The 141,949-nt window shown below is 37.9% G+C and overlaps 4 protein-coding genes, 1 long non-coding RNA gene and 1 other non-coding gene across 8 annotated transcripts; 5 read left to right on the top strand and 1 right to left on the bottom strand.

The window, feature by feature from the left end:
- Positions 1-3,855: 3,855 nt before the first annotated feature.
- LOC133291038 (cysteine-rich receptor-like protein kinase 10) lies at positions 3,856-10,099 on the top strand (the record flags this gene model as incomplete). Its single annotated transcript, XM_061489252.1, has 6 exons — positions 3,856-4,270; positions 6,497-6,584; positions 6,656-6,866; positions 8,985-9,222; positions 9,381-9,531; positions 9,665-10,099. Coding segments are annotated over 6 exons (1,433 nt in total), but the record flags the coding sequence as incomplete, so codon positions are not given.
- Positions 10,100-29,091: 18,992 nt separating this feature from the next.
- On the top strand, positions 29,092-30,305 carry LOC133290950 (uncharacterized mitochondrial protein AtMg00810-like). Its single transcript, XM_061489143.1, has 2 exons — positions 29,092-29,803; positions 30,190-30,305. Exons 1-2 carry the CDS (start codon positions 29,092-29,094, stop codon positions 30,303-30,305), a joined length of 828 nt encoding a protein of 275 aa, XP_061345127.1.
- Positions 30,306-36,142: 5,837 nt separating this feature from the next.
- On the top strand, positions 36,143-36,247 carry LOC133291132 (small nucleolar RNA R71). Its single transcript, XR_009748768.1, has one exon. It is a non-coding gene; the product is annotated as a small nucleolar RNA R71 (small nucleolar RNA).
- Positions 36,248-65,873: 29,626 nt separating this feature from the next.
- Positions 65,874-88,114, top strand: LOC133290897 (uncharacterized). Its single transcript, XR_009748750.1, has 5 exons — positions 65,874-65,979; positions 67,053-67,120; positions 67,212-67,270; positions 67,700-67,791; positions 88,011-88,114. It is a non-coding gene; the product is annotated as an uncharacterized LOC133290897 (long non-coding RNA).
- LOC133290757 (uncharacterized) lies at positions 70,499-88,199 on the bottom strand. Of its 2 annotated transcripts, none has more exons than XM_061488964.1 (8): positions 88,046-88,199; positions 86,941-86,978; positions 80,183-80,251; positions 80,018-80,104; positions 79,905-79,939; positions 78,956-79,041; positions 71,517-71,582; positions 70,499-70,833 (listed from the first exon to the last, which is right to left on the bottom strand). In XM_061488964.1, the coding sequence occupies exons 1-8, from the start codon at positions 88,110-88,112 to the stop codon at positions 70,799-70,801; spliced, it is 483 nt and encodes a 160-aa protein (XP_061344948.1). In that variant the 5' UTR covers positions 88,113-88,199; the 3' UTR covers positions 70,499-70,798. The 2 variants fall into 2 exon arrangements, with proteins under 2 accessions (XP_061344948.1, XP_061344886.1); XM_061488902.1 differs by having other exon boundaries at positions 70,501-70,833; positions 80,018-80,101; positions 80,189-80,251; positions 88,046-88,198.
- Positions 88,200-100,392: 12,193 nt separating this feature from the next.
- LOC133290621 (protein SAWADEE HOMEODOMAIN HOMOLOG 2-like) lies at positions 100,393-111,676 on the top strand. Of its 2 annotated transcripts, none has more exons than XM_061488820.1 (9): positions 100,393-100,564; positions 103,334-103,419; positions 103,533-103,570; positions 103,652-103,811; positions 105,951-106,026; positions 106,127-106,178; positions 110,237-110,380; positions 110,482-110,601; positions 111,113-111,676. In XM_061488820.1, exons 1-9 carry the CDS (start codon positions 100,530-100,532, stop codon positions 111,497-111,499), a joined length of 1,098 nt encoding a protein of 365 aa, XP_061344804.1. In that variant the 5' UTR covers positions 100,393-100,529; the 3' UTR covers positions 111,500-111,676. The 2 variants fall into 2 exon arrangements, with proteins under 2 accessions (XP_061344804.1, XP_061344744.1); XM_061488760.1 differs by having other exon boundaries at positions 103,533-103,578.
- Positions 111,677-141,949: the final 30,273 nt, after the last annotated feature.

The raw sequence follows: 141,949 nt of genomic DNA, 5'->3' as shown, positions 1-141,949 counted from the left end.
TTTCTATACAGGAAATTCAAAGTCTCTTATATAAGAGGAAAGACTTAAAAACCCTTTAGGGGGCATCTGGTAGAGAAGAAATTTTTCTGTATTTGAGAATCATGATTGCCAGGAATATGCTGGGAAAGTGAATTTTCTAGGAATGTGACAAAAAAGTTGTTTGGTAGGCCAAAATATTATCGAAAATATTAGCTTAAGTTTATTGATTCTATCTTTGGTTGATTATCAATTATTGATGGGAATGTGAATATATTTTACAAAAGTAACCCTATGTAAAAGGACAACCCACGTTTATTGATTCTTTTGGACCTTGGGATTTATCTCGTGCATGTTCCACCATGCTCTAAAGGAGAAATGATGTATGTGGTATATGTAATTGCATAGATTTGATATAATGCATTGGATATATGTATGTGTATCGTATGATTTATTGTTTTTATGCTGAAGTGAACTTAGGGGTGGAAGAATATTCAAAAGCCCCTAAGTTAATTAGATATATATGTATATCTCACCCCACGTTACGAGAATTTCATGTACAGGTACTGACGGTGCAGGAGTATCACAGGGTACGAGACATGGCTAGCTTGCCATGATATTGCATGAATGTGGGATTTATTTTGATGTATATATTTATATCTCACATATCATATATGTATTTTGGGAGTATAGGAGATGTCCATACCTCTTTTGATTATGATTATGGATATTCGTTGAGCCATATGTATAGATTATTTCACTTATGTGTCTTTTGTTACTATTGATGCATGCAGGAGGGACTTAGCCTATGATCAAGTTATTGGACATCTTTCATGTTATTAATGCATGTAAAAGACTTTGATAATATGTTTTGCATTAGGTAAGTTCTCATTTATGTAGTCTGTGGATATTTATGTATTTTGATACAATTATGATGAAAGGGCTTTATGCCTATTGGATAGACTGAGATGATGTCAGTATTTATTGAACTGTTTATCAGGTTGAGATATCATGTGGGAATTATCCCTAAATGTCCGGAAAACAAACAGAGCTCTGTCCGTTTTGTTTGGACGATGTTGGTAGGAGATTATCACCTTGTATGATTAACTATCTGCGTTGTCATGTGAAGCCATGTTGTTTATGGAAACTTTTTGGTGGTATAATAAGTTTAACCGAGATTAGATGTTTTGGCAATTTATATGAGTTATAATTACAATTTGAATTGTTTATAAATACGAAAAGTTGTTTTAAGCAGTAAAAGTTAATTATTTGAAAATAAGAAAAATTATTCGTGTTTTAATCAACTATTGTGAATGTAACTAGTCTTAATATCATACGTAATGGTAATAAACCGGTTATAGGATGGCAAGTTACACCTTTGGCCTTCTTGCCAGACTTGCCTTCGATCGGTTCCCTACGTGGAAAATTCTTCTCATTACTATGGGGTTCAATGGCTTATCGTTAGCCTGAGAATCAACCCCTTCCATACTGGCAGATAGGTATAATTAACATTTTTTTATTTGGTTAAGAAAAATTAGTCGAATGTTGAATCAATGAATGCAATTACAGGTGTGCGTGTGTCTCTCTGTGTGTGTATGGGAGGCAATAGCACAACATGGCTGACAATAGGGTAATTTTGTCCCTAAACAATTACAAATTATTCTTATGGGATGAGATTTGTAAAATACCACGATATTTTAAGTTGGTATTTTTTTCATAAAAATAAATTCCAAGAATCTGATTTTTGGAAAAAAAATTATTTAATCCTCATACCAAATATGAGTAAATAGAATTTTTAATATCAATTTTTTTTAAAATAAAAAAAATCTTCTACCAAACACTATATATATATATATATATATATATATATATATATATATATATGATTAGTTCTTGAAATTTCTAATTAATTGAGTGACAGTGATGTAATAATCAATATTTTTATTTTTATTTTATGTTTTTACGTCATTTTTGAGGTTAGGTCTGTTATGATCTAACAGTTAAAATTAGTATAAAGTTCACGTTAACCGCTGGATCATCACTTATTCAATGAATAGATAGAATGAAAAAATCTAATGTGAGAAAGAAAACCGGGAAATGTCAGAAGCGTATTCAAATTTCCATTTTCACTGAGCAGACGATAGTCCAGCAGCGATTCTTCTAGATCTCTGCATCACATCAAAAAAATGAGGCAGAGAGAGGTTCTGTGCAATAATTAAGTATAAAAATAATGTATTTTTCTCTGCATCAGCCATCACATCCCAATTTAATGTATTTTTTCCTTTTAATTAAAAAACAAAGGAATAATGGTCCTTTGCAAAAATAATAAAAATAGGAAAAAAATTTCTATATGCCACACTCACTTGTAAATAAGTGGGTTTCAATTAGTGATGTTAACGGGTCGAGTCGGGCCGAGCTTTGGTCTTAAAAGGTTAAGTCTGTGTTTAAATGTGTCAGCCTGATCAAATCTGTTATCTGTTATGAATATGATTATCGGCATATGGCCTAACTTATTTACAAAAAATGGAAGACTTATTTAGCCTGTTTAAAAAAAATAAGACAACAAAAGTTCATCCAAGCAAAATGTACAATCAACAACACTAGTAATTTCATAAATATTCATAAATTCAATATATATCAAAATAACATAATATAGAACAAAATCATTCAAAAAGTCTGTTTAACCAGTAAAATTGGATGTAATGTATTGAGGAGAGACAGAGAGGATTATTACAAGTAGTATAAAAATATAAAATAAAAATAAAAATTAACGAGCTTTTGCATTGAAGTCTGAGGCCTTTTTATTAAACGAACTTTTATACAAGTTCAAGCCTAGTTCCAACAACCAATTTTAGGCATACAAGCTTAGGCCTTAACGAGCCGAGCCAAAGGTCACTGGTTCGTTTATCACCCCTAGTTTCAATGTGCCAAATAAATATTTTGTGGCAAATATAAAAATATTAAAACTCATAATAAATAATAAAAATATGTAAAAACTCACCAAAACGACATAGTTTCATTAAAATGACACAAAGTTGTGTCATTTAAAATGATAAACATTTCCCCCTAAAAATATATATGTATTTTTTTATTTGTTTTACGGATTACAGTCTCTTGTCGCGTAATTTAGCTTGACATTAAAATAATTGTGAAAAAGAGAGAGACAGGTAATAGCTTCTACGTCACCTGCGCAATGCGCATATGGAATAAATTGAACAAAAGTTCAACAAAATCATATAACAGAATTACTATTTACTTTATTTAGAATATTAATTAAAAGTGGAATAGCACTCTAATACATTTAAGTTCACCGTTTTATAGCCTAATTTCAAAAATAAAAAATGAGTTTAATAAAAACAAAAAGAGTAAATAAATTTCCTTGATTTCTTTTTCCTTCTTTGTTCTTACCATTATGTCATCCAAATCCAAACACACTATACGAGTAGGTAAAGCCATCCTAATTCAAAATCAACACATATCCATGTTTAGTATGTGTGTCAATATTTTTCTTTTGTGTTACACGTCTTTAATATTATGATTTGATCTTAAAATTTCTATTCAGTTGATTAAAATGATAATGATACGAGTAGGAAAAAGAGACTAAAAATGGAGACAATGATATTTTCTTTAGTTTTATATCATTTTAGGTATGGTCAAAAGGTGCTTGGTTGTCTTTTCAAACTTCATTTCTAAACTGAGGAGACTAGTCCTTGGGCGGTTGTTCTCGCTAAGTTTCCATTCATAGAGATTGAGGAATGCATAGAGTTCGATCATTTTATATGCTGCGAAATCCAAGCTAATGTGGAGCAACAAAATATTGATAAAATATTCATCTTTTCAACAATCATGTTATCCCTTCTCTGCTCTTTTCTCTATTAGGAATTGTATTATTTACCTCGGCAGTTCCCGTTTACAATGATAATTACTGCCCAAACTCCGCAATTTATCAATACAACATTACATTCCAAAGCAATCTCAAGATTCTCCTCTCAGATCTCACTTCCAACGCCTCCCAAGGCCCCGACGGCTACTACCTGACAAACATAGGCTTGGCGACCATAAACGTCGCCAGTGGCATCTTCCTCTGCCGTGGCGACGTCGCCTCTGCCATCTGTCAGGAGTGTGTCGCCGCCGTAGCCACAGAGATAGAATGCTGCTGCCACAACCAGACACAATCCATAATATGGTACGATGAGTGCACGTTGGGTTACACAAACAGGTACTTCAACTCTGTCAGCATCGTCCCAAGAGTGAACTTGTGGGATGACAAGAACATCTCCACCTCGGATTTGAAAAGCTTCAACCAAACGTTGTTCAGCTTGTTGAACAGTTTGGCTGAAGAAGCTGCGAGTTCCCAGCTTGCGAAGAAATTCTCCACCGGAGAAACAGAGTTCAAGGGGTCATCGAGGCAGAACAGAGTGTATGGGCTGGCACAGTGCGTGTTAGAATCGAGACCAAAGAAAATAGAAGACTGAATTGACATTATGTAAGAATGAATCATCCAATCGTTTAAGTTACACTGTTCTCATATATATAATGACAACATGACAGTAAGAGTGAGTAACTGAGTAAACGGTTAACTAACTTTACAGACAATTAACTAACTGAGTAAACGGTTAACTAACGGAGTGATACTCAACAGTGCACTCCCAGCGTGACGAATGATCAGTGTGAGGAGTGTTTGCAAAATGCAATCAGAACTCTTACTATGTGTTGAGGGGGGAATAGGGTGCGAGAGCTATGCTAGCATGGTGTAATATTAGATACGATTTGTACAAGTTTTATTATACAACTGAAACATCAGCAGCACCGCCCCTGGTTCTTTAACATCCTCCTCCTTCAGGTACTTTTTATAACCAATATTTGGGTCATCATCGATATATGCTACAATAATGTTAGCACTATCTTTTCCTTTTTTGGTAATTAAAAGTTTAGGTGGGGAAAAATATTGGTTCCCTAAGGGGCGGATCCCAAATTTTTTGAGAATTTCTAAAATGAATTACAGATCATTCATCAACAAAGTACTCAAATCGGTGAACGAAATTTGAACTAATACCCTTGTAGGGAATGAGCGTAGTCCTTAACCAATTATGCCTAACCTAGTTGGCTTCTTTGTCTTTTTATCACCTCCTCCACAAGGAAAATTCGAAGACAGTGCGCATTCGTTTACAATTTTTTTTTACAAATTACACTGAGTATGATACACTCTTGATTAGTGTATGCATAACACCCTGTATGCACCCGGTGTATTAACATACATGTGATAGTAAGCGCGACATGCTCAACTTAATTAATGCGGAAGCTAATTGAATAAATTTTCTCTTTTTTCCTTATGTATTGCAAAATTTTTCACTTCTATGGCCAAAATAAAACGGACAACATTTCCTCTGTATTTTAAACCACTGGGGATAATTCCACCAAGATAATTTCTACCTGATTGACAGTTTAATATAATCCAGGCATCCACTATATTGCCCAGCCATCCATGGCATAGGCTATCGCATAATCATAATAGGTCTCAAAATAATATCCATAAAGTTACTTATTTGATTACAGTATGACCGGTCAGACATAGTGTAGTTTGTAAAAAGCTTGTAAATCTTCCCCTGTATATATGGAGATAGGATCCTTTGACACCAGTGTCAAATTTGAAATTTGACGCCTCATCTGAAAGTCATTTGATCAAAAAAATCAATGACTCTGATTTGTAAGCATGTGACCAATTGATCTTTTTTTATCTAATGACTCTCAGATGAGGAGTCAAATTTCAAATTTGATACTAGTGTCAAAGGATCCTTCCTCATATATATATATATATATATATATATATATATATATATATATATATATATGGGAGAAAATTATATTTACAAATTTTTTGTTTATAAACTATATTATGTCCGGTCATACACTAATTAAGAATGTATGACCGATTATATTTAGTGTAATTTATAAAAAAAAAAACTGTAAATGAATTCTTCGCAATATACATGTGCCATCTTTCATGACCATAAAATTCTTCTAACATGACCTTAATAAATACCTATTCATATGAAATAAAGTAAGGTCAATACTAATCAATGTCAGTAGCGTAAGTAAAAATATTGAACTGCATTTTAGTTAAATCAAATTTTTTGTCATGGAGCTTAATTAACTTTACAAGATTATAGATTGAAACTTGAGTGTCCAAAAAAGAGCTTTTCTGATTGAGAATTAACAATAATATAGTTTATAAATAGATATAGAATATTAGCCTTTTTATTTTTTTAATTACTAAAGCTTGAATTTTTTTTCTCTACAATTATTTATGCAGGAAAGAAGAAATTTGGACCTCGAAAAATTGTCTTGATTGCTGTCCTTGTTGTTGCCATTTCGATAATTCTGTTGTGTTTCGTGTGCTATTTTCTACTGAGAAGATCAAGGAAAAATGATAAGACTCTTCTAAGGGAAAATTGTTAGTAATTTGAAACGAAAACTCAAATCCTTTCTCAACTCTTCGTGGCACAATACAATCGCTACTGTTCAATTTGGCCACAATTGAGGCTGCCACAAATAAGTTTTCCTATGAAAACAAAATAGGAAAAGGTGGATTTGGAGAGGTTTACAAGGTGATGAAATGTAATGAAAAATGAATATGTATGCTTGTTTCTCATACTTAACTGATTGGTTATAATTTCAGGGTGTTCTTTTAGATGGACGAGAAATAGCTGTAAAAAAACTCTCGCAAAGTTCACGACAAGGTGTAGTAGAATTCAAGAATGAGGTTTTGTTAATAGCAAAACTTCAACACAGAAATCTTGTGACATTATTAGGATTTTGCTTGGAAGAACAGGAGAAAATGCTTATTTATGAATTTGTGCCCAATAAAAGTCTTGATTACTTTTTATTCGGTAAATAATTTCTATTCTCACTTTTATTTATTGTTAAATTTTAAAATTTATGTGTTGATATATAAATTTACCCGGGTACACCCCTCCCTATCCGGGTGTAGGGAGGGGTGTACCCGAGTAGACTTGGTGGTCAACGGTCAAACAGGGGCAGATTGATGTTATATTTTTTGAGAAAGTTAAATTTTTGAAATAGTTTATAATGAAGGTCAATTTGATAATTAATTATTAATAAAAGGTTATAAGGGTCGAAAAGCCATGTTATTCTTCATTAAACACATAGTAAACTAGCAGAACATAATTACGAATTTTTTTTAGGGGTAACAGGACTCTCTTAGTTGTGCTTATGTATATTGGTAATTTGGTACCATAATGTGTAGTAGCACATTTCAATTGGTTACCGACCTCCTGGTTGGTAGCTTGACAACGTCCCTGTTAATTGAATATCAGTACATATAACTTGTTTAAGGATGTGTTTGGTATAGGTTTTATTTTGAGTTTGATGGGAAAGTGAAAGTGGATATAGAGAAATACCATGTTTGGTACAAGTTTGCAAAAAAAATATAGAGTAAATACCCTTTTGGGTCCCTAACAAAAAAAAAACGGTACCCACTTTAGTCCCTTACAAAAAAAATTAGTCTCGAGGTCCCTGACAAATTCAAAGTGGATCCATTTTAGTCCTTTTGAGGGACTAATATGTGTCTTTTTTGAATTTGTGAGGGACCACGATTTCAACTAAATGGGTCCACTTTGAATTTGTCAGGGACCTCGAGACTAATTTTTTTTTGTAAGGGACTAAAATGGGTACCGTGTTTTTTGTTAGGGACCAAAAAGGGTATTTACTCAAAAATATATTAGGAGATTAGGAAGCATAGGAAACTCTTTTTGTGTTGATTTTTACTATTCCAAAAAACCATTTGAGATATGGTATTTTGGGGTAGATGGAAAAGTGGAAAAATGGGAGAAAAGTTATGGACCAAATTGACCCTCATAGTGAGTGACTTGCATTGATTAAGAAGAAATGGAAAAATAGCAAACTATGGTTGTTTTAATTTTGTAAGAAGTAATAATAAAAAAAAACTAGGAGAGGGACAAGGAGGGATGGTAAGTGTCAACTTGCATTGATTAGTACCGATAAGTAAAAGAGACTCACTTTTAATGGTTCTTTAAAAAATTTATAATGGGGTATTTTTTTCAATTTAACCTATTTTCCTATCATTATTTTACATTCAACCAAACATAGACTTTGCAATAAATGTTCCCAGTAATATTTCAGTCAACAAAACAACTTTTTTTAAATTTTTCTATCAAACTTATTTTCCTACCATTTCTCTAGTAATTGTATTTTCCTAGTAAAAAAATTTTATTCCTCTATCAAACGCCCTCTAAATCTCTCTTCATGGGTATTGCTTTGCAAAACCAAGATAAAATGACATCAAAAAATTATCTTTGGAAAACTTACAAATGTAATTAAAAAAAATTAAATTTTAAATAAATTATTTTATTATTAATTTTAAATCCTACATTTAAAGAAATTTAAATACTTTAGAATAAATTAAAAAAACACATTATATTTTTTGTCCCCTTTTAACAAGAGCCCTGACAAAAAAAAAAAAAAAAACTCTTCATGAGCCTCAGCCTTCGTTCCGTTTCATGGTCAATGCAATCCAACTTGTCCCGCACTGTCCAATTAGAAAAGTTGCTTCATTTACTTATTGAAGAGGTTGTCGGTAACCTCCTTGCAGGGTACAGTAGAGTTTATGAATGAAGCTATCCTTGTGGCTAAGCTTCAACATAGAAATTTAGTGAGGCTGTTGGGATTTTGCTTGGAGGGGCAGGAGAAGATGCTTATCTATGAATACATACCAAACAAAAGCCTTGATCGTTTTCTATTTGGTTGGACACTTTCAATTCTTCTTTTACTTCTTTATTAGTATAGATGATTGGTTGCCCTGAAAAGACACCTCAAAAGTAGAATCACTTTATAGTATTCACATGGTGTTATCTTTTCCCTTATTAAAGAACAGCCACATAAGATGGGGTTATAAGCTCTTTATAAACGGAAATTATAGTAATCCTGCAATTGCTAATCTGGATATTTCATTTTGACAAATTCTGTAGATCCTGTAAAGCAAAGAGAGTTAGATTGGTCAAGACGCTACAAGATCATTGTTAGTATTGCTCGAGGAATTCTTTATCTCCATGAAGATTCCCAGCTTCTAATTATACATCGTGATCTCAAAGCTAGCAATGTTCTACTAGATGAAAACATGAACCCAAAGATTTCAGATTTTGGCATGGCAAAAATTTTCCAGGCAGATCAGACTCAAGTAAATACAGGAAGGATAGTTGGAACTTAGTAAGTTTGAGGCCTTTTTGTCATCTCCTATTACATATATTATTAGCTCCCCTTTAATAATCATGGTCAGTTAAAATATGTGAAAAGAAGTATATTCTTCTTTCCAAAAATGTTATCATTATTTTCTGAACATGTGGATTGATAATTTTTTTTTTCAGTGGTTACATGTCTCCAGAATATGCAATGCGTGGACAATTCTCTGTGAAATCAGATGTGTTCAGCTTTGGTGTCTTAGTTTTGGAGATTGTGAGTAGCAAGAAGAACACTGATTTTTGTCAAACTAAACATGCCGATGACCTCCTAAGCTATGTGAGTATAAACAAGTGTAACTGCTTTCTTCTTCTCTAATGATACCAAGCTCAACTGCAATGCCTAGTTAAATATTTCAATGGGTGAGGAATGAGAGATTCCAAATTTGAATACTAACAGTATATTGCCACAGGCTTGGAAAAATTGGACGGAGCAAACACCTTTGGAGTTGCTGGATCCAACCCTGAGAGGTTCTTATTCAAGAAATGAAGTCATCAGATGCATCCATATTGGTTTATTGTGCATTCAGGAAAATCCATCCGACAGGCCTTCGATGGCAACTATTTCACTTATGTTGAACAGTTATTCAGTTACCTTGTCATTACCTCGAAAACCAGCATCTTTCCTGCATGGAAGAACACCTAACAGGCTAAAAAATGGGCTTCATTCTGATGAGTCCGCCACCAGTTCAATTTTGTGGTCTAATAATGAAGTATCCATTACTGAAGTATACCCTCGATAAAGGATAGGTTTTATTATGTTTTCTTCAATCCATCCACTTTATGTTCAAATCTTGTCAAACCATGCCGTTATGTAACACGTACCTAGTCAATATGTATTGTAAATATTAGTGGCTAAAAATAATTTTGTTTGATGAATAGTAAAAATTACGACCACTGAGTGCAGATTCTTTTGGTTTTAAATCCTTAAAATCCTCATGATGGATGCAAATGCAGCATAGATAAAGGCATGATTCCCTTGGAGACCATAGCAAGCGCTGATCGGAACCAGTTTGATCCAAATCAGTAAAACATAGCAAGCGCTGATCGGAACCAGTTTGATCCATCATTGTTGGGTTTAAACTTTATTTATTTGAAGAAAATAGAAAATGAAGAGTTTTGTGGTAAAAAGGTGTGTCCCTTAGGAATTTGTTAGTGGACATTAATGAGTTTAAAGTTTCTAAGAAGTTGTCATTATTATGTTTAGATTTCCTAAGTTGGTCATTAGTATTCTTAGTTATTTGCTATTGCTTATAAATAGCACTATGTAAACCATTTCAAAAAGCACTTGGCATATACAGTAATACAAAGAGGTATATTCAGAGAATTGCTTGTGTGGTTGAGTGTTTGAGAGAAACACCATTAGAGGACCTGTGAATTACAAATTGGTATCAGAGCTTGATATCAATGGAAGGTGTGAGTAATGGTCTGCCAGTGCCCCGCCTGAAAAAGGGCAACTATGAGAATTAGAGCATCCAAATGAAGGCTCTCCTAAGAGCGTGTGATAGTTGGAATTTAGTGCAAAATGGGTTCGTAGAACCTAAAACAACAGAAGGATACTCAGCAAACCAACTCAAGCAGTTGAGTTTGTCAAAATCGAAGGATGCAGCGGCACTGTTTATGATGCTTCAAGCTGTTGAAGAATGCGGTGGTATTGAGAAGATTGGAGGTGCAACAACGGCTAAGGAGGCCTGGGACATATTGGAGACGGTCTACCGAGGTGTTGACCGTGTGAAGCAGGTCAGGCTTCAAACTCTTCGAGGAGAGTTGGAGGGGATGAAAATGAAGGAGACTGAAGGAGTGTCGGATTTCATCACCCGGGTTCAGACCGTTGTGAACCAGTTGAAGAGGAATGGAGAGGCGTTGGCCGACTCCAGAGTAGTAGAAAAGATTCTGAGGTCGTTGACTGATAACACATATTTTGTTACACTTATTTGTTACTCTTGATTAGTATTTTTAGGATTTATTTGAATAAAATAATGATTGTTAGAGTTAATTTAGGTTTTCAGTTTTTAATTGGGTTTAATTTATTTTCGTCAGAATTTTTCAGCTTTACGTTACTTCTAAATTTTGGCCATATCTCAGTCCATAGTTGTCGGATTGACTCCGTTCTTGTTGGGTTTTTCAGATAACACAGAGAGCTACAATTCTTATGCAGATCTCTAAGCCCAATTCGGACTAGAAGCTGGTCGATTTCGGACACCAAGTTGGACGCGTTTTGCTGAAGTTTTGTTTGACTATTGGGCTTGTAATTTAAATTAAAACCCAATTACTTAAGTGGCCCAAAGCCAAGTTTTATTGTTTCATTTTATTTTATTCGGTTTTTTATTTTATGTTTGGGCTGAAGCGATGAAACCCTAGCCGTCCTGCGTGACGGCTATTTAAAGGGGACTCTAGGAAACCCTTGGTAGTCAGTTTTTACAACAGAGAAGTTCTCTCTGAGTTTTTATTCAATTGCGTTCTTCATCTTTTTTCTTCTTCTTCTTCTTTTTATTTCAATTATGTTTACCTTAGCCATGCGAGGCTAAGAACCTTTTAATCAACCTAGGGTAATGGATTCCATGGATTAGTCTTGAGGGTCTGCGTTTATTTCAAATCAGTTTTCGTTTCCCTTCCAAACTCAGATTGATATCGTGCGATCGTGGATATTCAATCTGAGGTTCGCGATTGCGATTATGGAAAAGGATTAATCATCAGATTTGATGAATAGGTTGATTGACCCTATGACCTTAAATCAAGCGGGTTGATACTCTGCGATTGTATGAGTAGAAGCATTGTCTTTGATCAAATGCTAAGCGATCGCTTAGAGAGGGTTGTCAATTGGAAATAAGGATTCTGATCCGATTGACAAATCAATCACGATTCTAATATTTTCTTATCCGAGGAAAGACGTCCATGGATCCCAAACCTTAGGTTGGTTATTTTTAATTACGAATTTTTATTCCAAATTTATATTCTGCCTCTTTAATTATTGAATCAAAATCTAAAACCCCCCTTTTAATTTTCTGTTCTCATAAGCGATTTTAACCAAAACAATTTCCTTGAGAGACGACTTAGGGTTTCCACTTTACTGCAAATTTTCTGAACCCTAATTAAAAAAATAATTTTTAATTTGCGCGAGTTCGACAGCTCGTGTCAAATTTGGCGCCGTTGCCGGGGAAATTGCATCGGTCTAAATCGTTTTCTGATTCTTGATCATCTTCTTTTTCATCTTCATCTTCTTTTTCTTTAATTTTCGTTTTTTAAAAAAAAAATCAAAAAAAAAGTCAATCAAAAAAAAAAAATTCAATCAAAAAAATAAAATAAAATTGGGGAAATCGGTAAAACTTCAGTTTGAGCGATTGGTTCCAGGACGTATCGGGTATTTCTGAACTTGTTCAACTTGCTCTGATCGCTCTGAAAATTGGTGAGCTGAAGGAGACGATCTTCCCTGTCAAAAGTCATGAGGCTTTGCCTCATGAATCAGGCCCTGGTTTTGCCAAATTCCTTTGTTTACTATTTTATTTTATTGTTTGAAAAAATTTTATTTGATTTTTGAGTCTGTAGGGTCATTTAGAGTTTAGGAGAGTTTGTCTCATATCATTCTGAGTTCATTTAGTATTTTTAGTAGGTTTATTTTTGCTTCTGTTTGCTATGTATCCAATTTTTCACCCTACAGATGCTTGTCATTCCTTTCCAGACAGCGGTTTCCAAGTTGATCAGTCTGTTGCTGCAGTTTTTCCTGGAAAGCCACAGTACCAGCAGCAAAATAATCCCTTCTACAATATATATAATCCTGGCTGGAAAAATCATCCCAATCTCAAATGGAGCCAGAATCAGCAAAGTGCACCATTCCAGCAGAGGCAGCAGTTTGTACCTTCACAACAGAGGCAAAATTTTCACCAATTTGCACCTCCACAGCCAATGCAACAGCCACTAGTGCAGCAGCAAGCTAGTAGCAATGGCCCTTCTTTGGAGGATTTAGTGAAGCAGATGGCAACTAACAATCTGCAGTTCCAGCAGATTACTGATTTTTCCCTCCAGAATCTGCAAACACAGATTGACCAACTTGCAACGTCAATGAGTCAAAATCAACAAGCAAGTGGCAGCTCCCTTCCATCCCAAACAGTTCCAAATCCAAAAGGAAGCGGAAATGTGAGTGCTATTACTATGCGGTCTGGCAAGCATATGGAGGAGCCAAACCACACTGCTGCTGAGTCATCTAAGGGAAGTGACACTAGCTCCAAGAAGCAGAGCACTGATACATCTGATCATCTTGTTTTCTGCATTGATGTGATAGATGAAGTTGTTGAGGATTTTTCTCCTGAATTCCTTACTGATTTTTCATCTATTCATGGTTCTGATTTCTGTGATTGTAGTGATAGTCAAGAGTGCATTGTGTGTGCTGAAATAGCATCACATCTTTCTGGTTTTAACGATGCACTTATTGATGAATCTGATTCTGAGTGTGAATCTGCACTTTCTGAATTGCCTGCTGATATTATTGATGATCCTAATTCTGTTTCTGAGAATTTGTTTACAGGCATTGCTGCTGACTTGTTTTCTGCAGAATTTGCACCACCAACTACACCTCTTCCATCCATTGAGCAACCTCCGAAATTGGAGTTGAAGGTTCTTCCCGACCACTTGAAATATGCATTTCTTGAGGAAAATGAGCAGTTACCTGTGATAGTGGCCAATGACCTCCTACCTGAGCAGGAGGTAAAGCTTCTGACATTGCTGAAAGAAAATAAAAAGGCAATTGGATGGACTTTAGCAAATAATGTGGGAATCAGCCCTTCCATGTGCATGCACCGCATTTTACTTGAAGGTGTTAAACCAGTGAGGCAGAAATCAGGCTGTTTGATGCTGTTTATTCTCCTTAGGGAGTTCAGGGAGTTCTCTTCCCTCTTTTTCTTTTCTTTCTGTTATTTGCATTTTTATTTTTCTTTTCCTTTCTTTCTTTTAGTTTTTGACTTTTTCTTTTCTTTCTGTTATTTGCATTTTTCTTTTTCTTTTCCTTTCTTTCTTTTAGTTTATGATTTTTCATAGGTAGATTTTCCTTTTCTTTCTGGTAATTATTGAGTGGTACATAGAGTAGACATAGATCACAGTGTTTGATAGCATAAATCTGTTGGGCTTTGATCTCGATTCTTGGATTACAACTACCTGTTGATTGATTTTGTGCTGTTGATTGCATGACTTGGTTTACCCTTGTGAGGTTTTGAGCCCGCATACATGGCATATCTTCTGGCCATGCTTTCTTTCTTGTGTGTTTCTGCTCTTGATTGTTGTCCTCTAGAACTTGCTCTTGTTCTTTTTGAAACTGCATTTTTCACTTGCATGCATGAATATGATTGAGGCATTCTTTCTTTTCTGTACCCACTTTAGCCAGATAGCCGTCCCTTATATTATTATCCTTTGGTGAGCCCCTTTGAGCCTTTATATCTTTTATTTCTTAAGCCGCATTACAAGCCTAAGTGAAAAACCAATTAATTCCACACCCTGGAGTTTTACTGAGCATTGGTTTCATTGTGATGTTGTGTTTAAGTGTGGGGGTTTGCCCGAGACGGACTAAAGTTTAAGTGTGAGGGGTGACTATCTGATTCATTTCTGCTATGTGGTTTTACTTCTTCAAAACAAAAAAAAAAACAAAAAAAACAAAAAAAAAAAAACAAAAACAAAAAAAAAAAAAAAAAAAAAAAAAAAAAAAAAAAACAAAAAAAAAAAAAAAAAAAAAAAAAAAAAATGCCTATGGTAGGATGATTTTCTTGAGTTGATTTGAGTGATATACTGAATTAACTGATACACTTGAGAGAAAAATTGAGAGCATCTTGTGAGGAACCATTTTTATGCAGTTAGCAGTTGCAGTTGAAGTTAGCAGGTCTTGTGATTTGAGATTAGGGAATTTCTGTCCTGATTGATTTATCTGTAGAAGACTTGTGATCTTTGTATAATTTCTGTATGCTTGGTAATTGTTAGAAAGGATTAGTTGATCTTAGTATTTACTTTCAATTTTAGTTTTTGCCCAGGAGTGCAAAAAGATAAGTGTGGGGGAATTTGATAACACATATTTTGTTACACTTATTTGTTACTCTTGATTAGTATTTTTAGGATTTATTTGAATAAAATAATAATTGTTAGAGTTAATTTAGGTTTTTAGTTTTTAATTGGGTTTAATTTATTTTCGTCAGAATTTTTCAGCTTTACGTTACTTCTGTATTTTGGCCATATCTCGGTCCATAGTTGTCGGATTGACTCCGTTCTTGTTGGGTTTTTCAGATAACACAGAGAGCTACAATTCTTATGCAGATCTCTAAGCCCAATTCGGACTAGAAGCTGGTCGATTTCGGACACCAAGTTGGACGCGTTTTGCTGAAGTTTTGTTTGACTATTGGGCTTGTAATTTAAATTAAAACCCAATTACTTAAGTGGCCCAAAGCCAAGTTTTATTGTTTCATTTTATTTTATTCGGTTTTTTATTTTATGTTTGGGCTGAAGCGATGAAACCCTAGTCGTCCTGCGTGACGGCTATTTAAAGGGGACTCTAGGAAACCCTTGGTAGTCAGTTTTTACAACAGAGAAGTTCTCTCTGAGTTTTTATTCAATTGCGTTCTTCATCTTTTTTCTTCTTCTTCTTCTTTTTATTTCAATTATGTTTACCTTAGCCATGCGAGGCTAAGAACCTTTTAATCAACCTAGGGTAATGGATTCCATGGATTAGTCTTGAGGGTCTGCGTTTATTTCAAATCAGTTTTCGTTTCCCTTCCAAACTCAGATTGATATCGTGCGATCGTGGATATTCAATCTGAGGTTCGCGATTGCGATTAATGAAAGGGATTAATCATCAGATTTGATGAATAGGTTGATTGACCCTATGACCTTAAATCAAGCGGGCTGATACTCTGCGATTGTATGAGTAGAAGCATTGTCTTTGATCAAATGCTAAGCGATCGCTTAGAGAGGGTTGTCAATTGGAAATAAGGATTCTGATCCGATTGACAAATCAATCACGATTCTGATATTTTCTTATCCGAGGAAAAACGTCCATGGATCCCAAACCTTAGGTTGGTTATTTTTAATTACGAATTTTTATTCCAAATTTATATTCTGCCTCTTTAATTATTGAATCAAAATCTAAAACCCCCCTTTTAATTTTCTGTTCTCATAAGCGATTTTAACCAAAACAATTTCCTTGAGAGACGACTTAGGGTTTCCACTTTACTGCAAATTTTCTGAACCCTAATTAAAAAAATAATTTTTAATTTGCGCGAGTTCGACAGCTCGTGTCATTGACAGACGACTTCGAGAACGTGGTGTGTGCAATCGAGGAGTCCAAGGACTTGTCTACGCTCTCTGTTGACGAGCTAGCAGGTTCCCTTGAGGCGCATGAGCAGCGCAAGAAGAAGAATAAGGAGGAGTCGCTGGAGCAAGCATGTAACACCCCGTATATATCCGGTAGTGTTATCATTACATCGTATTAAGCGGTTCTTAATTAAAAATGCGGAATATTCTTTTTCTTTTCAATTATGACGTCATTATCAATTACCATCTTGATTACTTAATCAACTTCATAAAATATCGCCTGTATGTAAATTGCAATAAGACATCTACTGAAATACCTCAATATAAAAATAAAGTGTGTATCTAAAATCACGGATTTACAACTCGTAGTCTGGACCATATCCTGATACATTATTACAACTCCAAGTAAAACAAGACATAAACAAGTCTATGTGTCATGGACAATCCCCATGCTCACCAAATCAACAGCGTCTCAACAAGATAATCATAATCATAACCCGAACTAAAAACATAAAGCAGCATGCATATCCAGCATCCAACATGTCAGAATAATATAACAGCAAATCTAACTCAGCTCCGGCCTCCTGCCGCCTGAGATCTCAACATTACCTGAAACTGAAATAAGCATTCCCCAAACGTGGGGTGAGATCTCTAAACAAGAAATCTCAGTAAGACAAGGGGTCCTCAAGGATCTTCCACCCCAAGCTCACTTACATGTGCAATATAAGTTCTAAAAGCATTTATATCATTATCAGTTCCAAAACTATGTAGTGCAACAGATATCTAGGGCATGAGTGTATATCACTATCCTACTGGCCAGAGAAATGTAGGTATACGTCTATCTCCTACATGTAGTACAAGGAACACCGGTTGCACCTCACCTACAGCCTCACCCTATTGTATGTTCTACATACTCAGGCTTACCATATAGGTGGAACACCTCCATGCATATCAACAAGGCACTAACATACAATAGCTCAACAGCATTTCCAAAACATCAAAAGCATGTAACACAGCAAGCATATACCATACCCCCATGGGACATGGTGGAGCCACAACATGGCTAAATCGAGGACACGAAAGCTTACCTTGCAAGCTCACTATCCAATGCCAAGAGTCCTCACAGCTCAAGTCCAACACACATCATATCACAAATCTGATTTAGGACCAGCAAGTGTATCAACATACATAACTCAAAAGCATTAACATAAAGGCTACGTTCTCCTTTAACGATTTATGTCTTAAGGCTTCCAACAAAGCCACAAGCCCTCAATCACATGATTCTGACTTAGTTCATTAATTACAGAAGTTCAACTTCATCAATCTAGGGTCCACAAACCCCCAATAGCCTACTGTACACACAGCACAGCTACTGTTCTACGAAATCCCAAAATATTCGGATATTCCTCGGCTACATATCCGGATATCCCACTGTGCATATCCGGATATCAATATCCGGATATCCAGAATCCCATCTCCGGATATCACATATCCGGATACCATATCCGGATATCCAATATCCGGATATTCCATGGGCAGATATCCGGATATTTCACGACAGAATGCAGAAACTGCATTTCGTAAAGATATCCTTCCAAGGTTGGGTTTTTACCGATTATAAACACTTAAACATGCATTTCTAGGTGTGTTTGACTTTACCCAATGTTTAGTTATCATCTTTTAGCCTTAACATGCATCAAGCTTCCATTTTTAAGCATAAAACTCATGATCAAAGGGTGGTACAACATACCAAGACTCAAAACTCATAACCAAGAGGCTCTTGGAGCTCACCAACAGTCCCTCAACCTCTGACTAGGACAGAACACGAAAATGCTAGCACAAGATGGTTCCTTTCTTCACAAAGGTAGCTTCTTGAAGCTTCACAAACCAAGAAGAAGGTGGCTCTCAACCCACACCCCAACTCAGCACACTCCCTGACCAGAAACAGTGACTAAAACCCCAAGCAAGGCACCCTCACACCCTCACAAAGATGATTCCCAAGTGTTTACAAGAAGAAAAGAGAAGAATCAATGCCAAAGGTCCCAACTTGGCTCAAGAGAAGGTGAAGGAGACCAATGGAACAGTGCTCAAGTAGCTGGTCAGCCTCTCTCACGAAGGAAAATCTGGTATCTAGGGCAATGTGCCCTTTGTAAGTGTATAAATAGCCAACTCACACTTAAACACGCACTATTAGCTTTAATTGCTACGCTTAGCATTTTGATCCCAAACTTTGGAACCTAAAACTACACATTTTTCCAAGAATTATCATATTTTTGTTACATTTTTCCGAGCACCTTTCCAGTACGCGCTTTTCATAGCTAGTATCAGTTTCTGGCACCAGTTCTCAATATTTGGACTTGAAACTCGATTTACAAGTCCTACATAACATTCTAGTAATTATCATGCACTTAAATTAATTTTCCGGGATACGTTTTCGGTACGCATTTATACCGACTAGCAGAACCGGCATCTGCACTTTTCTTCCGAAAAGCGACTTTCAGCATTCTTAATCACTTACCATAATTATTAAAGTCTCTTAATAATTATTAGGGTCAATTATGGAATCATTTCCTATTTTCACATAATTAATTAATTAAATACCTTAATTAACGGTGCGGGTTCTTACATTCACCCCACCTTTTTAGGATTTTGACCACAAAATCAGAAACATACCTGGTCGAAACTTGGGGTACTGCCGGAGAAGCTCGTCCTCACGCTCCCAAGTACACTCCTCAGGAGTTCTTCCGGTCCACTGCACCTTGACCATTGGAATGATCTTGCTCCTCAGCTGCTTCTCGCCACGATCGAGAATTTTGAGTGGTCCGACGGGAGTTTTCAGGTTCTCCCGAACCTCCACATCATCCGGTTGTACCACTTGCGAAGGATCTGCTATGTACTTCCGAAGCTGAGACACGTGAAACACGTCGTGGATGTTAGCCAGGTTTGGAGGCAAGGCAAGCCGGTAGGCAACAGGTCCTACTCTACCAAGGATCTGGTATGGCCCAATATATCGCGGGCTCAGCTTCCTCACTCCGAGTGCCCGACCAACACCGGTGACAGGTGAAAGTCTCACAAACACGTGCTCACCCTCACTGAACTCCAGCGGACGATGCTTGACATCATAGAAGCTCTTCTGGCGATTCTGCGCCTGCTTCAACTTTTCACGGATCATCTGGATCTGCAAGGTGGTATCTTGGACAAAGTCCAAGCCAAGAAGCTCATTGTCCCCAACCTCACACCTCCTACCATACAGTGCTTCGTAGGGCGCCATGCCCAGGCTAGCATAAAAGCTGTTGTTGTAAGAAAACTCAACCAACGGAAGGTACCTATCCCAAGCTGAGCCCTGCTCCAAAGTGCACGCTCGCAACATGTCCTCCAAGGTATGGATGATCCTCTCAGTCTGTCCATCAGTCTGAGGGTGATAGGCGGTACTCAATCTCAACTGCGTACCGAAAGCCTCCTGCAGCGCCTCCCAGAACCGAGATGTGAACTTCAGGTCCCTATCACTAATGATAATCTCGGGCACCCCGTGAAGCCTCACAACCTCGCAAACATAAATCTTGGCCAACTGCTCTGTAGTGAAGCTCACCTTCACTGGAAGAAAATGGGTAGACTTCGTCAGTCTGTCCACAATGACCCAAATAGAGTCACAACCCGCCTGAGTCTTCGGCAATCCCACCACGAAGTCCATGGAAATACCTTCCCACTTCCACTGTGGTACTTCAAGAGGTTGAAGTTCACCAGACGGTCTCTGATGTTCAATCTTCACCTTCTGGCAAACCAAACACTTGGACATAAATATAGCAACATCTTTCTTCATGCCCGGCCACCAGAAGTTCTTCTTCAGGTCTTGATACATCTTAGTAGCACCCGGGTGGATAAAAAATTGACCCTTATAGCCCTCTGCCATAACCTCTTCTGTCAACGGACCTCGAGGAACTACAATCCTCTGCTGAAACAAAAGCAATCCATCATCATTCCAAGACACATTGTCTTGGTTCTTCACATAATCCAGACACTCTCTCTGAACTTGTGCCTCTTTGATCTTTTCTAGCAGCTCGTTCACAACGTCTGCTGCTTCCAACTCGAGAAGTACACTCTCACACGGAGCGGTCACTGCCAAGTTTCGGAACTTCCCAACCACATCAAAGTTACCAAGTAACAAACAGGATGAGCTACTAGATTTCTGACTCAAAGCATCAGCTACCACATTGGCCTTGCCAGGATGATACCTTAGCTCGAAGTCGTAGTCCTTTATGAACTCCATCCATCTCCTCTGCCTCATGTTCAACTCCTTCTGGTCGAACAGGTACTTCAAACTCTTGTGGTCATTGAACACCACAAACCTCAAACCAAAAAGATAATGCCTCCAAATCTTGAAAGCAAACACAATAGCAGCCAACTCCAAGTCATGAGTAGGGTAGTTCTCCTCATGAGGTTTCAATTGCCTCGAAGCATAGGTAATCACTTTGCCCAACTGCATCAACACACAACCTAGCCCTTTCCCGGAGGCGTCGGTGTAAAGCTCAATCTCAAGCACAGGATCAGGAAGGACCAACATAGGTGCAATAGTCAGTCTCTCCTTCAACTCCTGAAAACAGACCTCACACTCGTGAATCCACACAAATGGAGTTTCCTTCCGAGTAAGGCGAGTCAATGGCAAAACCATGGTGGAGAATCCCTTGATGAACCTCTGTTAGTAACCTGCCAAACCCAGAAAGCTGCTCACTTCCGTAATTGTCTTGGGTCTCTCCCAATCCAGTACGGCCTCGATCTTGTTCGGATCCACTGCAACTCCTTTAGCAGAAATAACATGCCCAAGAAACTTCATAGACTTGAGCCAAAACTCACATTTGGAAGGCTTTGCATACAGTTTCTTCTCCTTTAGTACTTGCAAAATAGTTCTCAAATGCTCCACATGCTCCTCCTCCGTCTTGGAGTAGATCAAAATGTCATCAATGAAGACGATCACAAACTGATCCAGGTACGGCTGGAAAATCCGGTTCATGTAATCCATGAACACAGCAGGTGCATTGGTGAGACCGAACGGAATCACCTAGTACTCAAAATGACCGTATCTCGAGCGAAAGATGGTCTTCGGGACATCATCCGGCATCACCCGAATCTGATGGTATCTGGACCGGAGATCAATCTTGGAATACATACAAGCACCCCTGAGCTGATCCAACAGATCATCAATTCGAGGGAGGGGATACTTGTTCTTGATTGTCACCTTGTTCAGATGTCTGTAGTCGTTGTACAATCGCATTGTCCCGTCCTTCTTCTTCACAAAGATAACCGGTGCTCCCCAAGGAGACCCACTCGGTCTAATGAAATCTTTCGCTGAAAGATCCTCAATATGCTTCTTCAGCTCTACCAACTCCGGTGGCGACATCCGGTATGGAGCTAAAGAAATCGGCCCTACACCAGGCAACAGATCTATGGAGAACTCTATCTCTCTCTGTGGCGGAAACTCAGGAATCTCCTCAGGAAACACCTCGAGGAATTCCCTCACCACAGGAATGCCAGTGATATACTCCTGTATCCCACTCACCAAACCTCCCAACATGACATAACCAAATGCCCCTGCTCTCAAGGCTCTCCTAGCCTGTAGCAACAAAATGTACGGCGAGGAACTGGCTGTGGAATCACACGGAGACAGCACTACACGCTTGGCACAACAGTCAATCATCACACAATTTCTGGACAGCCAATCCATGCCCAGAATAACCTCCAAGTTGGCCATCGGCAATCCTATCAGATCTACCGAGAACTCACGGCCATCCCACTGAAACGCTACATCGCGATGAACAGTGGTAGCATCACATCTTTCTCCGGTGGCGGTGGTCACCCACAGCGGTGGAGAAAGCACAGACATGGGCAACTCAAGCCCCACGGCAATCGGGGTAGCAACAAAAGAATGCGTAGCCCCAGAGTAAAAAAAAACATCAACAGATGATGTACCAATCGTAACAGTACCTCTGACAAGGTTCGGAGCTCGGTCCGACTGCTGACGATCCAGTGTATAAACTCTCCCAGAAGATGGTGGCACTGCCGGTGCCGAAGTAGGTGGAAGAGGGACCATCTGAAGTGGAACTGCCTGCACTGCAGTAGCCCTCGCCTTCGTCAACGGACAGTCTCTGGAGAAGTGGCCCTCCTTGCCACACTGAAAGTTAATCAACTGGCCGGTAGAGCACGGCCCAAAATGAGTCTTCCCGCATCCCGAACACTTGGGAGCAGGAGGTCTCGCTGCACTCCCCTGAGCAGAAGTCCTCTTGAACAGACTTGGTGCCTGTCGAGCTGCCATCTGTTTACCCTTGCCCTTGTTCCCAAACTTCCTGTCTCGCCAAGAAGTGGAACTACCAGCTACAACCTTCGTCGCCTCAGCAACCTTGGCCTTACTCGAGCTGTAGAAATCTTCAATATCACGACACTGCTGAACCAGTGTCCCAAAGTCTCTAGAAGCAGAACCAGCTAGGTAACCACCAATATTCTCACTAAGTCCCCTGCGGAACTTAGCAGCCAGAAATGTAGGGGTAGGCCTCGCCATCCTGAAGTGTGCAAACTTCACCAACTGGTTGAACTTAGCCAGGTACTCGTCCATAGACAACGAGCCCTGAACCAATCTGTCAAACTCTCCATGCTGCCTCTCCTGAGCATCATACGAAAAGTACTGACCCAGCAAGAAATCCTCGAACAAAGGCCACGTCATCACATGACCCTGCATCTCGTAGACATAAGAAAGGTTTGTCCATCACTCATGGGCATCGCCCTCCAGCATGTAAGTAGCGAACATCAACTTCTGCGGATCTGTGCACTGCATAACCCAAAATATCTTGTCCAACGCCTGTAGCCAACGCGCCGCAGCCACAGGATCAAAGGATCCATCAAAGGCAGGTGGCTTATGCTTACGGAAAGCATTCAGCCGGCGATCGATCTCATCTCGATCCTCAACAAAAACAGGGACGGTCTGCATGGCCCCCGTAAGGTGACTGCCATCACCCATCTGACTCTGAGAGTCATCCTGCAGACTGGGTGGAGGTGGTGGTGGTGGCGGTGGAGGTGGTGGAGGAGGAACATGACCAACAGCAGGACCATTCCTCATCTCCTCCAACATGACTCTAAACATCGTCATGTTCGCCAGACGGTTGGCCTCCAACACGACCTCAGTGGCCTTCCAGTTCGCCTCTCTAACGGCGTCCAGCATGGCCTGGTTTGCCATTCTCATGGCCTCCTGGTCGGCTTGTCGGGCCGCCTGCATCTCAGCCAATGCAGCCAGGATAGGATCGGGGTGATCCTTCGAAGTCTCGTGGTTTCTCCCGGGTCTTACGATGACTCTGCACAAGTTACACAAATTATGAGTTGATCAGGCCCACGCAATGTGATCACATATGCATTATCGTAATAATACTCGACGCAGGAAACACACAAAATAGACACAACCAAACATCCTAATCATTGCAATACATACAGGCTTTTCCCTTGAACCGTTGCTCTGATACCATAAAATGTAATACCCCGTATATATCCGGTAGTGTTATCATTACATCGTATTAAGCGGTGCATAATTAAAAATGTGGAATATTTTTTTTCTTTTCAATTATGACGTCATTATCAATTACCATCTTGATTACTTAATCAATTTCATAAAATATCGCTTGTATGTAAATTGCAATAAGACATCTACTGAAATACCTCAATATATAAATAAAGTGTGTATTTAAAATCACGGATCTACAACTCGTAGTCTGGACCATATCCTGATACATTATTACAACTCCAAGTAAAATAAGACATAAACAAGTCTATGTGTCATGGACAATCCCCATGCTCACCAAATCAATAGCGTCTCAACAAGATAATCATAATCATAACCTGAACTAAAAACATAAAGCAGCATGCATATCCAACATCCAACATGTCAGCGTAATATAACAGCAAATCTAACTCAGCTCCGGCTTCCTGCCGCCTGAGATCTCAACATTACCTGAACCTGAAATAAGCATTACCCAAATGTGGGGTGAGATCTCTAAACAAGAAATCTCAGTAAGACAAGGGGTCCTCAAGGATCTTCCACCCCAAGCTCACTTACATGTGCAATATAAGTTCTAAAAGCATTTATATCATTGTCAGTTCCAAAACTATGTAGTGCAACAGATATCTAGGGCATGTGTGTATATCACTATTCTACTGGCCAGAGAAATGTAAGAATACGTCTATCTCCTACATGTAGTACAAGGAACACCGGTTGCACCTCACCCACAACCTCACCCTATTGTATGTTCTACATACTCAGGCTTACCGTATAGGTGGAACACCTCCATGCATATCAACAAGGCACTAACATACAATAGCTCAACAGCATTTCCAAAACATCAAAAGCATGTAACACAGCATGCATATACCATACCCCCATGGGACATGGTGGAACCACAACATGGCTAAATCGAGGACACGAAAGCTTACCTTGCAAGCTCACTATCTAATGCCAAGAGTCCTCACAGCTCAAGCCCAACACACAGCAGATCACAAATCTGATTTAGGACCAGCAAGTGTATCAACATACATAACTCAAAAGCATTAACATAAAGACTACGTTCTCCTTTAACGATTTATGTCTTAAGGCTTCCAACAAAGCCACAAGCCCTCAATCACATGATTCTGAGTTAGTTCATTAATTACAGAAGTTCAACTTCATCAATCTAGGGTCCACAAACCCCCAATAGCCTACTGTACACACATCACAGCTACTGTGCTACGAAATCCCAGAATATCCGGATATTCCTCCGGTACATATTCGGATATGCAATATCCGGATATCCCACTGTGTATATCTGGATATCAATATCCGGATATCCAGAATCCCATCTCCGAATATCACACATCCGGATACCATATCTGGATATCCAATATCGGGATATTCCACGGGCAGATTTCCGGATATTTCACGACAAAATGCAGAAACTGCATTTCGTGAAGATATCCTTCCAAGGTTGGGCTTTTACCGATTATAAACACTTAAACATGCATTTCTAGGTGTGTTTGACATTACCCAACGTTAAGATATCATCTTTTAGCCTTAACATGCATCAAGCTTCCATTTTTAAGCATAAAACTCATGATCAAAGGGTGGTACAACATACCAAGGCTCAAAAATCAGAACCAAGAGGCTGTTGGAGCTCACCAACAGTCCCTCAACCTTTGACTAGGACAGAACACGAAAATGCTAGCACAAGATGGTTCTTTTCTTCACAAAGGTAGCTTCTTGAAGCTTCACAAACCAAGAAGAAGGTGGCTCTCAACCGACACCCCAACTCAGCATACTCCCTGACCAGAAACAGTGACTAAAACCCCAAGCAAGGCACCCTCACACCTCACAAAGATGATTCCCAAGTGTTTACAAGAAGAAAAGAGAAGAATCAATGCCAAAGGTCCCAACTTGGCTCAAGAGAAGGTGAAGAAGACCAATGGAACAGTGCTCAAGCAGCTGGTCAGCCTCTCTCACGAAGGAAAATCTGATATCTAAGGGTAATGTGCCCTTAGTAAGTGTATAAATAGCCAACTCACACTTAAACACGCAGTATTAGCTTTAATTGCTACGCTTAGCATTTGGATCCCAAACTTTGGAACCTAAAACTACACATTTTTCCAAGAATTATCATATTTTTATTACATTTTTTCGAGCACCTTCCTGGTACGCGCTTTTCATAGCCAGTATCAGTTTCTAGCACCAGTTCTCAATATTTGGACTTGAAACTCGATTTACAAGTCCTACATAACATTCTAGTAATTATCATGCACTTAAATTAATTTTTCGGGATACTTTTTCGGTACGCATTTATACCGACTAGCAGAACCGGTATCTGCACTTTTCTTCCGAAAAGCGACTTTCAGCATTCTTAATCACTTACCATAATTATTAAAGCCTCTTAATAATTATTAGGGTCAATTATGGAATCATTTCCTATTTTCACATAATTAATTAATTAAATACCTTAATTAACGGTGTGGGTTCTTACAAAGCACTCCAGACAAAAACAACCATTAAGGATGAGAAGGCGCTCTATTCTCAGAACATCCGAGGTAGAGGTCGTGGACGAGCTGGTCGTGGAAATGGTCGAGGTGGTCGTGGCCGAGGTCATGAGGTGAGAAATGAAGAAAGAGCTGAGCCGAGTCAGCAAAACTGGAGAGATAGAGGACGTGGCCGAGGTGGAAGAGGTCGGTGGTCGAATCAAAGTAATGTAGAATGTTATAAGTGTGGCAAGTATGGTCACTACTCAAAGGACTACAACTCGGACAGATGCTACAACTGTGGCCGAGTTGGGCACTTCGCTAAGGATTGCCGAGATGAAAGCAGAGTTGACGAGACGTCAAACTTTGCTGCGAAAGGAGAGATAAGAGATGGAGGAGTTCTTATGCTAGCCCATGTGAAACAAGTTCAAAGGATGAGTCGGAGTGGTATTTGGATACTGGTGCCAGTAATCACATGTGTGGTTACAAACATTTGTTCAAGGAGTTGAAAACGGTGGAAGCCGGACATGTCACTTTTGGAGACGCGTCCAAAATTGATGTAAAGGGTCGAGGTACGATCTGTTTCTTGCAAAAGGATGGACGAGTTGGTACAATTCGGGACGTGTATTACGTGCCTGAGCTCAAAAGCAATATTCTGAGCATTGGACAGTTGATGGAAAAGGGCTACTCGGTTCTAATGACAGACCGAGTTCTACTATTGAAAGACAAACAAGGGCGTCTGATAGCCCGAGTTCAGATGGAGAAGAACAAAATGTACAAGTTGAGTTTAAGGAGCATGGAGGTCGGCTGTCTGCAAGCCGAGGTGGAGGATAAGATGTCTCTTTGGCATCGACGGTTTGGACACCTTCATTACAGTGGTCTGACCGAGATGATGAAGAAAAACATGGTAGTGGGACTACCAAAGATTAACTCTGAAGGAAAATTTTGTGAAGACTGCATATTGGGAAAACATGCGAGGAGCCCGTTCCAAAGGATGGCAAGATACCGAGCTAAGAAGCCTCTAGAGTTGATACATACCGACCTGTGTGGACCCATAACTCCGGGGTCCTTCAGTGGAAAAAGGTATTTTGTCTCTTTTATTGATGACTTTAGTCATAACACTTGGGTTTATTTTCTGAAAGAAAAATCCGAGGTGCTGGATACCTTTAAAAGGTTTAAAGTGATGATTGGAAAGAAGATACATCAAATTGGTCTGTTCAGACCGAGGTGGGGAGTATGTGTCAATAGCGTTTAAAAGATATTGTGAAGAACACGGGATAAGGCGGTTTCTGACCGCGCCATACTCACCCCAACAAAATGGAGTAGCTGAGAGAAAGAACCGGAATATACTGGATATGGTCCGATCCATGTTAAAGACAAAGAACATGCCAAAGGAGTTATGGGAAGAAGCCGTACAATGTGCAGTGTACGTGCAGAACAGATGTGCACATTCAAGTTTGAATGACAAGACTCCGCAGGAAGCATGGAGTGGTCTAAAGCCATCAGTGGCTCATTTCAAGATTTTTGGTAGTGTTGCATATGCACACATACCGGATCAGTTGAGGACAAAGCTAGAAGATAAGAGCAAGAAGTTTGTGTTCATTGGTTATGATGAGAAGACTAAGGGATATAAGTTGTTGGATCCCGTCAGTAAAAGGGTGATGGTTAGCCGAGATGTGAAGGTGAATGAAGAAGATGCTTGGGACTGGAGTAGTCCATCCGAGGTGAATGTGGAACCCGAAATTAGATCAATTGAGGTCGGACAACCCTCGACCTGCATTTTAGAAAATCCAAATGATTCTGATAGTGAAGAAGAGTTGAGACAACCAAGGATGAGGAGTCTACAAGATCTGTATGATTCCACCAGTGAAGCACACTTGGTATGTTTGTTGGCAGATTCTGAAGAAGTAAGCTTTGAAGAGGCAATCCGAGATGAGAAATGTTAATCAGCCATGGAGGAAGAGATTAAAGCTATAGAAAAGAACAAGACATGGGAGTTAGCCGAGCTTCCCAAAGGAAGTCGGCCCATTGGTGTGAAATGGGTGTACAAGAAGAAAATGAACGCTAAAGGGGAGATCAAAAGATACAAAGCCCGGCTGGTGGCGAAAGGGTATAGGCAGAAGGTCGGCATTGACTATGATGAGGTGTTCGCTCCCGTAGCAAGAATGGAGACAATCAGGCTGTTATTTTCTCAAGCAGCCCAGTTCGGATGGCCGATCTATCAGATGGACGTGAAGTCGGCATTCTTAAATGGAGTACTCGAGGAGGAGGTGTATCTGGAACAACCTCTGGGATTCATGAAAGCCGGACAAGAAAGAAAAGTGTTGAGACTGAAGAAAGCTTTGTATGGGTTGAAGCAGGCCCCAAGAGCCTGGAACACGAGAATTGACAATTACTTCAAGAAGGATGGACTTGAACAATGTCCGTATGAACACGCACTCTACGTAAAGAAGAAAGGAGGTAAAATTCTACTTGTTGCTCTATATGTTGATGATCTGATTTTCCTGGGTAATGATGAAGGAATGATCAAGATTTTAAGAAGAAAATGACGAAGGAGTTTGAGATGACGGATCTCGGTCTGATGAGATACTTTCTTGGTTTGGAGGTTAGACAAGATGAATCCGGGATCTTCGTCTCTCAGGAAGCCTATGCAAAAGGAATTTTAGAAAAGTTCAAAATGAGTGATTGCAACCCGGTTTCAACCCCCATGGAACCCGACGTTAAACTTTCAAGATATGATGGAGGAGAAAAGGTAGATCCGAGTGTTTATCGTAGTCTAGTTGGAAGTTTGAGGTACTTGACATGTACGAGACCGGATCTATGTCTGAGTGTTGGAATAATAAGCCGATTTATGGAAGAGCCGAGCTATACTCATTGGAAGGCGGCAAAGAGGATTTTAAGATATGTTCAAGGAACAATTTCGCAAGGACTTCATTATTCAAAGTCAAACAAGTACAAGCTAACAGGCTACTCGGATAGTGACTGGTGTGGAGATGTGGATGACAGGAAGAGCACGGCTGGCTATGTGTTTTTCATGGGAAACACGGCGTTTACTTGGGTGTCAAAGAAGGAACCCATTGTGACTTTATCTACATGCGAAGCCGAGTACGTTGCTGCTTCCTGGTGTGTTTGTCATGCAATTTGGCTGAGAAACCTGTTGAGCAAGCTGGAGCAAGAGCAAGTCGGTCCAACCGAGATCCGAGTTGACAACAAATCAGCGATCGAGTTAGCAAAGAACCCGGTCAATCATGAAAGAAGTAAGCATATTGATGTCAGGTTTCATTTCATCCGAGATCAAGTCAGAGAAGGAAAGGTGGAGCTCACTCATGTTGCAAGCCGAGATCAAGTTGGAGATATTTTCACAAAGCCCCTGCCGACGTTGTTGTTTGAGAATTGCAAGAAGAAGATGGGAATGAAGGACGGTAGAGATATTAAAGTTTAAGGGGGAGTTTTGTTGGGTTTAAACTTTATTTAATTGAAGAAAATAGAAAATGAAGAGTTTTGTGGTAAAGGGGTGTGTCCCTTAGGAATTTGTTAGTAGACATTAATGAGTTTAAAGTTTCTAAGAAGTAGTCATTATTATGTTTAGATTTCCTAAGTTGGTCATTAGTATTCTTAGTTATTTGCTATTGCTTATAAATAGCACTATGTAAACCATTTCAAAAAGCACTTGGCATATACAGTAATACAAAGAGGTATATTCAGAGAATTGCTTGTGTGGTTGAGTGTTTGAGAGAAACACCATTAGAGGACCTGTGAATTACAATCATTGGCCAGCATGTTGAATGATTTAGTAGCAGAAGCTGCGAGTTCCCAGACACATAAGAAGTTCGTCACAGCAAGTCCAAGACCCTGTATGGCCTGGCGCAGTGCATTTCTGGTTTTTGTAAAATTAGGTATGAACTGTACCCATTTTACAATATAAAAGCAACATCATCTGCCGCCAATGGTTCCTGCTCGCTGATTAGATATGTTGTTCACAAATGTTGTGGCTTCTCATTATGCTGGGAAATTTGAGAGGAAGTTAGGTGCTTGATAATAATGTCTTCATTTTTCTGTATCTGACTACTTTGTTCAGGAAATAGCAATGTCTTATGTCCTTGTTATTGTTTTCGTGGTGCTTTTCATTCTGGGCTATTATTACAAGATCCATAATGCAGCCCTGGCAGATAGCAGTGACATATATATCGAATTCTTACACATGTATATGTTTTTTGTAGACAGAATACTAGTATCCAAGGATCAGCTATTGCTTCACAAGGTGAATGATCATTCCCTAGTGATGGAATTCCTAATTAGTTGAATATGACATGATTTTGTTCAATATGAACCAATTGGAAGTTTTGGTCGTGTCATATCAAAATAGGATTTCTTCATCAATACTAAGTGACTGTTTTTAAAATGATTGTTATTTGAATATTGATGGTATTCAAATTTTGATGGATCAGTGGTTTATAATGTTTTAAATTCTATGCAACAATTGCTATCAGACTTGTTTTTTAATATCCAAATGATGATGGTGTAGAATGTATTAACAGGACTCTCTTAGTTGTGACTATGTAAATTGGTACAATAATATGTATTAGCACATTTTAATTGGTTACTGACCTACAAGTTGGTACCTTGACAGCTTCGTTGTTAATTAAATATCAGTACATGACTTTCTTAAATCCTCTCTTCATGGGTAATGCTTTGCAAAACCAAGATAAAATGACATCAAAGACTCGCCAAATCTGGAAACAAATTATTGTCAAAAGTAAACAGTATTCTTAGAGCAGCACAAAGATGCCAACAAAATGGAGATTAAGCTCCTGACTATCTTAAAAGGTTATCTGCAAATGAAAATTGTCAGAAGAACATGTTGACTAAAGTCCAAAGGAAGTTATTCAGATAAACTTTTCACTCGAATAAATCCATCCCTAGCACGATATACCATGTGAAAATGTAAAATAATGTTATTCTAGTCTATCTTGATTTACAGAGGATGATCTATTTCCTCAATCAAGATAACTTGTACACAATCACTTAGATAGATACAGGCCATGTCAAATGCCTCATGATTTTTTTTTTATATAAAATGCGCAATTATCCCCTATGTTATCTTGCCGAAGACTAACCTATGTAAAATTTCTTCCATGTCAGGGCCTTTCAAATATGACCTTTTTCTTTTTCTGCGTATGTAGTTTATGGTATCTACCTGACACGTGTCTATCATTGGCAACATCTACAAAGTTGACTAATTTTTATACTATTGAAAAAAGAAAAAAAGAAAAAAGAACCAGCCTCATATGCCATAATTAATGGCTTATTATAATACTAGCCTTCTTGGCTGCAAGATAGACTACCAAAGTATATAGCAAAATCCATGTTGAACTTTCATTGGGTTAAAAAACCACATTTCAGGTATCCTATAATTGTGAACTTTAATTGTCGATTGTTCAAACCATATGAATACACATTCGGATAAAAAACCACATTTCAGTTTTCAATTCCTCATTGATGTCATATATCAAATATAACATGGGCTTCAAATTCTTCTTCGGTTGATTTTCAACCAGTAGTCTAGTTCCCCAAGATGAAAACAAAAATTCACCCTTGGTATGCTATTAAATCGTTTTGAGTAAAACTTACACTCACCTCCAATGGCAATTCTTGTAGCAAAACAAGATATAACTGGCAGTAGCACTGATAAGTACTGAAAGACAAAACCAGCACATAAACTTAGTAGTACCTTCATAAAAACCATTCTTTCATGAAACACTCCATGAAAAAGAAAAAAAAAACCCATCAATCTCAATTCAGAGTTAAACATTGCGCAACTGTAATCCAAATTAGTTTATACACAAGCAATCAAATTTACAAGAAGCCATTCTCCAAAAAAAAAAAAAATTACAAGAAGCCCATGAACTGTGAGAAATATAATTTTACTCATTTTAGAAGAGGGTGGGCAACTTTTTACCTAAATGGTGATTTCAAAAATTAGGAAAAAGTGTTTGTGATTTCTTGGCTTCATGATGGAATCTCTTCTCCCTTGGTAGCTTAAGTGGTATGGCTCTATTCCAGCAGCTAGGTAGTTTGCAATATTTGCAAACCAAGGAGCATGTTTTTCAGAGATCATTAGCAATTGCTCATCAGGGAACGTCTCTTTGATTTGATCTCCTTCTTGTGAGGCTATCCTCTCTAATCGAGATAAGTGGTCAGCCACTTTATTATCACCTCCTCTCCGGTCCTTGATTTCAAGGTCAAATTCTTGGAGCAACAGTATCCATCTAATCAATCTTGGCTTGGCATCCTTTTTGGCAAAGAGTTGCTTGATTGCTGAATGATCAGTGAATACTGTAACTTTGGAGCATATCAGATATAACCGAAACTTGTCGCATGCAAACACAACTGACAACATCTCCTTCTCCGTCACTGTGTAGTTGACCTGCGCTGGAGTAAGAGTTCTACTGGCGTAGTACACAGTTCTAAAGATTTTGTCTTTCCGTTGCCCAAGTACTGCTCCCAAGCCGATATCGCTGGCGTCACACATCAATTCGAAAGGAAGACTCCAATCTGGGCTTTGAATGATAGGTGCAGACACCAGCCTTGACTTGAGTTCCAAGAAGGTTGTCATGCATTTTTCATCAAAATTGAACTTCCTATCTTGCTCCAGGAGTTCACAGAGTGGCTTTGCAATCTTGGAGAAGTCCTTAATGAAACGCCTGTAAAAACCGGCATGTCCAAGAAGCTTCTTATTCCTTTCACTGTGGTCGGGGGAGGTAGCTTCTCAATTGCCTCCACCTTGGCTTTATCCACCTCGAGACCTTTGCTTGAGATTTTGTGTCCTAGCACAATGCCTTCTCTTACCATGAAATGGCATTTTTCCCAGTTCAGCACTAAATTGCTTTTGACACATTTTTCCAATACATGTTCAAGGTTATTAAGACAAGTAGAAAAAGAGCAGCCAATAACAGAAAAATAATCCATGAAAATCTCTACTGCTTCTCCTACTAAATCAGTGAATAAAGCAAACATGCATCTTTGAAAAGTTGCAGGGGCATTCCACAGCCCAAATGGCATTCTTCTGAATACAAAAGTCCCAAATGGACATGTAAAAGTGGTTTTGTGTTGGTCTTCAGGAGCAACCGGGATTTGGTTGTATCCAGAATACCCATCCAAGAAACAAAAGAATTCTTTTCCAGCCAGATGATCCAGCATTTGGTCAATAAAAGGGAGGGGAAAATGATCCTTACGGGTCGCATTATTCAACTTTCTATAGTCTTGACAAATCCTCCACCCAGTTATCTTTTTGGTGACTATTAATTCATGTTTTTCATTTTCAACTACAGTGATGCCACCCTTTTTTGGAGCACATTGCACAGGGGCAACCCATTTGCTGTCAGAGATAGGATATATTATACCTGCATCAAGCCATTTGATGATTTCCTTTCTTACCACCTCTTTCATATTGGGGTTCAGCCTCCTTTGATGCTCCACAGATGAGCTGTCAGGATCTTGGAGCAAAATTTTATGCATGCAGATTGTTGGGCTAATTCCCTTTATATCAGCCATGGTCCAACCGATTGCTCCTCTATAGTCCTTAAGCTTCTGTGTGAGCTGAAGTTCCTGTTCATGGGTTAGTAAAGAAGAAATAATCACAGGGAGAGTGTTTTCTTTTCCCAAATAAATATACTTCAGGTGTTCAGGTAAAGGCTTTAACTCCAAGGTAGGCGGTTCCTCTACTGAGGGCAAATTTGGTCTTTAAACTTGCTCCGATCGGTTCAAGTATTCGAAGATCCTTTCTTTCTTGTCCCCAGTATGAATGGAATTAATGGACGCAAGGTATTCCTCCAATTCGTCAAAGTCCTTCATGCCTATTTCTGACTGCAACTGCTCCTGCTGTTCTTCTCTTATGATCAAGTCAAGAGTTGAAATGCTAGAGCATTCCTCAGTGCTATCTTCATCAAACTTCATTGCTTTCATGACATTGAACTTCACCTCCTCTCCATTTACACTCATGAATAGTTCGCCTTTTCTGACGTTTATGACAGCATCACCAGTGGCCAGGAATGGTCTGCCCAGAATTATTGGAACTTCTTGGTCTGCTTCAAAATCCAAGATGATGAAGTCAACTAGTAGAATGAACTTGTCTACTTGGACAAGGACATTCTCGATTTTTCCTTCTGGCTTGGCTATGGATCGGTCTGCAAGCTGAAGAGTGACTGTGGTTGGTCTTGCTGCTCCTATGTCAAGCTGTTTGAAGATAGAAGCTGGCATTAAATTTACACTCGAGCCCAGATCACAAAGTGCTCGACCAAGGTAGTTCTTCCCAACTGTACACGGGATGGTGAATATTCCAGGGTCCTTCAGTTTGGGAGGAATCTTAGTCAGGTATTTGCATGATTCTTCAATAAGGGCTACAGTCTCAAATTCCTCAATCCTTCTTTTTTTGACAAAACGTCCTTCATAAATTTTGCATACGAAGGCATTTGTTCCAGAGCCTCTACCAGAGGGACATTTATGTGAAGCTGTTTTAACAAGTCTAAAAACTTGCTAAACTGCCTATCTTCATGTTGTTTTTTTAACCTCTGTGGAAAAGGAGGCTCAATTGGTTCACTCCTCCTTTTGCATGGTGGAACATAGCTGGGACTGAAACTGGTTCATTGTCTTTCATTGCTCCAACATCTGCTCCAGATGTTGTGGTAACTGGTGTGACTTCAGTGAGATCATCGTTCTGGACCTTCTCCCTTGATTATGTCTGAGCTTCAAGGGGTTGAGGGTCAGTAGCTTCCTCAACTCCTTCTTCCATAGGTTGTCTTGCTAGTTCGCGTTTACGAGATCGTGCCACTAAATCTGGAGGTGGCAGAGTTTTTCCATCTCGTAAGCTTATAGCATTACAACGCTCCTGGTTTTCCTAGGAAGGTTTTTCTGTGTCACTAGGGAGTGTCCCTGGTTGTCTCTGTTTGAGTGCTCCAGCCAACTGACCAATTTGGGTCTCCAGGCTCCTCATGGCTGCACTGTTCAGATTCATGTATTCCTTGACAAAAGTCTCAAAGGATTGGGACTTCCCTTCACCCTTATCCCAGTTTTGATGGTTCTGCCTGGGATATGGGGGTCGGTTCTGGTAGTTTCCTCCACTACCTCCAGCATTATTCTAACTCTCCCATCCCCGGTTGTTGTTCCCTTGATAATTATCATTGCTCCTGTTGTTATTATCGTAACCACCTGCATAACACACAACAGCCAAATTGTTACAGTCCTCAGATTCATGAGGACCTCCACAAATGGAGCAACTTTGACTTGATTGAGTCAAGAGAAGTTGCTCGGTTGGTTTTTTCTGTTCCATGGGCTTCCAATTTTTTATAGTATTCTAGAGCGAAGCCATCTTTGCTGAAAGAGCATCAGTTGAGCTTAGCTCAAGAACTCATGCTTTCTTGGAAGCATTGTTCCGTGTGGAAGGCCATTGAACATGTTTTTTTGAAAGTTTTTCCAACAACCGGTAGGTTTCCGGATAAGTAAAATCCAAAAGATCTCCCCCTGCAGCCGCATCAACAGCGGCTTTCAATGGTGGGGTTAAGCCATGATAAAACGTGTGATAAATGCCCCAATCAGAAACTCCATGATTTGGGCAAATTCGTATTAATTCCTTAAAGCGCTCCCACACTTCATAAAGACTTTCTCCATCATACATTTGGAAAGATGCTATATCAGCCCTCACTTGGGCTTGTTTGCTTGGGAGAAAAATCGGGTGACAAACTGTTCAGCTAGTTGCTCCCAACTAGTGATGGAATTTGGGGGCAATGTTCTCCTCCATTCTTTGGCTTTTCCTGCTAGGGAAAATGGAAACAGCCTCATTCGCATATTTTCCTCTGAGATACCATGAACTTTCAAATTATCAACTATCTCAGTAAAGTTGTCCAAATGACTGTGGGGGTCTTCCATAGGCAATCCATGGAATTGACAAGCATTCATAATCATTTGGAACATTGCAGGTTTGATTTCAAAGTTCGGGACATCCAGAGAAGGAGGATCATAGCCTCGTTCTGGACCATTTCTGAAGGGAGCAGCCATATCATTCAACGATGGCCCTCTTCCTCCATTCTGTCCTTCTTCATTCTCATGATTATTATTTTCATTGTTACCATTTTCACCATTATTTAGAACTTCCTCCATTGTATTATTTCTTAACCTTTGAACTCTTCTTCTATTTCTGAAGGTTCTCTCGGGTTCTGGATCAAAATGTACTATTTCCAGTCCAAGTTCTGTAGGTTCTGTGCTCATACAATAGGAAGAAGTCAAACACAATAAAAACAAAAAAGATTTCAAAAACACAAACAACAATGTTTTCTTAAAAACGCCCTTTCTTGCCAAATGATCCCCGGCAACGGCGCCAATTGCTTGGTCAAACCGAGAGCTGCTCAGGGATATTTTTAAGGAGCAATAATACAGAGTGATAATCGAGATTGCAAACAGGAGCAATCTACTCTGACGGAGAGCAACCCTCTTCAACTATACGCAAGCGTACGTGTCAAGCAATACAGGGTGTTGTTAGCCCCAGATTTATCGTCCTCAGGGAGCAGTTGTGAAGAAGGAATCGTTCAGGGAAACTTAATTCTTAGAAAAATGAAGGGAAAGTAGTTATTCTCAACCAAGCTTCACAAGGAGCAATCTCTAGCCAGCTAGTTAAACAATGTTAACCATTCTGAACTAGATGAGAGCAGTGAATAACTTAGCATAGTCATCGAATATCAAGGCATCAAATTGAAGTAACTCAAAAGAAATTAGTGAAATGATTATAAAAGCAGCAATAGATAAGCACAATTTGGTTGTCGTGAAGAAAGTTATAACAAAAGTTTGATGTGAGATTGAGTTTAGAAAGAGTTAAGTAGGTGTTTTGGGTTCCATATTTTCATCCCTTTGGTTAACCCTGCTTGGTAGCATATTTTAAAAATGGATTATGCTCATTTCGTCGTTTTTCCACAAGCAAGTAAAAGAGCAAGGCCTTACTCTCCACATTACTCCATAGAACTTAGAGTTAAATGCAAGGAAACCATGCTGCCTTCTCAAAAGAGCCTGGATTCACATGGCAGTGCTCTTCATTCCAGGTGTTCCTCCCTCCTTTCTTCAAGCTGAACTACCCCAAGATCTTGAGACTGCTCTGCATGCCCTTGTCAGTGTTTCATCGACCGAGTGGTCCCGGGATGAGGTTGCCAGCCCAAAGGGTTTCACAGAATCAATATATTAAACCAAAGAACAGCTCAAAATTCATTCATAAAATATGTGTTCCTTGCAAAGTTATCCTAAGACAAAAGGGATTACTTCTATGGAACCCTCACCTACTTAGAGGAAGTTAGCTCCTAGCGAGCATTACAAAAGAAAAATATCAGGAAAAATAAATGGCAAGCCCTCGAATGGCGTCCCCCCTCTTTTTTCTCATGAAGGTTGATTCTTCCTTTTATAAAGTTCTTCTGTCAGATCCTCATCGTCCCTTTTATCAAGGGTTGTGCCTTCTTCAAATCCTCTCCAATAGCCGGTCTGCTCTCTGCCAGCTCAGCTCTGCATGGCAGTGGTCTCCCTTGCTCTTGGTGCTTTTTCTCGGGTGAGAATTTCGGAATCAGGGAGACACCTCCACCTTCTCTGTTGTGGCTGACGTGGAGGCTCCTGATTGCTGCCTTTTACTGCTTTTGTACTGTAGCAGGCTTTTATGCTCCCTCCTCCGCAACATTCTTCCTTCTTTTCCTTAATGTGTGGGCCCTTCTATTAGGTCTCAGGTTTCCTGATCAAAACAAATCAACCCAATAATCATATGTGAAAAAGATAATGTCAATTTGCTCCAGGCCTACTCTAATTCCCATTTCAAGTATTGCTCTGGTCCACTTTTCAAGACAATTGCTCTTCATGGAAAAAGAAGGTTAAAGAGAGTGATTTGTGACCAAAACAGGGGTTTTGTGGAGTGATATATACTTAATGGACCTCAACTTTTGAGGACCATCAAGATGCAATCTATACTTGAACATTGTCACTCATCTCCCTATGGTGGCCACTATGCTGGAGTCAGAACAGCAGCAAAGGTGCTGCAATCAGGTTTTTACTGGACCTCTTTATTTAAAGACTCACATACTTTTGTTTCAAGTTGTGATAGGTGCCAAAGAACTGGAAATGTATCAATGAGACATGAAATTCCTTTCAACCCTATCTTGGAAGTTGAACTATTTGACGTTTGGGGGCTAGATTTCATGGGATCATTCCCACCTTCATTTGGAAATCAATACATTTTGGTGGCAGTGGACTACGTCTCTAAATGGGTAGAAGCAGCAGCATTACCCACCAATGACTCCAAAGTGGTTTGGAAGTTCCTTAAAAAGAATATCTTCCCAAGGTTTGGCACACCAAGAGCAATCATAAGTGATGAAGGAAGCCATTTCTGCAGCATACCACCCCCAGACCAGTGGGCAAGTTGAAGTGTCTGCTTGGTCGAACCGAGAGTTGCTCGGGAATATTTCTTTCAGAGAGCAAGAGTGTAGAGTAGTAATCAGGATTGCCAACAGGAGCAATCTACTCTGACTAAGAGCAACCCTCTTCAACTATACGCAAGCGTACGTGTCAAGCAATATAGGGTATTATAGCCCCAGATTTATCGTCCTCAGGGAGCAGTTGTGAAGTAAGAAGCGCTAAAGGAAACTTAATTTGTAAAATGGAGCGATAAAAGAAATCACTATTCTCAGCTAAGCTTCACAAAGAGCAATCTCTGGGCAGCTAGTTAAACAATGTTAACCATTCTGAACCAGATGAGAGCAGTGAATGACTTAGCATGGTCATCGAATAAAATGGCATCAATTGAAGTAACTTTAAGAGCAGTCAACGAAATGAAAGTAAGAGCATCAGCTAGTAAAACACAGTTCAGTTATCGTGAGGAAAAGGTTGTGATAGGAATTGAGTTAAGATTAATTTCAGAAAGAAAAAGATCAAGTAGGTGTTACGGGTTCCATGTTTTCATCCCTTTGGTTAACCCTGCCTGGTAGCATATTTTACAAGTGGATTTTGCTCCTTCCCTTGTTTTGCTATAGGTAAGCAGAGGGTAAGGCCTTACTCTCGACGTTACTCCATAGTACTTGGAGTTATATGCAAGGAAACCATGCTGCCTTCTCAAAAGAGCATGGATTCGCATGGCAGTGCTCCCCATTCCAGGTGTTTATCCCTCCTTTCTTCAGGCTAAACTACCCCAGGATTTCGAGAATGCTCCACACGCCTTTGTCAGTGTTTCATCAACCGAGTGGTCCCGGGATGAGGTTGCCAGCCCAAAGGGTTTCACAAAATCAATAATTTAAACCAAAGAGCAACTCAAAATTCATTTATAAAATATGTGTTCCTTACAAAGCTATCCTAAGACAAAAGGGATTACTTCTATGGAACCCTCACCTACTTAGAGGAAATTAGCTCCTAGTGAGCATTTTTACAAGAAATAAGAAAACAAAGAGACAACCGGTCCTAGGATGGGTGCTGATCCTCCCTTTATGAGGATTGCTTGTTCCTTTTATAGGGTTCTTCATTTGATCTCCATTGTTCCTTTCATCAAGGGTCGTGCTTTGTCTGAATCCTCTCCAATGGTAGCTTTGCTTCTTGCCAGCTTGGCCTTAAATGGAAGTGGTCCCCCTTGCTTTTGGCTCCCTTTGTGAGTAGGAGTATCGGATTCAAGGTGGCACCTCCACTCCTTCTGCTGTAGCTGACGTGGCGGCTCCCCATTGCTCAGCTTCTTTGCTTTCGTACTGTAGCAGAGGCAGCACCTTCACCTTCTCTGCTGTAGCTGACGTGGCGGCTCCCCCTTGCTTCTTTTGACTGCTGTTGTACTATAGCAGACTTCTTTTTCCTTTCTGCGCAACACTCCTTCTTCTCTCTTCATTTTGTGGTTCCTTTTGTTGGGCCTTAGGTGTCCTGAACAAAGCAAACTAACCCAATAGTCATATGTGAAAAAGATAATGTTAAATTTGCTCCAGGTCTACCTTAATTCCCACTTTCGGCATTGCTCTGGTCCACTATTCAAAACAGTTGCTCTATATGAAAAGAAGAAGGTTAAAGGGCGTGATTTATAACCAAAACATGGGTTTTGTGGAACAATTTGCACTTAATGGGCCTCAACTCTTGAGGACTATCAGTGTCCAATAGAGAAATCAAAAGGATCTTGGAGAAGGTGGTAAATCCTTCAAGGAAGGACTGGTCATTCAGATTGGATGACTCATTATGGGCATACAGGACTGCCTACAAAATAGCATTAGGTGCATCCCCATACAGAATTGTCTATGGCAAGGCATGCCACCTACCTGTTGAGTTAGAGCATAAGGCATACTGGGCTATATCAAAGCTGAATCTGGATGAACAAGCAGCTGGACAGAAAAGAATGCTACAGCTAAATGAACTGAAAGAATTCAGAATGAATGCATATGAAAATGCCAAACTTTACAAGGAAAATATAAAGAAATGGCATGATAAAAAGATCCTTCCAAGGGTATTTGAACAAGGTCAGCAAGTCCTTATATTTAACTCAAGGCTCAAGCTCTTTCCAGGCAAGCTTAAATCGAGGTGGATAGGACCTTTTAAGGTTGCACATGTGTATCCCCATGGAGCTATTGAAATTACGAATGAAAAAAATGGGAGCACGTTTAAGGTCAATGGACAAAGGCTGAAGCACTATTGGGGAGATCAAAATGTCAAGGAGACAACTATTATCTCCTTGACTGAGCCGAGTTGAATCCAAAGAGAAGAAGTCAGGCTGAAGACTATAACACAAGCGCTCTTGGGAGGCAGCCCAAAATTTAATTAGGAAGTTTTTAATTTAAATGAATTTTAATTTCAGTATTTTAAATTATTGCAATTTCATATTTTCAATTAGGATAAATTAGTTTCATGTTCTTTTAATTTTTAATTTTCTTTTTAAGATGCTTTGCAAGAAAAAAAAATGGTGTTGATGCCCATTAAAAATAAAAATCAGGAACCAGGCTGCAGCACAAGGTTGTGGGAAAAATCAGGCAAACCCATATCATTTGGGTTAGAATAAAAGAATCGGGCCAAGAAAGCATTGGGCCCAATTCAGACGCAACAATTAAAGTCAAGGAGATGTACAGCAAGCCTAACGGTAATTTAATCAGAAGCTGCCACATCATCCCTGTCGCTGTAACAATGCAACGGTTAAAAATTCAAGGAAGGGATGAAACGACATAGCTGTCAGAATCCTGATGCAGCACCGTCCAAATTCATCCATCCATCAACAATGATTCGTTGTGACCCCTTGTGCTTTTTCAACCCAATATAAAAGCCAGGTTCCATATTTTTCTACCTCCATTATCGTGTGTTCAATTTTTTTGAGTAAAATTTTTTTTCCAACTTCATCTCCAAGAACAGTCTTGCAAGAACTCAAGCCATAGCAAAGGCTTGAGTTTGGAGTCCCCCAACCTCTTTTCTTTCTTTCACCCGAGGCAACCAAACTGAGTTTGGAGTGGAGCAATGGAGACCCCAAGCACCCGAAGTGGAAAAATTAGGGCAAGACCCAGTGGGAGCATCTCTCAATCAGAACTGGTCCCCTCTTTCTCCACCGAGCGAGCAATGCAAAGGCATGAGATCATGATCAAGCGAACACCATCACTAGACAAGGGCTTTGTCAAGGAATCTCTTGACTTTAATTCATACCCTTCCTATATTTCGGTCATCATCGAGGCTCACCAATGGAAGACCTTTGGTTTACATGAGCAAGATGGTGTGCTCCCCATCGTCCGAGAGTTCTATGCCAACATGCCCCAAGGAAGACCTTCGAAGGTGGAAGTTAGAGGGAGGGATGTACCATTCAGTGCTGCAGTTATCAGAAAGATTTATAATCTGCCCAAGGTTGTAGACGAGTTTTATGATTGGAAGAACACATCCGAACAAGAAAAATTACAAGAAGTGCTGGAAGAATGTTGTAGGACAGGGACCGAGTGGACCGTGACACCCCAACAGCATATGTCCTTTCAAGAACCACACACTCAAGCCCGAAGCTAGAGTGTGGTATCATTTTCTGAAAAATAGACAGATCCCCACGTCTCACACTGAGACGGTATCAAAGGATAAAACAGTCCTACTCTGTTGTTTGTTGGATGGAAGACCTATTGACGTAGGCCGAATGATTCAATCTGAAATCTTGGCTTGTGCCAAGGCTGACAGTGGTTATTTGTGGTTTCCAGGTTTGATAACTCGATTATGCAGGGAAGCCAAAGTACCAATTGGAGAGGAAGAGGAGAAAATCAAAATGAATGGAGAAATCTCCTCTACTGCTGCAAAGAGAATATCAAAGAAGGTTGAAGAGTTAGCACAAGGCAGTGCTACTGCAACTCCTCAAAAAATTGATGATACAGCACCACCATCTGAAGGTGCTGGATTATGGGAGAGGATTGATAAGAGGCTGGATAGAATAGAGAAAGACCAACTGGAGACAAGGAAACTTGTGATGAACAAGTTGAAAAAAATAAATAATTTCATTTTAGGCCAGTTGGGATTCCTCAACTATGCACCTCCAGCCTCAGATGCAGCAATGCCAATGCAGCAAGGGAGTGATGATGAAGGAGAAAAAGAAGAAGAACTGGAAGATGAGGTTGAGCAAAAAGACGAAAATATGGAAGACAACCCCTCGGACCAAGAAGAGCAAGATGAAGACTAGATCATAACTTGTAATAGTTTTGATTTAGAAGAAAAATATCTAGGTTGTATTGCTCTTTTATTTTTCTTTTTTGCTACATATGTAATCCCCTGCATCATTTAGAAAATTAATGAGAAAGAGGAACATGTTTGCTAATTAGATAGTTAGATTCGGTAAATTTAATTTCTGTTTTGTATGAATAAAAGAAGTTAGGTATATGTTACAGCATGAAAATAAGAAAAAGAGTTCGAGGAAATGCCTCAATAATGAGTAACAAGAAGTTAGAAATTAATGTTGCATAAATAAGGTGAAACAGATTGCATCTTTAGCTATGTTGTTATGAATTTTTTTGCTGTAGCAGGACAACAGTAGTTACGATGAGTGAGAGTAAGTGTTTTTCAACTTGAACTTGCAAAGCAATGGAGGCGTGAATTGGAGGCTGACATGATCAAAGCAGAAAGCAACTGGAGTGATTGAACATGCAAGCACAAAGAATGAACTTGAAAGTAAGAGAAGCCAAAAGAGTTGATTGCGGATGAGGACTTAGGATTCAAGGTTTGATGGACTTGAATCTTACCATATTAGTAAGTCTTGAAGGCTATAAGGGTGAAAGAAGCCGAGCTAAAACAAGTGCAAAAGCACAAGTGAAAAGAAAGCCCCTCACAAAAAGAAAAATCAAGTCAAAAGCAAAAAATAAAATAAGTGTCAATGCACATGAGCAAAGCTCACAAAATAAAAGAGGGAGCCAAAGTCAAAAGAAAAGCAAGCAAGGTGCACACTCGTTCCTTCAATTCTCTACACATGGGTCTTGATTCAAGTTTGGCAAAGTATGGATACAACAACTAAGTCTTATGATTCTTAGTTTGATACTCTCAAGTGGATCAAGCCAGCAAGGAAGTTCTTTACACACACACTCAATACTCTAAAAGCAAAAAGCCAAGAGAAGTAAAGCTAACAAGGGTCCCAAAGTTGAAGTGTAAGCCAAGGTTGAAAGGCAACTCTCACGTGTACATTTATGTTGGAATGCTACATCAGAATTGCTCATCTCAGTAATAGTCATTGCTGCAATTATGCTGCCAAATTTATGCAGAGCAATCAATCAATTTCTTCTTTGTTACTCGGGGACGAGCAACGTTTTGAGTTTGGAGTGTGATAACTCTCCCAAACGAGAGTTAATTTATTACTTTTATGATGAATTTGTTGCATAAATTTCATATAAAGTGTCTTAATTGCATAATAATTGAGCTAAATATTGCATATTCATGATTAAGTGCTTTGAGATGACTAAGTATGAAAAATGAGATAGTATTCCTTGATTTTGTGTAAGAAAAGATGACTTGTTGAGTGTTTGTCTTCGAAGGAAAAATTGACGTAGGAATGCTGTAGCAGAAAAGCTGACGAAGTAATGACATAGCAAGCGCTACAGCATGACAGCATGGACAAAGGGACAACCGAACTTCTGAATTTCAAAAGTTAGTTATTCTTTAACAATACACCAACAAGCAAAGGAAGTTTCTGAAGATTTAATTCAGAAATCACAAGGGTCAAAGACAAATTCAAATATTGAATCTTATCAAATTCCCAAAGAACAAGTATAACGACCTTGATTCGGTCAACAACATTGGCACAAGAAATCCAAGAAGATAAAGAACTTATCCAAATAAGTGCCAACAAACCCGAAAATCCCAAGAATCAAGGACAACAAACTCGGATCATACTCAATCAAAAACAACATTGGCACAAGGATTCTAAGAAGATCAAGATCCTATCCAAGCAAGTGCCAACAGCCCAAGAATCAAGGAAACGATAAGGCTGCAGCAACCGGATTCATGAATCTCCAATCTTAATTCCTAAAGCCCAAAGCCCAACCATTTTTCCTATTTAAGAAGAGCTCCTCCACGAGTTAAAGCACAGTTCGAAACACAGTGAGAGAGGTTCAAGGTTCAGAAGGTCAGAAGCAAGGAGGAGAGTTTTAGAGGGAGATAGTGAGGTTCTTGGAAGAGGAAGAGCAGCGCTGGAGCAGTGCTAGAGCAAGGCAGTGACGACGTCTTCCTACAGCAATTGTTTTCAACTTCTTTTCTGTTTTCCAATGAATTCTTTCTTTCTTTTCTCTGTTTTATTTAATTCCATTATGAGCTAATTTGCTTCATAGGTTAGGTGATAAAGTACCTATGCTGTAACATTGATATGTATGCCTAAACTTTGTCTATGTTAATGTTTAATTAGTTATTCAACAAGTTTGCTTAATCTCATTCATGTGTGCATGTCGAGAGATACATATGTGATATTGAGGAGGTTGGGGCCGAGAGGTTTCCGAATCCAAACCCTTGTTGAATTGTGTTGATTAATTAGGTTAAGAAAGTTAACTTAATTAAGTTGTGGATAGAGAGATAATTCACACCACATAACCTAGAACTTGAACTTAAACAATTCAGTGATTAGTTTGGCCATAGAGATGTGGGAATTAGTTATTGGGTATATATGTTAGGTTGTCCAAAAGCCCCAGCATACCTTAGTGTTCGGTTACTAGTTAAACATTGATATAGCATTGTTAAAGCATCGTTTCAGTATTGTTGTATCAGGGAAATTGATCCTGACCTATATCTCATCCATCATCTTAATACCTATTATTTTAGTTTCTTGTTTTCTTATTATTAGTTGTCATTTATCTTACAAACCAACAATCATAATTAATCACTTTACTCACTTTCTTCGCCTAAATAATCATTACCTGACACTTATCTCCGTGGGAACGATACTTGGACTCACACATCCCTTTATTACTTGTGACACGTGCACTTGCATATTTGTATGGAAGATTTAAATTGATTACAATTTGCACAACAGTCATTTCTGCAGAATGAGTTGCAGTGGATCCGAACAAGATTGAGGTCGTTCTTGATTGGGAGAGGCCCAAGACGGTAACCGAAGTGAGGAGTTTTTTGGGTTTGGCAGGTTACTACCGGAGGTTCATCAAGGGATTCTCCATGTTGGTTCTGCCAATGACTCGCCTTACCCAGAAGGAGACTCCATTTGTGTGGACTCACGAGTGTGAGGAATGTTTTCAGGAGTTAAAGGAGAGACTGACTACCGCACCTGTGTTGGTCCTTCCTGATCCTGCTGAGGAAGTTGAGTTGTATACCGACGCTTCCGGAAAAGGGCTCGGATGTGTGTTGATGCAGTTGGGCAAAGTGATTGCCTATGCTTCGAGGCAGTTGAAGCCTCATGAGGAGAACTACCTGACTCATGATTTGGAGTTGGTTGCTATTGTGTTTGCTTTCAAGATTTGGAGGCATCATCTTTATGGCATGAAGTTTGTTGTGTTCAGTGATCACAAGAGCTTAAAGTATTTGTTTGATCAGAAAGAGCTGAACATGAGACAGAGAAGATGGATGGAGTATCTAAAGGACTACGACTTTGAGTTGAAGTACCATCCTGGCAAGGCCAATGTGGTAGCTGATGCTTTGAGTCAGAAATCTGTGAGTCTATCCAGTTTGACCATGGGTGACTATGACATCATTGAGCAGTTTCGAGATCTGACGGTGACTTCCTTGTTTGGGGGTGCACTTCTCGAAATGGAAACCGTGCAAGTGGAGAACGAGCTCATGGAAAAGATCAAAGAGGCGCAAGTGCAGAGAGAGTGCCTAGATTATGTGAAGAACCAGGACGGAGTGTCTTGGAATGAGGATGGACTGTTGACCTTTCAGAAGAGGATTGTGGTTCCTCGAGGTCCTTTGACTGTTGAGGTGATGACAGAGGCTCATAAGGGCCAGTTTACTGTCCACCCTGGTGCTACAAAGATGTACCAAGACTTGAAAAGGAACTATTGGTGGCCGGGCATGAAGAAGGACATTGTTGTTTTTGTTTCCAAGTGCTTAGTTTGCCAGAAGGTGAAGATAGAACACCAGAAGCCGTCCGATAAGCTTCAACCTCTTGAGATTCCAGAATGGAAATGGGATAGCATTTCCATGGACTTCGTGGTGGGATTGCCGAAGACTCAGGCTGGTTATGACTCTATCTGGGTCATTGTGGACAGATTGACCAAGTCTGCCCACTTTCTTCCGATGAAGGTGAGCTTCACTACTGAGAAATTGGCCAGACTATATGTTCGCGAGATCGTGAGACTTCACGGGGTGCCCGAGAGTATCATTAGTGATAGGGACCCGAAGTTCACATCTCGATTCTGGGAGGCGTTGGAGGAGGCTTTTGGTACGCAGTTGAGACTGAGTACAACCTATAACCCTCAGACTGACGGACAGACTGAGCAGACCATCCAGACGTTGGAGGACATGTTGAGGGCTTGCACTTTGGAGAAGGGTTCAGCATGGGATAGGTACCTGCCATTGGTTGAATTTTCGTACAACAACAATTTCCATGCTAGCCTGGGCATGGCACCCTACGAGGCGTTGTTTGGTAGGAGGTGTCGGACTCCTACCTGCTGGTCTGAGGTTGGAGATAAGGAGCTGTTTGGCTTGGAATTCGTCCAAGATACTACCCTGCAGATCCAGTTGATCAAGGAAAAGCTGAAGCAGACGCAGAATCGCCAAAAGAGCTACTACGATGTGCGGCATCGTCCACTGGAGTTCATTGAGGGTGAGCACGTGTTTATGAGACTATCACCTGTCACCGGTGTTGGTCGAGCACTTGGAGTGAGGAAGCTGAGCCCGCGGTTCATTGAGCCATACCAGATACTTGGAAGAGTATGACCTGTTGCCTACCGGCTTGCCTTGCCTCCGAACTTGGCCAACATCCACGACATGTTTCACGTGTCTCAGTTTCAAAAGTATATAGTGAATCCTTCGCACGTGGTGAAACCGGATGATGTGGAGGTTCGGGAGAACCTAAAGACTCCCGTCGGACCACTCAATATTCTCGACTGTGGCGAGAAGCAGCTTAGGAGCAAGATCATTCCGATGGTCAAAGTGCAGTGGACCGGAAGAACTCCTGAGGAGTGCACTTGGGAGCGAGACGACGAGCTTCTCCGACAGTATCCCGACTTCCAAGACATGTATGTTTCTGATTTTGAGGATAAAATCCTTAAAAAGGTGGGGTGAATGTAAGAACCTGCACCGTTAATTGAGGAAGTTAATTAATTAATTATGATAAATTAGAAAATAATCCCATAATTGACCTTAATAATTATTATGAGGCTTAGATAATTATAATAAGTGAGTAATAATGCTGAAAGTCGTTTTTCGGACGAAGTACAGATACCGGTTCTGCTACTCGGTATAAATGCGTACCGATGAAGTATCCCGGAAAATTATAAAAAGTATGTATATGTCACTAGAATAATATATAGGACTTGTAAAACGACTTTCAAGTTAAAATAATGAGAACTGGTGCGAGAACTGATACTGGCTATGGAAAAGCGCGTATCGGAAAGGTGCTGCGAAAAATAAAATAAAAATATGAAAAATCTTAGAAAACTGAGTAGGTTCAGAATCCTAAGTTTAGGATTAAAATGCTAAGCGTAGCTATTAGCGCTAATACTATGTGTTAATGACTTAAATCGGCTATAAATACCCTTGTGTTGGCTCTAAACCCTAGGCATATCAGTTTTCTACGTGACACTCTTGGGGGCTGACTGTTTGTCACTGTTTCATTTCTTCTCTTCACCATTTTGAGACCAAGCTACCACCTTTCTCTTGATTTTCCTTCTCTAAACTTGTAAACACTTGGGTGTGTGATTGGTGAGGAAAAGGGACCACCTTCTGAGCGTTTTGGGCTGCTGAGAAGGGAGTCTTGGGGCTGTGTTCTGTGTTCTTGAGGGGTGTGGCCATTCATTTGGTATTTTGATGCTCCAAGGAGCTTTCTTGTTGAGTAAAAGATTTACCTTCACGCTCATTTTCGTGGTCTTGAGTTGCTGCACTGTAGAGTGACTTAGAAGCCTTCAAGACACCTTATTTGCTCTGTTTAGAGCTTGTGGTATGATCATCACCCTTTGTGCTTGAGTTTCTTTGTTAAAAATAGAACCTTGCTGCATGTAATGGATTTAAGTTCATAACCTAAGGTTGGGTAATGTTAAACACACCTTAAATCGCATGTTTGAGCTTCTGTATGCATGAAATGAACCACCTTTGGGAATGATATCTCGCGAAATGCAGAACTGCATTCTGTCGCGAAATATCCGGATATGATATCCGGATATTGATATCCGGATGGGGATCTGAATATCTGGATATTGATATCCGGATATTAGCAGAGAGATATCCGGATATTGATATCCGGAGATGCCCCCGACAAATATCCGGATATTCTGGGTTTTCGTGAACAGTGAAGGTACAGTTCATACAGAATGCTATTTTGGGTTTGTGGACCCATGATTGGCTACTGTGGACTTCTGTAATGATTATGTAAGTCAGAATCTAAGTGATTAAGGGCTTGTGGCTTTGTGAGGAGCCTAAAGACGTAAAACGTAAAAGAAAGGCGTTGTTTTTGTGTCTTATGCTTGTTAAGCATGAATATTGATATATTGTTGGTCCAAAATAGATTGTGATTCTGCTGTGTTTGGGTTTTGAGATTGGTTGGACTCTTGGCTTGGATTGTTAGCTTGCAAGGTAAGCTTTCGTGTCCTCGGTTTAGCCATTATTGGTTCCACCATGTCCCATGGGGGTATGGTTATATGCATGATGTTGTTTTCATGATATATTGATTTGTGAAATGTTGTTGAGTTGTTATATGTGAGTGCCTTTATGATATGCATGTGGTGTTCTACCTATACGGTAAGCCTGAGTATGTGGTACATACAAGAGGGTGAGGCTGTGGGTGAGGTGCAAGCGGTATTCCTTGTACTTATTGTGGGGTTGTAGACGTACGTCCTGCATTTCTCTGGCCATTAGAATAGTGATAACACACATGGCATGAATATCTGTTGCACTGCATAGTTTTGGAACTTATACTGTTAAATGCTTTTGAACTTATATTGCTCGTGTAAGTGAGCTTGGGGTGGAAGAGCCTTGAGGACCCCTTGTCTTATTGAGATTTCTTTTTAGAGATCTCACCCCACGTTTGGGGCACATATTTCAGGTTCAGGTAATGCGGGGGTTGAGACCTCCAGCGGCAGGAGGCCGGAGCTTAGCTGATTATATGCTATTATGCTGCTTGTGTTGGATGTTGGATATTGACTGTTGCCTTTTATGCTTTTAGTTTCATGATGTTATTGTTGAGACTGCTGTGGGGCTTGTGCCTTATTTGGTGAGCATGGGGATTGTCCATGCCACTTTGACTTGACTTTATGCTTAGTTGTTTCTAGTTGTAATTAATAAAGTATCAGGATATTGTCCGAACTACATGTTGTAGATCCGTGACTTAGATACTCACATCTATGTTATGAGGTATTTCAGTTAGCTGTCTTTTGCAATTTACATACAGGCGATGTTTTGTGAAATGAATTAAGTAATTCAACTTGGCTAATGATAATGATGTCATAATTGAACAAAAAAAGATATTCCACATTTTTAAATTAAGCGTGACTTAATACGATGATATGATAACAAACCGGATATATACGGAGTGTTATAGTGGGGGTATAATATCTATCAACAGCTCCACCACTAGGGGCTCCACCCCTCTTAAATTGACCAGGAGGTTGCCTTACCTGCAACCCCTCCCCTGTTATTATTATTGTGATGACCACCTCTGTAATTAGAACTAGAAGGATTATTGTTCTTCATCTCTAGCTCTCTAGCAGAATTAGATTTCGGATACCTGCCATACACAGTCTCGACCCTCTTGCAATGGGTCACTAAATCAGCAAAATTCCTGACAACAGTATTCGACATACGTTTCGCAATCTTTCACTTAATCCTCTTTGGAACTTCGCAGAAAGAAATTCCGGAGTAGGCAGAATACCCCAATAATTTGCAAGCTTGACCAATGCATTGAACTTGGCCAAATACGCATCCACAGATAGTGAACCTTGAACCAACTTATCAAATTATCCTTGTTTAGCCTCCCGGACATCACGGGGAAAATATTCTTCATGAAATAGGCCTTCAAACAAAGCCCATGTCAACTCCTCACCCTGAATAGTAAAAGGGCGAGATATGTTGCACCACCATTCGTGGGCATCTTCCTCCAGCATATACACGGAATACAATAACTTCTAAGGATCCTGGCACCTCATCACTTGGAATATCTTATCCATCCCCATAAGCCAGTTAGTAACCTCCTTTGGGTCCTTTGACCCCAGAAATGCTGGCGGTTTATGTTTTCGAAATGAGATGAGTATCCGCTCATCAGCAGCATCATCAGCAACCAGCTCAGTAGCCCCAGAAGACTGAGCAACATATGTAGGATCAGCAGTGGGCTGACTAGCCTCACCAGTATGGTGACTAGCCCCACTCCCCGTGCGGGGATGTAACAGATGGCGTAGGTGTAGGTGTCACCGTAGCCGTATGCGGAGGAGAATCATCCCTCTGATGCCGAGTCCTCTCAGCCATCATCTTAGTAATGAAGGCCTACATCATATCCTGATTATTCTTCATCAGGTTTTCAGTCATAGTCCTATTAGAAGCCGTCTCCGTCTGCAGAGCATTAAGGACTGCAGTAACCGGATCAGGTGCTGGAGGATCTGCACCTCGTGTCCCACGGCGACCACGAGCCCTCCTCGTGATATCTGTACATGTAACACAAATGAATGAGCTGATCAGACCCATACTGAGGAATCACATATACAAATCATAAAGAGTTCATAGATAGCTATGCAACACAAAACATAGCCATACATACCCAGAGTTTCCCTAGTAAACTGCTTTGATACCATAAAATGTAACAGCCCGTTACGTACCGGTAATGTTATCATTACATATGGTATTAAGCGCAGTTACAATCACATTAATTGAGTTAATTAAATTACGGATAAACTTTTTCCTTTATTAAATCCTCATTGTTAAGCAATTAATCATTTCCGTAACTAATTAAAATAATGACATAATTGTAAATGCAAAACTCGCGGAAGAATAAAACATGCTAATTATCATCCCTCCAAGCAATACCATTTATTTGAGATTTCGAAAAAACACATTTTCAAAATTTACATAGTGGTAATCGATTACCCTTCTTGAGGTAATCGATTACCAAAATTCCAGAATGAAGCAATAGCTCAATTTGGGCTCCCCTGTTTTGGGTAATCGATTACCTTGATATAGGTAATCGATTACTGAACTAGGTAACCGATTACCAAAGAAAGGTAATCGATTTCCTTGATCACAATGGCTCAATTTTTGCATCCCATGTTTCAGGTAATCGACTACCAATGAAAAGTAATTGATTATCCTTTTGTAAAAATGACAGTTGACAGCTTTTAAAACATAAAATGGGTTATGTTTCCTACCCTTGACAATTTACTACTATATATACTACTTACACAAGGACTAATGTAGGCTCTAGGCCCTTCAATCATGCATATTCATTATCCAATGTGTCTATTACAATGGTTCCCAATACCATAGCCATTTTAAACATCAAATGGTCTATTTACAACACAATGTCTCCAAATGCCTTTAAGCACCAAATATGTGGCCATGGACAAGTTTCACTCTCACTCAAAATATCAATACAAATCATAGGCATCAATGTACGACAACTACATAGACTTAGAATCTAGTCATGAACACCCAAAAGCATGGCAATAATAATATGCAATATGTTCATGATCTAAGTCCAAAAACATTAAATGTAATGCTATGTGCATCAAATAATACTCCTCCAAAATACCATGCCCTCCATATGCACATCATGCTCAAACTCCTCTAAGCAGGCCTCTTTCCCGATGGTCCTCCATTCTAATCATAACCTGAAATGATGTCCCCAAACGCGGGGTGAGAAATACAAATATATTTCAGTAAACTAAGGGTACTAGAGAATCACTCCACCCCATGGTTACTCAATATGCAACAATAAACATCATGTAAAATGCATAGCATACACAATCACAACCAACTGGGCTCACATCCAAGAACATTCACACAAGAATTTCGTTCAAGGACCCCATCATATAACTCCCGGGAAGCTTCCTGGTGCCTCTCCCATGGATGAGACGACCCCATGGCAAAACCCAACTGGAACTCCTCATGAGCCCTATCCAGCGGAAGTCCCACATTTGGATCATCCTGGTGCCGCTCCCAGAGATGGCCCCATGGCAAAACTCGACCGGAATTCCCCAAAGGGATATCTCCAGCGGAAGTCCAAACTACACACATCTACTGGCCAGCGATCACAGACATGTCACACAAATCAAGTAACAATGCATGATCATACAATTTCACACAATGTCAAAAGCACACAATATCCAACCACAACCTTCCACTAGGTGTGGTGGAGCACACAAGGGAATAAACCCAAGTTCCAATGGTTTACCTCAACTCCATGAGTAATGCTCCTCACGTAAGCTCCAAGTCTAGTCTGTTTCTATCGCGTCCGTGAGAGGCAACCTATATGATCAATTAATAATGATCAACAATCTATTGCAAACCATCAATCAATTTCAAAAGAATTATAACCAATTATAGCCACTTAGGCCTAATGGCCTTTTCCCATTTAATTCAACTACCTTAACTCTTTTAGTCATCAAATTAACTCACCAATCCACAATTCTATGCCTCAAAATATCAATCATTAATTGTGCAATATTTTTCACCTTATTTTCCCCTACAAACCCTCTATGGTTCGAATTCCTCAAGGACACATGCTCCAAGGTTTTCAATCCAATTCTACACTTATACTCATCATATAATCATACAATTAATTCATACCAACAACCAACCATTAATTCTCAACCATCACATTTATGATTTCCATGACAACATCCATCATAATTTTGCCTAAGTTACTAAATATATCACCAATATTTTTTATTGCATCACTCATCATCATTTATCATTCTAAGCATTTAATTCCAAAGGAGACATACCATTTAATGCTCCTAACTATCACAACTCAACTTACATAATCAAAACCCTCACTAATTTTATGATCTCAATCAAAACTCCATGAAAGTGAGAAAACTTACCACCAATAGCCTCCAATGGCCCAAGGGAATGATCTCCAACCAATGGTTCAACACAAAAGTCACCAAAAGTTCTCCCAAATCATAATATTTTCGTGGCTGAAATAGGGGTGTATCTCCTTCTACAATGCTCCCCACAAGATGCACTCTACGTGAAAGTCATTCACAAGAGTGTGGAGAACAACTTTGTAGTTCAGAGTTTCTTCCAAAAATGGTTAGAAAAGGGAGTTGTAATCAAGGAGCTAATACCCCTAACAATGGAGAAAAGGTCACGGGAGAAGGAGAAAAGGAGGAGAGAGAAATTTCTGATTTTGTGATGTTTTTGGCCATTTGGTCACTTAAGTCACTTAAGTGGGTCCCCCACGTCACTTAACTTTCTAAAACCACCCAATTTAACCCACAAATTCATAACCTACGTATTTTCTCGTTCACATCATATTTTTATTTCCTAAAAATACTGATCATATTTTCACGCTTATCGGTACAATTATACCGCAGTATTTTACACCGGTAAAATCACTATTCATCAAATTTTCTGAAACTTGCCTATCCACTTGATTTTTCGTCTTGAATCCATTTTCGACATTATTTTTACCATTTGAGACCTTCTACTTAATTTTTCATACCTAGGGTTACATGTTTGGTAAATTACCATTTTGCCCTTTATACGTATTTTGTCCCTAATTTCAAGATTTTTACTAATACTACCCTTTTAATCAACATTATCACATATAATCATACATTTAGAAATACGAGGTGTTATATCGGTGGGCAACCCTGTAACACCCTATTTTTACTAGATGTTGTGTTAACATTGCTTGTACTTATATGTTACTTCAGGAGCTTAATCACAGCGGAATAAATTTCGTCTTCGACTACTACTAATTAGATGGCTGCTTAAGTGTCTTATGCGGATGGTTACTTATCCTACCATAAAGGCTTGGTCTTAATCTAAGTCATATAATTTGAAACCTTTAAGATTTCTTATGAAAACGTTCCTTGCATAGGTTTCTCTTTCACTTATTGTTACGTCCGTATAAAGGTAAGGTTTCTCACACTAATTCCAATCATATTAGCTAAAATTATAAGACGTCTAAAGCTTAATCATGATAACCTCAAAGTATGATAGTTAGGTACAGTCATCCAAAAGTAAGTACTACTACTCAATGTCTAGAGATCCATCCAAAAGCTCATAATATCCTAACATCTCATCCAAAACGAAATACATAGTGTGCACATATAACTTGTTACGAACTAATTTAATACAGTCATCCGACAATAAACGTAATGCATCTTTCTTTACTTCCAGGCGTACTAGTCGCTTGTCATCCTTTACCCACATCTTCATTCTTGGCTTTTACCTGAAAGGGATTCCCCAAAGAGGGGTGAGATTGGGGGTCTTAGTAAGGACTCACAGTTGGAGCAACCTCCAAACCATGATGCTTACTCCTGCAACTGTCATATAATAACATATACAATAATAGAATGGAAAACATTTGAAACATAGTTTGGAAAATAATCATGCTTTCATTTCATCATACCAATCCTGCCATGGCAATTACTCTCCATGGTCTTACGGACGAATACTCAGGGTCCTCGTCAGGTTGCCTCTGTGGTATTAGTGCACAGGCCATCATAATACAACTTGCATGAACAAAACATTAGTTCCAGACAGCCAAACATATCATGTACAACATCATACAACAAATTGCAGTCAGACCACACTTTAACATAAAGGGGTGGCAACCATAGGGAAACCACTACAACAACCGTAAATCACTTACACAATAGTCTTGTCTTATCACTTCCCAAGAGTTCAAGGTGGTTCTGGTCCTTTCTTGTTCCTTTGGTTCGGCCTAATAACATAACCATCCTTAGTACATAGTTCTAAAATTAAAGATCTAAACTTAATATTCCTCTTGACATAGGTTCGGCCCTTTTAGATGAAATGCCTTAGGAGATGATTTTCACTAGTTGTTCTCATGCATAGGTCCTATACATTTCGGCCATACATCATGATACTTAAGAAAACATTCACAAATTTCTTTTCTAAGCTTGTTAGGGTTCAGCCATTTAGGGGTGTATACCTAGAGGACATTTTTGATAACATGTTCATGGCTTAAATGCTCATATAAAATGGTTGATCTTTAAATCAAACTTTAGACTATACTTCCCTATACATCACATTCGGCCATTTTAGGTTTAGGTTGTTTAGCCAATGTTTTGAAGATTTGGAGAGTGCATGCATATCATTTAAGTTCGGCCATGTAGAGATGGTATACATAGGAGATGATTTCTATGATGATAGATGCATGCATGGCTTTATTAGTCCAAGATCTAGTCATGTAGAGTGGTTAGGGTTCATTCTACTAGCTTGAAGAGATGAGGTCTTACCTTAATGATGATAATACAACTTTATCTAATGCTTCACACTTGATCTTCAAGGAGCCTTGAGTTGGGAGTTGCTTCCAACAACCTCTTGGTCTCTTGCTACACAAAGAGAGTGGAAACTTAGGGATCCTTAGTCTACACCAAACAAAATGAGGTGAAGCCTTTACCTTACCAATGTGGGTGAAGACAAGAGGGTTTGGAGAGCTTAGAATAATTTTGAGGTGATCCTGGGTCCTTGAACTTGCTATGGCCGAGGCTTAGGAGTAGAGAAGGATGAAGTGTTTGAGTATTTTACTTGCTTGGTTTGTTTGGGAAAGGGATGGCCGAAGCCAAGGTGTGAGGGAGAAGGATTTTTTGTCTTGATGCTTAGTGCTTCACGGCCTTAGGGGGAGGAGGAAGCTCTTTGCTTGTTCTTTTATTCAAGCCTAGTCATCATTTCCTTCGGGTATTAGGTTAGAGGTGCTTGAGTGTTACTTGAGAGTGTGGAGGAAGTTATTCACATGCATTGGTGGTGAGTGAGTGATGCTTGAGTGGGAGAAATCTTTCCTTGTCTTTGTTGATGGAATGGCCGAACATGTAAAGGGAGAAGAGATGGTTGTTCTTTGTGACCTTTGCATGTATTACACTTGGCATTGGTTTGGTCTTGGTGAGAGGTTTTGAGTGAGAGAAAAGCAATCCTTGCTTGCCTTAGTTGATGGCCGTGACATAGGGGGAAAGAGGGAAGATATTTTCCTAATTTTTTTATTCAAGTCTATTCATGATGAAAGCTCATAATTCAAGGAGGGTTGAGTGTGAATTTGAACTAGGGTTTCCTTGCTTCCTTTGTTGTTTGGCCGAGGTTGAGAGGAAGAGAAGAGTTTGGTCATGTGACTCCTTGGTGACCGTGTGTGCCTAAGGAGAAGGGAGACTTGATCTTGTAAGGTGTCATGCATGGCTTGAGTGTGTAAGAAGAAAGCTTCCTTTTCTTGTCATGTGTGCGTCCTCCAAGGTAGCTTAAGGGAAAGTAGTGTTGCTTTTGGTTAAAGTAAGTCACATGCATTGGTTAGGTTTGGAGTGTTTCTTACACAAACTCCTTCATCACTTTTCCTTCCTTATTTAGCGCCTAGGGGAATGTGAACACAACTTCCTTTCCTTCTCTCCTTGTCATGGCCTAAGTTATCATGTGGGGAGGTGTAACTTCATACAAATTCTTCCTATCATGTGTTGCCACCTCATCTATGGCTTATCTTTGAATTGGATTGGGCTTGGTGGTGTTTTCGGCCCAATAGTGTTGATGGAGAGGTTTGATCATTAGTAAATGGGCTTAGGCTTTGTTTGAGTGGTGTGGGCTTGGGTCTTTATATACTTACTAATTGGGTCATTCCTTATTCAATTCATAAAATGGGCTTGCATTGCTTTGGGCTTATATCCTTTCTCACTTGATCTTAACTTATTTATATTCTTAAGTGGGTTGGACTATGACATTGTTTGGGCTTTAAACCACATTGGGTTAAGTTACTACTTATCTTAATTAGAGTGGGTTCTAACTTAGAACTAATTTTTGCTTTTCAAAGCTAATCGTTTACTGAATATGGGCTTGACCCTCTTTGATTCCATTTCATTAAACTAATTTTGATTACATGATTTTTGGGTTATTACAAACCCCAGGAGTTGGTGTACGTCATCCAAGGTGATTGTAACCTCACCCATAGGCATGTGAAATGTGTGCATCTCCGGCCGCCATCTCTCAACAAGGGCCGATATAAGTGAGATCAATATGTTTCCAAAACAGTAATATTTTATTAAAATTTATGACACATTCAACTATAATTGCAGGTTATACAATAATAATATACTAATCTCATGGTTGCGCAGACGCGCAACATGATAAAACCTAGCCTGCCTCAAGTACGACTGAATGTCCTCGGGTATATCGAGATGATCCTGTGTATTGGAGTGCCTGACATTAAGCACACGATCACATACAGATGGGTCCTGAGATGTGTTCCACACATGAGTGGAAATGTGTTTCTCCTACAACGTGAGAAGAGAACGGTCTGAAGGACCAAGGTCGATCACACTCTGGTGCGGGTTGTGTTGCTCCATGGATCTATTTACAACAAATATTATATCACAGTTACAACATTATAATACATAAAAAATAAATATTAAATACTAACAAATAAATAAATATCAAACATTATTTAATTATTGTATAATCCATAAATAAATAAATATTAAAATACTAAGAAATAACAACATTAATATACATAGCATAATTAATATAATTAAGTAATTCATAATCTTATTAAATAATGCTTACATAATATGACGCAATTAATATTATTAAAAAATAATATGACTTACTAATTCTTCTAACCTAAGTTGTCTACCTATAAATAAATATTTTGACACAATTAATATTATTTAATAATGCATAATCAAAAAATTATTAAATACAAACTTTAACAACATTAATATAAAAATTTTCTAACCTATATTCACTACAAGAAAAAAGTTTATTTGTGACAAAAAATTTCGTCATAAATTTTGTCACAAATGACAATTTTTGACACAAATAATCCAATTTCGTCACAAATAAACTTGCGACGCAGGAATTGTGACGAAATTTACTTGCGACGTAGGAATTTGTGACGAAATTTCACAAAATTTCATCACTAATAAGATTTTTTCTTGTAGTGATTTTCAACCTATAACTAAATAATGTTATTTAATTTAATATTATTAAATATTGCATAATCAAAAAATTATTAAAAACAAAGTTTAACAACTTTAATAAAAAAAAATTCTAACCTATTTTCAACCTATAACTAAATAATGTCATTTGATTTAATATTATTAAATAATATTAAATCAAAAAATTAATAAATACAAAACTTAACAACCTTAATATAAAAATTTTATAACCTATTTTTCAACCTATAACTAAATAATGTCATTTAATTTAATATTATTAAATATTGCATAATCAACAAATTATTAAATACAAAATTTAACAACCTTAAGATAAAAATTTTATAACCTATTTTTCAACCTATAACTAAATAATGTCATTTAATTTAATATTATTAAATAATGCATAATCAAAAAATTATTAAATACAAAATTTAACAACCTTAATATAAAAATTTTCTAACCTATAACTAAATAATGCATCCATGGTGTGAGTGAGTTTGAGAGAACTTGATTTCTAGCCATTATTTCAAGAAAGTTTCAACATTAAAAAGATTCCTGGTGAGCTTGTGAGCAAAACCCCTAAAACCATACATCTTCTAGCCTTGTTTTGAGTGAGATTTTCCCTCCTAGAGGTTGGATATGGCTGCTGCCCTAAGGTGTTTTGGATGAGTTTTTACTTGGCTTATGTGTTGGAAAAGCTTAAGGTTACCTAAAGGAAGCTATACAAGGTAATTGACGACAACTTTGTTGATTGGATGATGATTTGTGAACATTTGTGTTCTTGTGTTCAACATGAATTTCTATGTATGTTGATGATGAATTTTGTAGTGGTTTTGTTTTGGAAATTAGTTGATTAATCATGTAAATCAAAGATAATATCTTGAATTTTTGAAAAAATTGCAACAAAGTAACCTAACCCTAAACTTTGAAATTCGGCCATGAATAGTAAATTAGGGTTTGTATGGTTTGATGATGTTTACATGTTGTTTGATGTGGTGTGATGTTTACTTGATGATTGTATGTTTAATTAATGGTTTATATGTCAAGAAAAATGCATGCTAGTGTTGATGCTTCAAGTTTTAATTTGGCTATGCATGTTAAGTGTGTGATAATGATATGTTTATATATGATTGATCATGGAACTAAGATTGTGTGATGATTTCTTAATGAATTGTGTAATGAAAATATAAAGAATTCCTAAGTTCTTTACTATGCATATGATTCGGCCAAACCTAGTTAATTTAGGGTTTGTATGAAAACTGATTAATTGAATGTTTGTAGCATGGATTCAATGTGTACTTGATTGTTTGATGTCATTGGATAAAGGTTTGAACGCATAAAAGTCATAAGAATGCATTATGTATGATTCGGATATTGGGGGTAAAAAGGTATCCATGTTGTTTAATTCGTTTTGAATGATATTATGTGTATTTGGTGTATAATAAAGTGTAACTGAATGATTGATTTAAGTGTTTGAACTTGTGAAAGTGAATTATAATAATTTTGCATAAAATGATTAAGCATATGTTTTGATGCATGATGGATTATTAAATGGAATGTTAATTGTTGTTGTGAATGCATGAAAATGTGTTGAAATGGACAAGCTAGGGTTTGGCCATGTTGAGTTAATATGGTTGGAATTGAAGTTAATTAATAACTAAACCCTAGAAACTTAAATGAAGAGTGTTTAAGTAAGTTTGAATGATTAAGTCTCTAATTGTTAATGTTTGAATGTAGGTTTAACCTAATTTCAAGTGTAAGGTCTAGGTTTGACTTGTGGCATGGGCATGAATTGTTGAGAGTGAATTTATAAAGAGTGTAATGTGGATTGGACAAGATATGAATCTTGTGTTACAAGTTATTATGTGTGTGTAAAATCTGATGTATATCTAGGTACGAGTGTGAATCGGGAGATACAATGATTCTTGATCAGTGTTCGGAGGATTTGACTTGATTACTTGTTGTACAAGTAAGTTTGCTAGGAGTTACTAGAGGTAAGCTCTTGGTTTATGAGGATTATTTCTCTTTGTTTGTTCTACCAGGATTTCATGATCTTGGAGGTATATCTGTATGCTTGTGTTTTTGTAATAATCGGATATATAGTGTAGTTGCGTTCATATAGATGATAACATGATTTGATGTGATTTGAGTTTTGAAATGTTGGTTCTTGTACAATGAACATATTCAGATAGGCCATGAGTGAACATGGACTCGTTGGCTCTGGTTGCTCTTGGGATTCAATTCTTGGAGTTATTTATGCATATGAGTAGTCTGATATTATTTTTTGCTTATATGATGTATGCTATACTATGTATCTGACCTTTCATGCAGAAGTGAACTCATAGGTGGAGACATCTCCATAAACCTTGAGTTTACAAGATTTATTTCTCACACTGTGTTGTGAGGATATTTCAGGTATTTCAGCATTTGTTGATCAGTCATATCAGGACAAGAGGCTTGTGCAGAGTGGCTAGTGTTGGAGCTAGATTTTGTATTTTTGAATCTTCTGTGTATATGTATATACTTTTCGAGGCATGTGTAGTATCCATGCATGTTGGTAGCTGTTATCTTTTTGAGAGGCATGTTTAGCCTTTGTTTTGATTATCTGTAATGAAGTATGAATTTTAGTATGTATTTGTGTATTGGTTTTAAGCCACAGTTCAATATACGAGGTATTTCATATATGTGTGTTTATCTGCTGTGATTTAAGATTCGCAGGTTTAATTATGTTTAGGACTGAACACTGAGTCAGATTCTGTGTGAATTCATGGATGAATTCTAAGTCTGATAATGTTTATTTATGTTTTGCGTAGATTTTCTGTATTACAGAAATTTGGGTTTATCCGAATTACAGTTGTTATGTTGTCCGTAAGTTTCTGGTCAGAATAGTCTTTATAATCATATTTGAATAGAATATATCTGTTAAGTACAGATATGAATAGAATAGACATAGGTAGACCGTTCAAGAAATTTGTACAGGTATGAGACTGTATAAATTACGATAATTGGAATAAAGTTTTGTGCGTGGCAATGCGGGGGATAATAGGAAATGCGTTAATTTATTAAGGTAACATAACCATAATAGTAATAGGATGAAAGAAAAAGTTTATCTGTCTTTTTACAATAACTAAAGTAAATACGCATGTTAAGCCTTCCGCTTAATTTAAAATTTGTAGAGCGCTGATGTACCATATGTAGGTTAACTCATCGGTTGCAGATGGGGTGTTACACACAACATTGACAATGTTTCATAAAAAAGAAAGAAAAAGAAAAAGAAAAAAAAGAAAAACTAAATTGCAATAGTTTATGGAAGAAAAACATACCAAGAATTAGCAATCAATGGTGTAGCCATGTTTTATTTAGGTAGTGCCTGGCCCCAGCTATATTTCAACAAATTTTATTTATTATATATAATTATATAAGTAATTATAATTGGGCCCTAGCTAAAATTGTAAGCTAGCCCTAGCTAAAATTGTAATAGTGGTATTAGATGAAGATTTGGTGCTCCTTTGCGTGTGATAACAAATTGCTTTCTTCTTAATTTCTTCTTTTTCTTTCGTCTTTTTTCAATTAGGGTTTTCTTCTAACTTTTTTTTTTCTTATTCGCACTCACCACTCGGAATCCAGTCATTCATGATGTTTCGTTCCTTTATCAAGATTTATCGGATACATATTCTTGGAATATGCATTAGTAATTATATTGTCAGCTGGGTAAAAAATTAATTTACATTATTAAACCTTGTAAAAGAGAAATTCTTTGTCGTTGCTGAACATAATTGTTTATTGGGTATTTCAAACATGAGAGAAATTCATGCCCCTTTTTTTTATTTACAACTTTTTTGTGTGTGGTTGTATTTATTGATTTTATTTCTTTTGAAAAAGTGGAGTGTTGTTTTACATTTACCTTTTTTTTAAAAAAAATTATTTTAATGTAGAGCTACAGTTGCTATTAGTAATGGAATTAAATTGTTTCTTGGTGCTATTTGTATTTGAGTTCATAACAGGAATAGAAAAACACACAATTCAAGAAAAGCATATAAGAGCTTAAAACAAAGCTTATTCTAGGAGCTTTTAGCTTTTAGCTTTTTTCTTCATTATTAAAAAAATAATTTTTCATTATAAAAGATTTTCTCAAAATCTGTTTGACCTAGTTTATGCTTATAAGTAACTTCTAACTCAAAAAAAAGAGGATCCAAACAGGCACTTGATACCCTAAGTCTATGTAAAATATTTACAGCATTGTTATCAAAAAAAAAAAAAAAATATTTACAGCATTTACTAGCCTATGAGCCTATTAAAGTCTTCATTTATGGGGTTTGACCTGACCTATTATAAAAAATTAAAAAATCTAATACGGCCTGTAAGGCCTACTAAGTTGTAAACTAAGTTTATAGGCCCAAACCAAATTGAAATATAAAAGATAAAATTTTTATTCACAAAGATCACATGAAATAAATTTTCATTAACATCACATGAAATAATGTTCATAAAGATCACATGAAAATTTTCATAAAAATCACATGAAAATTTCATATATATATATATATACATAGAATTTGCAATTTCTTTGCTAATTTAATTTTATATTATATTTTAAAATTTAAATAAATAATTATTATTTGTTAAAATAACATCAATCCTGTTACTTTGAAAATTAGTGTTACAAATTATGATCTTAGAATATGTTTTTAAGTAAATAATATATATCATAGATATGTTATATTATTAAAAAAATTAAAAGGTTAGCATGTAGACAAGTCAAATTTTTCTAATAGATTTGTGTAATTACAATAAATATTTTGATAATTTGATATGTCAAATTTTTTTGACTCTACTAAAATTATATCCTAGCTCCGCCACTGATTAGCAAGACACATTTTCTAAACGTTATACATATATAAAAGCTAGAAACTTAACCATTACCGGCCTATGCAGACAATGGTTCTTTATAAACAGAAAGTAATATAACAGTTTTGGACAACATTGGCAATGTTTCATTAAAAAGAAAAAAAAAAGAAAAAAAAAAACTAAATTGCAATAGTTTACGAAAGAAAAACACACCAACAATTAGCCAGACACATTTTCTAAACATTATGCATATACGAGGAAACCATAACCTGAATATTATTGCAGACAATAATGATTTTCCATTTAATAATTCAAAATCTGAAATTACTAACTTTAGTTATGAACAATGTTTTACAAATCAATAAACAATTTCAATGTTAAAAAAAACACACACACACCAGAATGGTTAGGGCAGGATTTGAAATTGTTAGTGCTGACTGCTGATGGCAAGACGCTGTAATCGAGCGGAATCTTCAACATTGTCTGAAGTAATTTTGATAATTCAAGCCATGCTAGGATTTCTGTTTGTACACTAAAGAAAGCACTAATTCACATATCAAATGACGATATTGCCCTTTCTTTAACGGTCTTTCTGTTTTCAATTTCAAAAACATTGCAAAAGATACAATTGTCCATTGATTTGTACAACTATAAGTAATATAACATTTTCCCACATATAAAAGTGCTAATGCGACCTTCAAAAATGTATCTTACTAAATCTGACCACTTAGCATTAAAATCTCGCAAATAAAAATTAATATTAGTTTGCATAGACTACCGAGAAAATCGGTTAATCAAAGAAAATTCACCATTTGTTTATGAAAGCAACAATCCATGGTAGCATTACTAACGGCAAAAATAAAACAGCATACGATATCAAGAAATCGTTTTGCACATAACATAACACAGACTAAACCAATTATTAAATCCACTATTATCAAACTAAACCAATTATGGATTGGTCTCATTCAATTAGAGAATAAGTTGTGCAATCAACCCGGTATTAAAATGATAAATTAAGCATAACTTGCGGTGTTATTAAATTCGAATTGAAGTGGCTGGTTGACAACTGGATTATGGACAAGTTCAGTTCAGTCATGGATAGATTGTGCAATCAACCCAATATTAAACCTGTAAACCGAGTATAACTCGCTGTCCAAGTGGTATTAAATCGGTACCAGTTTTTCAAATGAACCGATTTTTAAAACTTTTAATAAAATATTTTAAATGGGAAAGGATATTGTAACAACTAAATTGTTACTATCAATGTTACTATTAATCAATTTCACCGTTAGATTGATTATGTTGATCTAACGGTTATATTTATTTCCATCTTTGTATGATTATGATTCTCCATATTTAAAGTGAAAGCATTAAATATGAAAGATCATAACTGTACAAAGGTAAAAATAAATATAAAGTATTAAATTTCAAAAATTATGATTATACATAAAGAAAAATAAATATAATCGTTGGATTAACATAATCGATCTAACGTTAAGATTGATTAACAGTAACATAATTTGTTCGGTACAGTATCTTTCCCCTTTTAAATTTTGCAAACTTAAAACAGCGAAGCGAACCCATGACCTGTTGAAATATCAACTATCCATCATATAATCGATTTCCTGAACTACTAAAGAAAGAAAATCATCCTTGTAGACAAAAAAAAAAAAATTGAATTCTTAGGCATTGAACAATCGAAGTCATTAATTAAAGATTAGGAACCTAGCATGTTCTTAACAAAACAAAACAAAAAAGTATTGACTCCCCAAATTTTGCCCTTCCCGCCGATTGCTTCTCCGGCGGTGGTTATTCGCCGGTTTTCTCTGTAGCTTGTAATTCACAAGTTTTGGCTCCCAGTAAGCGCTTTCTCATTCTGATTTTTATTTTCATCTTTGCTTTAATACAACTATGAACCTATTTTCAGTGTTTGTTTGATTGTATTAATTTGTGGGAATATATGAGAGGGTATCTGGAACCATGCATGTAGGCTTTTATAAACCACGTTTCGCTTGAATAATCTCGGTGTATTAATTGCTGGGTTTTTATATTTCGTTTTGTGGGTTATATCTATTTTACTTTAGTCTGTGGATTATATAGGGGGACCTAATAAAGAAGAATGAGATTCTGAAATGGATACTTTAGAGAGAATGAGAATTTAGAACAAAGCACGGTAGAGACTAGAGAATTGCTGAAGTATTTGAGAAAATGATAAAGAGAGGGATTTAGTGGTTGGTGAGAGTACATTTCAAGAGATGATAGTGGCGCTTTAAAAGGGTGTTGAGTGTTGTTGTGACTTGAGAATGGAAAGCCTTATTTTTAAATTGATGAGAAAAAAAAAATTGCAAAATAATTGGATTACTGGTTACCTCTAAAGCAAATACTAGGTAGGTGTACCAAGTAAGAGTAGAAAATAGGAATAAATTCTTATTTTGGGAAAATAATTGAGTGTGGCTATATTTTTTGGTGTATATATATTATTGTTTGTCTTTTCTCAGAGCTTGCATGCATGTACTTCCAACTGTAATAGGAAGATGAATTTCGTTTTTGGGTTTCTTGGAGTTTGAACTTTTGGTGCTTTACTTGTTTACACAATTCAGAATGGCAAAATCAACTTCTTGTTCCATTTCATAGGTTTTACTCCCCCTTTTGCATGTCAAGTTCCATATACATGACCCAAACGCTTTTTTATTTATTATTATTATTTTCTTTCACTTTATAACTTTGCATGCTCATTTGATTACTCAATTAGCTGAACTATATGGACTGTTTACTTTGCTTGTAAAGTTTGTTCAAAGACTAAATTTCTCTTCTCTTTTTGCCTCAAATCCCTATTATAGGGCAGATGGGGTTGGAACGATGATATACAGATTATTTACTCTGCTTGTGCATTTGTTTCCATGTTGCTCTAATGATTCTGTTTGAAATGCAGAATATGTGGGATTTGACGCTAGAGAGCTTCCTGAAGAATGCACTTTTGAAACAGCTTTTGCAGACTTGGTTGTGAGCTCATTAACAAAAACACCGTACAATCTCAATCTTGCCAAGTATTTTGTACATCTAGGCGCTAACACTACTAATCATTTATCAGGACAATTCCTTGCAATAAGCTGTGTGGTCTAATGAGGAAAATAATAGGAAGCTAACTAGGTATGACATCAATGTGATAATATAGTGTCCTTTTAGTCCTTTACATGGAAACAAAAAAAGAATGCAATGTGCTTACATTAATTTACACTTATTCTGTAGAATGATTAGGAAGTTCAGGGACCATGAAGCAAATTTTCTTTGCTAGAATGCAACTGATTGATTTTAGTGTAATTTTTAAGCCCGAGTACATTCTGTTGCCAGGATTGATTTCTCATTCGGTAAGTGAGAATTCTTGAGGTAGTAATACATGTGACATATAGTAAGGTTGGTATGGATATTAATCAAAATATTGGAAACTTTGAAGGTAAGTTGCATCCATTAACTTTTTCGAAGCTTTATGATCTAATTGTGAAATAAATGTACTAATTAAGATTAAAAAAATATTTGCATCTTTAGTTTGCAATAACCCGATTCTTCTTCACATTGTAGTTGGATTCATGCACAGATTGTCCTGGAACTTGTCAATTAGGTTCAAATATTGAAAAAGAAAGGTTCCACATTTGCCACACTGCACGACATAGGTATGTGTTACGAGTTTGCTATTATTATTTTTTATTAATTTGTTATTTTTGAATTGTTGCTTTGTTTAGGTTAGTGGATAAGTTCTAGTACTAGGTAGTTAGTGGATAAGTGCTAGTAGTGAGTAGTATATTAGAGATAAGTTTGCTGCAGTAGTTATCTAGTTTTCAAATATTGTAACTTCTATTTAAAATTTCCATCGAGTGAATAAAGAAATCATCATAACAAGTATTTGGAAAAGCACTGTGTGCTAGACATCAAGCTTCCTCAATAAAGATACCCTTCTATTTGTTATTTTCCTCGTGCTATTTTATGCCAAAATACGTATAAAAAAAAAAGGTTAGAATAAGCCCACATATGTACCGGTTTGGTATTAGAGCACAAGCATGGACGAATACTGCTTTCACAATGCATCAGATTCGCACACAACATAGGCTCCCATTATTGGTGAAGTTGGATTTTCTGCAATTCGATGATAATGAAGAGCCAACGAGTTGGCTATGATGGGCTAAGCAATTTTTCCAGTATAATTGCACCTCGAAAGAAGCAAGAGTTTCATCGGCGTCTTTCCATCTCACCGGTGTTGCTCAATTGTGATACCAATTACTCATCCAAGACCATTCAAATATCACGTGGTTATTTTTCTCAGTGTTGTTCCCTTTTTGTTATGGCTCTTGCTTCTTATTCTTGGCAGCTTTTCTTATTACGTTCCTTGATCCTTTCTGGTCTATATCTGGGCTTTGTGGTTTTGATGGAATGAATGTGAAGGTCTTGATGGAGGTGTTTAGGCTGAGCTGTGGTGGGGTGACTGTTTGATTGATGGCCCTTATCCTTTTGGAGTGTCACAAGTATCTCTGCAGTACTAACATTATCAAGGTAAGTTCAGAAGTTTCGATGTGGTTGCACCTTGAGAATGTTCTCATGAAAGTGTGTTTGGCTTTTTCGTTCCTCACCTGCGGGTTCACACAGATCAACATCCTTCACAAATCTAAGGGTCAAATTCAATTTCCTCTTTATCTATTTTTAGAATTCTATTCAAGAGAAAAAAAATGTTAACTCATTAGCATTCTACCTCATGCTTTTACTTTTCATTATCATGCAACAGAATTACTACAACTAAGTTATTTTATCAAAACAGTTGATTTTGAACTCTCAAAGAGATTTTACTAATACAAAAAAGATTTTACACTACGGAAGGAAAAACTAAAAGCTTTTACTTTTCAGCCCTATGGTCCTCACTAAGTGTGAGGCAGTGTGACCCATGATGTACAGGGTTATGCATGAAAGGGGAGTGTGAGGAAACACGTGTGCAAGGGAGCCACGCGCTGAATGATGGTGGAACCACCTAGTAGTTGAGGAGCTGGTCAGATAGGTCCATCCAGCCAGACCAGAACACTAACATTAAATGCCTTAAAAGTTTCCTAAAACCAAGTTAATGCATTTATCCTTTCTCTTAGATAGGTTTTTTTGTTCAAATATAATTTGCAAATGAACAAGGTTCTGATGAGATTCTCACTAATAAAATAAAACCCCATCAAGGTGTCTTTATTAGAATTTTAAGGCGGCCGGTTCCTCAATCCTTACACCCTCGTATTAAACTCTCATAAATAAGATCATTAATCTGAAGTGGCCTTCATAGTTTAATGTATAAGGATTGGTCTGCAAAGACCAATTAAGGGGTTACACCCCTGCCTCTTCATAATAAGCTCGAAGATCTCACCATAGAAGACCTTGTTCCGGATGGCCCAACCATTGGCGGCCCAATGGTTCAGGCCCAGCTTCAGCCTCCTGCTCACGTCAGCCCTAGGAGCTACCAAGGATCCCTCCCCAACCCCCAACGCAACGACTATCCCTAGGAGAAGCACCAAAACGTCCTCTCTTGGGACCCCAACCCCCAAGGGAGACCGCCACAGTCACCTCAAAGGGAAACTGCCCCTTTGTCCCACGCTGACACCGCCAGACGCAGAGGGCGCAGCGCTGCTATCATAGCAGCGCCTGCCACGCCCAACACTGCCACCCGTAGTGAATCCCAAGGAGGGTTGACCCCCTCCTCACCAACTCACACCAGGTGCGCACCACCTTCCCCTATAAAGAGCCCCTTGGGCGCACCATGAAAGGATCTTATCTTATGTATCGTTATTATGCCCATTTATATTAAGTCACGTATACTCATACTGAATCATCCATTGTTATCTTCTTGCCATCATACTTGGTACAGTGTTCTCTAGCTTGGTCTTTACCTCTGCTAGTGGCACCATCCATACAGTGATATCATCCCCAAAAGGAACATAGTGGGCTTATAGATTCTAACGGTACAGGCCTCTCACTACTTAATACGTAGTGATGCGCGTCCTATCTAAAAACGGTGAGCTATTAGGAAAACAATTATAACTCTTTTCTCTTATCATTAGAAATATTTTTCATTTATATATATTTGTCTTCTCCACCTGAAGAGTCATCTTGCATCCATCAATTTTATGAGTTATTACTGTGCTAATATATAGAGTAGTCCTGCCCTTAGACCCTCCCTCTCTCAGCCATATCTGAGAGGGTGACTCTCATTGCCTTTGGTCTATATAACTACTTTGAACACCTATACAACTAGATAGTACCCCCCTCAAGGAACACAAACTTAGCTATAACTCCACACCAGCTCAATCAACAAGAAAACACTTTAAATGATGCAAAATTAAGATAAATAAGGGTCGTAAACGATAGAGAATATTCCTCTTTTATATCCTTAATATTAGTTTAACAGAGAACATTCTTAGAACAAAATTCCCTTCATGTCAAAATAACTATATAGACTTTCTGATCTATGAGATAAGAATTCTTGACACGTAACTTAAATTTGTGCCATAGTACAGAAGAAAAATCAACTTTTATTAAACCTTCCCTTGTTATTAAGAGAGAGAGAGTGTGTGTGTGTGGGTAATGATTTAGAGCCAGAGTGAGTTGTGAGCAACCAATATCTCAATTCACTGGACATCTCAACCTTCCAGCATCTTTTCATTTGCGTGGCTCGGCCTTCTTCTGTTCTTTGGCTGCAATAAATCAACAGTGAATATGTTATATTGACTTTTTGTTTTTGGGAATAAATTGTATGTTGTTAAGTAGTAGTGACCACTCACTTTTAGCCCGTACTAAAATTAAAGATATATGACTCACTAAACTGTCTTTACTGTACTCACTTTTTATTTTTAGTGTTATGATTTTAGTGATATGATATTATGTCTATATTTTTTCATAGCTACTCTACCTATTCTTTTTTAATACCGTTAGATCAAAATTTTAAGACTAGACAAAAAGAATGAAGGTCAATTGAGATTCTGATCTAACGAGATTGGAAACGGATACATAAAATAGGCATGAAAAAAATATAGAAATAATTTCATATTCCATGAATTTATAAATTTCTAATTTTTATTAATAAGTATGTACTACAATAGTATTGAGAACTTACTCCAAGAGAGGTAAGAGGAAAATTATTGGTAAGTGTTGCAGGTTGAACCTATGACACTATTATTCCTAAATTTAAAACAACTGAAACACACATTCTCTCTATTTCTTCTTCTTCCAAAAAGGTGTATATAAATTGTGTGCAAAAAGCATTTCTCTAAATTTGCAGCTCTTATTTAATGAAATCAGTACAATGAAACTTCTCAACATCTGAACTTCCTAGAGTGCAGCTAAAGTCTCAAACAGATGGATGGGAAATTTTTCTTACCAGCCTTCTCTTGTTCTCGCTTTTTAGCAGCCTCTGCTCTTTGTTGTCGTATCATTGCTAAGCGTTCTACAATTATCATAAAGCAATATTAATTCAAGGGGAAAAAAAACTTATAATATTGAAACAAATCTTATCTTGGCCAAAAAGAAGTTGAACCAATGGAACACTCGATATTTTTAGGTTTTACAAAGGTGAGACAGTGATTTCACTGGAAATGTTAAACTGAATAATGTAGAGCAGAAAGTGAGAAGAGCAAAAAAAAATCATGAATAGATAATTTGACAAGAGAGAGAGAATAATAACAACACTGAACAATACATATCTGTATATGGAGTTACTAATACTAAGCATATATAGCTGTTATCCACTATTTTTTTATTTTTTTGGGATAAATCATATGTATCTTCGACAGAAAGCAATCCTCTTCGGGGCGGATTCAGGATTAAGACTTTAAATTCCTCCCAAAGATGGTACTGGGATGGATCAAACACATATTCTTACTTCTACTTGTTCAGATCTCATGCGCTAACTGATCTATTTATTTTTACTATTGTAAAGAATCAATTTAACCCCAAAGCTTAAGCTGTTAGGTGAGGCTACATTAATGGTTTTATATATCTCAACATGCCCCCTCACACGAGAGTTGGTTTTATATATCTCAACACGCCCCCTCACACGAGAGTCCACTGGGCTTGAATGGTGGACAATGCACAGGTCCACCTACCTGTGCGAATAAAGAAATTCCACTTGAAAGAAAGTGGGGGCGGTGAGGATCGAACCCGGTACACCGAAGCTCTGATACCATGTAAAGAACCAATTCAACCCAAAAGCTTACGCTGTTAGGTGAGATTACATTAATGGTTTTATATATCTCAACAACTACATACACACATTCGGATACAATGCCACCAGATGCTTCTACCCTTGGACAAAAAAGTGAAGGTCATGAATCAAATTGTAATTATATAATGGGAAATACTAGTCTCGTATTGTAAAAGACTGGTATCTCATGTCATAAACACAAAGTATATGAAATTCACTCATTTATTTATTTATTTTAAAAGAGTAGACTCCACATGTTTTATGTCTATGATATGATATATTAGTCTCCTACAACATGAGACTAGTATTTTCCTTATATAATTCAAAATAATTGAACAAGATACTTAAAAGCAAACTTCATAGATGGTAATCACAAATCAACTATAACATACGAGGATTATTACCCTTCTTTTTAACAATAATTCTTTTTTTTTTTTGTATAAGTATGGAAATTAAAACAAACAAACTACTCACAGACTGGGTTCACAACACCCAAACAGTCATCTAACAGCAATTTACTACACCCAACAGGGGGGAAACTATGCCAAACAGTATTCCAGTCCAAAGTAGAAACATGTGCAGCCATCCAATCTGCAACTTTATTCCCTTCTCTAAGAGTATGGGATAACTCCACCCTCCAAATTCTCCCAATAGCTTCTTTCAATCTGCCTAGCAACGTGTGACAAGGATGAGACGTAGGACACCCATCCTGGACAATCCTCAAAGCTTCCATGGAATCTGTCTCTAGATTTACCTGTTGATATCCCAAATTTCCAGCCCATTCCAATCCAATAACCATGCCCCAAAGCTCAGCCAGAAGCACATTCCCATACCCAATCTTTTTTGAGAAACCAGCAATCCATTGACCAACATAGTCTCTAACCACACCCCCACAACTAGATGAACCTCCTTTAAAACAACAAGCTCCATCTGAGTTGATTTTGATCCAGTTAGGAGAGGGAGGCTTCCAGGAACTTACCTCTTTTCTCCTTTCAGGAAGGAGACCAGCCTTCGAAAGCAACTCATCAACCACCAACATATCCAGAATAAATTTCGAAGATTGATACACCATATCAATGGGTTGTCTTCTCGAATTATTGAAAATAAAATTGTTCCTTTCCTGCCAAATTAACCAGCACATGACCCCAAAGAATTTCCTCCATTCCAAGTTAGCTTTCCTCCTGCTCAGGCTCTCTTCTAACCATTCTTTAAATCCACCAGCATTAGAGAATCTAGCATTCATCCCTTTACAGACCATCCTCCAAATTTGTTGGGCCCACTCACAGTCTCTGAATATATGATTACAATCCTCCAAAGGATCATTGCATCTACTGCATCTGGCATCATCACAAAGATTCATTCTATTCCTTCTGTCATTAGTGAGTAGTTTCCCACCAATCAGTAGCCAGAGAAAGGCTTTGATTCTTTGGGGTCCCTCCCAATCCCAAGCTAAATGCCACTTAATACAATCATTCCTAATCAGAGGAGGGGATAGGAAATCATAGGCTGATTTAACTGTAAACATACCAGATGATGACTGGCTCCACATAACCCGGTCAGGACCATTACCAACAGAAGGAGGGTGAACTTCTTTAATAATATTGATAATCTCATCATCAAGAAATTTGTCAAATTTAGAGCATTGCCAAATTCCCTCTTGATTTATACAGTCAACCACCAGCCACTCTTTATCCCCTTCTGGAATTGGGCTTGCCACTCTATCAATTAGCCTTCCCACACCTGGAACCCAACTATCCCACCAAAATCTTGCACTGCACCCATTGCCAATACAAACTCTAGACCCATTCTGAACACAGCATCAGTTTTATAAATTCCTTTCCAGATGTTGGACCCATTCCTGTTTTCCTTCATAACAGGAACCAGATCACTGCTCACCAAATATTTGCTTCGCAGGATTTTAGCCCATAAAGCATCCTTGTTGGTCATCATTCCAAAGCCAATCTTCATGGAGAAAGCTTTATTAACAGTTCTCTGATCTCTTAATCCTAGCCCTCTTTCCTCCTTGGATCTACATACACTGCTCCACTTAACCAAGTGCATCTTCTTTTTCTCAGAACTTGATCCCCAAATAAACTTTCTAGTCACCTTTTCCACCTCATTACACACATTCGCAGGGATGATGGTGGACTGCATTGTATAAGCAGGGAGTGCCTCCAAGACAGATTTTGCCAATGTAATTCTACCAGCCAAAGAGAGAGAAGACTGGTTCCAAGATGAAAGCCTACTATACACCCTGTCCATTACACTGATGAGAGAGTTTCTAGAGGCCCTTTTATGACTCAGATTGACCCCCAGATACTTTCCCAGATCATTAGTAATCCCTACTCCAAGCTTATCACCAATCTCCTTAGCTCTAGTCACACCCACATTACTTGAAAACATGACTCTTGATTTGTTTTCACTGATTTTCTGCCCTGATGCAGCAGAGAACACCTTCAGCACTTGGTTGATTATAAAAGCCTGATCCACAGAAGCTTCTGCACATAAAATAATGTCATCTGCAAAAAACAGATGGGACAAAGGAGGAGCCCTCCTATTCAGAAAAACAGGCTTCCAAGCCTTAGAGTCCACAGCTAGCTGAATTAAATGAGCTGGTCTCTCAATACATAATACAAACAGGTAAGGAGATATTGGATCTCCCTGCCTAATACCCCTTTTCGATTCAAATTCCCTGGTCAAGCTACCATTCCACAACAGATTCAACTTGCTAGTAGACACACAGTTGCAAATAAGATCAATAAGGCTATTATTAAATCCTATATCAACTAAGGTCTCCTTGATAAAAGTCCAACTAAGCCTATCATAGGCCTTCTCCAAGTCCACTTTCAACATCATCCACCCCTTACTCCCTTTCTTCTTTCTCATAGAATGGACCACTTCTTGAGCTATGATGATATTATCCACACTTTGCCTCCCTTTTATAAAGCTGCATTGAGTAGGAGTCACCAGCCGAGTCATAAATCCCTTAAGCCTATCAGTTATAATCTTTGTCACAGCTTTGTAAACTACATTGCAAAGACTTATAGGTCTAAAGTCCTTCATAGTCTCTGGACTCTCTTTCTTAGGGATAAGGCACACTAGAGTCTTGTTAACCTCCTCCACTTTCTTCGGATCCAGGAAAATCTTAGAGATCATGCTACAAACCGAGTTTCCAACTATACTCCAGTTGGAATGGAAAAATACTGCTTGTAGGCCATCAGGCCCTGGAGCTTTAAACATCCCCATTTTGAAAATAGACTTCCGGATCTCTTCATCAGTAGGAATTCTGGACATCTCATCTTTCTCTTTAATGCTAAGATCAGGAAAGAAGCCTTTCACAGGGTAAGTATCTAATTCCTCCTCATCAGCAGAAAACAGGTTCTCAAAATACTTAACTGCCATATTGACTAGATCCTCTTTCTCAGCAACCCAGGCTCCCTCATCATTCCTAAGAGCAACAATTCTGTTGTGTCTCCTCCTAGCCCCTGTGGATGAATGAAAGTACCTAGTATTCTTATCTCTATACTTTAGCCAATTACACCTGGATCTTTGAAACCAGGCTAGCTCTTCCCTAACCAGAATCTCTTGAAGTTCTGTCCATAACCTTTTTTGGAGAATCTCCATACTGTGGTCATACCATCCAGACTGATAACTATCAATGCCACTAAGTCTGGCATAAATATTATTCTTCCTTTTGATATTCTTCCTATAGACATTAAGATGCCACTCCCTGGCCTTTCTTTCAAACTTACTCCTAGCAAAATTCTAATCAGGCTGATTGCTCCAACTATCCTTCACCACATCCTCAAATCCTTCCACTGTCATCCAGGAAGCCAAAAATCTGAATGGTTTATCCTTCTCCTCCAACCTGTTGACCTGCTCCTGAATTAATAGGATAGGCCTATGGTCCGAGTTAAAGTAGGGCAGATGAGATAGGATGCTATTAGGCCAGCTTAGATTCCAAGCTTCATTCGAACAAGCCCTATCAAGTCTTTCCTGGATTTTACCCCTCTTCCAAGTAAAATTTGGTCCTTTAAACCCAATGTCACCAATATCACAGCTAGTTAAGCAACTCTGCATACCAATGAGGTTACTGCCACTGACCTCTCTGCCCCCAATCTTTTCAGAAGCATTCAAAACTGAGTTGAAGTCTCCTAAAACCCAAGGGCCAGCTATCTCCTGAGCAATATTTTCCAGGCTCAACCACAAGGATTGTCTCTCCAATCTTCTTGGACTGCCATACACAAATGTGATATACTCGAATTTCATCTTATCCAAATAAAGCACCTTAGTGTGAATAAATTGATGATGAGCATCAATAATTTCCACCTTCACCTTCTTCTCATCCCAGAGTAACCAGATACCCCCTGAGAACCCAACAGCATCTTTCTTGAAGTTACTAGCAAAGCCAAGCTTCTTTATTAACTTGTCCCCTCTACTACCACTAATTTTAGTCTCTAACAGTGCCAGAATACTAAAATTAAACCTATATCGCATGTCTCTAATTAAGGCATGGAATTCCTTTTTCCCCACCCCTCTACAATTCCAAGAGCAAATAAACATAACTTTATTTACAGAGGGGACCCACAACAACCAATTAATGGAAATTCAGAGATCTAGCACCCCTAAGGGTGTTAGAATAAAGCTCACGCACCTGATCCACCTGAACTATAGGGATCTCACTTGGCACAGCAGATAGCACCACTCATTTCCCTTTGACCTTGGTTTGATGAGATTCATCCATTGGACTACCACAACCCATTGGCAGGTCTTTACTTCTGCTTCTCTGTTTGCTCCCAGAGTCAGGACCAACCACCAAGGCATTAGGCGGCAGATTCTCCATCTCACCCTTTTTCTGAAGCACACCTTTACTATTTTTCACTCCACTAGCTCCATTTTTGCTCCTGCTCTCCTTAAGGACACATTTCTTTTGTCTACCAGCATCCAACTTATTGACCTTTAGAGAAGGGCAAGGACTGGAGATTTCAGGAATGGCTCCCTTAACAGCTAAACCTCCCTCTATAATCTCAGAACTCCTACTAGGTTCACCAATGGGATTCTTAGCCATGCTAGCCACTTCCTTGATACCTGCCATATTAACATTCGGGATATCAATCCTAGCCTCTCCCTTAGGGGCCTCTACTTTCTCAGCACCTTGCTTCACCTTGACAACCCCAGGATCCTCAATCACACCAACCACTTTTTTCATTGGCACAGCTTTGGCTTTTCCCCCTCTTTTTATTCTCTGAATAATCATCCAGATGTCGAACGCTTCCTCCTCCTTTCCTTTCTCCCTAGCACAATCAGCTGCTTTACCCTCCATAGGCTTCTGGCTCCCTAACTCAGCCCCCACCTGCTTAACCTGATCCCTAAGCTGGTTGTCCACACACTGGTCTTTCCTATGGCCATACATACCACATCTAAAGCAAACTAAATGCAAGCCTTCGTAACCAATTTATATACTTTCTCCCCAATCTTGAACTTCGACAAGAAACTTCTTCGTAGGTCCACCTCCACACAGATATGAGCAAACTTTGCTCTCTCTGTAATGACATCATCACCAAGCTCACTTCTGCGAAGGGAGTTCCTATCCACTTTCAGCGTCCTTCCAAACAGGTTCCCAATCTTCCATAGGTAGTGCGCAGTATAGAACTCAATAGGGAGTCCAGGAACCCTAATCCATACTGCCAGCTTCTTAAACCCCTCATCATAAGGGTCAAAAAATGGACGCCATCTCTGGACCACAACATAGTGATCCGCCACGATCCAAGGACCTTCCTCCAGCACATGCCGATAATCCCCCTCATCCTGGAATCTCAAAAGAAGATGGCCATTATCTAGGTCAATCAACTCATACGTTGATACCAGATTCCATAACCTTTGTAGCCTAGCCATTAGGAACCGCGCCCCAATCCTTTTCCCCAATAGCTTGATAATTAGGGCTTTCCTCCATTGACGGCAGTCTTCCTTATGCTGACTCTTGGAAAATTGAAGTGATGGACAAAGAGGATCATCCTCTGCACCTTGGATCGGAACCTCCTCACCACCATCTTCCTCTTCCTCCCTACGTTGGATCTCTCTCCAATCATCTTCGTCAAACTCTGATATATTATCACCACCGTTTAACCTGATTAGCTTGTCTCTGTAAGAGACAAACTTCTTCCCAGGCACCTCATGCATGAGCACCACCTTCTCCGGGATGGAAGATTTGGAGCCCTCACTTTCACCAGTCTCCTGCTTATCTAACATTTCATCATCCATGTTCACATCAGCCATAGCCTCACCTTTAGGCTTCTTCATACCTCTCAGGATCGAGTCTTCCTCCTCCGCCGTTCTCTCACGCGCTCCACGCGCGCCATTTTCCTCTGTTTCCATCTCAAATCTCCTTTCTCTCTCTATCTCTTCAGTTGCACTTTTCCACAATCACTTTTAACAATAATTCTTAAAACATCAGAGGAAGCAATAGAATTCTAAACCATCTAATCTTTAAAAAATTAACTTTTATTTGGAATACTCACTATTATCCAATATTACAAAATGGAATAGGATAATTTCAGTGAACAATCAATAGATATGCAACGTGTCAGTACAATAAAGATATTTTGTTAAACAGTCACCTAAATCTTTTCTTGCTTGTTCTGTTTTCCCTTGCTCCTGTAGCCTCATATATCGCTCATGAGCCTTTTGTTTCTCTATCTCCTCCCTGCAGACAACTAAGTGAGAACTAAGACAAAAAGTAAACGGGGGAATGTCACAAAAAGAAAGGATCACAATTTTCATATATATATAGAGTAGAGTTATATTGACAATTTTTATTTTTTTTACAAACTATACTATGTCTGATCGGTAATACTCTACTCAAGAGTGTATTACCAGTCAGACATAATGTAGTTTGTATGAATTTGTAAACAAAATTTTTGTAAATATAACTTTTTTCATATATATATATATATATATATATATATACTATTTGATTTATTAATTTTGTATATGAGTCAGTTCTTACAATCTAATCTTTCAATTAATTTAAATAATAGAAAAACTTATAAGTTTTTAGCATCTTATGAAAAGAGTCTAATGTACAGATCGAACAAAGTTAAGAGGAAAAAAAAATCACTTCTCGTTAAACTCGACTAGCGAGTGTGGGGTGAAGGAAATATTTGTATGCAGCCTTACCTTTGCATAATATTTGTTACCCCAAAAAAATGTAACAATTAATAAATAAATACTTACATTTTCTAATAAATCCGTAGATTCAGATGACAAACTTAGCAAAAGTACATCTTATGCAGAAAAATCTCTAGGGTAATTCTGGAAAGCTACGGCTAAAAAACCTTCATTAAAGTACTGCAGAGTCTTTACAACATGAGAATTTTTCCAAACATATTAGAATTTTAACCAATAGCCATATAGAAGCACGGTCACCACAAACAAACATTACAAACCAGTTACACTATTACAGAAAAATGTTAAAATTTTATAATCGCCACCGGTTGGCGGTCACATACCAAATGGTTTATACCAAATAAAAAATCAATTAAGCACACAGTCAAGTGTGTAATATACCTTTCACGCCTTGAGAGTTCTGTTTTCCTCTCCATCTGCATCAAATATATTTAACTCAAACATGGTAGATAACCAAATGAAACAGTCAAGTAAAAGCCATTATTTCAGCTTACATCAACATCTTTGGCCTTCACATTCTTTGCTTTCTCGAAATTAGGATTTTTTATCTCAATTATTCCCTCAGTGCCTTTGCGCTTCTGCTTAAGACCCCAAAAAACCATGTGGATGTTATAAAAAATCACCAGAACCAGAAGCAAGAATATAAAGCAGCAGTGAACGCTAACCTCAGGTTCTTCTTCCACTTCCTCCTCTTCAGACACTTCTTCTATCTCTTCTTCTGCCTCTACCTAACAGACACAAGAATACCAGAAATTTCATAACACGTAAAAACGATACATTATCAAACACACTAAACAAATCCTAAAGTGTTAATTCAACCTGTTCCGGATGGCCCAACAATACAACGGCCCAAAGATCCAAGCCCAATCTCAACCTCCTATCCACGTCAGCCCTACTAGCTGTCAGCCCCCCAACCCCCAACACAACGACACTCCCTAGGGGAAACACCAAAATGTCCCGTCCTGGGACCCCAACTCCCAAAGGTGACCGCCCCAGATACCGTAAGAGGAAACTGCCCTTTATCGCACGCTGACATCGCCAGGCTAGGGGGCGCATCGCTGCTATCATAGCAGCGCCTGCCACGCCCAGTAGCGTCTGCCACCCTAGCAGATCCCAAGGAGGGTTGACCCCCTCCTCACCAACCCACACAAGGTTCACATCACCTTCCCCTATAAATAAGCCCCTTGGGCACACCAAGAAGGTATCTTATGTATCGTTATTCTGCCCATTTACATTGAGTCACACATACACACACCTAACCCCATTGTTGATTGCTTGATTCATACTTGGAACAGTGCCTCTTAGCTTGGTCTCTACTTGTGCTAAGGGTATCATCCATACAGTGACTCCATCTTCAAAGGGAACATAGTGGGTTTATAGATCCCAACGGTACACAACCCAAGATCTTAACTTTTGAATTGAATGGATTCTTTATATGATATCAGAGTTTTCATAGTATCATAATATCATTGACTCATTCTATTGACAAGTAATTAGCTCCGGTGAATTGGGTTAAATATTGTGTAGTTTTTTAGAGAGATAGGTTGATCCATGTATTGTCTCCCTTTCAAACCTAAGGAACTCTTGTGCGATAGGTTAAGATAGAGAAATAAAATATAAAATCATTAATATGAACGACCTTGTTGAATTAATTTTTTACACAAGCCAAATAAGATAATGCGAAATAAGATAATGTCAACGAACAGCCAGGAATGGAAAGAAATAAAGAAAGGAAGGTACATCAACAAGGGAAAAAGGAATGTTTCTTATGGCATATAATTACAAACTATATCACTTCACAAATACATGATATATATTCAACATACACATAGCCATAAAAACAGAAGAAAAATACTAGTGGGTTCAATTTAACATCATCCATAATCTGCTTCGTTACATATTAGTAAGAGTAATTTGATGAAGTTACTAAGAACTAGCTATATATGAAGGTATCAGCAATTTACGGCTAACAGTTGTTCAGAACACTTGAAAAAGGGTATTCTGATATATTTTAGAATTGCAAATAATCTGTACAAAGGGTTCTCTATTTATAGAGAATATTTGACCTACTTTTAACCTAATGGGCTTGGCCCAATACAACAATAAATGACTAAATAAAAACTAAATAATAACTAAATCATTATTATTTACAACACTCCCCCTCAAGCTGGGGAATAGATATTTATCATTCCCAGCTTGCTAGTAAGTTCTTGAAATCTGTCTGAAGGAAGCCCCTTTGTTAATAGATCAGCTAATTGACGGCCAGTGGGAATGTATGGAGTGGTAATCAACCCGCTATCAAGTTTCTCTTTCATGAAATGGCGGTCGACCTCAATATGTTTAGTTCGATCATGTTGAACTGGATTATGAGATATACAAATAGCGGACTTATTATCACATAGCAGCTTCATAGGTCCCTCACATTTTATTTTGAGATCATCAAGTACAATTTTCAGCCACAGTAACTCACAAATGCCTTGAGTCATAGCTCGAAATTCAGCTTCTGCACTTGATCTGGCAACCACATCTTGTTTCTTACTTCTCCATGTCACCAAGTTACCGCAAAGAAACATGCAATAACCAGTGGTAGAACGACGTTCAGTCACGGATCCAGCATAATCAGCATTTCTGTAGACTTCTAAAGATAGATTGTCATCACGTCGGAATAACAATCCTTTACCAGGAGTACCTTTAAGATACTGAAGAATTCTCTCTACTGCCTGCATGTGTTTTTCCTTTGGATCGTGCATAAACTGACTGACAACACTAACAACATAAGCTAGGTCTGGTCTAGTATGGGCCAGATATATCAATTTCCCAACTAGCCGTTGATATTGTCCTTTATCAACTGGAGGACTCTCTTCTTCATAGCCCATCTTGTGATTCTGCTCAATAGGAGTATTAGAGGGTTTACACCCGAGCTTTCCTGCTTCTTTGAGAAGATCAAGAACATATTTTCTCTGGCTGATAAAAATTCCTTTGCTTGAATTAGCTACTTCTATCCCTAGAAAATATCTCAGTTTCCCAAGGTCTTTGACTTCGAACTCAGACGCAAGCCGTGTCTGCAGAATCTGTCTCTCCACAAAATCATCACCTGTGATAATAATATCATCAACATATACAAGGAGCACAGTAAGCTTCCCGTTTTGGGAGTGCTTGAAGAAAAGAGTGTGATCTCCTTGACTCTGTCTATATCCTAAGGTCATCATAACCTTAGTAAACCTTCCAAACCAAGCACGAGGTGACTGCTTCAATCCATACAAGGCCTTTTTTAATCGACAAACTTTATTTTCCCCCCTCACAGAATCAAAACCCCCTTCACAGAATCAAAACTAGGCGAGATTTCCATGTAGACTTCTTCTTCTAACTCACCATTGAGGAAAGCATTTTTCACTTCAAATTGATTTATATCCCAATTGTAATGGGCAGCAAGGGACAACAAGATTCTCACTGTATTCATCTTTGCAACTGGAGCAAAGGTTTCTTCATAATCAATGCCATAGGTTTGAGTGTAACCTTTGGCGACTAATCGAGCCTTGTATCTCTCAAGAGTGCCATCAGAATTATATTTTAGGGCATAAACTCATCTGCACCCTACTGCTTTCTTTCCGTTGGGTCTATCAATAACCTCCCATGTTTTATTTTTCTCCAACGCATTCATCTCCTCTTGCATGGCTTGAGCCCAATTCCCATCTTTCAAAGCTTCATGTACTGATTTTGGGATTGAAGTAGAATCTAGTGCTGAAACAAAGCTTTTGTGCTGCACAGAAAGATTAGCAGAGGAAACAAAATGGGAGATAGGGTATTGAGTACAAGAAGGACAGGAAGAACAAGATTTCTTGGAACAAGATCTTTTTCCTTTCCTTAAAGCAATGGGTAAATCATCAGAAGCAGTAGTAATGGGTAAGTCATCAGAAATATGAGATTCAGGACTTACCAGTGGTTCAGACGATTGAGGTTGCTGTTGAGGCAATGTGGGCTGTTTCCTTCTTTGATATACCAATTCAGGTGTTACAATCTTCCGTATCTCTTGTGTACTTGATGTATCAGTCATAGGAGGATCAGTCACTGGAGGATCAGACATAGACACATTAGGAACAGGAACAAGAGGAAGAGACACTGACACAGGTGAAGGAGTAGACACTGAAGTTTCAAAGAAGCAAGGTGATGAGTCTTCTGGTGAATTATTCTCCCCCTGAAGATGAGGACCTTGGAAAAAGGACTCAGATTCCTGAAATGTAACATCCATAGAAACAAAAAATTTCTGACTTCCAGGGTGATAGCACTTGTAGCCCTTCTTATCAGGAGCATATCCAAGGAAGACACATTTAAGAGCCCTAGGATCTAACTTACTGCGATGCTGTTTATGAATATGAACAAAGACAACACACCCAAACACTCAAGGAGGAAGACTTTGCAAAGTTGGAACAGAAGGAAAAAAAGAAGTCATGGAGTGAATAGGACTTACATGATCGAAAACCCGAGTGGGTAGACGATTGATCAAGAACGCTGCAGTGAGAATGGCATCTCCCTAATAGCATTTGGGTACATGTGTTTGAAACAATAAGGCACGAGCAACTTCAAGAAGGTGACGATTTTTCCTTTCAGCAACCCCATTTTGTTGAGGGGTGTCTACACAAGTAAGTTCATGAATCATACCTTGATTTTGTATAAATTGGAAAAAAGAGTGATTGACATATTCAGTACCATTATCTGTCCTTAGTCTTTTGATTTTTTTACAAAATTGAGTCTCAATCATTTTATAAAATTGAAAGAACAGTTGTGGTACCTCAGACTTTTCATGCATTAAGTAAACCCAAGTTACACGAGTGCAATCATCAATAAAAGAAACAAACCATTTATTTCCAGAAGAATGAGGGACCTTAGAAGGACCCCAAACATCAGAATGAATAAGATCAAAAGGTTCAACACTTTTAGTAATACTAGAAGGGAAAGACACACGATGATGCTTAGCAAACTCACAAACATCACAATGAAAAGACTCAACAGACTTAGACAAAAACAAAGACGGAAATAAAGACTTGAGTAAACTAAATGGAGGATGTCCCAAGCGCTTATGATGAAGCCAAATCAGAGAATCAGCAGTTGACTGGCCATGTGACAGTAAGATGTGATCCTTAACATGAGTTGCAGGAGATTTTGACACCAGATAATACAGCCCACCTTGCTCTTTAGCACCCCCAATCGTCTTCCCTGTGGCGAGATCCTGAAAAACACAGTGAGTAGGAAAGAAGGTTACGGTGCAATTTAAATCTTTTGTGATTTTTATGAATAGAAAGAAGATTAGTAGAAAGTTTAGGGAGATGAAGAACATCTTTGAGATGTAAGGAAGGCTGTAATTTTATGTTACTAGAACCCGCAACTGATGTATGGGAGCCATCAGCTACGACTATCGTATGAGTGCCAATGGTAGGGTTATAAGAAACAAAGGGGTCAGCACAACAAGCCATATGATTAGTAGCACCAGAATCAACAACCCAAGAATGTTTAAGATCAATACATGAAGTAAGAAAAGAAGAAATTTTGGAGCTCATACCAGTCATAGCCAAATCACTAGTACCAGATGGCTTACTCAGAGAATCAAGTATGGTCCGAAGTCATTCCAACTCATCTGGACGAAATGCAGGTTGGGTCTCATTAGGTGTAGGAGCTATATCAGAAGAAGTAAAATGCGCTTGACCACGCATCCTTGCCATCTTTTCTAAGACAGTTTGTTTTCCATGGAGGCGATAGCATAGATCCTTGATATGACCTGTTCTTTTACAATAAGAACACCAGCGATCATCTTTCTTAGGTCTAGAAGATGCTCCATCAGAATATTTTGGAAAGGAACTCCTGTAAGTAGAACCATCCTTTTTTGTTGAAATCATAGCAGACCCATCAGTGGGTTTAGAAGCAGCACCATCTTTTGATGATAACATGACAGATTTATCAGGGTTCATCATAACACCCCGACGATTCTCCTCTCCCCGAACAGTATTGAAAACAGCAGAAAGGGATGGAAAAGTTTCTTTGCCAAGTATCTGAACCCAAATAGGATCATACTCGGAATTCAAACCAGCAAGAAAATCAAAAATACGCTCATTTTCCACCTTCTTGGCTAAAGCAGTAGCATCTGCAGTACATTTCATCTTCAAACTCTGAAATTGATCAAGTTCAGTCCATAACTCCTTCAAGGTGCCATAGTACTCAGTCACGGATAAAGAATCTTGTTTTGTAGTGAATATTTTATTGCACAATTCATAGCGCGCAGCCATATCCTGTTTCAAGGAATAAGTGGAGCGGACAGTTTCCCAAATCTCCATAGCAGAAGACAGGAACATACAATGACGACCCACTTCAAGAGTCATCGAATTCCATAACCAAGTCATGATAAGAGAATCCTCATTATCCCAAACAGCAAAATCGGGATCCGTGGCAGCAGGAGTAGGGCCATCAAGATGAGCAATCTTATTGCGACTCTTGATGGTAGTACGAATGAACTGAGACCACGACAAATAATTTGATCCGTTAAATTGATAACTCTGATGTAGACTTGGAAGATCATTGTGACCAAGAGGGGTCACCACAGATGGGGTAGAATTTTTTTCAGATAAGTTTAGAGTTGAATCACCGTCGGAAGCGGCCATACTGCAAAACAACTCAAGGAATAGTACCAAGAAGCCAAAAAATCACGAAAAATTACCAAACGACGTCCGATCAAAGAGGTGAGCACAGATCCAGAACGAGCTTGGAGAGTCGATCAAGACTGCACCGGTCCACAGCCAATAGCAACCGTCACGCGCCGGTGAAGCTGGCGGCGCGTGGGATTCACGCGCAGGGAAAGGAGCGGCGCGTGGAGGCGCGTCTGACGTCCGATCGGGCTGGGCTTTTCAGGCGAAGGTCGTCCAAGGGTTGCGAACCTATCTGGGGCTGATCGAAGTTGAATGGCCGCCAGAAAGAAGGTCAATCGCGATGAACAGTGTTCTTCGTTAGTGAAAAACGCTTTCTGTTTGGAGGTGACGTTGAACGGTTCAGTTTGGGGTCTTGTTATTGAGGAAGATGAGAGAAAAACAAAGAGAAGCAGTGATCTCTCGGTCCAAGAGGTCCCCGGAAAATTTTTCCGGTGGCGGCTGATGGCAACGAGAGATGGAAAACAAAAAAAAAAAGGTTTTGTAGGCGCGGAAGCAGAGCCCTCAAGATCGAGAGCTCTGATACCAACTTGAAAAAGGGTATTCTGATATATTTTAGAATTGCAAATAATATGTACAAAGGGTTCTCTATTTATAGAGAATATTTAACCTACTTTTAACCTAATGGGCTTGGCCCAATACAACAATAAATGATTAAATAAAAATTAAATAATAACTAAATCATTATTATTTACAAGAACTAAGAGTAAGACAAGAAGGAATACCCGTTTAAAAGTACGTGGCCTTGTAAAGTTACCAGCAGCTGCATCCATTTAACATAAAACACAAAAAAAAAAGAAGCAAAATTAATCAATAAACTGTTATTCAACTAGATCAGAGTAGATGAGTTATAACAACAGAATACAACTTTTTCAGATATACATATAGAGAGACTCAGCAACTTCTGAAGCAGAAGTAGAGTAAATCTCCTCGGATATGCATAGAGAAATTGCTGTCGTGTGTAAGAAGATCAATTAATGTATATATATAGAACTATTTCAACTGCTTGAATTTGTAAGTGAAGGTCCAATGGTTTTTATATTATATCCCTCTAACACAGTTGTTTTTGTGCAAGAGCCATTTGGACTTAGCGTAAATATTGCATAGGCTCATTTTTTTTATTCTATAAATAAGTGGCGGAGATGATCAAATTCGTGACCCCATGATCACAATAGCTATGACCTCACCTAATTGTTTAACCTTGTAAGTGAGACTCAATCAATGATTTTTATAATATATCTCTCTAACAGTCTAAATAAAAAAAATATATATATATATATTGTAAAGAGCACATCCCTAAACACATAAAGCACACAACGATAGCTCATCATCCCTTCCTACCCAGCAAAATAAATAGGTTCCAAAATAATCAAACCTTAGCCTATTACATATTTGACAATTACCTACCCTGAAGTTGGAAACTTGGATTTATTACCTTGAGACAGCTGGTAAATTTTTTTGTTCAAGAATATCCCAAAGATATCAGTTCAACATATTAAATTTTAAATTCAATTTATTTATAAACTCTTGTGTACTCTGACGACAGTCACAGAGGAGGCCACTGTAATTATCTCGGTAGAATAAACAATAATATTTTTCACCAACTATTATGAAACTAGATGGCCACTCTACTCTTAATTCACAACCAAAACTTATTTAACTTTAGTCATGTCACCCTGAAATTTAATGAGAAAAACCCTCTCAAGTAGCATGAATGGAATTTTCAACACAGTAAAACCTATGAAAAACATGTTACATATTATATCAAGCATCTATGTGAGTTTTTATGTGCTAGGGAGGAAGATAGAGAGAGGGCAGATAGATTACAACCTATATCATCTGGGTGAGAGAAGTTGCGGCGACCAGTAGGCTTGCCCTTGAACTTTCCTCTTCCCATGTTTTGGATGCAGAGAATTGCAAAGTTTGGTGCTGTTGCTAATTGTTGCACAGAATAGTTGGAAACCTTGTTGAATGCTAAGTTATCATTTCATCTAGGTGTTATGCTTTGAGCACTAGTCCCCCACAACTGAGTATCAGGTTCTGCTAAAAAAGCATAACTCCTTTTAATTTGATTTAACGTTTCAACTTTGAATCACTTTTGTTAGTTAGGACAAAAGGAATATATACGCGTTGTTGATTATTGATTAGTTGGATTATTTAATTTTGTTGTATTTTCAATATAAGTAGATTTATACTATATAGTATTATAGGAATGATAAAAAAAAATTATTATAGTAATAATTTGATGAATGGTCTCGAACATTTTTTAGTGGGACGATAATAAGGATTACTTAAAAAATTTCTGAAATCAGACATTTTTAATAATATAAAAATATGTGAAATTTCTTGGTTTATAACGAAACTAGCTCTTGATAATTAAGGAAGAGGAGATTTTGAACCGGATTTCCTTCAATAACAACTAGCAAGTCACGAGTTTGTTTAAGCGGCCTAAGAAATATGTGATTAGATTATATAATTTTATAACAGTAAATCAAAATTAATTAGTATTAGAATGTAAATAAAATTATAGGTAAAAAAATGAAATTTCAAAAGTAAAATCATCACACTTAACTTATGCATTAAATGATCTGATAAAAAATAATGCATTACCTGATAATGTCTGATTTTTTACTATAAAAGTCGCGGATGTTCCGAAACTTATTATTTAGTTTTATTAATTTATATTTTTTTGTATAAAAAAAATAGAAGAATATATTCTAGCTCAAAGAAGGAGAAATTCTAGGTAAGGTATATTTATTTAAGTCCTTTTTGTATAAATATATATTTTATTACGCTGACGCAGACCCAAGATAACGGAAGTGGATTCTTTTAAGATATTTTGGAGATTGATGTTGAAACGATAAAAATTGTTTTAGCCATATCACATGAAAGAAAAAGCTATTCTGATACAGGGGAGTAAATTTTCCGTAAAATTTAAATGAAATTAACTTATATGACATTAAAAATAAAGAATTGAGTGAAGTAAACGCAAATAGGAGTATCATGTTTATTTTAATCGGTGTAGCATGAATTCATAGTGTTACAAGAGTACGAAATATAAGCTATATGGATGTAGTACTCAGATGTAGCATATCATCGGGTTGAAAATCAGAAATAAAAATAAAAATGGGCTCACTTAATTACATGTATTCTATGTATTTCTTTGTGGTTAATGATACATGAGTCCTCTTTACAGAGGTGTTCGCGGTCTGGATTGGAAGCAAAAATCATCTGATCTAATCCCTTCGGGTTGATCATATAATCATCCATTCGGTTTGGATTTTTTTCCAAATCTGATCCGATCCAATCCAATTTTTTTCGGTTTGGATTGGATCGGTTTTTGGTTTTTTGAAAATCCTAAAATTTATTTCATGATTATTGTGAAAATAACATCTTTTGTATATATTGACTTTGTAAATTTATTTTTTTTGAAATACAAAAGTATTAGTAAACTATAATATATAAAAAAAAATTGGGCAATGAGATATGAAGCTCTACAAAGATAAAATTTTGTTGATGAGATATGACTAGATTTTTTCTTTGATTTAGTTGATGGGTTAATGGGTCTTGGGTTAGAAATTTTTAAGTTATGATTAGAGAAAAACTCAAGTAGGTAGAGGGAAATTAATATATTGGATCGGTTTGGATTGGATCGGTTTTCATCAACCCATCCAAAAATCGATCAAATCCAATTAAAATTTGCAGTTTTTTTTTGTTTTCGATTTTTCGATTTTCGTTTTTCGGTTATTGTTTTTTCGGTTCGGTCTCTGCAGTTTGAATAGGTTTGATCGGTTGAAGAACACTCCTACCTGTTTATTTCTCTTTTTGGTAAAGGAATGCATACCACAAGAGTACTTGATGATTTACTAATGGCTACAGTAATGCTTTTATATAAATAAAAATAAATGTAAACTCTAAATTGTCTTTGAGGAATTTATCGGCGAACACATTAATATTTTATACTGCAAAAACTCAATACTTGGGTGTTACGAATAGTGTTGGCGCGTGGATCACCTAAGAGAACTTTCTAAGATGATTGCAATAGTGCAAGGGCACACGTCCAAGTAATAAATAAGAGTATAATGCCTTAGATTATCGTTTTCACATAAAAGTGATACAATATGGGTTAAAGAAGTTGTAAGCAAAATAAAATAACTAAAATAAACAAGGAACAAAATGAAAAGGAACGCAACACACTAAACAAGGCACGGTCAGTAGGAAACGAGGAAAAAAGTGCAGTAAACGAGGAACGCTTATGAGTAGCAAGGAACAAATGCAGTAAAACAGGTTCTGCTACCAAATCAGAGTACAAAGCCTCATTCTAATGATAACTTGAACCATGTATTGAATCTTAATCATTTGGACATAATGTATTATTGGTGTCGCTCCTCACTTTATAAATATTTAATGTATCTCTATTTAATATAAATTAAAGACAATTGGAAATTAAAAAGGCTATTATAAATATTTAATGTATCTCTATTTAATATTATAATTATTTGTTTTCTTATTTTCTAAGAATTTGTAGTTATTCCTTTAAATTCACCAATCTCTATATGTTGTAACCTTTTCTACTTGTTCTTTACAAAAGCAATAATATTCACTCTCATTGCTTTTTTAGTTGCTGCCTTGAATGTGGAATCCGTTTCCGATGATCTCTGGTCATCTTGCCACTATAAGCCACTACTGGAAAATGAAGAAATAACCCACACGTCTAATGATCTTTAGTCGCTGCCCACAATAGCTACACTACATGATAATGAAAATGAAGACTTAGTTGATGAGACTCATAGTTCATTTAATACCTCATGTGACATGCCTTCTATCAATCTAAAAGGTGCAAAAAGTTGGGACACCCGAACTACTATTTCAAAGATAGAAACAACCTATACTTACTCACCGACAATTGCAATCGTCTGAACCACTGGTAAGTACTGAATGCACTAATCCTTATAATCCTGAGACAAATATTAATCATGATGACTTACCCATTGGTGTGAGGAAGGGGGAAAGGTCTTGTACCTGACATCATGTCTCTCATTTTGTCTCCTCTAAGAACCTTTTTATGTAGTAAAGAAGTTTTATTTTAGCACTTGACTCCACTTCAATCCCAACATTAGTGCACAAAGCATTAACGAATGATAATTGCGATCAAGCCATGTGTGATGAGATGAATGCTTTAGAGAAGAATAATGCAAGGAAAGTTGTTGACTTGCCAAAAGTAAAAAGGTTATGGGGTGCAAATGGGTGTATATTATGAAATATAATTATGACAAGACTCTCGAGAAGTATAAGGCTTGATTAGTTATCAAGGGGTACACATAGACCTATGGCATTGATCATAAAGAAAAATATGCTCTATTGGCAAAAAAAATGGGGCAAATTTTATGTCATTATAAAGGCCAAGGTGTCTACTTCAAACCTTTCATATTTCAGGTCAATAGGCTAAGTTTTTGATTTTATATGAATTTCTCATCAAAGATAGCTTTTCTGAAATTGTTGGCAACCAGTTTCGGGAGTATCAGGGTGTTTGGAAGATTTTGTTAGGATTATCCTAAGGATAACTCAAGCTCCTGGAGGTCATTTGTTAAATGTGATTATATGATATTATATGTACTATGTATCTGACATTTCATGCAGGAAGTGAACTCTTAGGTAGAGACTACTCCATATACCCAAAGTTTAATGAGATAGTTAATCTCACCCCGTTTGGCGATATATTTCAGGTACTCAGGCAGCAGCAGGAGAACCCTCCAACCGCAAGAGAGTAGCTCAGGGTTATAGCATGCTTAGCTATAAAGATTTGATACTACATTTTGGGATTACTGTACATAGGTTTTGTAGCATGACGTATGATCATTGTAGCACCCCATTCTATAACCGATTTGTTATCACCAGTTATGATGTTAAGCGCAATTACAATCACATAATTCAATTAAAATCATGGGTAAATTTTTCTTTTAAAAACCATTTCTTTATGCTTTCTTAGATTATTTACGTACATATTCCACATGCGTAATTATAACATCTAATTATTGCGGAATTAGTCTATCAATGCTTAATATCATGTGCCAAGTACTCCCATAAGCATACGAGGCATTTAAAATTAAAACTGGAAAACTACAGCAGCTCGCTTTAGCGAGGTACCCCTTCCTCGTTGAAGCAGCTCGCTAAAGCGAGAAAGGCAGCGAGCTATTTAAATTGGAACCCAAGAGCATGGCCTCTGCATCAGGAGCTCGCTCGCTAGCTCGCTCGCTAGCCAGCTCGCTGAAGCAAGCATGCTAGCGAGCAACCACTGAACTTGAAAATGGTCACTTTGTTTCTATGCCATCTCTAGGGGTTTTGATCCCTACTTTTCTCAATCTCTTGGGTACCTAATTGACCGTATACAAGTATTTTACTATCTAAAGTCTTAACGTCAAAAATCTCATTAAAATTCATACATGATCTTTCTTAGGCTTCAAGCCAACTTTTCATTGTTTACTTCCTTGCAAGAAATCTTTCATATCATATGGTTATGGACTCTTTGTCCTTAACCTCCTCATTCTTCTTCAATGCAATTCTCAACATGCATAATTTACTTCAATCTCATCATCTTACAACATCATGAACATAATAAAATAATAATTGCAACATACTTAAATCATACATTCTTCATACATGTTCTTTATAATCAAAAATGTCCATTACATCATAATAGAGTTAAATACGTAACATATGGCAATGTCCAAAATACATCAATCATGTGCATGGATTCTTGCTAGCAAGTGCACTAGTCGTAAAAGTAATAAAGCGTACGTGAGTATGAGATCGTTCCTACGAGGACTAGAGTTTCAATCTCTAATTCACTATTTTACGCTTTAATTGGACAATCAAAGATGAAATTGGTAGAACAAATATGTAAAACAATCAATGATTAAAATCACATAATTCTAAAAAAAAATTCAATAATAAAGCAAGAAAATTAAAGATGAGTTTTTCAACAATCAAGAAAAGCGTAGTTAGGGATTTGATTTCCCCCAATTTTCCTTTAAACTGTGAATTAAAACTCTTATGTAACTGCCCTTAATGTATTGCCAATCAATTCCACTAAATTAATTAGGATTCAATCCCTTGACACCCTAATTCTTTATAATCTTGAAAGAACCCTAGTTCCCCGGTTATTCCTCAAGAAAACAAGCGTTAAACACAAGAATTAAAAGATTGCATAATTGTCCTATGTTTATTCCTAAAATAACAAGGATTATGATGAATTTATCAAACAAGGTTAATGCACCAGCATTCCTATTGTCATACAATTACCATAAATCATCCTACAAGAAATAACTCATAGAAAGCATTAAGAGTAGATAAATTCATTCAATACAAAAAGGAAAATTACACTAAAAAATCCAACTCATAGATATAAAGGTCCAATAGAGTTCCATCTGACCCCAACTACAAAAGAAAATCTAGCCTAGCATAGTGAATTCAAAAACAAAAGAAAGCAATAAAGGTTCCCCAAACTCCATTGGCGTGATGACGTTGTGAATCCTCAAAACTCCTAGCGTGTTTTTGAATTCAACCCGCTTCCGGTGCTCCAAAGCATTAAAGACTCGCTTCTATAACTCCGACTAGGTCTTCTATCTTCAAAATTATCAAAAAGTTCGAAGATCCTCCAATTGGTGTTGAAACTCCCTTTAAATAGGGTAGGAAACCCTTCTTTGAGCTTAAGCAACGTATTCGGCTTAAGTTGGACCGTGTTAGCGCGCTCCTTGAAAGGAAATTCTTCATGATAGCGCATGTTTGCGCGCTGGAACATGTTTTAGCACGCTCTTCTAGAAGCTTTTATGTATTTCTGCTCATTCAAAACAAGGAAGAATCAGTTGTGTTAGTCTATAGTTCAATTCTTCATGTTTTTTCACCAATTAACCTTAATTTTCATGCTTTTAACTATATAATTCATGTAAATTTGGCCCTTAACACATGATAAAGTAAATGTTTATCAAACATTCCCAGATTTGAATTGTTAGTATTTGGGTGTCATAGAGACAATCTTATGATTAAATAAGGACATAGATGTAGACCTTTTTAATATTGTCGCAAATAAATAAAAGCACTATTTATCTTGTTTCATAATTCTGTCTCGATATTAATGTTAATATATTATGAATAACTTGATAAACCCTGTGGAATAAAATAGGTATCTCTTGAGTATCTGTGATGAGATCACAATCATGAGGATTCAAGAATACCGGATGTTTATTCCTAATTTTATGTTCCTAGTCTAGAGATACTGAGAATGGGGTCAGTAATCTCGGGTAAGACTAGCACGACTTATCTACTTGTATATGGATACAAGGTATAGACCTCATGTGCTACAGATATGGAGATGTCTTAGCTAAAGTCGTGGGTGGACCTATAAGGGTATAGCTCGCACTGAACAGACCCACAAAGAGACTCTATGAGGAACTCTCACAGAGAGTATCATTAGAGTAGTCTCTTTATATTTGGGTATGTTTTTCCTTAGACAAGAAGTTATTACCTAGACTGTGTTCTAGAAGGCATGCTTTGATTGTGCACCTCGTCTTCCTGAAACATGGAGACTCATAGGTATACTGTTGGGCTTGTCCTGAAAGAACACAGGGCTAGGGTGATAAGCTGAAGGAATTCGTCAAATCTCTGTGAGAGATTAGGTTATCTGTAAACCGGAGAAATCAGGATGACATTTACAGGGACTCGGGAATCTATGCATAGTAAAAGAGATCATGAGATGATCTGCCTTTAGAGTCTGTAAATTGAAGATTCCCTATTTCGAATAAAGCCTACCCTAAACTGCAGGGGTTGATACGCTTCCTTACCCTAGGTTTTATGGGAAGGTAACCGAGACGAAAGGAAATATATACGACAACCAAATATGTGCAATAGGATGATCAAGTCACTAATCTAACTAGTTCTGGGGCAACAAAGCATTACTAGTGCTCTGTGTTGTCATTAGATGGGTTGTGGGCTTATTGGGCCCAAGCCCATTTATGTCAGTGGCTATGTTGGACCTAATGGGTCACACACTAACACCTAATTGTCTAGATGCTCTAGCATTAATGGTATTGGGCCTAACAATTGTTATTAGCCCAAGAAGTAGTTTGGAACTCCACAGATAGGGTGGAGGGCGCAAGGATCTAAGTAATGGGCTTGGATAGTCCAAGACATTACTAATTAATTTAATTAGTTAAATTAATTATCAAATGTTTAAATTTTGAATTTTGAATTTGAAATTTGAAATTTGAAATTTGAATTTTGAATTTTGAATTTTGAATTTGAAATTTGAATTTGGAATTTTGAATTTTGAAATTTGAATTTTGAATTTGAATTTTGAAATTTGAAATTGGAAATTTGAATTTTGAAATTTGAATTTGAATTTAGAATTTGAATTTGAATTTAAAATTTAAGTGTTTGAAAGTTTGAATTCAAATGTTTGAAATTCGAATTTGAATTGGCTATGAAAAGTTGTTTCATAACAAAAGGATAAGATGAGATCTTGTTAGAACATATCAAGAGGAAATCTTTTGGACATAATCTAAGAAGATTTGGGGTGCTGATTTGGCTGTTGGTTAGTCATCAGAATCAGCTCCAGAAGATACGATCTGTTGGGAGAATATTTGAGTGATTTGATTCAAGTTTGAATGCAACTACTCAAATGTATCTGGTCATTATTTAGGCTATATGGGGCGCACCATATAACTGATTATATGATGATTTATGATCAGATATTTGATTAGGTTTTGAACCTAATATATCATAAAGATATGATAGGATGTTGTTGGCAAGATTTGATGAGATTTGATTTGCAACAAATCCTATTCTCTCTCTCTCTTTGATGGAGCGCCCTTTTGGAAGGTATTTTTATTGATTAAAAATCTGATTTGTTTTTAACAAATAGGCTCCTCTTGTGCGCCTCTATATATATGTTCCTTCTAGGGTTTTTAGAAAACCAACCAAGCCATTCTCTTCTCCTCTCCTGCGCCACTTTTGTGAAGTTTTCACATTGAAAGCTTCACTCTTTCAAACACTTTTACCTAGCCTTTCTCTTCACACAGTGTGCGCTTAGCAAGCCTCATTGTAGTGATCACTTGGCGGTTTCACAAGAAGGAGTTCTTGCACCTAGACGCAGTGGGTGGTGTGGATCAACGTTAGAGGGTCTGAACCCTTCAGACCTACCTTTGATCATCACGAGTTTTCACGAACAAGGTAACATCATGCTTTCCTAAAGCATGATCTTGAATGCATGTGTGTTCCGCAATGAAAAAGTTTTGTTTTTCCCTCCAGCATGCATCGGCCTTCAAGGCCATTTCCAACTTGCATGAATATTGTTGTCCCCAGCAAACAATTGGGGGAAATGGCTTAAAAATTAAAAATCATATTCAAAGAGGAATATGTATAGTTGTTTAACACAAGTGGCAAACAAATTTTTTTCTTCATTTTTTTTTTGTTTGGAGTTAACCAACCCTAATTTTTGGAGGAATATTTAATTATCTCTTCATTTTCTCACTTATTTATTTTTCTTTTTCATGCTATTTTTCTTTTCTTTAAACAACTTCCGTTTTTCAAAAAATTTCTTTTCCTTTCTCTTTCTTTTCTCCTTTTTCCTTTTTAACCAATCTATATTTTCTTGGCTTTTTCTCTTTTTCACCTATTTCTCCCATACATCAAGAAATTAAATACAACAATTATACTCAATTCCTTAATTCAATTATGAAATTTAATCATAATTTGGATGAGGCTGTGTATGTGGAGTGGATATTCACATGTATAGGTTTTAAAATAATAAATAGGCCTATGCTCAAGGGGGCTCAAACAAAGGAAGTAACATATAGGTTGACTATTTGGCCATCTAGTTAAAAGAAAGAAAATGTCTCTATCATCTCAACAATCATATATCATAGACCATCTTAAGCAAGAAACAAAACAAGTTTTAGAGTGTTTCATACAATGAAGTGCACATCGAATAAAATTATCTATTTTGGCTCAAAAACTCACAGCTATGGGTGCATGATTAATTTATTATTCTCTATCCAAATCATTCTAAGTTATTCTCCTAATATTCTTTTTTGGAAATATTCGTTCATGCACTAAGATAGTCACTAATCAACTTCCTATCAATTATTCATTCATGCACTTACGCTGAGTAATTTTTTTTTTTTACTTAATTAATGATAATGGAGATGGGAAATCTAGACTAGAAAAAAAAACAAAATAATTCAATAAAATTACAGTAAAAAGAAAAAGAATGAGATATTTCCCTGATCTAGCTGGATGTTCTGTGTATACTCATGAATTCCTTTCGACCAAGTAGAGTAGTTCCTGATATGTTACCCTATGCCCAGATTTAAATGTTGTTGTCCCCAACAATTAATTTAAATCTACAAATAACCCAGCTAAAAATCAGAAAAACTAGTCGCGCTCTGAAACAAAATAAAATGAACATGAATCATCAGTCGTCAGAATGCATAAACGATGTCAGGGTTATCTCAATACCCATATCAGAAAGGGAAAATAAAAGTATTAAATTGAACCAAGACTCGAAGAAAATAATATGAAAACTAAAAAATGGCAGAAACAAGGAAAGGTAAAATGGTGTTTTATATTTTTCTTCCTCCACTAATTTTATTTGATAGTAACCAGATTCTATGTCAAATTTTGATAAGATAGTGGCATCATACAATCTTCCAGTTAAATCTTTTTTTGTTTGATAAAGGATATCTTATTCACTTTAAAACTTTATTATTATTATTATTATTATTAATATGAATTTAATGTTTCTGCTTTTATTACATAAATTTTTTTTCTGCTACACTCATATAAAAGTGAATGGTCCCATTAATATTTTTTTTCTCTTCTCCTTACATTGAGACCCACTTATGTTTATGTGAATGTGGCAGAATTTTTTTTTCTAGAAACCATATATATGTATATGTTATTTTACCTATTTCTTTTTCTATCTACTACTCTCCAATATCATTAGATCAGAATCTTTACTATCTTTATTATTTTTCTGATCTAATAGTATTGGAGAATGATAGATAAAAAAAGAGATAGGTAGAATAATGTATCCATATATATATATATATATAATTGATGTTCTTATGTATAATATAAGACTAAGAAATTATACTCTTTATCTTAGCCGTTTATTTTTATCTATGTGACTATTGTAGTTTGTTGAGAGATATGTATTAATTAATTATTATATCCAAAAAACTAGAATCATCATATAGACAAAAATTAACAGCTGAGATGTGGAATAAAATTTCTTAAACTTATACTAGAGTCAAAAGATATGTAGCTAAATTTCTTATATATAATTTTATAAGAATTACTGTAATATTTTTATGAATTTTTTATATTTTAAGTAAATTGTTAATTATTTTCCAATTTATCCTGATTTTCAAATATGAAAAAAAAAACAAATATTTAGATTTTTTTATTTATCAAATTAACTTTTTTTTTCTCGTGCCATGTCAATCCACGATAGCCTTTCATGTAAAATGGGCTAAATGGATTTCGATCTTCCTAACGCAGAATAACTAAATAAAAGTAAAGTATCAAAATGCAATATTTATAAAAAATAATGATAACATATAAATTTAACGGGAGAGGCTATACTTATTATTTTTTTATTATATCTAACTATCAAATTTTAATTATTAATTTTCGTCAATCTAATGGTTATAATTTATTGGATCATACTTATCAATTAATTATTAAATTCTAATGATTATAAGCATTAGATTGACAAAAATCAATAATTAATTTTTAATAATAAAAGATAATAAAAAAGTAATAATAAATAGGGAAAATTTCATTTTTACCCATTGTGGTTTTGTGATTTAACATTTGACCCCCTGTGGTTTTAAACTTATCACTTAGACTTACTGTGCTGAAATAATTTATCTTTTAATTCTCTATGGTTTCAAATTTTTACTTAGACTCCTTGTGGTTACAAAAAATTTCACTTAAACCCCTTATGGTTTCAAATATAAACATTTTAAAAATATATTTAAAATAAATCTTCTCTCTTTTTTATTTTATATCCTCATGTAATGCATTTAGGGTTTGAAAAATATTTTAAGTTATTTATTCTGAAATTAATTTATAAATTATCTTAATTTTTTTATTTTAAAAACATATTTGAAATTAAAACAATTATTTAAAATGAAATTAAAAAATATTATTTATGATAAATTAAATATGTACTATCAAAATAAGATATTTACTTTCTTTAAATAGATAAAATACAAATATTTGATTTGAATTTATTTTCTTGATAAAAATAAGTTAATTTTTTTAGAATTTTTTTTTAAACCTTAAATGCATTAGGTGAGGATATAAAATAAAAAAGAGAGAAAATTTATTTTCCTCTTATTTATTTTTTAAATTTTTTAATTTTAAACCACATGGGGTCTAAGTGAAAATATTTTTAACCACAAGGAATATAAGTGAAAATATGAAACTACGGGGGGTTAAATAATAAATTATTTAAGCACAATGAATCTAAGTGATAAGTTTAAAAACACGGAGGATCAAATGATAAATCACAAAATCACAATGGGCGAAAATGAAGTTTACCCTAATAAATATAACGTTTTCCAAAAAATTTTTTGGTTTGGATACGGAGCGCAGAGGGGGCTGCACCGCACACGTTTCCCAAATTTAATTAAGACATAGCATTGTGGTTTACGATTAACTTAGATGTCATTAAATTAATTTAATATAATTTATAGAAAAATGATATTGTAACAATCAATAAATATTACTACAAATTAATTTTATCGTTAGATCGATTATGTTGATCTAACGGTTATATTTATTTCAATCTTTATATGATTATAATTTCTCATATTTAATACTTTATATTTATTTTCACTTTAGTATGATTATGATTTCTCATATTTAATACTTTCACGTTAAATATAGAGAATCATAACCATAAAAAGATGAAAATAAATATAATCATTAAATTAATATAATCGATATACCGATAAAATTGATTGATAATAATTGTTAATAACACTTAATTAATTATTAGAATATCCTGGCACTAATTTGTAATGTTGTAGAGCTAGAGTAGGCCTATATATCTATTATCAACATCGTACTTATCTCTGTCACCTGCTTCTCTCTCTCTCTTTGATCTCTTCTCGTCTGTTCCTAGCAGAGAAAAAAAAGTTTCAACTTTCTTTGAACCCCAACACCCCTTCCTCCTTTTTCACTCTCTTTCTCTACCCAACGCAAATTCTCTCTCTGTCTCTGGTGTTCATGGGTCGCCCACCAAGTAATGGAGGCCCTGCCTTTCGTTTCATTCAGTCCGAGGTATTCATCTATTCCATTCAACTCTCTCTCCAACTTTTGAAGTTCAGATGATTCTTAGATGCTTTTTTTTTCCCATTTCGTACTTAATGTAACGTGTTTTTATGCTAAATTTCTAATCTTGTGCTACGTTAATCAACTGGGTCTCCTTCGTAACTGCTTGATTTTGGGGCTATCAGTTTTCTCACTGGATTTTTTGTTCCATATAATTTTGCAGTGCATATGCATTATATTAGGTTTCGGAGTAGTGGCTATTTCCATTTATGTTGTAATAATAAACCAATGTTGGGTGCTGAAAATATATGCATCATGTTAACGAGCTTAGATTCGACATGAATTAGGGAAAATGATAGCTGCATCATTTTTTTACATCCCTTGTCTAGGTTCCACCTCATTTTGTGACTATTCCTATCCAAGTTTTGGGAAGTGGTGTGAAATTGATGTGATGTGCAACCAGCCTTAGGTTTTGGGTATATAGGATTTAAACTATGAGCGTTGAGCAGCTACTCCTTCTAATCTTCATTGAAATTGGAAAATTTTCTACCTGTTTTGTCCGTTTATGGATGTCTATATCTCAATGCTGGTTTAACCATGTTAAAATTTGTGTCTATTTTTCTTCTCCGGATTTTCTGATCGCGCACGTGTTTTATACACTTGTGCTGATGATTGGCCTCTGAGATGTGTTTGTTTATCACCCAACTTTATTTATTTATTTAATGCTACAAAATTTCTTGTTTGGTGAACCATTTTTGTCCAAAACCGAAGGGAAGCCTTAAACTGGCCAATCTCACCTGTCTTAAATATGGCATTTAATTAGATACGGAAGTTAATCAAGATGGAATAATAGAAGTGGATTGGATGGTTGCCATATGTTTCAAGTGGGTTTCCTTTTCAACTTTTTTATGAAAGAGTTGCCTTCCCCCTCCCTCTCCTCCATTTGAGTCAAAATAGGTCTAACCTTATTGGAATTGAAGAAGGGAGATCAACAGAGACTCCACTAGGAGTGGCGTGTGATAGCAGATTGAGGTTTAATGGAAAACAAACATGAAGATCCATTCCTCTGCAGCCAATGCTTGTTTATTTGGTTGAATGAAACAGAATGGAATGGAATGGATTACAATTGTAATGGAATGTGATGGAAATAATACGATCATCATTCCTTTGTTTGTATAAAATACCTTAAGGAAAGAAACAAATGATTTATGTATGTTGAGGAATATAGCGAAATGGATGGGAACTGAATTATTTGTAGCGGGTTATACCGCCATTATAGCAACGTAGCACCGCCTGGCCACTACCCAGAATTGGCAGCACTTTTGTTTAGTGGGCATAGTGGCTGCTATCTCAGCCAAGATAGCAGAGAATAACGACAAAGGCGGCAGGTGGCAGCTCCTTGAAGTGTGGGTAAAATCCCTTCTTTGCCCTATCTCTGCATTATCCCAGCAGCAAATTTCGAGGACAATTTCAAAATCCTCCCCCTTTAACCAAATCTTTGTTCTGCCCATCTTCATTATCAAAACCCTTTGAGAAACCCTTGGAGATGTAGCTCTCTCTTTCTCTCACTTTACTACTTGTCGGCAGTTTTCTGGCCACTGCTCTGTATCTCTCATCTGTTCTGTCAATGCCACTGTACACCCACTTCTCGCCTGTGATTTCTCGGCCATCACTGCTTTTTCTGGCCAAGCTCTTCACTTCTATATAGCAGCTATCCCGATATAGCGATTTTATACTCAACCGCTACATGACGCTACCTGAGATTGATAACTATGGATGGTAAATGTAAAAGCTTTGATGAACTTTACCATTTTAATTATGTTTTAACTTGTTTCCTTTCATTGTTACTGTATAAAATTGGAGGTTACTTAAATTTCATAATAATTATTTCCATTTCCTCTGTTTTATGTCAAACAAACAATTAAGGAAAAATTCTTCCCTGGGGAACGTCTAATTCACGTGCCTTTATTTCTAACCGTTCTTACTTGGAGAACACCTAATTCGCTTGGCTTTCATTCTATCCTTTCTTACAGCCCATCCTAATTGGGTTGTTTCTCCATTTATTTTTCATTCTAGACCCTTCTACTCTATTGAAGTATATCAGCTGTGTGTGAGTTGTGAGACATGTAACTGCAATTTGAAGTAGAGGTTATCCCCTAAGACCTTAACACCTAGCTTTTAATAGTGTGCACTCGTGTGCAGTAACTGGCAGCGAAACTCGGTTTGTCCATCTGTCAGTGTGGATGAACATCCCTCTCCAACCTGACAGGATTATTGTTGGATGTGAGATCCATATTGGTTTGTTGTACTCTCTCGTTATCCCCTTTCCTCTTCATTGTTGTAGAACAGCCACAATGAAGGGGTTTGACAACTTCAAGTGGGATTTTGGTCAGAGGGACCTACCTTTATCTAATGCCCATTTGGCTTGGTCTTCAATGAGAGAGCTACCTTCTTTTTCAAGGATGGATAGGTTTCTTATCCCAAGTACTTGGGATGGGAGGACATATTTCTGGATTTGGCGTGGGAGATCTTGCAGCACCCTATTTCTGACCCTTTCCCTGTTTTTCTTGAGTCTTGTGAGGTTAAGTGGGCCCTTACCCTTTTATGCTTTGAGAACATGTGATATAATTCTCTCATTTATGATGCCATTGCCCTACCTTCTGCTTTATGATGCAATACAAAATGACACTCAATTAATGATAGAGTAGAACAGAAGGCTAGATACGGATGAAACATTTTCCAAGAGTGCTGATAAAAACTATTTTTATCTTTATATAGGTATCAGAAATGGAAGCTATTCTTCAAGAACACAACAATGCGATGCCAGCACGTGATGTTCTTGCGGCTCTTGCAGATAAGTTCAGGTGTGCCTCAGTGCCCATGCTATGCTTGAGTATTTTAATGAGTATGAGACTTTGAGTACTATTTAGTATGCTCCTGAAAAGTGGGATTAAAGTTATGAACTTTTGTTTTTTAGTGAATCACCTGACCGTAAAGGCAAGATTACAGTGCAGAGTAAGCAAGTATGACAACTACATTTTATTGTGATAAGGAATCTTTCATACTCCATTTTCTTAGTTTTCCTCTCTATTATAGGTTTGGAATTGGTTTCAAAATAAACGGTATGCAATAAGGGCAAAATCAAGTAAAACTCCTGGAAAGTTAAATATTACACCTATGCCTCGGGATGATTCAGCCCCAGTAAGGAATATGCCTCAACCAACAGCTGCTCCAATTCCCACTGCTTCAGGTTCAGGTAAAATGTTGTTGCTGCTTTTAAGTGCTTAATTTCATTCACTTTGATTGAATCCATTGCCACACTTATTTGTTAGTTCTGCATGCTTTATGTTGTCTTATTTTCTTTTGAAAGTTTGAACATGCTGCCTACAAAGCTCATCTTCAATTTCCCAGTTTCTTGGATGACTAATTTATTGAGTTGATTATGCTAATTTTACCAATCTGTTTAGTTTATAGTGTACTAACTTCAAGGGCTAGATGCATATGTACTTCATTGCATTATTTTTCTAGTTTGAACATGCAGTGTTATGTGCAAGAGGAAGGGCAAATAGTAATGAATTATATTGGGGAGGGCTTTCTGCTCATTACCAGCTTTGTCTACCACAATTCTCTTTTCCCTTTTGTTTTGCATTATCATTGACTTCTACCCTTATAATAACCAGAGTAAAAAATGGGGTCAAATCATCAAGGGTTGGAAGCTCATTGGTTTCATGTCCAACTTGCTAATAATACAAAAAGAGTAGTATTTTGAAAGCAAAATATGTTAACATATTATTGCCTGAAATGCCAATTTTGTTAAACTGAAATGTACAAATGAATCAAATGATACATGTTGAGTCAAAACTTGATCTTGCAAGTTTTCTTGTGAAAATATCACTTTTCTGATCATTAGTGAAGAGTTTTTATGAACTCTGCTGGGAGCTACCATTGCATATATATCATGGTCTTAGTAGCTGGCGCTGCTGAGTTTCAAATACCATTAATGATATTGCTTTTCCACAGATTGCCATTAATGCTGTAAATGCGGCTTTCTAAGCCAAATTTTTCAGTTTCATTTTGTTTTGTATTAGCGGAAACTATTGACTGACAGTTTAGATTTTTTCTGAAGCAAAACTAGCACTTTCAATTCTTTTAAAATGTTGCTCACTTCTGCTGCTATAAGATGTGTTGTAGGAGATGAACTTCCTGTCACTGTTCCAAGTTAAATATATATTATGCACTACTAGCTGTAAAAATTTCATGACATGTAAGGTTGCAAATGTTGTATAATTGTGGAGTGTTGCAAATGATTCGTCCACACTCAATGGTTGGTATATATTGCCTATTAGTTCTCAGATGACGGATGGTACATATTGGTATAATGCTTATTAGTTGTAAAATTGTTGTGTGTAATGCAAAATCAAGTACATGATCATTTCAACACCAGCTTTCATAAGGTCATTGTTGTGTACTTTAAGCTTTGAGTAGAACATTTAGAGAATTTCCTGTTATTATTTTTTATTTGATTTGCTTTAACAAGTTTCTACTGTATGCTTTTATGCTTCAGTCATGCATGGCTGAGATACCAACACTGAATCTCTCTGAAGACTATTGGGCTGTATTAGAATGATGAGTCATGTTATGTATCTTGTTTTCAAAGTATTTTCTACAGTTTCATTTGAACTGGTTTTTTAAACTTGTCTAGCTTTTAACATGTAACAGATACTGTATGATACTAAAATCAGTATATCTGCAACCTGATACAGATTTGGTACTATCTTTCATCATACTTAAGTGTTATTTCAAGCAAGTTGACAAGTGGCTAACGATTCATCTTAGGTTGTGACTGAGCTTAAAAATTAAAACTCCTTTCCAAATTGTTTATCTCTGAACACATATTATGCTGCTGTATTTTTTTAGCTTACATGATATAATGTTTTTCACAAATATGTTAATATACGATGACATAACTGAATAGTAATACACTTGAGTTTGGTGGTGATGAACTGGGCTGAAAGATTCATTTTCTGCTGCCTTAAATTGTTCTTCTTCTTACTATTATTATTATTGGGTATAATGCTGCTTTAAATCTTTAATAGGGAAAACCCCTGGTAAACAAGGCTCCCTGACTTTGAGAGTCGATTGCATGCAGCCTTATCCCTTGCATTTTTTCAAAAAGGCTATTTCTTAGATTCGAACCCGTGACTTTCCAGACATAAAAGAGTTACACCGCTACTCTAACTTACTTTAAAACCTTTAATAGTCAATAAAAAATCTTAAACAGGAAAAAGGTCTTACTATGTATGGTGTCTCCATTATAGACTAAAGTCTCTGTTTTTATGCTCTTATTGTTCATTTCATTTACTTACATAGATTATCTTCATTTTGTTCTACTCAGTTCCAACAACAGGAAGAGTAACTCCAGAAAACTCAGTTATGGAATTTGAAGCTAAATCTGGAAGGGATGGAGCATGGTCAATATTTCCTCTTTAATCATGTTTAGGATATTCTGTTTATTTTTCCTCTTAATTATTTTAAATATGTTGACTTTACTCTTGGTCTTCCTCTTGTTAGGTACGATGTAGCAAACTTTCTATCGCACAGATATTTGGAGAGTACTGATCCGGTAATTTTAGGCTGAGATTATTTCAATTGTTAAGTTTTGTGAAGGAATTAAAGAGGCTTTTTGATATGGTTTTTGGTTGCCCTTTCCCCTCAGAATATTTCCTTGGTAATCCAGTGAGTTTTCTACTTATCTATTCCCGTATGCATGTTCATATGAATGTTAACACTGCCTACGTAAAGTTAGGAAGTAAAATGTTCTTTTTGAACCTTAACAGACTTCTTAGAATATATAAGGACCGTTAGTCTTATTGTACGTGATGTGGGCTTGGACTAGTACTGGTATTACTAGTACTTGATATTTAGTTATTGTTGATAATATCCTAATATATCTCTTATCCGGACAATTTAGAAGTTATCTTTATTAAGGATTTAATTTGCAATAAGATTTGAATTGTTATCCTTTAATACAAATTTATAAGGGCTGAGAGAAATTTTCTCAAGTAAAAATTCCGATTATTCTAAAGAGTTCAAGTTGATATCTAGAGCCTCCTTCTCTCTCTTTGTTCTGAATCACTTTGGCCACCATTGTGAACAAAGTCCAGCTAAGTTGCTACCACTGTGAACGACTCTGGTGAAGTCTCCGATCACCAAACACGGGTGAGGTGTCAACATAGAATGGACCAATTGACCTATCCCTGGAAGACCAACAACCATCCATCATTGGATGTGCCACCACTTTGCACAGCACAGCTCGGTGTGTAGCCCTCATGCCCACCTTTCACCTATTATGCTCCCTACAGACCCATTCTAACATAGTGGCTCAGATCATGTCTTGGTTCATGTTTTGCTCATGGCTACGGACTCTTCTTCTGTCACCTTTGGCCCTTCCAAAAAGGATCTTGTTTCCTTTGCTTTTCTGGAACACATGCTATAACATTATAAAAAGCAAATGGAAACAATTATTTGGACTAGAATGAGGTTGTTGATATATGGTTTCACAGCCAAGAATTCTCGGATAGTTTGAACAAGTAACCTGAGTCAATTCTGGCCAATGAATAGTGTAAAGAACCAATTCAACCCAAAAGCTTAAGCTGTTGGGTGAGGTTACATTAATGGTTTTATATATCTCAACACGTCCCCTCACACGAGAGCCCACTGGGCTTAAAGGGTGGACAATGCACAGGCCCACCCCACCTACCTGTGCGAAGAAAGAAATTCCACTAGAAAGAAAGTGGGGGGCGGTGAGGATCGAACCCGGTAATACCATTTAAAGAACCAATTTAACCCAAAAGCTTAAGCTGTTGGGTGAGGCTACATTAATGGTTTTATATATCTCAACAAATAGGATGAATGGTGTAAAGAATCTTGGGATACACCACCCCAAAAGCTAGCTCAAAGGGTGGGAGTGCCCAAGGCCTTATAAAGGCCACATTAGTTGTCCACACAATCAATGTGAGACTATATATCTCAACACGCCCCCTCACACGAGAGCCCATTGGGCTTGAAGAGTGGACAATGCAACAGGCCCAGCCTACCTGTGCTAAGAAACGCCACAAGAGAAAATGGGGGGCGGCGAGGCTGTGATACCATGTAAAGAATCTTAGGATACAGCACCCCAAAAGCTAGGTCAAAAGGTGGGAGTGCCCAAGGCCTTATAAAGGCCACATTAGTTGCCCACACAATCAATGTGGGACTATATATCTCAACAAATGGAAAAAGGCTGATTATAAGTTGGTGTCTTTATTATGACAGACTATTGACACAAAACTGTTGTTGAACTTTAGCTAATACAAGAGATGGTATTAGATACGGCAAAAATCTCAGTGTTTATGTTAATGATGTGCAACATCTATGATGTTGTTCGTAGCTCTCCATATGACAGACCTCAACATGCCATCTTATTTGAACAATGCCCAGTCCGCCATTCTCTTGCATGATGACCATCAAAAGATTCTACAAGGCTTGATATATTACGTATGGTATTCATCCTCCATGGTTTACATAAAGCTTTTGAATTTGTTCAAAATCAAGTTTAGATATCCCTACAGTGGAGGATCTGATCAATAAACTAGTTCGTGTTCTTTCTTTAGAAGCAACATCCGAAACCCAGGAAATCCATAGTTGGTTTTCAATGGGTTTTTAAGGCCAAAGCGGGCCCTGACCGATAGATTGTTACGGTTCTACATTCTTTAAATAAGGAAACAAAAGGAAAAATGGGAAGAGGAAGAACAATATGGTTTTATTGATGAGAAAACCAAATGAACATACAAGAGATAATTCTCTTGACAAGGGGCACTCCCCTTCTCACTGAGCACGCTCAGTCACTCTTCTGGAAAAATATCATTCTATCCCATAGAGAGGACAACTCCCCCTTTTATACCAAAAAAAAATCCACCCAACTAACTAACCACCTCCTAAGCAACTCTCTAATCATTGAGTATATTCTTTCATTCTTTCAGGTTTATTATCCTTTCCCTTATAATACAAATCGTATCAATACCACCCCCTTATAAAACAATCATTTCCTCAAGGTTGAAGCCCCAAAACTGATGCTGAAAAATATGCAGATCCTACAATGATGCATCCTCAGGCAGTAATGCTACCATTGAAATAGGAACTTAGCTACCTGCTCTCTCTGCTGTAGCACTGTGTCTCTATATGCGCCAGAACCGTGTGTCCCTAGTGCTGTGGCAGAAAAATGATGCATGATCCTAGTGGCAGAGCCAGGAAATAATTTTAGCCCGTGTCGAAAAATCCAGCCAGCTAGAACCCAGCCAGTGCCAAGGCTATACCATTTTTGAAAATCCGACCAGTGCCAAGGCTGTACCATAATATTTAAAGAAAATATGTATCATTTTTGGAGACCAGCTAATGCCAAGGCCCCAGCTGGTCTCCAAGTGGATCCGCCACTGATGATGCCCATGTGTAACTCTTATTTGAGTATACTCTTCTCCTAGATGATGGCATACTACATTTTTTTTAGCATTATCTTTAGATTAAACATATCCAAGATCAAACTATAGGCAGTAGTGCTTAGCACTTCCATTGTCACCACAACACATTTTTGGAGACCAGCTAGTGCCAAGGCCCAGCTGGTCTCCAAGTGGCTCCACCACTGATGATCCCCATGTGTAACTCTTCTTGAGTATACTCTTCTCCTAGATGATGGCATATTACATTTTTTCTAGCATTATCAACTATTAGATTAAACATATCCAAGATCAAACTATAGGCAGTAGTGCTTAGCACTTCCATTGTCACCACAGTAGAAATGACACCATTGACACCTCTAACCGTACCATAACCAAGGAGAGGTGGATAACTGGGAAGCACAACTAGCTGCTGCGAATTTGATGCCTAGGATGACTTCTGATTTGCTTGTGACCGTACAAGTGAACACTCCAAAGCTTGGCCCTCCATTTTATCTCTGTGTTGTTCATCGCCTCCTTGGAACCTGACCCTTCAGCAGTGTGTACAAAACTAGACCTGCTCTTTTTATGTTCCTCTCTAGCAATATTGAAACCACGTGAGACTGTGATATCTCCTTTAGTATTACTAAAAACACTAAACATTCCTTCTGGCAAAATTGTGGCCCATTTTGTATCCCAAGTTTTGTGGGTACTGAAGCTTAGAAAAAGCAACTCCGCTTCTTCCAAATGCCTCATCTTATAGCACTTGTCATCAATCCTCTCATGGATGACCAAATTCGAAACTTGCAAAAATGGCAATAACTTTTTCGAAAGTCCCATCAACATGTCGTGATAAATGGACTATTGCAGCAAAATCAGCGGCTTAATCTCTTTCAAACTTTCTTAGTTGGAAACAAATGCTATTTGGTGTGACTTGGCACTGTTATCTGTCACCAAAAGCTTCACAATCACTGGCAACTTCAGCACCTCCCAGTTCTCGAGATGGTATAGATTTTCCTTGTCATATTCAACTGCCAGCTTTAGGATCTGGTTCTCAGTTTCCAGGCCACTCATTAATGTTGCTGTTACTATCTTGAGTTTTGTCCTCAATTCTTTTGTGGGAAAGTGCTTGTGGTTAATTTCATCGTATTTTGTTTGGGGTTCTGCCTTTACAAATCATGCAACGGTAGCATCTTTCTCCATGTTTCAGGAAGTGCTGGTACGGTTTGCTGGTTTTGGACCTGAGGAAGATGAGTGGATTAATGTCCGAAGGAATGTCAGACCACGCTCTCTGCCATGTGAATCATCAGAATGTGTTGCAGTACTCCCTGGAGATCTCATACTTTGTTTTCAGGTTGCAATAGCTGTGGCCAGGTGTCCGTAAAATGTTAATTTGATCATGGACATATATATTTTCCTTATCATTTATCCCAGTTTTGATTTTTGACATTACAGGAAGGTAAAGAGCAAGCTCTTTACTTTGATGCCCATGTCCTTGATGCTCAAAGACGGAGGCATGACGTAAGAGGCTGTCGTTGTAGATTTTTGGTTCGATATGATCATGATCAGTCAGAGGTATTAATTTTCAGTAAGATTTCGTCTTGTGGTATTTTTAACTTTTATGATTTGTTTCTGTCACGTTATTTTTTGGTTGAAATTAGGTTTTAGTCCCTTTAGTTTTTACTTGTTTGGGCTTTGGTCCATGTAGTTTCTATTTTTGGATATTGATCCCTACATTTTCACCTATTGTGGTTTTGGTCCTTTCTGTTAAGGTATCAGTTCCGATATTTTTCAATCATGTGGGTTTTGGCCTCTATGATTTCTACTCATTAAGGTATCAGTTCCTATTACTGTGCTGCAAAAAGAGTGAACTAGAATGATGTATTACTGTGCCTGTTCAGTCCTATTGGCTATTGCTTGACAATGGTACCATTTGAAAAGAGGCAGAATCATGTGTTTAACAAGAATTTATCAATTTATTTTAAATTTTAATGTAAAAATGCTGACATATAACCGCATAACTGCACCATTAACGGTCACTCGTTCAATGCATTTTGTTGATTCACCTATCTTGTGTCCTTGTCAGGAAATTGTGCCTCTAAGGAAGGTTTGTCGAAGGCCTGAAACTGATTACAGGCTACAGCAACTTCATGCTGTGAATGAGGCAGCGCCTGTGGATCAGCAGAAGAGTGGCATGGATCCAGCATATGTTCATGCTATCAGGGTTACTAGTTCTTCTGAAACAGTGCCAAAGCAGCAGATTACAAACATTCATATCACCCAACCAGTTTTGCAAACAAATGTTCCTATAGCCCCACAAAGTATGAATGTGGATCCAAAGAAAGCTGAAACAACAACTGATTTTCAAGCTGGAAATTCCATCATCACCCCAAGCAATGTCCCATTCACTAGCAGCATTACTTCAAGCAGTGTTCCTGAAGTCTCTAGTCAGAACATGGCTGAAGCAAATTAACTCAGATTTTTTTAATTTTTTTTGTCCTCTGCCTTTTGTGGGGTCATCTTTCCAAACCTTTTATTGAGACTTCAGTACATGTTTTTTTAAACTAGCTAGGGAGTTATCTTTTGAATACAATGCTTATACACGAGTTTCTCTGCTTTATCTGAACTCCGGATATTTAAAAAATAAAAAAAGAGAGATTATACATTGTTCAAGCATATAATTCGCGATTTTTCTCCAGTGAAGAAAAATTGCAATATTCGGAGTAATTACAATAAATTGAGCAATGTAGTCTTTTTTTTTTTTTTTAACTAGTAGATTCTTAATGTAAACCATTAAAAAAAGTCCTCACTTGATATCTGATAGGCATTCAGCATATATATGATTTAAAGCCAAAAAGATAAAGAATCTTGATCAATCTTGGATAAAAAGGACTAGAATTGTTATTAAATTGATAAATCTTAATAAGATATATTGTCACTAATTTTCTAATAATTTTGTCGGAAAATAGGACAGAAAAAAGCTCATATTGGAAGAACAAATATGAAGTCTCGCGCTAGTAGCGTCAGAAGAACTTTTTGAACCAGAACCACCACGCTACTAGCGTGCACTGGCGCTAGCAGCGCCAACCATTCAAGCCAATCGCGCTGTCAGCGTGGGAACCACGCTAGTAGCGTGAACATGCAATATGCTGAACAACACTCCCACGCTATCAGCGCCAAACTGGCGCTAGTAGCGTGGGAGGTACGGGAAAATCCTAAAGCTGATCTCAGACTATATCAGAAAGATTAGACTAAGATATATGATGAAGATTCAATCAAGATTTCTAAGTAAGGGCACAGACTCTATAAATAGAGACTCAGACCCCAGAGACAAAACATCTTTGGCTGGAGAGAATTGTGAGGATCAGAGAATTCTTGGAGACTCGCGCTAGAGATCGGGATTCCACCAAAGTTGAAGACTGAAGAACATTGATCCTTCATCTTCTTCTTCTTTTCTTTTTCTTTCATGAACAATTTTTCTTATTTTAATTTGTTTAAGTCAGACATGAACATGTCTAGCTAATTTCTTTTTGTAGTTGGGATCATGGACTCAATGTGAATTCTTTATATTTCCTGTATTGTTTTTATAAGTTAATTAGTTAGTTTGTTTTATTCTGCCTGTGTTAGTTTTTTCATATCCTTATTAGAACTGATCACTCTAATTATAGGACTTTGAGGGTTAGGGCTCACAATAGACATATTGGAGTTTTAATCTGGATAAGGATAGAATAACAATTTGTGCATGACTAGACATAGGCTTATATAGATTGCATACTTTTAATTCATTTGCTTAATGCTTAATTCAAGAGGAATTACTAGGACACTAGGATTCTAATTGGGTTAAAGGGTTGAAATCACTAAGACATTAGGGTTCAACTATTTTATAGGGAAATAATGAATTGCCTGAGCAAACAAATTAGTTAATTACAAAATACAATATAGGAATATAAGGGAGGATCGGAGGTGAAGTGCATCCTGACTACAGTTTCTTTACAATTCTTCATAACTCATATTTTTCGTGATGTTCTTGATCTTTTCTTGCATTAATGTTTTTAAAAATTTTGTTTTTAAAATTACAACAATCAATCACTTTCACAATCAAATCAATTTTCTTTTCCAACTTAAGAGGAATAATTAAATTAATACTTGGTGCATTAATCCTCGAGGGAACGATATCTTACTTATCACTTTTATTACTTGAAACGAACGGTATACTTGCCGATTTCGCAACAAGTTTTTGGCGCCGTTGCCGGGGATTAATTACGTCAATATTAGTTTTAACTTTCGATCTTTGAGATTGGAATTTTTATTTTTCTTTTGTTACTGATTTGATTTCTCTCTTTTATGCGAGGTAAAGCTAACAGTGAACCTTTACAGTTTGATCCAGAAATCGAAAAGACTGTAAAGAAGAACCGAAAGCTAACCAAACTAAAGAAGCAAGAGGAATCCTCGAGTTCAGAGTCAAAAGCAGACCCGAGATGACAACACCTAATCCACCACCGAAGGAAGAATTAATGGAGTCAATCCTGGCTCCACTGTTTACAAGGCCAAATTCTAGCATCGTCAGACCACCAATCAATGCTAACAATTTTGATATCCAGCCAACACTCATATCCTTGGTTGAGAAAAATCCATTTGGTGGTGAAGATTATGAAGACTCCCATGATTTCATGGACATATTTCTGAGAATCTGTGACACTACCAAGCATAACAGGGTGTCAGATGATGCAATTAGACTCTGACTGTTCCCTTTTGCTGTAACAGGGAAAACTCTCAGATGGTTGGATAGACAAGCCCCCAACAGTATTAGAACATGGGATGAACTAGCGGCCAAATTCTTTGCTGAGGACTTCTCCATGGAGAAATACAACAAGTTGGTTAATGAAATTACCAACTTCACTCAACAACCAGGAGAAACTCTATGTGCAGCTTGGACCATATTCTAAGAATTGATCAGAAAGTGCCCCCAGTATGACTTGCCGGATGGAAAGAAAGTCAGAGTCTTCTACAATGGAATGACACCAGACTTCAGAATGGTTGTCAATGGTGCAGCTGGTGGAACAATAGGGAAGAAGACAACAGCTCAAACTTTAGAGCTGATCGACTACATGGCAAGGACTGAGAACGCATCAAGGGCAGTTCAACCAGTTCAACCAAGAAAGAGAATTTTGCAATTGGGAAACAATGATGCATCGTTAGCTGAACAAAAGATCTTATCTCAACAGCTCGCCAGTTTGAATGCTAAATTGGACAAGATGCAACTTTCTACAGCTCAAGTTAACTCAATTAACTGTGAGTATTGCAAAGGAGAGCATGGGACCAACAAATGTCCAACACTTGTAGGAGCTGATGCATTCCAAGTTAATGGAGTCTAGTATGATCCAAAACCACAACAGAACTTCTAGAGAAACCAAAAAAATACTCTAGGGAACAATTTCCAAAGGAGAGTTCAAGGAGGAGGTTTGGATTACAAATCCAACCAATATTTACAACCTTCTCCAATTCCACAGACTCAACCATCTGAATTAGAAAGAGCTTTACTGCAATTGACAAAGACCACCGTTGAATTCATGCAAGAGACCAGATCCGCTTTCAAGAATCAAGAAGCATCTATAAGGAATCTGGAAACTCAAATTGGGCAGTTGTCAAGACAATTAGCTGTGAGAATCCAGGAACATTCCCCAGTGACACCATAATCAACCCAAGGGAGCACTGCAATGCCATCACTACTAAAAGCGAGGATCTAGAAAAAGTGGAAGCTTCTACAAGCAAGATGAGCACACTCAAGAAGACAAGAAAAAAGCAAAAGAGCTACCTCCTGTAGTTCAGAAGAAGCAATGAGATTTCTCACGTTTTGAGAAACCTCCATATCCCATAGGGAGCAAGCAACATGAGCAAAGGAAGCAATTGTCTAAATTTTTAGATATTTTTAAAAAATTGCAAATTAACATTCCTTTTGCATAAGCTTTGGAGAAAATGTCTTTGTATGCCAAGTTACTGAAAGAGACATTATCTAAGAAGCGGAAGCTCACAGAGGATGAACATGTTACACTAACAGAGGAGTGAAGTGCAATCATACAGAAAAACTTGCCTCCAAAGTTGAAGGTGTAGATACAAAGTATGTTTTGATGATAACAAAGTGGCAACAACAACAAAAAGCATGATCGTTTGATCAAGAGCAAAAAACATCAACCATATGTGGATATTGAAGATGTATGATGTAGCCACACAAGAAGAGTGATGTCATATCAAAGTGGCAAGATCATTGGATCAAGAGTAACAAGGAATAATTAGAAGAACAATAACAAGATCAAAGACAACTAACCATGGACAACATCTAAGAGAAGCTCAATATCATAACCATGGTGAAAAATGATCAAAACCAACAAAGTGTCAAGTACTGTCACATTCAACAAGTCAAAGCATCAAGTTCAATAAAAGATCCAAGACACAAGAATTGAAGCTAAGTCTAAAATCATATTTAGAATATATCTTTAGGACGTAGAATATATGTGAGGGTATATGATAGATTTCATTGCACGAGCTCAAAGTTTTTCTTAAAGTAAATATGTTTTTCAAATTGCATCATAACCTTTATATACTTGAAAGAAATTTGAAAAATTCATGGAAAAGATCCTTGACATATTTTATAACTTCAAAACATATTTATCAAGTCAAGATCTTTCACAAAAAGTAGTTGGAAGCAAGCTAGAACACATTTGAACTTATAATTTGTTGCTTAATTCTGCTGCTGCATTCCATACAATTTTTCATATCTAATATGATAGATTTGAATCTTGTGTTCTTTATAAAAGTTGTAGATCTCTCTCTTATCTTTCCAAAGAGACTAAGATCACATTAATCCGACAAATATAACTCAAATTATAGCCAAAATACAAAACAGTGTTCTTGTTGTCAAGTTGGAAATCGACTACCACTGCAACAGATCCCAACGACTATAAAACAACTAGTTTTTCAAAAGTGGTCCCAACGACTATAAACAACTATAAAACGGCTAGAAATTCGCAAACCGAGTCCAGTTTGGTGCCGATCCGCGTCATGCTTCTGAAATTTGTAGTGTGATACACCCGTGTGGAGTTGCATCAACAGGCTTTTTATAATTTTCACTTCTTTTTCCTGTAAAAACACAACCAAAAGGTGAATATTATTGACATAGAAAGAATCAATATAAATAGCAAATATGTATTTAAATTTCTCTTTTATGACTCAATTCTTATCAATTTTAACACAGAAAACCACACTTGCCAGAGGCACATCACACATCCTCCAGGTTCCGTCTTTCTTAGGGACCAACAAGGCAGGTACTGCACAGGGACTCATGCTCTCCCTTACTACACCCTTCTTCACTAGCTCATGTACCTGTTTATGTAACTCCTCATGCTCCTTAGGGCTCATCCTATATGCTGCTTTGTTGGGAATAACAGCTCCCGGCACAAAATCAATGCAATGTTGGATGTCTCTCATAGGTGGCAATCCCGATGGCATTTCCACAGGAACCACATCAGCAAAGTCTTCTAACAATGGCTTGACCTGCAAAGGAATGTCAGAAACACTACAATTCTCTTCCATCACCACACAAGCAAATACCTCAACGACATTAGCAACTTCTTCTGGATAGAATTGTATTCTTTGCCTCATTCCTCAAATCAGAAGGCCCCAAAGTAATTGTCAACCTGTCCTTCTTGAAAGTATAAGTGTTTTTGAAGCCATCATGTCGCGTCTTCCTATCAAATTGCCATGGCCTCCCTAACAAGATATGACATGCATCCATCGGAATGACATCGCACCACGCCTCATAAGTATATTTCTTGCCAATAGAAAATTGCACGAGGCACTTCTTGTTCACCTTCACCTCACTTCCTTTCTTCAGCCAAGAAAGCTTGTAGAGTTGTGGGTGTTCCTCAGTTTTTAGTCCTAACTTCTCGACCATGGTATTAGAGACAACATCCTCGCAGCTTCCCCCATCAATGATCATACTACACACCTTGCCACCGCTAGTGCACTTTGTGTGAAATATATTGTGTCGGAGCCACAACTCATCAACAGCTACGTCAACACTCAGAACCCTCCGAACAACCAAGGATTCTCCAACATCACCATAGATAATTTCACCTTCTTCAGACCCTCCATCCACTTGATCTTCTTCATACTCATCATAGGTGGGGCCTATATCATCAGTTGGCGTATCGACAAGAGTAACATACTGCCGGTTTGGACAATCAGCAGCGAAGTGTCCTAAACCTTGGCATTTGAAGCACTTCTTTGCCGTAGTTCCTATCTTGCTAGATCCACTATTGGTCGTTACCCCTTTGCTTACTAGTTTCAGGTTAGAAGGATCCTTCCCCACACTAGTGTTGGTTGTCGAACTTGATAACTTTCCTTTGTCAGAAAATCTGGGTTGGAATTTTGAAGTACTTCTTTTTCTCTTACATTGCTCCTCTACCTTCAAAGCTAGTTGATACACGTCCTCATATGACAAATATTGCTGCAGGTATACAACATCTGAGATCTCAGTCCGCAATCCTCCTAGGTAATGAGCGACCAATTGCTCATCCTCCTCTGCGATATCACAGCGCATCCGCAGACGATCAAACTCTGTTGTATATTGTTCAACTGATAGGTCTCTCTGCTTGAGATTATGGTATTCAAAAAATGCCTCCTGCCGGTAGTGAATTGGTAAGAATTTTTGTTGCAACAGTTTCTTCATCTTATCCTAACTCCTGATCTTTGACTTCCCTTCTTTGTTTCTCTGCTTCTTAATATGTTCCCACCAAATTGAGGCATGCTTCCTCAGTTTGATAGCGACTAGTTAGACCTTCTAGTCTTCTGTCAAGTCTCTGATATCAAAGACTCTTTTTACGGTGGGTAACCAGTCGATGAACTCATCTGGATGAGTGGTGCCCTCGAATTCCGGGATCTCAATCTTCCCCCGAATATTGGCAAAAAAAGGATTGATTTCCAGGTTGACTTCGTCCTCGTCGCTCCTGGTTCCAGTCCCATAATGGTTTTTCGTTCCTTTCCTCTTCATGAGATGATCTTTCAGATTCACTTCCTTCATTTAACTCGTCCAAGTGGGTTTGGGCTAACCGTTGTTCGAGCTTCTGAATTCGTCTACCTTGTTCTGCCATTACAGCAGCCATTGCTGCCATTGTGGCGTCTCGCGCGTCGATGTATGGTTGTTCTCCGTCGCCATCAAGGGTGTTACCACGCCATCTACCGCCGCCGTCGCCTCGACCCCATCGTCCACGACATCGACCTCGACCGCCATTGTTCTGTTCAGCCATTTAAGTGACAACCAGAGCTCTGATTACCAAATAATGCCGAAGAAGTAACCAATTTGGCTAAATAGAAAGAAGAACGAAACAAAGATTGTGAGAAAATACTATTTCTCTTTTCATAATTTTTATTAACCAAAAAACAACTGAATAACAATAGGGTTCTCCTCGCCTTAAATAGGCAAAATAAAATAACAAAAAAGGAATAACTATAATTAAGCGCAATCAAAGGAGATAACGCACAATCAACGCACACTCAAACATAATCTAAAATAACAAAAGGGAAATAACTAGTAATTATTAAAAATCCCTAAATAAAGAAATAACTTATGGAAAAGCCCAATCCAAACGAGTCAGCTTGGGTGCATCAGCAGAGAGGAGCATAGTGAGCATCTGAAGACTGTATTGCAGATATTAAAGGATAAAAAGTTGTATGCGAAGCCGTCAAAGTGTGAATTTAGGCTATCTGAGGTCCAATTTCTGGGCCATGTTATTTCTGATAGGGGTGTTGCAGTAGATCCGAATAAAATTGATGCTGTTATTGACTGAGAACGACCGAAAACTGTTACTGAGACCCGGAGCTTTCTGGGTCTTGCTAGATATTATCAGAGATTTATTGAGGGGTTTTCCACAATGTGCTACCATTGACCCGATTGACACGAAATGATACTCCTTTTGTGTGGACCCAGGAATGTGAGAGGTGTTTTCTAGACCTTAAGGTGGTGTTTGGTTCATGGTTTTTGGAAATTTTCCTATGCAAATGAAGCAAGCATTTCAATTTGCACTTGTTTGGTTCAAGGGATTCACTCAAAATTCCCATCAATCCAATTTGCATTGCTTTTTCAGTTTTTTCAATTTGCATAGCTTTCTGCACTATTTGGAAAGACAAAAGATAGGTGATTTTATTTGGAAAGCAGGCTAAACCACTTTCTTCCAGACCATTATACCCTTGCGTGGGTTGAAGGTTGAACTATGCATGACGCACGTTTATTCTTTAAAAACATGGTTAACAGTGGAAAAGCTTTACAAAAAGAAATCTCCATTGAAGTAACGACCAAATTAAGAGCTCTAAGGTGGCTTACATGAGACCTCATGAATATATGATATATATATATATTCACATGAATTGGTACCCTGGTTTAAAGAGAAATAATATGCATGAGGGATTGTGTTTGAATCCTCCATTATTGTTCGAATCTCTTAACATGTTTATTATCTGGGTCACAAGGGTCTCTGCCCTTCCCTTGCTTAAAGAACAAACTATAACATTCTGAAACACAACATGCAATAGGAAAGCATAACAAACACAACCAGGCACCATTCATTGATCATATATATTATACAATAAGCTCGAAACATTTAAACTTTATGAGTAATGGATGACCCGTGTTGTTGTTCTCCGTTGGTACTTGCAAGAGCACGATACTTAGCAATAAAGAATCCCAAGGTATGGCCAGCCACAGCAGCTATGAAGATTCCAAGGTTGAAGGACATGACAACAAGCATCACCAAGTAAAGGAAACTAATGCGAAAGACATAGAAGATAGCCTGAATCAACCCTCCAATTATGGGACTTGTCCCTCTTTTGATGATGGATTGGTTTGACATAACCTCAGCAATCAAGGCAAGGAAAAACACAAACAAGATAGCTAATATGTACATGCCAACACTGTGGTTAGGCCACCCAGGGGAAAACAATGGGGCTGTCAACGACGGCTACTCTTTAAAACAATTGGGTTGATTTAAAGGTAAAAAACACATAGATTAAAAAATAAAAAATAACAATAAAATGGGGTTATTTTCGTAAAAACAACTTTTTTTCCCATCTATATTTTACCTACACCTAAACATAGACTTTATAAAAGTTACTTAATTTTCCCATCAAAATTTTATCTAACCAAACAACTTTTTTTACATTTTCCTATCAAACTCACATTCCAACTATTTTCCTAGTAATCACATTTCCCTATTATTCATAAAATTTTCTCCTCAACCAAACGCCCCCTAAAGAGAAATTGACTACTGCTCCTGTGTTAACCCTCCCCGATCCGGAAAGTGAGTTTGAATTATACTGTGATTCTTCCAAGAAAGGTTTGGGGTGTGTGTTGATGCAAGAGAGAAGAGTGGTTGCTTACGCTTCTAGACAATTGAAGCCTCATGAAAAGAATTATCCGACGCACGATTTGGAACTTGCTGCTATTGTGTTTGCCTTAAAAATCTGGAGGCATTTTCTGTATGGGATGAAATTTGCTGTATTCAGTGATCACAAGAGTTTGAAATATTTGTTTGATCAGAAAGAGCTGAATATGAGACAACGGAGATGGGTTGAATTTCTAAAAGATTATGATTTTGAGCTGAAATACCATCCGGGTAAAGCTAATGTGGTGGCAGATGCCTTGAGTAGGAAGTCTGTTTGTGTGTCCCAGCTGATGTTGTGGGATAATGAAGTGATTGAACAATTCCATGATTTGAAATTGACGGATGTCTTTGTAGGCAGGATGGATAAATTTGAGTGTTTACGGGTGGAAAATGAATTACATGAGAAAATTAAAGAAACGCGGGTACGGAATGACAGTGTTAAGTATTTGAAAGGGCAGAGTGGAATATCTTTGAATGAACAGGGGTCATTATTGTATCAGGGCAGGATTGTTGTGCCCAAGGAGTTAGCAGAGGAGGTAATGATTGAGGCCCATAAGGGTCAGTATGCTGTACACCCAGGTGCCACAAAAATGTATCAAGATCTGAAAGCAAAGTTTTGGTGGCCTAGGATGAAGAAGGATGTTGCTGAGTATGTGTCGAGGTGCTTAATTTGTCAAAAAGTCAAGATAGAACATCAGAAACCTGCTGGTTTACTTCAGCCGTTGGATATACCAGAATGGAAATGGGAGAGCATCTCTATGGATTTTGTGGTTGGTTTGCCTCGGACTCAGGCTGGTCACAATTCGATTTGGGTTATAGTGGACAGGCTTACGAAGTCTGCACATTTTCTGCCAGTGCGAGTGGACTTCTCTACGGAGAAACTAGCTAAGTTATATGTAAAGGAGATTGTAAGGCTCCACGGAATACCGGTTAGCATTGTTAGTGATCGGGATCCGATATTTACTTCTCGTTTTTGGGGAGCCTTGCAGCAGGCTTTTGGCACTCAGCTTCGGCTGAGCACTGCGTAGCATCTGCAGACTGATGGTCAGACTGAGAGGACCATACAAACACTTGAGGATATGCTGAGATCTTGCATATTGGAGCAGGGTACTGCTTGGGACATGTATTTATCACTGGTGGAATTCTCGTATAATAATAGTTTTCACTCCAGTGTGGGCATGGCACCGTATGAGGCATTGTATGGACGGAGATGTCGTACTCCTAATTGTTGGACTGAGGTAGGAGATAAAGAGAGATTTGGGCCGGATTTTATGCAAGAAACTACAGCATAGATTAAGATGATCAGAGAAAAACTTAAACAGGCACAAAATCGGCAAAAAAGTTATTATGACAATAGACACAAACCGCTTGAATTTGAAGAAGGTGATAATGTATTTGTGCGGTTATCTCCGGTTACAGGTGTTGCCCGTGCATTGGGCGTGAGGAAACTGAGTCCTCGTTTTATTAGGCTGTATCAGATAATGAAAATAGTGGGATTAGTGGCCTATCAGCTTGCCTTGCCCCCAAAGTTGTCAAATTTGCACGATGTTTCTCATGTATCGCAGCTGCGGCGTTACATTCCGGATGAATCACATGTGGTGATACCTGATGATATTGAAATTCGGGAGAATTTAAAGACTCCTGTAGGTCCTATCGATATTCTTGACCGCAGTGAAAAAAGGCTTACAAGAAAAGTTATCCCAATGTTAAAGATTTAGTGGGAAGGACGTACACCTGAGGAGGCTACTTGGGAGCGGAAGGACGAGATTTTCCGGCTGTATCCTGAGTTAGCGGACATGTATGAGTTAATTTTGCGGAAAAAATTCTAAAAGGTGGGGTGAATATAACACCTCACAATTCTAAATTAAGTATTAAAATATTAAAGGAGTAATTAAGTGAAAGATTAGTGAAAATCCTAAAGATTAGGCCAAAATACAAAGAAAGGGCAAAACGTAATTAGCCAACACGCAACCCTAGGAAGATAAAAATTGAGTAGAAGGTCTCAGATGGTAAAAATAACCCTGGAAATGGATGCAGAACAAAAAATTGAGTGGTTAGGCAAGTTTCAGAAAATTCAGTGAATAGTGTTTTATCGGGTCAAAATACCGCGGTACGATTGCACCGTAAAACGTACCGATGGAGTTTTGAGCTCTAGGTTTTAAATATGATTTATAAATGGTCTATAGAATTAGGAAATATGATTTCTGAAAAAAATTGATGGAAATAAGTTAGTTTGGGGAAGCGTGCCAACGACGCGCGCAACAGCTTAAAACAGTGTTTTCTCCGAACGACAAGAAAACCTTGGATTCATCTGATCAAGTATAATTAAAGGACAATGGTTAATGTTAAAAATTAGAGTTTCTAAATAGGTTGTGAATTCACGGACCTTTAGTGAAAGTTCGGACGAGTTTTAAATCGCGGGAGGTGGCGTGGGACCCACCCACTCAAGTCCACTTAAGCCACCTCACCTCCCTTCACTATTCACTATCTTCTCTCTCTTTCTCCCGTAAGAAACCCGCGGACCAGCCCTCCCCCATGGCCACTTCCCTTTGATTTTTCGTTTCTTCACAAATCACTCATTTCTCCACCAAGTCTTTCAAACTTTGTGTTGAAATTTGTTGCAAATGGCCTTCTAAACACATTGGCACTAGTGGCAAGCCTTGAATCCATCTCTATTTTGCGAAATCTCCTCCCCAAGGCCGCGGCTCACTTGCTTAGATTTGTGATCTTGGAGCTTCTAGGTGCTCCAACGTTGGAGTATAGTTAGGAGGAGCCTTGTGCCTTGCATTTGGGTGAGTTTCCTTGTATTTTAAACGGTTGAATGTGGTGATTGAATTATTGAACCCTAAAGGGGGATTTTGTGATTGATGTGTTTAGAGAGATCAATTGAAAAAAGTTTGTACATGAATGTGTCTTAGAATAATGTGTATTAGCTATAAATGCAATGAATATTTTAGGTGAAAAATATGATTTTTGTAACTTAGAAAATTTTGAGGTGTCATGACTTTGAACTTGGAAAATGTGTTGGGATTTTAGTGGTGAGTTGTCGGATGATTATATATGGATATAATGGTATTGTGTGAAGTGTGGAAGGGTTGAAAATTGAATGAAATCCCTTGGTATTACATAGGTAATAATTCGGCCATTTAGGAAAGTTTAAGGAATTGAGGTTGTTTGCATTGCTTGGATTTCAAGTGTTAAATGGTATTTAGATGAGTTGTGTGGTGGTTGGAAAGTGGAAGAATCAATGAAAAATGATAAATGGTGTTAAATGTCATAAAGGATCCTAGAGTGAAATATTAAGTAAAACGATGCTTAAAAGACGTAAAATGGAAAAACGGCACTTGGTATAGCCTTTTAGCAACCTAAGGATGTATAATAAAATGAGAAAAAAAATTTAGAAAAATAAATTGTCAAATAAGCCTAAGAAGGCCGAACCTACAAGGGGGTAGGGGTGATTTTGACATTTTTTGCGTTTTGATAGAATTGTCGTGTACTGACGATTCGTACATGGTTATTGTAGGTTGCCGTACGTCGATTTGAACCCCGAACCGTGAGTCGGTGGATTGCCCTTGGTCCTGGACCAAGTGGGATTGAGGTAAGTGGTTGAATCATGCTTGTATAGTTGTAAATTGCATGTATTCGTATGAGTTTTGAGTAATTGGAAATGTCCTCTGTGTAAGCATTCTGTTGAGTAACAAGTTTGGAAAATAAGCTATTGTGGAGCTAAGTGGAGGAACATATTGCGGTAACCTCTTGGTACTGGGGCTTGTTCCCCCTGTTTGTTCCACCATACCCATTGAGGGTGATGGTAGGAAATATATATGAGTAGTGTAGAATAACATGAGCATGCACGTAGTATTTATGAGGGTACTTATGTACCGAGTTTCTGGCCAGTAGACAGTGTAGCCTTCGGGCAGTTCGGACTTGCACTGAATAGGTCTCCGAGAGGGAGTTCCAGTTGACCCAGGGTCGTGGGGTGTGATCCGGATAGGAGCACAATAGGAAGTCTCGGGTGTATGCGGATGGGAGGGGTACCTTGGTTGATGTTCTAGGAACACGCCTTGATGAGACCCATAGGCTTATATGCCGAGGACATTGCGTGGTATTGGTAGCTACCATTCTCGCTTCGACGTTGTGTGTGTCACCCATTGGTTATTAGGTACATTTGAGGTACTAGAGAGCATTTGCAAATTGGAGATTTAGGAAAAACAAAGGAAACTCTGGAGGATTTTCTGTAGAATTTAGGCGAACTTCGGGAGAACATATCTCCCTCCAAAGAGGTCCGATAGGGACATTCCATATTCCATTTTAAAGCTTGAGATTTTCCCTACATGGTGTTAATATATGAGAATTTTCTGGGTTGCACGTAGCCCTGTAGAAGCCTGTGAACACGGACTGTCCAGAACGCACCTGCGCAGGGGCTGTTTCTGGTAGTTTTTAGGAATCTTATTCCCACTTCGTTTCTCAGTCAAATTAAGCGTATGATATATCAAATTGAAGGGTGAGGTGTCTAGTTTGTTGTGTAAATATTTGAGAGCAAATGGTTGAGTGGAGTTTCTGCAGTAATTCGTGGAGTGAGGGATGTTTGGAGTTGTTTTGGGGTTGGTGGGCAGTTTTGCTTGTCCAACTTCAAACGACGATATCTGGAGCAAATGAGCTCTAAATAGAGCGTGTGATAGCTTCCTAGAAAGTTAATTAAGTAAGAAAAAAAGATAGCTAGGGAGGAAGGACTGGTTTTGTGCGATGTGTTCGCAGAAAAATAATGACCGAACCATGTTCGGGAGGGTAGAACACGTAAAAGTGAGAATTATGCTAAGTGGGTTTATGGAACCCCTTAGTGACTTGTAATAAGTAAAATAAGTTACAAAGGTAGTTTAATTAAGTATTCCGCAAAGAGTTTACAGTTACGGTCACAACTTTTAATTATTACGCTTTTTATGGTTTTAAATGCTCGCGTAATAACGGAAAAAGTTTACTCGCATTTTTATAAATGAATTGCTGTGACTGTAACTGCGCTTAATATCATAATTAATGTTAACAATAATGGTGTACAATGGGCTGTTACAAATAGAATTGCAGCTTTATAATACATAATTATAAAAAATATATATCCAAACAAAAAGATATTAAGATACTGTGAATATGATTTGAGGAAAAACAAAAATTAGGTTTTTTTTTGTAAATCTTTTTTTTATTAAATTTTTTGTTTTAAGTAAAAACGGTCAAAATGATAAAAACATAAGTTTTTACGCGACGTTTCTACCAATTTTTACCAATGACAATTTTTACTTGAGTTTTAACACGCACCACTCTAGTAAAAACGTAAAACAATAATGAGCTTAACTCATAAGTCCATGATAGGAAGGAGATTACAGTTATTTCATAACTTGCTTTATTAATAATTGTGAATAAACAAGAGTTATGTGAACAAGAAGATCTTATACCTTCAAACCTTATAGAAAGATCAAAGCCAACAAGACAATCTTTCTAGATATCAAGAATTATGTCTTCAACAAGTCTAAAACTTTGGTTTTCCAATTTAATATTAATCCTAATTCTATTTTTTTCTTACATTTGGTATCTCAACTTAAATTATATGATTTAAGACCCAATTGTTTATTTTAGGCTATGATTATAATTTATTGGGATTAAATGTTTTCTTTTATCTCTCATTCTTGAATATGAGATTTTTCAGTCAATTGATTTGAATTTTTTATTTTAAGATGAAAAAGATCAATGATTTAATATAACATCACTCACTAGGATTTTTTTAATGCAGCAAGAGTATCGAATTCGATACTTCATTTTTTAAATAGGAAAATATTTGTTCCATTTGAATCCAGGCTTTTTTTATATTTTCCTTTAAATCTCAATATTTTTTTCCTTTAGAATGGATGTAGGTACTACAGTCTATGTTGAACCGACACCGACATATATAGGACACGAGATATGAGATGACAGGATACGCCGATACGTTAATTCTAAAATTTGATACGTTATGACACATTTTGATATTAAATAATATTTAGTTTACATTAAATACATATAACTACTCATAATAAGTCATATAATTAATCAAATATTAAAATTTCATAACATAAACATAAAGCAAAAATAATTTTTCATGTCAAATTTCATAACAGAAAATATTTGATTTATAAATTAACTTTTCATGTTTAGTTTAAAAGATAAAATAAAATTTAGATCTTAAAAAAAAGGTTTTGGAGATTGTTGACCGCACGTCAGAAAACGTTAACAACATGCCGGACACGTGTCAGAATGTGTCAGTGTCCGACACACATTTTTCAACCAAAAAAATGTGTCAGTGCTTCCTTGACTACAACAGTACACACAAAGTTCTCAACTCACCACACGTTGGAATTTGATGTCATCCTCAATTTGGATTTTACGAGTTTTCAATAATTTTATATTATATTTTTGGGTAAATTTCATAAAATCATATTTTATGTGGCTTTTCAAAATACCACCCAACACTTTCAATTAAAACAATTCACCTCCTTAAACATTGATATTAAAACAATTAAACATATCTATCAATTTTAGGACATAAATACCCAGGTTCAAAACTCACCTACCATTCCTTCCTCCAGTGACAAAGCTCAATGCATCCTCTGTTCCAATAAGGAAGCAACGGCTGTATTCTTAGGACAAGGTGACTGGAGGAGGTTGAACGGGGATACCTCCAGGTTCTTACCAAAAAAAAAAAACTCACCTACCCATTCCATCATCTGCTGACCTTGGCCTTTTGTCGTTGCCCACAAGCCTTGCTGCCCCCACCCTCTGGTCCATCGGCGGACCTGTATTGTTGCAAGTGTGTGCAACTGCACACACAAATTTTTTAAAATAAAATAAAGAGTAAATATCCTTTTTGGTCCTCAGCAAATTTCACGATGCCCGCTTTAGTCCCTAGCAAATAAAAAGGCTATTCGTGGTCCCTAAAAAATTCAAACTGGACCCATTTTAGTCCTTTTGAGGGACTAATGTTGGTTTTTTTCAATTTGTGAGGGACCACGATTTCAACTAAATGAGTCCATTTTGAATTTCTTAGGGACCACGAATAGCTTTTTTATTTGCTAGGGACTAAAGCGGGTATCGTGAAATTTGATGAGGACCAAAAATGATATTTACTCTAAAATAAAATATATTTTGAGTCCTCACCAAAAATTATATGGCCCAATTTAAACTCTTTAAAAAAAAAAGTCGACTCTCGGTCCCTTTGAATTCCAAAATAGATCCTGTAAGATCCCGCACCATTAAATTAGGAATTTAATTAATTAATTAAGAGATTAATGAGATAATTCTATAATTGACCCTAATAATTAAGAGAAGGCTTAAATAAATATGGTAAGTGATTAATAATGTTGAAAGTCACTTTTCTGACGAAAAGTGCAGATACCGGTTCTGCCTCACGGTATAAATGCGTACTGATGAAGTATCCCGAAAAATTATGAAAAATGTGTATATATTACTAGAATAATATACAGGACTAGTATAACAAGTTTGGATTCAAAATAATGAGAACTAGTGTCAGAACTGATACTGGCTTCGTAAAAGCGCGTACCGGCGAAATGCTGGGAAAAATAAAATAAAAATATGAAAAATCCTAGAAAAATGGCTAGGATCAGAATCCCAAGTTTGAGATTAAAACGATAAGCATAGCTATTAGTGCTAATACTGTGTGATTAGTTTGATGAACCTATAAATATGGAATGAGCCCAAAACCCTAGGCCATATTTTCATCCCTACGTGAGGCCTTGTTGCTGACTGCCTTCAGCCCTTCTCCTCCATTTTCCACCTTCATTTCTCCATTGAAAACCTTCAAGTAACTACCTTTCTACCTTGGTTCCTCATCTAAACACTATCACTAGGTGTGAACAATCCTTGTGTGGGAGGGAGGCTGCTATGTGCTGAGTGTTGTGACTGTGAGTGGTGGTTTTGTGGGCTGAGTTGGTGGTTCTCATTGGCGAGAGCCATTTTCTTATCTTTGGAGGCTTCAAGGAGTCATATTTAAGTGTAAAGATCCAAGCTTGTAGTGTAAATTCGTGGTTCTGCAAAGTTAGAACCTTTGAGCATTTTTGGAAGCTCCAAGGCTGTGTCATTTTATGAGTTTTTGGAGTTTGAGGTATACCATGATCACCTCCTTTGTATTTTCATGATTTGAGTGTGTTTAATCCATTTAAAAGGGAAAATTTGATCATTTGAGTTAATGAATGATAATATAAGTCTAAATCATGTTAATGAACATCTGTTTACGGAGTCATTGGACTCCAAATCGCTTTAGGACCCTTAAAAATGGAATTATGCAGAAGACAACTCGAGTTTCTGCATTCTGTTTGATGAGTATTCGAATACTTTTCGTGTAGTATTTGAATACTTATCAAGGGTACTCCTTGCAGGAGTATTGAGATACTTTTCTGGGAAGAAAAGTATTCGGATACCTTAGAAGATGTATTCGAATACTGGGTAGTATTCGGATACTGTAGGATTTGTATTCGAATACCTTATGGTATTCGAATACTGAGTGAAAGGTATTCGGATACCTTTTGGTATTCGGATACTTAAGTGAAAGTATTCGGATACTTTCCGGAGGATTGTAGTATTCGAATACTCATCGAGGAGTATTCGAATACCTCCTGAAGATTTTGCATGAAATCACTTAAAATGAGTTGGAAAGCCCTAATCACTTAATGGAACCTTAGGCAATGAATATTAAAGATTATTTATTGTATAAACGGATTGTGATTGTGCTGTTTGTGGGCATTGAGCTAGTGTGAGCTTGGCTTGGATTGATTGCTTAAGAGGTAAGCTTTCGTGTCCTCGGTTTAGCCATTGTTGGTTCCAGCATACCCCATGGGGGGTGGTTTATATGCATGATGTGTTTTCATGTATTGATTTTGAAATGCTGTTGAGCTATTTTGTGCAAGTGACTTAAAATATGCATGTGTTGTTCCACCTAGACGGTAAGCCTGTGTATGTAGGAGACATACCATAGGGTGATTCTGTGGGTGGGTGCAAGTGGTGTCTTGCACTGATGTAGGTAATAGACGTATGTAAATCTTGCATTTCTCTGGCCAGTAGAATAGTTGACACACATGACATGATTATTCTGCTGCATTGCACTGATTTTGGATCTTATTCAATTTTACTGCTTTTAGAACTTATATTGCACATGTAAGTGAGCTTGGGATGGAGAAATCGTTGAGGACCCCTTGTCTTACTGAGATTTCTGTTTAGAGATCTCACCCCACGTTTGGGGCACTTTTTTAGGTTCTTGTAACTCGGGGGTTTATACCTCGGGCGGCAGGAGGCCGGAGCTGAGTTAGATATATGATGTTTATTGTGATGTGCTAGATTCTGACATGCTTTACATTTATTATCATGTTATTTGGTGTGAGACTCTGTTGGGCTTTGTTGCCTTATTTGGTGAGCATGAGGGTTGTCCATGCCACATTGATTGACTATGTTTTATCTTAATATTGAGTTGTATAATTGTATCTGGATTATGGTTCGGACTACGTGTTGTAGTTCTGTGACTTAGATACTCACTTATTTATGTCATGAGGTTATTTCAGTGTATTTAGATTTATTGCAATTTACACATAGGCAATGTTTTATGAAAAAGGACTAAGTAATTAACTTGGTTAATATAATGACGTCATAATTTAAAAGAAAAAGTTATTCCGCATTTTAATTAAGCGTGACTTAACACGATGACATGATAAAAAACCGGGTATACAAGTGGTGTTACATTTTATGGTATCAGAGCACTTTCTAGGGAAAAGCCTGTATGTATTGCAATGACTTATGATGTTTTGCTGTGTGTATGTCTTGTGTGTTTTCTCTGTTGGATTTTGCTATGATGTTGCAAGTGTGACCACATTGCGTGGGCCTGATCAACTCATTCTTTACGTAACTTGTGCAGAGTTATAGTAATTCCTAGGCAAAATCGAGAGACGAACGAGGATCAACCTGATCCTGTCCTGACTGCATTAGCTGAGATGCAGGCAGCTAGACTAGCCGATCAAGAGGCCGCTAGATTTGCCAACCAGGCGATGATGGACGCCGTTCGAGAGGCGAACTGGAAGGCCACAGAAGATGTTCTTGAGACAAACCGACTGGGGAACATGACCATGATGAGGGTCATGTTGGAGGAAATGAGAGCTAGCCGTAATGAGGGTCAGTTTCCTCCACCACCACCTCCACCCAGTCTTCAGGACGATAGTCAGAGTCACGTTGGGGGTGCTAGTCAGCTTACTGGGGTGATGCTACCCTACTTGGAGCCAGCTGAGGATCGTGATGTGATTGACCATCGGCTTAATGCTTTCTGCAAGCATAAGCCACTTTCTTTTGATGGATCTTATGATCTTATTGGTGATGCAAGATGGTTACATGCGCTGGACAAGATCTTCAGAGTAATGCATTGCACAGCTCCGCATAAGCTGATGTTTGCCACCTATATGCTGGAAGGCGATGCACATGAATGGTGGATGAACACCTCTCACGTCTATGAGATGCAGGGTCATGTGATTACATGGCCATTCTTCGAGGATTGCTTTTTGGGCCGATACTTTCCTTATGATGCTCAAGAGAGGAAGCAGGGAGAGTTTGACAGACTAGTGCAGGGCTCGTTTTCTGTGGACGAGTACTTGGCTAAGTTTAATGAACTAGTCAAGTTTGCTCATTTTCGCATTGTTATGCCGACTCCGTTGTTTTTGCTGCTAAGTTCCGTAGGGGACTTAATGAGGAGATAGCTGATCGTATTGCTGGTGCTGTATCGAGAGACTTTGGTACACTGATACAACAGTGTAGGGACATTGAGGATGTCTGTATCGTGAGCAAGGCCAAGAGGGCCAAAGTTGCGGAGGTTAAGGGAACTGGTAGTTTCACTTCTTGGAAGGACATGAAGTTTGCTAGTAAGGGAAAGGGAAAGCAGTTGGCTGCTAGGTAGGCGCCTAGTCAGTTCAAAGGGACTTCGACTCAAGGGAGTTCAACTAGACCTCCTACTCCTAGATGCTCGGGATGTGGAAAATTCCATGTGGGGCCGTGTGCTACCGGCCAGTTGATCTGCTTTCAGCGTGGTGAGGCGGGCCACTATTCCAGGGATTGTCTATCGTCGACCGCGAGGGCTGCAGCGGTTCAGGTAGTTCCACTTCAGATGGTTCACCTTCCACCTACAGCGGCACCTGTGGTGCCACCGGTCGTGTTTACACCTTGGATCGGCAGCAGTCAGATAGAGCTCCGAACCTTGTCAGAGCTACTGTTTCCATCGGTGGATCTGATATTGATGTATTATTTGATTTCGGGGCTACGCATTCCTTTATTGCAACCCCAATTACTGTGGGGCTTGAGTTGCCCAGTGCTGTGCTTTCTCCACCGTTGCAGGTGACTACCGCCATCGGAGAAAAATATGATACCTCCACTGTACATCGAGATGTCGTGTTTCAGTGGGATGGCCGTGAGTTTTCGATGGATCTGATAGGATTGCCAATGGCTAACTTGGAGATCGTTGGCATGGATTGGTTGTCCAAGAATTGTGTGATGATTGACTGTTGTGCAAAGCGAGTGGTGATGTCTCCATGTGATTCGACAACCAGTTCCTCGCCTTATATTTCATTGTTGCAGGCTAGGAGTGCCTTGATAGCAGGGGCATTTGGATATGTCATGTTGGGAGGTTTGGTCCGTGGGACACGAGAGGACATTACCGGCATTCCTGTGGTGAAAGAATTCCTCGCGGTGTTTCCTGAGGAGATTCCTGAGTTTCCGCCATAGCGGGAGATAGAGTTCTCCAAAGATTTATTGCCTGGTGTGGGGCCTATTTCATTAGCTCCATATCGGATGTCTCCACCAGAGTTGGCAGAGCTGAAGAAGCATATTGAGGATCTTTCAGCGAAAGATTTCATCCGACCGAGTGTGTCTTCTTGGGGAGCACCGATCATCTTTGTGAAAAAGAAAGATGGGACTATGCGGTTGTGCATCGACTACAGGCAGCTGAACAAGGTGACAATCAAGAACAAGTATCATGTTCCTTGTATTGATGAGCTGTTGGATCAACTTAAGGGTGCTTGTGTGTACTCGAAGATTGATCTCCGGTCCGGATACCATTAGATTCGGGTTAAGTCGGAGGATGTCCCCAAGACCACGTTTCGCTCGAGATACGATCACTATGAGTATTTGGTGATCCCGTTTGGACTCGCCAATGGACCCACAATGTTCATAGACTACATGAATCGGATCTTTTAGTCGTACTTGGATCAGTTTGTGATCGTCTTCATTGATGACATTTTGATTTACTCCAAGACGGAGGAGGAGCATGCAGAGCACTTGAGGACTGTGTTGCAAGTGCTGAAGGAGAAGAAACTTTATGCTAAGCCTTCGAAATGCGAGTTCTGGCTCAAGTCAGTAGAGTTCCTTAGGCACGTGATTTCTGCTGAGGGAGTTGCAGTGGACCCCAACAAGATTGAGGCCGTGCTAGATTGGGAGAGGCCCAAGACGGTTACTGAAGTGAGGAGCTTCTTGGGTTTGGCAGGTTACTACAGGAGGTTCATTAAGGGATTCTCCATGTTGGTTCTACCATTGACTCGCCTTACCCGGAAGGAGACTCCGTTTGAGTGGACTCACGAGTGTGAGGAGTGCTTTCAGGAGTTGAAGGAGAGACTGACGACTGCACCTGTGTTGGTCCTTCCTGATCCTGCTGAGGAGGTTGAGCTTTACACTGACGCCTTCGGAAAGGGGCTGGGCTGTGTGTTGATGCAGTTGGCCAAATTGATTGCCTATGTTTCGAGGCAGTTGAAGCCTCATGAGGAGAACTATCCGACTCATGATTTGGAGTTGGCTGCTATTATTTTTGCTTTCAAGATTTGGAGGCAATATCTCTATGGCATGAAGTTTGCCGTGTTCAGTGACCACAAGAGTTTGAAGTATCTATTCAATCAGAAGGAGCTGAACATGAGATAGAGGAGATGGATTGAGTATCTGAAGGACTACGACTTTGAGTTGAAGTACCATCCTGGCAAGGCCAATGTGGTAGCTGATGCTTTGAGTCAGAAATCTGTGAGTCTATCCAGTTTGACGATGTGTGACTATGATATTATCGAGCAGTTTCGAGATTGACGATGACCTCTTTGTTTGGGGGGGTGCACTTCTCGAAATGGAAACTGTGCAAGTTGAAAGATTAAAGAGGCGCAGGTGCAAAGGAAGTGCCTAGACTATGTGAAGAACCAGGACAGTGTGTCTTGGAACGAGGATGGTTTGTTGACTTTTCAGAAGAGGATTGTAGTTTCTCGAGGTCCTTTGACTGAGGAGGTGATGACAGAGGCTCATAAGGGACAATTTACTGTCCACCCTGGTGCTACAAAGATGTACCAGAACTTGAAGAAAAATTACTGGTGGCCGGACATGAAGAAGGATATTGTTGTTTACGTGTCCAAGTGTTTGATTTTCCAGAAGGTGAAGATAGAACACCAGAAACCGTCTGGTAAGCTTCAACCTCTTGAGATTCCAGAATGGAAATGAGAGAGCATTTCCATGGATTTCGTGGTGGGATTGCCGAAGACTCTGGCTGGTTGTGACTCTATCTGGGTCATTGTGGACAGATTGACCAAGTCTGCCCACTTTCTTCCGGTAAAGGTGAGCTTCACTACTAAGCAGTTGGCCAGACTGTATGTTCGCGAGATTGTGAGGCTTCACGGGGTGCCCGAGAGTGTCATCAGTAGCTGCAGGGAGCTTTTGGTACTCAGTTGAGATTGAGTACAACTTATCACCCTCAGACCGATGGACAGACTGAGCGGACCATCCAGACATTGGAGGACATGTTGAGGGCTTGCACTTTGGAGCAGGGTTCAGCATGGGATAGGTACCTGCCATTGGTTGAGTTTTCGTACAACAACAGTTTCCATGCTAGCCTTGGCATGGCACCTTACGAGGCACTGTATGGTAGGAGGTGTCAGACTCCTACCTGTTGGTCTGAGGTTGCAGATAAAGAGTTGTTTGGCTTGGATTTTGTTCAAGATACTACCCAGAAGATACATTTGATCAGAGAGAAGCTGAAGCAGGCGCAGAATCGCCAGAAGAGCTATTATGATGTTAAGCATCGACCACTGGAGTTCAGTGAGGGTGAGCACGTGTTTGTGAGACTTTCACCTGTCACCGGTGTTGGTCGGGCCCTCTGAGTGAGGAAGCTTAGCTCGCGATTCATTGGGCACACCAGATCCTTGGTAGAGTAGGACCTGTTGCCTACCGCCTCGCCTGCCTCTGAACTTGGCCAACATCCACGACGTGTTTCACGTGTCTCAACTTCAGAAATACATAGCAGATCCTTCGCACGTGGTGCAACCGGATGATGTGGAAGTTCGGGAGAACTTGAAAACTACCGTCGGACCACTCAAGATTCTCGATTGTGGCGAGACGAAGCTTAGGAGCAAGATCATTCCGATGGTCAAAGTGCAGTGGACTGGAAGAACTCCTGAGGAGTGTATTGGGAGCGAGAGGACGAGCTTCTCCGACAGTACCTCGAGTTTCGGGACATGTATGTTTCTAATTTTGCGGACAAAATTCTTAAAAGGTGAGGTTAATGTAAGAACCCGCATCGTTAAATTAAGAATTTAATTAATTAAATTTGAGATTAATGAGATAATTCCATAATTGACCCTAATAATTAAGAGAAGACTTAAATAATTATGGTAAGTGATTAACAATGTTGAAAGTCGCTTTTCTGACGAAAAATGCAGATACCGGTTCTGCCTCACGGTATAAATGCGTACCGATGAAGTATCCTGGAAAATTATGAAAAATGTGTATATATTACTAGAATAATATATAGGACTAGTATAAAAGTTTGGAGTCAAAAAAATGAGAACTGTTGTTAGAACTAATACTGGCTTCGTAAAATCGCGTACCGGCGAAGTGCTGCGAAAAATAAAATAAAAATATGACAATCCTAGAAAAATGGCTAGGATAAGAATCCCAAGTTTTAGATTAAAACGATAAGCGTAGCTATTAGTGCTAATACTGTGTGATTAGTTTAATGGACCTATAAATATGGAATGAGCCCAAAACCCTAGGCCATATTTTCATCCCTACGTGAGGCCTTGTTGCTGACTTCCTTCAACCCTTCTCCTCCATTTTCTACCTTCGTTTTGTTAGTATATGGATGTCCTAGAGACAATCTTTTGATTAGATTAGGACATAAGTGTACCTTTGTATTGTCGCAAATAAATAAAAGCATTCTTTATCATGTTTCATATTTTGTCTCGATATTATTGTTAATATATATTATGAATAAGCTGGATAAAACCCTTGGAATAGAACAGGTATCTCTTGAGTATTTGTGATGAGATCACAATCATGAGGATTCAAGGATACCGCACGTTTATTCCTAATTTTATGTTCCTAGTCTAGAGACACTGAGAATGGGGATCAGTGATCACGGATAAGACTAGCACGACTTATCTACTTGTATACGGATACAAGGTAAATACCTCATGTGCTACAGATATGGAGATGTCTTAGCTAAAGTCGTGGGTGGACCTATAAGGGTATAACTCGCACTGAACAGACCCACAAAGAGACTCTATGAGGAAATCTCACAGAGAGTATCATTAGAGTAGTCTCTTTATATTTGGGTATGTCTTTCCTTGGACCAGAAGTTATTACCTAGACTGTGTTCTAGAAGGCATGCTTTGACTGTATACCTCGTCTGCCTGAAACATGGAGACTCATAGGTATACTGTTGGGCTTGTCCTGAAAGAGCACAGGGCTAGGGTGATAAGCTGAAGGAATTCGTCAAATCTCTGTGAGAGATTAGGTTATCTGTAAACTGGAGAAATCGGGATGACATTTACAGGGACTCAGGAATCTATGCATAGTAAAAGAGATCATGAGATGATCTGCCTTTAGAGTCAGTAAATTGAAGATTTCCTATTTCGAATAAAGCTTACCCTAAACCGCAAGGGTTGATACATTTCCTTACCCTAGGTTAATGGGAAGGTAACCGAGACGAAGGGTAATACATACGGCAACCAAATATGTGTAATAGGATGATCAAGTCATTAATCTAACTAGTTCTGGGGCAACAAAGCACTGCTAGTGCTCTGTGTTGTCATTGGATGGGTTGTAGGCTTATTGGGCCCAAACCCATTTATGTCAGTGGCTATGTTGGACCTAATGGGTCACACACTAACACCTAATTGTCTAGATGAACTAGCATTAAAGGTATTGGGCCTAATAATGGTCATTAGTCCAAGAAGTAGTTTGGAAGTCCACCTTGAGGGTGGAGGGCGCATGGATCACAGTAATGGGCTTGGATAGTCCAAGACACTACTAATTAATTTAATTGGTTAAATTAATTATCAAACATTTAAATTTTGAATTTTGAAATTTGGAATTTGAATTTTGAAATTTGAATTTGAATTTTGAAATTTGAATTTTGAAATTTGAATTTTGAATTTGAATTTTGAAATTTGAATTTTGAATTTTGAATTTGAATGTTTGAAAGTTTGAATTTGAATGTTTGAATATTTGAATTTAAATATTTGAATTCAAATTTGAATTGGCTATGAAAAGTTGTTTCATAACAACAGGATAAGATAAGATCTTGTTGGAACAAATCACTAGTAGCAAGAGGAGATCTTTTGGACATGATGCAAGAAGATTGGGGCGCTGATTTTGGCTGTTGGTGAGTGTCATTTAGTCATCAAAATCAGCTCCAAAAGATACAGTCTGTTGGGAGAATATTTGAGTGAGTTGATTCAAGTTTGAATACAACTACTCAAACGTATCTGGACTCCTTTTGGGACTGAATCGGGCGCACAGTATGAGTGGTCATGTGATGACCATCAGGTCAGAATCTTGATTAGATAAAGACCTTATCTCATAAGGATTCAATGGAGAGGTTGTTGGGAGTTTTGAATTGCAACAACTCATTTATCTCCTCATTTGTTGTGCGCCACTTTCATAGGATTTTGAAGTGAAAATTCTGATTTCACTTATTTATTCCCTCACTCTCTTGTGCAATATATAAGTGTGTTCTTCCTTAGGATTTTTTAAAAGAAAAGTCCTAGCCATTCTCTCCTCCTTCCATGCGCCACCTTGTGAGGTTTTCTCTCTGAAAACATCACTCTTCTAAACACATTTGCCTAGCCTCCTCTTTCATACATTGAGCCATAGCAAGCCTCATTGTGGTGATCAATTGGTGGTTCTACAAGAAGGAGTTCTTGCATCTAGACGCGGGTGGTGTGGATCAACGTTAGAGGGTTTGAACCCTTCAGACCTGACCTTGATCATCCTGAAGTTTCACGAACAAGGTATAATATACGTCTTAAAGCACGTAACTTGATATGCATATGTGTTCCGCTAGCGAAAAATTTTGTTTTTCCCTATCACTTGCCTCGACCCTCAAGGTCATTTTACTTTCAAGTGGTATCAGAGCCCGGTTGCTTTACTATCGGCGGGTGATGGTACCTTGTTTGTGAGAATGCTTTTCACGGTTAAAATTTCTTTAAAGAGTTAAAGATTCAATTTTTTACATATGGATTTTAATATACAATGCTTTAAATCGTTAAAGTTATCGTTTTTATGAACATGTTAATATGATTGCTATGTTCATATATCCATATGTGTTCATGGTTATTTTTCTTTTTTCTTTGTGAAGTTTTAAAAAGGAAACACCTTTTGGAAAGGTAGAATTCGACCATGAAGGGTATTTTAAATACCTTGATTGTTTTCTTATTTTCTCCATGAATTGTATCATGATCAAGGCATGAGATTTTTTTTGAAAATTTGCATCATATACATATGTATATGATTCGGCCATTAAGGTGTTTATGGCTACATGCATGGTTTAATTTTGTGTTCTTTGAGAAAGAGTCAACAAAATTTGAATTATATTGATTGTTATATATAATTCGGCCAAATAAGGAATTAAGAAAATTTGAATTTGAATTTTTGTTTTGATGTTTAATTGTTAAATATCAAGACATATGTGAGAAGCATATTATATGATAATATTTTGTACTTGTAAGTTGTCTAACATTTCAGGTGCAAAAAGGAAGGGGATGGTCATGGTGCCCGAAATTTAAATTTCGAATTTTAAATTAATGTCTAATTTTGCTCTATTTAATTAGAGTGGTAATTTGTTTTTTAAATTTTGTATTTTAAGTTTGTCCCTCCAAAGATGTTTTGGAGTTTCTTTAATTATTTGTAATTAGAAAAATTAGGCTAGTGGCGTTTAGACGACAAGAAGCCGTGGCTTGAGAAGCAAGATGGACAAATGAGCGAGCACCATGACTATCTCAAAATAAGAAATTGTTTTATTTGCATGTATGTTTTGTACGACTAGCATGCATGAGATAATATATCGCGATATGTATGCTTTGTGGCTTAAAACGTCTAGTATGCATGAAATTGGACAAATCGCGTTTGTATGTATTATTATGCACGTCCAATTACAACTAGTGTAATCCGATAGATGTTTGACATAGGATACGACTAGCATGATAATAATATAATGCGTTTGATGAGACTTAATAAACCCTAAATAAAAGGAACCCTTAAAAGGAATAAATTATTAAGCATATGATTACCTCCCACCACCAATATTACTCGAACCTCCTCTACATAGTGGTGCTCCACAACTCAGTTGGGACCCACTGTTTCGTTGAGTAAGAGTAGTATTAGAAGTGTTAGACACTTAGGGTGCTGGTTAATACTTAACTGAGACATAAGTTGCAGGCTCAGCCGGGCTTATGTGCTTAGGGTAATAATGCTAGGTTGGTTGCATGAGATGCACCACTAAGTGACAAGGAGTTGTCAACCTAATGTTAAGAGAGGGTATGAGATACTGTTGATGAGGATCAACCCATTATTTAAATTAATCTTGCGGCCTCAGACGGGGGTTAAAATAAATAATCGCACTTTTAATCCCACTAAGGTAAAATCTAAAAGTAGATAAACCCTAAGTCAAATGGTAAGGGTCATTGACTTAGATAAAATAGTGGGAGGGGCAAATTATTTAAAGTCTTTAATAATTTGTTACACGACAATATATATTAATTAATCTATCTTTACATTTTCAGTTTTTAGTATGACTAATTCACTGTCACTGCGCTCAATACTCGATACGAACAAACTGACCGGTCCTAATTTTATGGATTGGTGTTGGAACGTCAGAAATGTTCTGCGGGCCGAAAAAGTTGCTTATGTCCTTGACACTGCTTTGCCTATTGCGCCTAAGGAAGGGGAAGATGGGTTCACGAAATTTGATTTCGAGGCCCACAAGCAACACATAGATGATAATGTGTTAGCTTGTTGCATCATGCTGGCATCCATGTCGCCTGAATTGCGTAAACAGCACGAGCATATGGATGCCCCCTCTATTATTCTGCATCTCAGGGAGTTGTATGATATTAAAGGCAGACATGAGAGGTATGAGACCTTTAGGGAATTGTTCCTATGCAAGATGACTGAAGGCATGTGTTTTTACCGCCATGTACTGAAGATGATAGGGCTCATTGAGAAGCTAGAGGGTCTAGGGTTCACAATGGATGCTGAATTGATTAATGACTTAGTTCTATCATCACTTCCTCCTTCTTTTAGTGAATTCATAATGAATTACAACATGCATGGGATGCTTGTGAGCTTGCCAGAGTTGTTAAGTATGTTAACAACTGCTGAAATGTCTATCTAGAAGAATGAGACAGAAGCTCCTCTGATTGGTGGGCCTAAAAGGGCCAAGGGTATGGGCAAGGAGCCTGCAGAAGGAAACTCCCTTAAGCCCAAAGGAAAATCCAATAAGAAAAAGGGCAAAGAGAAAGGTAAGAGTGCACCCAAGGACAAAAGCGATGTTGTATGCTTCCATTGTGGCAAGAATGGCCATTGGAAGAGGAATTGTCCAGACTACCTAAAGAGTGTGAAGGAGCATGGGGATGCATCTACCTCAGGTATTTACATGATTGAGATAAATTATTCTTGTGCTAATCCGACTTCATGGGTATTGGATACCGGTTGTGGTTCTTATAATCTGCAATGTGATTGCAGGTGCTTAGGAGCCCTAGAAGATTGGAGAAGACCGAGGTGGACCTCCGCGTTGGTGATGGAGCAAGAGTTGCTGCTCATACTGGTGGAGATACTGACCTCATTATCCTACGGCCTCTTATTGCATTTTAATAATTGTCTTTATGTTTCCGGCATTTCTAGAAACATTATTTCTATTTCTTGTTTAGAACAAGATGGTTTTTCTTTCACTATTAGGAACGGTACATTTTCTATCATTTTGAATGATATTATTTTTTGTACTGCTTCTTTAATAAATGGCTTGTATGTTTTGGAAATGGGAACTGAAGTGCTCAATGTAGATGTGAAATGACCTAGGATAGATAATCAATCCTATCTTTGGCACTATAGACTAGGGCACATAAATAAAACAAGATTGTCTAGGATGCATAGAGATGGATACCTAGATTCCAAGGATTTGGAATCCTATGGACAATGTGAAACTTGTCTAGCTGGGAAAATGATTCATCAAAAGCCCAATGGGCTTGAGATTCATAGGGCTAGTGAGTTATTAGAACTCATTCACTCTGATGTATGTGGCCCAATGTCTATTGAGGCTAGAGGAGGATACTCCTATTTCATTACCTTTACTGATGAAGTAGAGAAACAGCGTGGCAAGATGATTAAGTCATTGCGATCAGATCATGGTGGTGAATATCTGAGCCATGAGTTTCAGGATTATCTAAGAGAAAATGGAATTCTCTCGCAGTTTACTGCACTTTACACACCACACCAAAATGGTGTCTCCGAAAGGAGAAACAAGACCTTGTTAGACATGGTTAGGTCTATGATGAGTGAGACTCAACTTCCAAAAATCATTTTGGGGATATGCCTTAGACACAGCGGCATACCTTCTAAATAGGGTACCGTCTAAATCTGTTCAGACCACACTATATAAGATATGGAACGGTAAGAGACCCAATCTGAGTTACCTCAGGGTATGGGGATCGCCAGCTTATGTGAAAGCGTTGGCATCAGACAAGCTTAGTGCTGAGAGTACTAAATGTCTATTTGTGGGGTATCCCAAGGTTCTAAGGGATACTGCTTTTACTCCAAGAATGAACACAAGGTGTTTGTGTCCAGGAATGCTGAGTTCCTTGAGAAGGATTTGATCTCTCAAGGAGCTAGTGGGAATAAGATTGATCTTTAAGAAGTACAAGAACCACAAGAACAGATTGAGGAACCCGAGTCTGCTCCGCAGGCGACGTTCTCCAATGGAGAAGTAAACACACAACTCCATAGATGTACGAGGGTCATCCATCCACTTGAGAGGTATGGGTTTGTGATTAAGAATCAGCAAACCGTCGAGGATGATGAACCAAGTAACTACGAAGAGGCAGTCAAGGATGTTGACTCTTCTAGATGGCTCGAAGCCATGGAATCTGAAATGGATTCAATGTATCAAAACAAGGTATAGA

Source organism: Gastrolobium bilobum, unplaced genomic scaffold (genome assembly GCF_033153095.1).
Source record: "Gastrolobium bilobum isolate Gb01-03AN ecotype WA unplaced genomic scaffold, APGP_CSIRO_Gbil_v1 utg19757, whole genome shotgun sequence".
Taxonomy (NCBI): domain Eukaryota; kingdom Viridiplantae; phylum Streptophyta; class Magnoliopsida; order Fabales; family Fabaceae; genus Gastrolobium; species Gastrolobium bilobum.
The sequence above is the reverse complement of the archived record's forward strand: the minus strand, read 5'-3'. Positions and strand labels throughout refer to the sequence as shown.

Bases quoted from the DNA above. Each gene is read 5' to 3' on its own strand.
- LOC133290757 (XM_061488964.1), bottom strand. From the start codon at position 88,112: ATGGGAAGAGGAAAGTTCAAGGGCAAGCCTACTGGTCGCCGCAACTTC. The intron at 80,105-80,182 runs GTTCACTGCTGC...TGGGGTCTTAAG, and splicing joins AAGAAGAACCTGAGGTTAGC to CAGAAGCGCAAAGGCACTGA. The intron at 79,042-79,904 runs GTATATTACACA...AGTTGTCTGCAG, and splicing joins GAACTCTCAAGGCGTGAAAG to GGAGGAGATAGAGAAACAAA.
- LOC133290950 (XM_061489143.1), top strand. From the start codon at position 29,092: ATGACGAAGGAGTTTGAGATGACGGATCTCGGTCTGATGAGATACTTT. The intron at 29,804-30,189 runs GTAAGCATATTG...GCTTATAAATAG, and splicing joins CCCGGTCAATCATGAAAGAA to CACTATGTAAACCATTTCAA.
- LOC133290621 (XM_061488760.1), top strand. From the start codon at position 100,511: ATGGGTCGCCCACCAAGTAATGGAGGCCCTGCCTTTCGTTTCATTCAG. The intron at 103,812-105,950 runs GTAAAATGTTGT...TGTTCTACTCAG, and splicing joins TCCCACTGCTTCAGGTTCAG to TTCCAACAACAGGAAGAGTA. The intron at 106,179-110,236 runs GTAATTTTAGGC...TCCATGTTTCAG, and splicing joins ATTTGGAGAGTACTGATCCG to GAAGTGCTGGTACGGTTTGC.